Source organism: Nyctereutes procyonoides, unplaced genomic scaffold, assembly GCF_905146905.1.
Source record: "Nyctereutes procyonoides isolate TBG_1078 unplaced genomic scaffold, NYPRO_anot_genome, whole genome shotgun sequence".
Classification (NCBI taxonomy): Eukaryota; Metazoa; Chordata; class Mammalia; order Carnivora; family Canidae; genus Nyctereutes; species Nyctereutes procyonoides.
In genome coordinates this window covers 8,568,521-8,712,699 of record NW_026575028.1, presented here as the reverse complement: position 1 = coordinate 8,712,699, position 144,179 = coordinate 8,568,521, and the positions used below count along the sequence as shown (strand labels likewise).

The following is a 144,179-nucleotide window of genomic DNA, read 5'->3' as shown; positions in this document are numbered from 1 at the left end:
TAGTCACTCTTCCTAAAGAAGAACCTCCTCTGTTAATTTCTGTTTTAAGTGATTGTGGCTTTCTTCCATGCCCAGCTTGGTATCTGCTGTAGATTGGGCTCTCAATAACTGTAACATGAATGGTATAGCTACCAATAAAATACTATGTCATTATTAAAAAGAATAAAATATAGCTACATATATATTTTTTAAATTTTTTTAAAAAAATTTATTTATGATAGTCACACACACACACAGAGAGAGAGGCAGAGACACAGGCAGAGGGAGAAGCAGGCTCCGTGCACCGGGAGCCCGACGTGGGATTCGATCCCGGGTCTCCAGGATCGCGCCCTGGGCCAAAGACAGGCGCTAAACCGCTGCGCCACCCAGGGATCCCTATAACTACATATGTTGACTTGAAAATGTGCCTAGGTATATATGTTTCTTCACTGTCTATTGTACTCTTTTTTTTTTTTTTTTCAAGTAAGCTCTATACCCAACATGGGGCTCAAACTCACAACCCTGAGATCAAGAGCCTCATGCTCCCTTGACTGAGCCAGCCAGGTGTCCCTCTTCACTGTGTTTTTTTTTAAATAATATATGTTTATTGTAAAAAAAAAAAGTAAAAAAAATACGTAAAGAGTAAAAAGTAAAAAGATATACATTGCATTCCTATTCTTTTTTTTTTTTAGATTTTTTTTAAGATTTTATTTATTTATTCATTGAGAGACACAGAGAGAGAGAGAGAGGCAGAGACACAGGCAGAGGGAGAAGCAGGCTCCACGCAGGGAGCCTGACGTGGGACTTGATCCCAGGACTCCAGGATCACACCTCGGGCCAAAGGCAGATGTTAAACCGCTGCACCACCCAGGGATCCCTGCATTCCTATTCAATGTCAAGATTAACTATGGTTAAACTTTGGGGGTGTACATACACGATACATGTACACACATTATAGATGAATACATATACATGCTCTCTGTATATTATGTATACTTTTAAAAATGGTTTTATATAAATACATATATCATTTTACCATTCTGATATTTTTTCACTCAACAATGTATCACACATATTCTTTTATATCAGAACATGTATATATGCTACACAGTGGCCCATAATATGGTAGTGGACACCATAAGTTTATTGCCCATTTAAGAGGCATTGGTATTGCAAATAATGCTGCAATAAACATCTTTATGCATTTATCCTAGTGAATTTCTGAAAGAGTTTTGTAGGAAAAAATTTATACAAATGAAATTGCTACTTTAAAGGTAGATGCGTTTTAAATTTTGAAAGAACTGGAAGGTTTCCCTTTCCTAAAGTACTAATTTTTATTCCACACCAAGGATGTAAAGAGTGTCTTATTATATCCCCACCAAAACTAAATATTGATCACTTTTTCTTTTTCCTGAAAAAGAGCTAGCACACATATAAGAAACCAGGGGAGAGGAGGCACAGAGGGAGAAGGAAGGAAAGTATCTTAAACAGAATCCCCATGGAGCCTGATGCAACTGGAGCCTCAGTCTCATGACCTGAGCTAAAATCAAGAGTCAGACACTTAACTGAGCCACCAACACCCCTTGATCGTTCTTTTAAATTTGTCCAGTCTCATAGGTAAAAATATGATATCATTTCTATGCTGGTTATTATTAATGAAGTAGAGTACATTTACATATGGTCATGTTTTTGTTGTAGTTGATATTTATGTGATCTATCTCCTCATAGACGATACTCACTATGGGGTGCGTGGGTGGCTCAGTTGGTTAAGCATCTGCCTTTGGCTCAGGTCATGATCTCAGGATCTTGGGATGGAGCCCCAACACATCCAGGTCAGTGGGGAGTCTGCTTCTCCCTCTCCTCTGCCACTCCCACTCCCACTCTCCACTTTTCCCATCCTTGCTTGTTTGTACATGCGCTCTCTGTCTCAAATAAATAAATAAAATCTTAAAAAAAAACAAGAAGGGGCACCTGGGTGGCTGTTAGTTAAGCAGCTGCCTTTGGCTCAGGTCATGATCTCAGGGTCCTGGGACAGAGCCACATACTGGGCTCCCTCATCAGCTGGAGAGTCTGCTTCTCCCTCTGCCCCTCCCTTCTGCTATACTCTCTCTCTCAAACAAATAAATAAATCTTTAAAAAAAAAAGATACTATTTTTTTTTATTTTTTATTTTTATTTTTTTTTGATACTATTTTTTTTTAAAGCAAAGTATGGTTAGAATGATCTCATTAAAAAATGATCTCATTCTTTTTTTTAAAGAAGTGTATTTTTTTTTAAGATTTTATTTATTTATTCATGAGAGACACAGAGAGAGAGGCAGAGACATAGGCAGAGGCAGAGGCAGAAGTAGGCTCCCTGTAAGGAGCCCGATGTGGGACTCGATCCTGGGACCTGGGATCACGCCCTGAGCCAATGGCAGACACTCAACCGCTGAGCCACCCAGGTGTCCCAGAATGATCTCATCCTTATGGACAAATGAATTATATATAAATATATACACATGTACATGTGCACAGGGAAAAATATGGAGCATTATACCACATGCTGACTCTAATGAGTGGGATAATAATGACCTTTCAGCACTTTATCTGACATATATTTTTTTTAATCTGACATATATTTTAAAGATTTTATTTATTATTTATGTGAGAGAGAGAGTACACAAGTGCAGGGAATGGCAGGGGGAAGGCACAAGGAGACCCCTTGCTGAGCAGGGAGCATGTTATGGGGCTCAATCCCAGGACCCAGGAATCATGACCCAAGCCAAAGGCAGATGCTTACTAGACTGAGCCATCTATTTTACCTATATTTTTCTGGAATAAATGGGGGGGGGGGGAATGAATTAAGCATGCTTTGTTTTGTAGTAACAAATATTAGTGACAAATATTTTATTTTATTTATTTTTTTAGTGACAAATTTTTTTATTTTATTTTATTTTATTTTATTTTATTTTATTTTATTTTATTTTATTTTATTTTATTTATTTTATTTTATTTTATTTATGATAGTCACACAGAGAGAGAGAGAGGCAGAGACACAGGCAGAGGGAGAGGCAGGCTCCATGCACCGGGAGCCCGACGTGGGACTCAATCTCGGGTCTCCAGGATCGCGCCCTGGGCCAAAGGCAGGCGCCAAACCGCTGCGCCACCCAGGGATTCCAGTGACAAATATTTTAAAACACTGATCTAATTATAGCACTGTTGTGCTCAAAACTCTTCAATGATTGCTGTCTGCAGTATAAAATTCATATTGATTAACAAAGCAGTCAAAACCTTACACAACTGACATTTCCATCCTCCTCATTCACTCCTATTTAATCTAGTTGCCTGGACTATCTCTGTACTCTTTTTTTAAACTATTTATTTACTTGAAAGGGGAGGGGCAGGGAGGGGGCAGAGGAAGAGGGAGATAAGTAGACTCCCCACTGTGGGGAGCCCCATGCAGCGCTTGATCCTAGGACCCTGAGTTCATGACCTGAGCCAAAATCCAGAGTCAGACATTTAACTGACTGAGCCACCCAGGTGCCCCACCTCTATACACTTTGTATTATATTTTCTCTATCTGAAATATGATTATTTACTGCTTCTGCCACTGGCCCAACTCAAATGTCAGGAGGGCATAATTAATTGTTTCTGAGCATTGGAAAGAGCACAAGTGGAGGGACTTTAAAAAAAAAAAAACAACAGTTCTGGGGATCCCTGGGTGGCTCAGCGGTTTGGCGCCTGCTTTTGGCCCAGGGCGCGATCCTGGAGTCCGGGATCGAGTTCTGCATCAGGCTCCTGGCATGGAGCCTGCTTCTCCCTCTGCCTGTGTCTCTGCTTCTCTCTCTCTCTCTCTCTCTCTCTCTCTCTCTGTCTATCATAAATAAATAAATCTTAAAAAAAATAGTTCTATTATAGGATTAGCCATAACCTTATGTCTTAAAGTTGAATGTACACATTAATTTTTTTAGTTTCCTTTCCTTTTCTCCCAGCACCCAGTACAGGACCTAGAAGTATAAAGGAGCAGTTACGTGGGGCAGAATGGCAATAGGCCATGTCACTACAGAATTATCAGTCTTGGGGTGCCTGGGTGGCCTAGTGGTTGAGCGTTCGCCTTTGGCTCAGGTTGTGTTCCCAGAGTCCTGGGATCGAGTCCTACATGGGGCTCCCTGTGGGGAACCTGCTTCTTTGTCTGCCTGTGTCTCTGCCTCTCTCTCTCTATGTCTCTCATGAATAAATAAAATCTTAAAAAAAAAGAATTATCAGTCTTATGAGACATAAAAGCATAGGAGACCTATGAGACTCATAAATTCCCATGGTGACACCACATAAGACTGTACAGATTGTGTTTGCATACCCCAGATTACCACGCACATCAGAGGTTATGTGAATGCTTCCCCCCACACCCCAGCAGTGCAGGACTTCTTGTCTTGCATGGGGGAACTGGGAGAGAGAATACAAAATTCAGGCAGATGGAAGGGTGTGGTAGTATCTGAGAAGGCTTGCTCTTTGAGAAAGACCTGAAGGCTTGGTACTAGTTGCCCTGACAATATAAGTGGGAGGGAGATAGGAGAAAATAGTGCTCTGGGTTGAGAGTACAGTGTGAGAAAGAGCTTGAAGAACAGAGTATGATATGTTTGTGATCCTGCAAAAATTTATGTATAGAAGTATAAAGGGCCAAGTGAGAGGAGAGTAAGTAAGAAGGGATCATATCACAAATGGCCTAAAACCTTCTAGTTTTAGAAGTTTAGACTTTATTCTGAGTACCACAGAGAGCTAGCAGGTTTAGCACACTAATAACATAAGCATGAATTTTAGAAAGACTACTGAGATTAAAAAACTATTTAGGGGCTTTTATACGAAGAGATGACAATGACTTGAACTGAGGTACTGGCAAGTGGGCTCAGAATATTAGATATTGAAAGAACTTAAAATATAAACCTAATGCAAACAAACCTCTGTTTTCTTTTTTTTTTTAATTTTTATTTATTTATGATAGTCACACACACAGAGAAAGAGAGAGAGAGGCAGAGACACAGGCAGAGGGAGAAGCAGGCTCCATGCACCAGGAGCCCGACGTGGGATTCGATCCCGGGTCTCCAGGACCGCGCCCCGGGCCAAAGGCAGGCGCCAAACCGCTGTGCCACCCAGAGATCCCCAAACCTCTGTTTTCAAGTAAATTTCCTTGAGAGGCAGATCTTATGATTTATTTGATTTGGTTTTTCCTAAACCTTAGATGGCAAAAATAAGATATAGAGGGATCCCTGGGTGGCGCAGCGGTTTGGCGCCTGCCTTTGGCCCAGGGCTCGATCCTGGAGACCCAGGATCGAATCCCACATCGGGCTCCCGGTGCATGGAGCCTGCTTCTCCCTCTGCCTGTGTCTCTGCCTCTCTCTCTCTCTCTCTGTGTGACTATTATAAATAAATAAAAATTTATAAAAAATAAGATTTAAAAAAAATAAGATATAGAAATAGTTGTGATAAAGCAGGAAAAATAATACGGAACTTAACCTGGGGGTATTCATTCAATAAACATTTACTGATCAACTATGATATATTGAGTCTTTGGCACAATTCTCTGTATAGCCATAGAGATATACCCTTATGACTTAAAGCCACTGATAAGCTTCTAGATATGTGCTGATCATGGAGAAGAGCCTTTCTGAGAGCTGGTGGCCCTCTTTGTAGAAGAAAATCTTCTAGAAATTATCTTAGCTAATCTTAGTTTGTTTCTCCATAACACAGGCAAGGTTTCAAATTCATTAGAAGATCAGGTACTGACTAACTTGGCATTTACTTCCCTTTAGCATTCATAACCTTGAATTCTATTGGTTTTGGAAGAATAACCTCTCATTTATCCACTTCAAGAAGCCTGTGTGGAATGACCTCTCTCTCTCCCATGTTGGAAAGAGCTATTCTTCCTTAGGCCTGCCACACTTTCATCATGGGGATTTCCCCACGTCTGGGGCATGTTTATTTTCATCTCTAATTATTCCATATCTCTTTCTCCTGCTTGGCTTTTATCACTGCCACTTTGGAGCCATAGATAATATTTTATAATGGAAGAAAAAAAAAGCTTTTTGGAATGTTGGGTACTCAGATAGGGAGAGGAAGCCTAGGCAAGAAAAGGGGAAAGGTGAGATATACTGACACCCCCTGGCAGTAGGTAGGAGAATCTCCACCTGCGCAGTCCCGGAGGCAATGGTTCTTACTTAGGAGTCAAAGTCAGGTTCTGGAAACCCCCAAATTAGATAATCTCTAAGGACTCTTCCAATTTAAAAATTTTACAATTATCATTGTAAGATGTCACCAACATATCTATTTATAAAGTTGATAGGTAAATAAACAAATCTTCATTGAAGTGAGGATTGATAACTTGAGATTCAGAAAAATCTTGGAAAACAGAAATTAAATTTCTAGGATTTCCTATAATTCCTTTAGTAGATTCTGGTAAAAGTTATCCAAAACATTAACAACCTTTTGCCTCTAACTTTTGGCTTCTCTTACAATCTAATCACCAGTGTGACAAAGTCACAAGCCTACCCTGTTTTACTGCACTTTGTTTTATCATGCTTTGCAGATATTGCAGTTTTCATAAACTGAAGGTTTCTGGCAACCTTGTGTTGAGCAAGTCTATCGGTATCATTTTTTAAAAAAGATTCTATTGATTCATTTGACAGAGAGAAAGAGCGCGCACAGGCGGGGGAGCAGTAAGCAGAGGGAGAAGGAGAAGCAGGCTCCCAAGGAGCAGGGAGACCAACATGGGGCTCAATCCCAGGACCCCAGAATCATGACCCAAGCCGAAGGCAGACGCTCAACTTACTGAGCCACCCAGGCACCACGGCACCATTTTCCCAACAGCATTTGCTCACTTGGTCTCTCTGTCACATTTGGTAATTCTCACAATATTTCAAAAATTTTCATCATTATTATATTTATTATGGTGATCTAAGATTAGTGATCTTTGATGTTACTATGAAGATTGTTTTGGAGTGGCCCAAACTGTGCCCATTTAAAATGTTGAACTTGGGACCCCTGGGTAGCGCAGCGGTTTGGCGCCTGCCTTTGGCCCAGGGCGCGATCCTGGAGACACAGGATCGAATCCCACGTCGGGCTCCCGGTGCATGGAGCCTGCTTCTCCCTCTGCCTATGTCTCTGCCTCTCTCTCTCTCTCTGTGACTATCAGACATAAATAAAAAAAAAAAATTAAAAAAAAAATAAAATGTTGAACTTAATGGATAAATGTGTGTGTCCTGACTGCTCCACTGATCAGCCGTGCCCCCGACTCTTTGCCTCCCCTTGAGCCTCCCTATTCCCTGAGATACAACAATATTGAAATTAGGCTACTCAATAGCCCTATGATAATCTCTAAGTGTTCACCTGAAAGGAAGACTTGTTAGTCTCTCACTTTAAATCAAAGCTAGAAATGATTAAGCTTAGTGAGGAAGGCATGTTGAAAGCCGAGATAGGTCTCTTGCACCAAACAATTAGCCAAGTGGTAAATGCAAAGGAAAAGTTCAAGGAAGTGAAAAGTGTTATTCTAGTGAACACAGGCATGATAAGGAAATGCAACAGCTACATTGCTGATATGGAAAAAGTTTTAGTGATCTGGATAGAAGATCAAACCAGCCACAACATTCCCTTGAGCCAAAGCCTAATCCAGAGCAGGGTCCTAAATCTCCTCAATTCTAGGGAGGCTGAGAGAGGTGAGGAAACTGCAGAAGATGTCTGAAGCTAGCAGAGGTTGTTCATGGGGTTCAAGGAAAGAAGCTGTCTCCGTAACATGAAAGTGCAAGGTGAAGCAGCAAGTGCTGATGTAGAAGCTGCAGCAAGCTATCCAGATCTAGGTAAGATCATTAATAAAGGTGGCCACACTAAACATTTTCAATGTAGACAGACAGCCTTCTATTGAAAGAAGATGCCATCTATGACTTTCATAGCTAGTGAGAAGTTAGGCCTGGCTTCAGAGCTTCAAAGAACTGGCTAATGTTAGCAGATAATGCCACTGGTGACTTTAAGCTGAAGCCAATATTCATTCACCATTCTGAAAATTCTAGGGCCCTTAAGAATTATGCTAAATGTACTCTGCTTATACTCTATAAATGGAACAGCCTGCATGACAGCACGTCTGTTTACAACATGGTCTACTGAATATTTTAAGCCCACTGTTGAGTCCTACTGCTCAAAAGAAAAGATTTCCTTTCAAATATGACTGCTCATTGACAATACACCTGGTCACTCAAGAGCTCTGATGGAGATGTCCAATGAGATTCATGTTGTTTCATGGCTGCTAATATAACATCCATTCTGCAGCCTATGAATCAAAGAATAAGTCTACTTCAAGTCTCACTATTATTATTATTTTTTAAAAAATATATATTTATTTATTTGAGAGAGCAGGGGGAAGGGCTGAGGGAGATGAAAAGCGAGAATCTCAAGCAGACTCCCTGCTGAGCACAGAGCCTGATGTGGGACTTGATCCCAAGACCTTGAGATCATGACCTAAGCCAAATTCAAGATTCAGATGCTGAACCAACCAAGCCACCCATGTGCCCCTCAAGTCTTATTATTTAAGAAATGCGTTTTGTGAGGCTAACATAGCTATAGTTAACATAGATAGTGATTTCTCTGATGGATCTGGGCAAAGCAAATTGCAAACCTTCTGGAAGGGACTTATCATTTTAAGATTTAATTATTTTGAGAGAGGAAAAAAAAAGAGGGAGAGAGAAAGAGACTGTGTGTGCATGTGAGTAGAGGGAGAGAAGAATCCTTAAGTAGACCCCTCACTGAGCCCAGAGTCTGATGTGGGGCTGGATCCCAGGACCCTGAGATCGTGACCTGAGCCAAAAGCAAGAGTTGGATGCTTGACTGACTGAGCCATCCAGGTGCCCCCGGGATTCACCATTTTGGATGCCTTAAGAACATTTATGATTCAAGGGTCCTGAGTGGTTCGGTTGGTTGAGCGTCTGACCTTTGCCTCAGGTCATGATCTCAGAGTACTGGGTTTGAGGCCCACATCAGGCTCCCTGCTCAGCAGAGAGCCTGCTTCTCCCTCTCCCTCTGCTGTACCCCTTTCCTCCTGTTGAAGATGTTGTGAAGATGGATGAAATGACAACAAAAGATTTAGAATATTACATAATCTTAGCTGATAAAGCAGCAGCAGGGTTTGAGAAGATTGACTCTAATTTTGAAAGAAGTTCTACTATGAGTGAAATGCTATCAAACAGCATTGCACACTACAGAGAAATCATTTGTGAATGGAAGAGTCCAACAATGGGGCGTAGACTTCACAGTTTTATTATTTTAAGAAATTGCCACGGGGTACCTGGCTGGCACAGTTGGTAGGGCATGTGACTCTTGATCTGGGGTCTTAGGTTCAGGCCCCATGTTGGGCCTGGAGGAAAGAAAAAGGAAAAGAAAAAGAAAAAGAAAAAGAAGAAGAAGAAGAAGAAGAAAAAGAAAAAAAGGAGGGAGGGAAGGAGGAAGGAGGGAAGGAAAGAAGGAAGGAAAAGAAAAAAAGACGGTGCTTGGGTGGCTCAGTAAGTTAAGCCTTTGCCTTTGGCTCAGGTCCTGATCCCAGGGTCCTGGGATTGAGTCCTGTGTCAGGCTCCCTGCTAAATGGGGAGTCTGCTTTTCCCTCTCCACTACCCATCTCCCCTGCTTGTGTTCTCACTCTCAAAGAAATAAATTCTCTTAAAAAAAGAAAGAAATTTCCACAAACACTCCAGTCTTTAGCAACCACCACCGTGATCAAGTCATCAGTTATCAATATCAAGGCAAGACCTTCTACCAGAAAAAAAAAAAAAAAAAAAAGACCTTCTACCAGGAAAAAGATTACCCCTCGTTAAAAGCTCAGGTGATGGTTAGTGTTTTTAAGCAATAAAGTATTTTTTTTGCAATAAAGTATTTCTTAATTAAGATATGTACATTGTTCTTTTAGCATAATGCTAGTATACACTTAAGACTATGTACAGTGTACACAAAACTTTTATATGCACTGGGAAGCCATAAAATTCATTTGACTTGCTTTGTTGTGATATATGTTTTATTGTGCTGATCTAGAACTGAACCTGCAATATCTGAGATATGTCTGTATTAGCTAGGCAATTTGTTTAAGCAGTGCTATTTGTTTTGAAGAAAAGGAATTCATTCTCAACATGAGGGATGAAAGAAACAGGTAGAGTTGTCAGATTTAGCAAAAAACAGAATGCCATTAAAATTGAATTTCAAATGAATACTTTTTATAATATTAATACATTAATGCAATATTCGAGACATACTGATACGAAAAAACTATTTTATCTGGAACCCTAACCAGGTGGCCAAAGTTCCACCTCATAGGTTGTCAGGAGGATTAAGTCAGATAAAGTGGCAAAGTACCTAATACAAAATCAATAAATAAAAGTTCTTGCCTCTCTGTAGGCTGAGGAATATGATACTAATAATTTTCAATTATTCATGTGTAGATTGTCTCAGTCACCCAGCATACTTCTGGTTCATTTCTGTCTCCTCCAACCCCATCTATCTATCTCACCTACAGAAATGAAACATATTAAAAAATACTTATTATTGAGTGAAACACAATTATAAAAGGAAATCTGAACTGAACAGGGAGCCCAATGCTGGGTTTGATCTTAGGACCCCAGGATTATGACCTGAGCCACCCAGGTGCCCCTCAGATTTCCTGATTTAAGATAATTATGTCAATTGTAGTTGCATGCCAGTTGCAGTTCCTATTTATTTTCTGATGACAAGGCTTTTGGGTTTTGTTTGTTTGAAGATTCATTATCAACATCCCTCACTAGAATGTTACATTTAGGTTTACATTTGATGAACCTACACTGGCACATCATTATCACTCAACACCCATAGTTCACATTAGGGTTTACCCCTGGTGTACATTATATGTGTCTGGACAAATATATAATGACTTGTATCTCCCATTACAGAATCATGCAGTGTAGTTTCACTGCCTTAAAAATCCTCTATGCTCCACCTACTCATCTGTTCCTTCCCCTCCAACCCACTTTTAATGAAATAATTTTCTAGATCTTCACCTTCAAGGTGATTCATATGAAAAATATATTTCCTTTTCACATGTCCCACAGTTTTTTGCTTGAATGGGACTCCCACGATTGGAGGCCACCAGCTTTGACAATGTTCCATGCTATTTTCAAAGATGATTAAGGGAAGTGTGGGGAAAGGTCACAATGCCCACCAATGCATTCTTAGCAGTAGATCTGGCCAGGCCAGTTGCAGGTCATACTAGAAAGAACATTTCAAAACCTTCACGTGTTTCCATTCATAAAACAGCTTTTCTTAAGAATGTGCCTGGTTTTCTCTTTTTTCCTTTCCCACTTTTCATTGCTTTCTCCTGCTTTGCAAAAGAAAAGCATATCTCGGGATCCCTGGGTGGCGCAGCAGTTTGGCGCCTGCCTTTGGCCCAGGGCATGATCCTGGAGACCCAGGATCGAATCCCACGTCAGGCTCCCGGTGCATGGGGCCTGCTTATCCCTCTGCCTATGTCTCTGCCTCTCTCTCTCTCTGTGTGTGACTATCATAAATAAATTTAAAAAAAAATTAAGAAAAAAAAAGAAAAGCATATCTCTAACCCATCTTAAATTTTTACTGTGGTGCAATAGGCAAAAACGGAGAGTGCACAGCTCCTGAGGGACAGAGCTATGGCATTCATTATGGCACTGAAGGGAAATATTAAAGCAGACAATGCCTTATTTCATCCAGTGTTATTCAAAGTGTGATCAGCCATGGATGGACAATATCAGCATCTCCTGGGAGCTCAATAGATGAGCAAATTTTCAGCTCCACCCTAGACCTGCAGAGTCAGAACACCTGCAGGGTAGGACCAAGAAATCTGTATTAACAAGCCTTCCAAGGGAATCTTAATGTGATAGTTTTAGAAGCATCAACAGGTAAGGAAATCCTATGCAAAGTTCCATAGCCCTTGTCTGTCTTAGAATTAAGGAAGGGCCACCTGGGTGGCTCAGCTGGTTAAGTGTCTGCCTTCAGCTCAGGTCATGATGGGGGTCCTGAGGTACAGCCCTGAGATCCAGCCGTGTGGCAGGCTCCCTGCTGAGTGGGAAGCATGCGTCTCCCTCTTTCTCTGCCCCTCCCTCTGCTCTCTCTCAAATAAAATCTTTTTTAAAAAAAGAATTAAGAAGGATGATGGTTGATACAGGGATATAAATTAAAATTTTTATTTGAAATAAAAAACTTAAAAACTTTTTCTGACAGAAAATATGAGTGGGCTTACTTGTTTGCCATTTAGTTTGTATTTCTACAAACTCAAGGAACTATGTCTCTATCCAAAGGTTTACACACACACAAATTTAAAAGGCCTGTGTGCATGGCTATGCAGTTGAGGGAGGGAATGGAGTCTGAAACCTGAATGTGCAGCTTCTTTGGGTAAGTAGAGCTGAAATATAGTCTGGAGTCCACTGGCCAGGCCCTGCTCTTCTGCTAAAAGGAGAAGGATCTTTTCTTTGCACAAGAGCACCATCCCTAGAAAATCTGTCCATTCTGCTTTTTTCCCAGAGGGCTATCTTTTCCAAATGTGCACAAAGGCACTGGAAAGTCTAGCAATAGCCCTCAAAGCACATATTTAACATACTAGATTGCAGAAAATTAATCCCTAGAAGCTATTTAAACATTAAAGAATTTTATTTTGGGACGCTAGGGTGGCTCAGCGGTTTAGCGCCTGCCTTTGGCCCAGTGCATGATCCCGGGGTTTCAGGACTGAGTCCTGCATCAGGCTCCCTGCGTGGAGTCTGCTTCTCCCTTTGCCTGTGTCTCTGCCTTTTCTCTCTCTTTCTCTGTCTCTCATGAATAAATAAAATCTTAAAATTAAAAAAAAAAATTAAATGTTAATTTAAAAATGTGTGAGGAGGGTACAGAGTTTTTCATAATTATTCAAAATTGTGAGTAAACAAGTTAAAAAAAATAAAGGAGAGGATCACTGCTTTTGCCTTTCTTTAGTATTGCTCTGGTGCCCACTTCCCACTGTATTACCACAGGTTTGCAAGTCTCTTCCTTTCTCTGTGCTTCCTTTTTTTGGCTTTTACTTCTTCTTTCTTTTTAGATGACATACAATGTTGCATTAGTTTTAGGTGTACAACATAGTGATTCCACAAGTCTGTATGGCAGGCTATGCTCACCACAGTAAGTGTAGTTACCACCTGTCACCATACAACCTATTATAATATCATTAACTATATTCCCTACGCTGTGCCTTTCATCCCCGTGACTTATTCATTCCACACCTGGAAGCCTATACCTCCTACTCTTCTTCATCCATTTTTCCCATCCTTATACTCTCCTCCCTTTGGCAACCAAAAGTGGGATTTCTTTATTTATGGATCCATTCTGCCTTTCTTTGGTTTGTCTGTTTGTTCATTTGTGTGTTAGATTCCACATATAAGTGAAATCATTATGGTATTTGTCTTTCTCTGACTTATTTCACTTGGTATAATACCCTCTGGTTCCATCCATGTTGTCACAAATGGCAAGATTTTATTCTTTTCTATGGCTAATATTTCATTATATATATATATATTATAAACATATAATTTATATACCATCTTCATTTGCAAATATATTTTCCCATTCAACAGGCTGATGCAAAGGCTGATGACAAAGAGATTACTGCCTATGTTGTCCTCCAGGAGTTTTCTGGCTGCAAGTCTTACATTTAGATCTTTAATGCATTGAGTTTATTTCTGTGTAAGGGGTAAGAAAGCATGGCCTTTACTTCTTACACATCATACTCTTATCTTGAGACCACTTCCTTTCATCTTCTTCCTGTCTTTTGCCTAAGTGTTCTCTTGAGGGCTTTGCCACTTCATTGCTAGGACCATGAGAACACTTCCAAGCCTTCCTAAATACACCAATCCCACACATTACTTGCCCCACCTCATTTATTCTTGTGCTAGATTTTTTTTTTAAGATTTTATTTATTTATTGAGACACACAAAGAGAGAGAGAGAGAGGCAGAGACACAGGCAGAGGGAGAAGCAGGCTCCATGCAGGGAGCCCGATGTGGGACTCGATGTGGGACTCATCCCAGGTCTCCAGGATCACACCTCCGGCTGCAGGCGGCGCTAAACTGCTGCGCCACCCGGGCTGCCCCTAGTGCTAAATTTTTATTTCCAGGCCTTACAAACCGCAGTACTAGGGGAGGGTGCTACCTAGTGGCCTACTATTAAAGAGACCTGGCAACACCAGGGTGCTATTCACAACCTAGCAACAGGGCTTCATCAGGCGGATCCGCAAAAGCACCAAGTCGTGGGCGGCAAAGACAGCATGAAATCCCTCTTCTTTCGTAATAGCCTTTTCTCTAACTGGAAATATCTTTCCAAAAATTTCTCCCCAAATTCTCTCACCTTTCAAAGTTTGGCATAAATGCCACTTTTTCCATGATCCCCCTTCTGAACTTCCAAGTTAGAGCATCTCACTCCTGTTAAAGTACTACAGACTGATTCCACATTTCACTTATAATTCTTATGGAGCTCCACATTGCATATTCCAAACTATTTCTCAAAAACTCAGATCCTTTGAGGTACATGCCATCAGGATACTGTAATCATCTGCTGATATCCTGAGTTACTTCTCTTTCCTTGGAAATTTTAAAACCTGACTCATTCTCTTGGTTACACCACTCCTACTATCATCATTCCTGGTGACTTTGTCATCCTTGGAAACAATGTGCTGGCCTCTCAGTTCCCTGTCCACTCATTTCCAGTCATCTTGTTTTCCAGCCCACCTCACTTACTCCCATGGTGACACCCCAGTCCAGGTCATTAATAATAAATGCATTCCTTCCAAAACCTCCATTTCTTGCATCTCACATTGACCATCGCCTCCTCTACAACAATTTCTTAATAGATACACGATGCCTAAGCCATCAACCATAACAAGTTTTCAGTGCTGATCACTCTTCTTCTATTTTTACTTCCCGCATCACCCAACTTAAATTATTTCATCACTCTACACACTCCTTTGCACAAACTTGCAATTCCTTGGCACTTCTTCCCCTCCTGTTGTATTCTTTGGAAAGTCCCAAACCTTGGTTTATTCCCATTCTATTTACTCTGTTTGTTTGCACACACTAAGCAAACATAGATGGGAGAAAATCTACAACTGTGCTAACTGGTCTCACATTAAATTTGGATGATAATCTCAAGTGGGCACTCAACACAGCTCTGCAAAGCTTTATTTTCCAAAATCAATTAGCTCTCTATTCTCCAAAAAACCAATTTCACATCTTTTCCTTGCTCTTGCAATTTCTAAGATCTCCTCTTCCTTTTTCACTCTCAAATGATAATCTCATTTCTAATTTCATTGAAAACCTAGAGAAGAGAAATTCCTCATCTTCTTACTGCATTACCAAATCTACTAGTTTGACTGAATTAGCATCTACACATTCAGCTTCCCTCCTGTTAAAATAGATGTGTGCCCTGTTCCCATCTGTTAAGGTCAGCCCCTCCACTAGAGAACTGGATCCCTTTCCTTCTTGTCTTACTTAAAATTTTTTTAAGATCTTTAATTTATTCATGAGAGAGAGAGAAAGAGAGTGAGTGCGTGTGCATGCGCATGCAAGCGAGAGCACGAACAGGAGGAAGTGTCGAAGGGAGAGGGAGAAGCAGACCTCCGCTGAGTATGGAGCCCAATGCAGGCTGAAGCATGACCCGAGCTGAAGGCAAATGCCTAACTGACTGAGCCACCCAGATGCCCCTTACTCAAGAACTGTGATCTCAAAGTATTTCTCTTGTATCACCAAATTTTCTCTTTCTACTATATCCATGCCATAATATTTCTTAACAAGACTTTTCCTTAAAGACAGAATTCAGAAAAGTGAAGACCTCAGGTATGGTAAGAGAGGAGAATCTTACACTACCTATAAGATTCTATTTCTTAAGCAGGGAGATTGGTGGTAAGATATTCATTTAAAAAATTCTCACCTTTTTTATGAAGATGATCCTGAAAGTGAAAAGGAAGCCCCTGACCTCCCAAAGCTAAAGCTAAAAACAAAGGTTTTATTTTTTTTATTTTTTTTTTTAATTTTTTATTTATGATAGTCACAGAGAGAGAGAGAGGCAGAGACACAGGCAGAGGGAGAAGCAGGCTCCATGCACCGGGAGCCCGACGTGGGACTCGATCCCGGGTCTCCAGGATCGCGCCCTGGGCCAAAGGCAGGCGCCAAACCGCTGCGCCACCCAGGGATCCCAAAACAAAGGTTTTAAAGGCCAAAAAATCAGTGCTAAAAGGTGTCCACATACTATGGCTTCCAAAGGCAGCCCAAAGATTCTCAGAAGAGTACCTCCAGGATAAACAAAATTGACTACTAAGCCATCATCAATTTCCCCTGACCATTGACTCAGACATGAAGAAGAAAGAAGATGACAACTTTTTTTTTTTTTTTTTTTTAAGATTTTTATTGGGCAGCCCAGGTGTCTCAGCAGTTTAGCGCCGCCTTCAGCCCAGGGTGTGATCCTGGAGACCTGGGATTGAGTCCTGTCCGGCTCCTTGCATGGAGCGTGCTTCTCCCTCTGCCTGTGTCTCTGCCTCTCTCTCTCTCTCTGTCTCTCATGAATAAATAAATAAAATCTTTAAAAAATTTTTATTTATTTGAGAGAAAAAGAATGAGAGCACAAACAGAGAAGGGGCGGAGGGGGAGGGAGAAGCAAACTCTCCAATGAGCAGGGAGCCCAATGCAGGGCTCCATCCCAGTACCCTGAGATCAGGTCAGGATCGTGACCTGAGCCAAAGGCAGAGCCACCCAGGTGCCCTGACAACATTCTTGTATTCATTGTGGATGACAAGACCAACAAGCACCAGATCAAACAGGCTCTGAGGAAGCTCTGTGACATTGACATATCCAAACCCTGATCAGACCTGATGGAGAGAAGATACATGTTCAACTGGCTCCTAAATATGATGCTTTGGATATTGCCAACAAAACTGGGATCATCTGAACTGAGTCCAGCTGGCTAATTCTAATTTAAATATATATATATATATATATATATTTATTTATTTATGAGAGAGAGAGAGAGAGAGAGAGAGAGAGAGAGAGAGAGAGAGAGGCAGAGACACAGGAGGAGGGAGAAGCAGGCTCCATGCCGGGAGCCTGATACGGGACTCGATCCCGGTACTCCAGGATCACGCCCTGTGCCAAAGGCAGGCGCTAAACTACTGAGCCACCCAGGGACCCTCTCCATAAAAAATTCTTAAAACACTGATTTTCCTTTATAAAAAAGACATAATTCTTCTTTCTCTGAGGAAGGAAGGAAGTCCCTCTCAAGATGAGCACCGCACATCTGGGCTCCCTTTAATGTAAAATTTCTCCAATTCCTTATGTCACTCTCTATTAAACCTCCTCCAGTAGGCTTTTTATCCCTCCTGCTCTAATGGAACTACTTTGTCAAGGTCATCAACAAATTCCATCTTATCAAATCCAATAGCTAATTCTCTTTCTTAGTCAAGCACTCAAAAGCCTCTGACAAAATTGATCACTCCCTCCTTGTTCAGAACAAAGTAAGTTTCTTCCTTGGCTTTTGATACACCAGCCTGTCCTGGTTTCTAGTTACTGCCTTTTCTCATCATTTCTTTTAAGATTTTTATTTATTTATTAATGAGAGACACACACAGAGAGAGGCAGAGACATAGGCAGAGGGAGAAGCAGACTCACTGTAAGGAGCCCAATGTGGGACTTGATCCTGGACCCCAGGATCACACTCTGAGCTGAAGGCAGATGCTCAACCACTGAGCCACCCAGGCGTCCCCCTCACCATTTCTAAATGCTGGACTGTCCTCAGTGTTCAATCCTCAATACTCCCTGGCTTGTCACCTCTAGACCCATGGCTTTAAATACCATTTATATCCAATCTCAGTCTCCAGTTTGGACTTGGTCCCTAAGCTACAAAACCAAATGTCTCCACAAGGAGGATTAATGGGAATCTCAAACCCAGGAGTGCTTCAGGCTCCTGCTCACTCCTCCACTAACTTGTGCTTCCTCCAACTTTCCTACCTCAATTGGTTAACCTAAAAACAAAGGAACTGGGCAGTCCCGGTGGCGCAGAGGTTTAGCGCTGCCTGCAGCCCAGGGTGTGATACTGGAGACCCTGGATCGAGTCCCACGTCGGGCTCTCTGTATGATGCCTGCTTCTCCCTCTGCCTGTGTCTCTGCCTCTCTCTCTATGAATGGATAAATAAAAATCTTAAAAAAAAGAAAAAATATTTAAAAAAATAAAATAAAAACAAAGGAACTAGTATTGAGCTCAGTATTACATTCATACCCTCTGCCCAATTCATTAGCCAAGTCTTGCCTGCTGAACCTGACTGCATTTACTACCCATTATGACCACTGTTGCCCAAATCAACATGATCTCTACCAATATGCCAATAACTGATATATCTGCTTCTATATTCGCCCTCATACAGCCTATTCTCCAACCGACATGTTTAGTGACCTCTCAGAAACATAAATCTGCTCTTATTTCTTCCCTGGTCAAAACCCTTCCAGTGGCCTTATATCATATTTAAAAAACAAACAAAAAAATCAAACATCTCACCATAGTCTGCTAGGCCTTCAGTGATCTGGCCCTGGAGTGCCTCCCCACTCTCATTTCTTACTCTTCTCCTTCATGTAACTATACTCTTTCCTTACTATTCTTATAATGGTCTGTGGGCCATTATAATACAGCCTACCATCTGCTCTCTGTTGTTTTTGCAATTTGTTTTCTTAACTTTTTTTTTTAAAGATTTTATTTATTTACTCATAAGACACACAGAGAGACACAGAGACACAGGTAGAGGGAGAAGTAGGCTCCTTGCAAGGAGCCCAACATGGGACTCCATCCCAGACCCCAGGATCACGCCCTGAACTGAAGGCAGACGGTCAACTGCTGAGACACCCAGGCGTCCATTTTCTTAACTTTTTGAGGTAATTATAGATTCACATCTAGTTGTAGGAAACAATACACAGATCCCATATACTCTTTACTCAGGTCCCCCTAATGACAACATCTTACAACATAGTCCAATATTACAAGCAGGGACTTGATACTGATAAATCTACTCACTCTATAGCCAGTAATCTTCTCTCCATCCCAACCAGTAGCAACCATTAATCTGTTCTTCATCTCTATATTTTTGTCATTTTAAAAATGTTGTGTAAATGGGACTTATTTTGGTTTGGGCTGCTACAGTAGAGTACTACAGACTGGGTGCCTCAAACAATAGTTTCTCAATTCTGAATGCTGGAAGTCCAAGATTAGGGTGCCAGCATGGTCGGGTTCTGGTGAAAGTCTTCTTCCTGGTTTACACATCGCCACCTTCTCATTGTATCCTCACATGGCAGAAAGAAAGTACACAAGATACCTCTCTGACTTCTTATAAAGGCACTAATCAGATTTATGAAGCCTCCACCCTTATAACCTAATAGCCTTTTACACACCTCCAAGTACCATCACACTGGGGATTAGATTTCAACATGAGTTGGGGGGAGGGGTGGTGTACAAACATTCAGTCCATAACAAGATCATATTATATGTAACCTTTTGAAATTGCCTTTTTTCACTCAGAAAAATTCCCTCAAGATCCATCCATACCTTTTCTTTTTCTTTCTTTTTTTTTTTAAGTAATCTCTAGGTCCCACATGGGGCTCAAACTCATGACCCCATCAAGAGTTGCATGCTCTATAGACTGAACCAGCCAGGTACCTCTTTTGCCCATTCTTTAAAAAACTGTTGAGGTTTTTTAGATAACAGTTTTATTGAGGTAAAACTCACATACTATACAATTCACCATTAAAGTATACAACTCAGTGGTTTCTAGTATATTCAGAATTGTGCAACCACCACCACAATCAATTCTGGAACATTTCCATCAATCAAAAAGAAACTCCACACCTATTTGAGGTCAATTTCCCCTAAATTCCCCTACATTTTGCCTTCATAGATTCACCTATTCTAGACATTTCATATAAATGGAATTATATATAATGTGGACTTTTGCCACTGGCTGCAAATACTCAGTACAATGTTTTTCAAGGTCCATCCATATTGTAGCATCTATCAGCACTGTTTCCTTTTATTGTTAAATAATATTCCACTATATGGATATATTACATTTTATTTATCCAGTTATCAGTTGATGGACAACTGGATTGTTTCCACTATCATGAATAATGCTACAATGAGCACTCAAGTATGTATCTTTGTGTAAATATGTTTTCAATTATCTTAGGTATATATCTAGAACTAGCATTTCTGGATCATATGGTAATTCTACGTTTAATGTTTTGAGGAACTCCTAGCCCATTTTCCAAAGCAGCCATACCATTTATTTATAAAGGGTTTCAATTTCTTCATATCATTGTCAACACTTTAAAAATATATATTTTATTTATTTATTCATGAGAGACAGAGAGAGAGAGAGAGGGAGAGACAGAGACATAGGCAGAGGGAGAAGCAGGCTCCATGCAGGGAGCCCAATGTGGGACTCGATCCTGGGACTCCAGTATCACACCCCGGGTTGAAGGCAGGTGCTAAACTGCTGAGCCACCCAGGGATCCCAGCCAACACTTTTCAGTGTCTGTATTTTCAATTATAGACAACCTGACAACTGTGAAATAATATCTTACTTTAGTTGTGATTTGCATTTCCCTAGAGGCTAATAATATTGAACATATTTTCTTCTTTTTTTTTTAAGATTTTATTTATTTATTCATGAGAGACACAGAGAGAGAGACAGAGACACAGGCAGAGGGAGAGGCAGGCTCCACGCAGGGAGCCCCCACGGGACTCAATCCCGAGACTCCAGGATCATGCTCTGGGCCAAAGGCAGGCGCTAAACTCCTGAGCCACCCAGGGATCCCCATTGAACATATTTTCATGTACTTATTGGTCATTTGTTTATCTTCTGAGAAACTTTCACACGTATCATTGGCCATTTATTAATTGGGTTGTCTTTTTACTATTGAATTTTAATTAGTCTTTATATATTCTAGATACAAGTCCCTTATCATATATGTGATTTGCAAATATTATCTCCCATTCTGGATAGTATGTCCTTTGAAGCACAAATGTTTAAACTTGATTATGTCCGATATATCTATTTTTTTATTTGTTATTCATGATTTTGTTATCTTATATAAAAAACCATTGCCTAATGCAAGATCACAAAACTTACATATATGTTTTCTTCTAAAAATTTTATGGTTTTAGGGACACCTGATTGGTTCAGTCTGTTAGGTGGCCAACTCTTGATTTCGGCTCAGGTCATGACCTCAGGGTCCTGGGATCAAACCCTGTGTTGGGTTCTGCGCTTATTAGGGAGACTGCTTGAGAATTCCTCTCTCACTCTCCTTCCACTCCTCCCTCACCTCTCCCTCTCTCAAATAAATACATTTTTAAAAAGCTTTATAGTTTTAGGTCTTACAATTAGGTCTGTGATCCATTTCCAGTTAATTTTTGTAAATGGTGTGAGGTAAGGGTTTAATTTCACTATTTTGCTTATGGCTATCCAGTTGTCCCTGCACCATTTGTTGAAAAGGCTATTCTTTCCTCACTAAATGGTGCAGGCAGGCATCCTTATTAAAAGTTGAACATTGGGCACCTCCAGTGGCTCAGCGGTTTGGCGCCACCTTCAGCCCATGGTGGGATCCTGGAGACCAGGGATGGAGTCCCATGTCAGGCTCCCTGCATGGAGCCTGCTTCTCCCTCTGCCTGTGTCTCTGCCTTTCTCTATGTCTCTCGTGCACAAATAAATAAAATCTTTTAAAAAATAAAAAAAATAAAAGTTGAATATGGGCAAATGGGAGTTTATTTCAGGACTCTCAATTCTAGTTTATTATATGTCTAGCTTTATGCTAATACTACACTATTTTGATTACAGTTACTGTTGAGTTATGAGAGGGCTTTTTTGTCAATATGTGGTTTGCAAATATTTTTGCTGTAGCCTATCTCTTCACCATCTTCATTGGGTCTTTTTCAGAGCAAAAGCTTTTAGTTTTGGTGATGCCCAATTTGCCTTTTTTGTTTATTTGTTTTATGCTTTTGATCTCAAGCCTCTTCCTGTGTTTATAAATAAAGTTTCATTTTAACAAACCTATACCCATTTATCAACATATGGTCCTTAACTGATTTATTTTTTAAAGGTTTACTTATTCATGAGAAACACAGAGAGAAGGCAGAGACATGGGCAGAGGGAGAAGCAGGCTTCTGATGCAGGACTCCCAGTACCCTGGGATCATGATCTGAGCCAAAAGCAGATACTCAACTGCTGAGCCACCCAGGTACCCCTCTGTAGCTGCCTTAACACACAATAGCAGAGTGGAAAAGTTGTTAACAGAAACAGAAGGCCTACAAAGCCTAAAATATTTACTATCTGGTTCTTTACAGAAAACTTTGTGGATCTCCTGCTCTAATCTGCTAAGCTTTTCTACTCTAGGACCTTTACATCTGCTCTTCCCTCTATCTGATTTTTTTTTTTAATTTTTTTATGATAGTCACATAGAATGAGACAGAGAGAGGCAGAGACACAGGCAGAGGGAGAAGCAGGCTCCATGCACCGGGAGCCCGACGTGGGATTCGATCCCGGGTCTCCAGGATCGCGCCCTGGGCCAAAGGCAGGCGCCAAACCGCTGCGCCACCCAGGGATCCCTCTTCCCTCTATCTGAGACACTTTCTTCAGATCTTCTCATGGCGGGCTCCATAAGTCATTCAAGTTTCTGCTCAAAGTCATGTTGGACAGAACCTCTCTGACCAAATTATTTAGGTCAGAATTTAGAATTAGAATATTTAGAATATGCAACTCTACTCTCCCATCCCGATATCTATGCCTTTACCTTGCTTTATTTTTCTTCATAGAATGTATCACTTCCTTTGCCAGAATATAAGCTACATGAGGGTAGTCCTTGGCACCAACAGTACCTACCATAGATACTATTTGAAATATTTGAATGAATAAATGAATCATAGAGAACTATCACATTTTTAGGGAAAACAATCCTTACTCTGTAAATTATTAGGGGAGCAATACCTGAATAAAAGAAATAAGTATCTGATTCCTACCATAATTTATATAAGTGATGTTTATGTGTCATTTTATCTCCGTGGTATTCCCTAACATAGCAAGCTGAGAAGTTACACAGGGCTAGAGGGCAAGGAAGCTTGGATGTCTTTAGATTTAGTTTCTAATTCTATATTACTTCCTGATCTCTCTCTTTTTTTTTTAAGATTTTATTTATTTATGAAAGACACAGGGGAAGGGGGGGAGAGAGAGAGAGAGAGAGAGAGAGAGAGAGAGAGGCAGAGACACAGGCAGAGGGAGAAGCAGGCTCCATGCAGGGAGCCCAATATGGGACTCCATCCCGGGTCTGTAGGATCATGCCCTGGGCTGAAGGCGGCGCTAAACCGCTGAGCCACCTGGGCTGCCCTTCCGATCTCCTCTTGAACCTAAACTAAAATCCAATGGGTGAATAATAATGTAGGCTATCTTTTTCACACTGGGATTGATTTCTCCTGATTGCTTTTGAAATTCTGGACCTCTTGATCTGTCTACTAGAAGAACAATGTAAAACAAAAGAAAAGAGGTCTTTGGTATAGACATTGATCACAGGTCAGCGCTAGCATACTTTAGTTGTGTGACCTTGAAAACTTATCTCAAGATCTTAAACTTTTTTTTTTAAAAGATTTTATTTATTTATTCATGAAAGACACACACACAGAGGCAGAGACATAGGCAGAGGGAGAAGCAGGCTCCCTGTGGGGAATCTGATGCAGGACTTAATCCCAGGACCCCAGGATCACCACATGAGCCAAAGGCAGACACTCAACCATTGAGCCACCCAGGTGCCCCAAGGTCTTAAACTTTCAATTCAGATAATAACATCTGTCTCACAAATCAATGTATGTAAATAATCTTAAGTTCCCAATTATTTAATATTTTCTATATGCCTAGCTCCTGACACAGAGCTCCTAAAACCCTTGTAATTTCCTAAGTGATAAGAATACTAAGGAGCATCTTGTTCTAATATTTGTCTGACTCCATCCCATGGTTAGAAGCTTGGAATTTCAGCCCTATCCCCTCATCCTCTAGAGCAGGGAGAGGGGCTAGAAATGGAGTTAATAATTGGTCATACCTACGTGAGGAAGCTCCATAAATCCCAATAGTAGGGGTTTCACAGAGCTTTCAGGCTGGTGAATACCCCAGCTCCAGAGGAACAGAAGCTCCTGCACTTGGGAACTCCCCAGACTTTCCCTAAGTGTCTTTTCATCTGACGATTCATCTGTATCATTTATCATGTTCTTTAATAAACTGGTAAACATAAGTGTTTTCTTTTCCTGAGTTCTGTAAGCCATTCCAGCAAATTAGTCAAACCCAAGGAGGGGTCATTAGAACCTCTCATCTATAACCAGTTGGTCAGAAGTACAGGTATAACCAGGGCTTGCAACTGGTGTCTGACATGTATGAGCGTGTTGGAGGGAGGTTCAGTCTAGTAGGACCTGGCCCCTAACCTGTGGAATCTGATACTATCTCTAGAGAGACAGTAGCTGAATTGAATTAAATTGTATGACAACCAAGCGGTGTCACAGGTGAAGGAAAAACCTCCACACATTTGGTGAGCAGAACTGAAGTGTTTTGTGTGAGTAGGAAACAAGACCCAAAGGAGAGAATCACAGTAGGAAAGAATTGGATTTTTCCCTGCATAGCTGAATACCTTGCCAAGTGCTTAGAATATATGATCGAACTTAATTGTCACAATAATTGGCAAAGAGAGATGTCATGCAAAAAGCTATTATAGTGTGCCTAATAGACATGAAAGAGGATAAACTTTCACAGCTGTTTGTAGCTGGCTATGTCAAAATGACCTTGTGAAAAGTAAAGTCACTGCTTTTAATGCCAGTAAGAATAGCAACAACCATCTGAAAACTTTATTTACCCTTTATTACCACCAAAGTCAGAAAACTTTGTTTTTTAAACTCTGTATTATTGGGATGTTTCATAGATATGTTTTTTTTTTAATAATAAAACAACAGAGATATATGGTATCTTAATAATGATAAGGTTGGCATAATTAGACATCCACAAATAACAGAAGTAGACAATTCTGTGATTTTTAAAATGTAAAACAAAGTAAAGAGTCAAGTCTAATTATTAAATTAAATAAATATGTAGCAGGGGGCTGGGTAGGGGTCTGAGACGGCAGAGGGCACAGTGGCTCCCACCGCTAGTCTTCCCTTAGTATGACCACTAAAAAGTTCAGGGAAAAATATCAGGCAGTCTGAGATGCCAGCCATTCAAGATACCAATGAATTCACAGTCTTATTTAAAGTCTTTCTAGATGTGATCATATGTGGTAAACCACTGACTTCAGGCAATATGCAATTTTAGCCACTAGATGATGTCTACCCTACCCCATTTCATTCCAAAGGGCCAAACATGACTTAATACCTTTTTGGAGAGTCTTACCACAATTCTTCACAAGCAATAGGACTCAGTTACACTCTGGAGCCTGCTCTATAAGAAGAGTTCTTACTATTCTGCATTCATATATTATTACTCTTTGCACCTACACAGCCACGCTTCTTTTCAAGGATGTTCTCCCAAGACCAGTTATGTATAATCTTACCAAGGCCTGTTTGTAATTACAAGCCTGAACATGGATATTTTACCATTCGTATTACTCTTGGTAATATTAAAGTGCAAAACACCACAAGTGGCAAATACTATTTAATTGTGAAGAGAGAGAATATGGGAATGTACCAAGTTTATTGGCTATAATGGTCTCTCCCACCACCACTTCTACATGTCCTATACAATCAATATAACAAAAGTTTAGGAAGATGACAGGTATTCTGATTATTAAACTTTCAATTCATGACAAAACAGTTTGACACCAATTTGACATAAATTCTTAATACTCACATCTTGTTTGTTGCTCTCCATCTCTCTGCTATACTAAGAATTGACTTTCCCTCCAATTCCTCTTCAAGGTACACTGTTTCCTGTAAATTGTAATTGGCTAGTTATTTATTTGCTCTATCTACTTAAACTCCTTGAGAGCTTAAGTATGACTTAGGCCACTGGCCATTGAGCATACCTATAAATACTTGTGGAAGTAGGTGAAACCTCACAGGATTCTAATGATGTCTTAGATTAACTCAATTCTGGGATCTTCAACAAAGTTCTTTCCACTTGCTCAGTAACCATTGGGAAGAATTTGTATCAAGTTAAGGGTTCTGGGGAGAAAGAGCTGGATATGGCAATAATGGAACCTCTCTATTTTGAGTCATTGCTCTGTCATCTACTAGTGGTTTCCCTATTAGCAAAATAAGCAGGGATTAAGTAATCTTGCTGTTACAAAATTCTGTGACTTCATGTGGCTTACTTTGCCATATAAAATTTAAAGTACTTGAAATAAGCCACCTTTGGCCTAAACCGCTTTGGGGAGCTACAGTGGAGCCAGAAATCATGATTCTGCTTAACCAGTTATCATGTTCTTGAGTCTGTTCCCCCCTCTCCTGAGGTGGATGCATCATTGTGGGGATCAACTGGGAGTTTTATGTTGAAGGACCAGTATTATTTCCTGAGTTTGTTAGGAGGCAGAGAATTAGGACAGACCGTTCCTCTATTCCACAGCCTCCTTGTTTACTTCTTTCCATTTCTCTCTTCAAATTTCTCACCCCAGCCTCATCGCTCTCCTTTCCTCTGTCTCTGCTACTTCTTTTCTTCTAAGGCATCCTCATTGGGGGGGTATGGGGGGTGGGGGTGGGGGTAGGAGGACAAATAAGAAACAAAAACAACCCATAACTCTTTAAACTCAAGTAAATATACCTTTCTTAAAAAGGGAGGTGCTACTTGGTTATTTATGGAATTAATTCAGATAAATTCTTCTTGAAAACAAACGGAAATTCTAAATTTAGTCTATATTAAACCGGGACAAAATTAATAACAGTATTTTGCCAAGGGCACCTGGCCATATTTCCTTTCTCTTACAGTTCAGGAACAAAGGACTAAGTGAATGGGTGATCCATAATTTTCTAAGGAAATTTCAGTTTTCATCTTGCAAAAACCTACAAGGCTCATCTCATCTGCATAGCAGTTAAACTCCTGGTAGGCATCTTCCAAGCTCCCTCTGCCTGGACCATTCATCTGGGCTTCCCTCCTTCCTTCAGGTCTCTGGTCAAAAGACACCTCCCCCGGAAGGGACTTCTCGGATTCATCCCTTCTGATCAGCCCTCCTCCCCATCTCTTATTGTGCACTTTTTTTCATAAGATGTATCACCATCTGGCATTTTATTACATATCCATGTGTTTTCTTGTCTGTCTCTTCGTTAGAATATAAGCTCCAGGAGGGCAGGGCCATTGTCTACCTGGTCCACGGTGGGATCCCCAGCATTCAGGGGAAGGGCGGAGGCAAAAGAACTGCTCAGGACATAACCAATATTCTCTCCAGTACCCTGAGGCGACTTGCTGGTGTGTCCCGAGCCGCAGGACCCGCTCTCCCTCGGCCCGGCCCAACTCTGGGTCCCCACCCACCTGGCCCCGGTCCCGCTCGTGGGCTGGTCCTCCCACCTGCCGGCCCCTGGGGCAGCGCAGCGCAGCGCAGCGCGCCCACCACCCGGACCCGCAACTGCAGGTGGGCGCTGCCGCTCGGCTCAGGCGCCCAGCTCCGGGGCCCCCCAGGCTTTTCCGCTGATCCCAGGCCGCCGCGCCACCGCGCTTCCGCCGGGCTCGCCGAGCGGCCGTTAGGACCCTCCGCTGCGGCGACAGGCCAAGGATTCTTTTTTGGACGGGTCCGTTGATGTGGTAGCGAGGCCAAACCGTTGATCCGGCCGCCTCCGAAAGGAAGACGCGCGCTCCCACCCCGGGCGACGCCGGGGTCCCGCTCGCTAGGCCCGGCCCCGCGGCCCCCGCGGCCCCCGCGGCCCCCGCCCCACTTCTCACCTTCGCGCGGAATGACCAGCCCCGGCGGCCGCCGCACGACGCACGCGGCGTCTGCGGGCCGAGGCCGCTGGGAGCCCTTTACGAGGAAACAGTGCTGGGCCCCACCACCCTTACAGTTGCCGTTAGGAGGGTGTTGGCATTTCTGCTTTAAGAGATACCCGGCCCCCTGGCTGCCCCCTCGCCCCCTCGCCCCCCGAGCTGGTGCCCCCAGATAACCTCGCGGGGCGGGAGCTGAGCCGGCCGCCGGGGCGCGGAGGGGAAATTCCTGGTAGTTCCTTCGCCCGCTAGAGCTGTTTCATGATGAAAAGCTCAACTGTCTTTCTTTCCACTTCCCAGAAACGTCTCTTCCGAGTTTCTTTCTTTTTCATTTATTTATTAGAGACAGAGAGGGAGGGGGGAGACAGAGGCAGAGGCAGAGGGAGAAGCAGGCTCCACGCAGGGAGCCCGACGCGGGACTCGATCCCAGGACTCCAGGATCCGCCCTGGGCTGAAGGTGGCGCTAAACCGCTGAGCCACCCGGGCAGTCGCCCCTTGCTGCCATGCTGGTGCTCTCCAGGGGAGGGGAGGACGCAAAAGTGTTTTGGAGAGATTCTTCTCCCTCGAACCTCTCTTGGAATTTTTATTTATTTATTTATTTACTTATTTATTTACTTATTTACTTATTTATTATAGTCACAGAGAGAGAAAGAGAGAGAGGCAGAGACACAGGCAGAGGGAGAAGCAGGCTCCATGCACCGGGAGCCCGATGTGGGATTCCATCCCGGGTCTCCAGGATCGCGCCCTGGGCCAAAGCCAGGCGCCAAACCGCTGCGCCACCCAGGGATCCCACCTCTCTTGGAATTAATTGGAGCTCCGTCATGCATGATGGCTTGGTCTTTAGTAAAGAGGTGAGGCAACAGGGACAGGTGGGTTTTTTGTTTTGTTTTGTTTAAGATCTACACTGAACTTCTAAAAAGACATTGCCCCGTGAAGAATAAACACATGGAAAGGTATGCAGTTGAATTGGTTGGTCATCAGGGAACTCCAAATTAAAACTACAGGACCGGGACACCTGGGTAGCTCAGGGGTTGAGGGTCTGCCTTTGGCCCCAGGCCCTGATCCCGGGGTCCTGGGATCCAGTCCCCCCGCCCCCCGCCATAGGGCTCCCCACAAGGAGCCTGCTTCCCCGCCTATGTCTCTGCCTCTCTCTGTGTGTCTCTCATGAATAAATAAATAAAATCCTTAAAAAATAAGTACAGGAGGTTCAACTGTATGCCCACCAGCATGGTTAAAATGAAGGAGGAGGAAAAAGGAAAGAAAGAAGGTTCGCGGGGGCACCTGGGTGGCTCAGTGGTTGAGCCGCTGCCTTTGGCTGGAATGGTGATCTCGGGGTACTGGGGTCAAGTCCCACGTCGGGCTCCCTGCATGGAGCCTGCTTCTCCCTCTGTCTGTGTCTCTGCCTCCCTCTCTGTGTCTCTCATGAATAAATAAATAAAATATCTAAAAAAAAAAACAAAAACCGAAAGAAGGAATGCCAAACATGGGAGGAGATATGAGGCATCCAGAACGCTCCTACACTGTTAATGAGGGTATACGTTGTTAAAGTGGTGCAATCACTTGGGGAAACTATTTAGCAATATATATATATATATAAAAATATATATATAAATAAATATATATATATAAATATATATAATATATATATATTTAAAAATATATATATAAATAAATATATATATATAAATATATATAATATATATATATTTAAACTTAGCAATGTTTATTAGAATACAGGTCTACCGTATGTATATATATATATATATATTTATAAAAATATATATATATTTAAACTTAGCAATGTTTATTAGAATACAGGTCTACCGTATGACCCAATGATTCCATTCCAAGGTATTTCTACAGAAATGCATTTATATGATCACCAAAAAATAAGTACGAGAATGTTGATCTCAGCAGTATTCATATTAGCTCCAAAACTGGAAATAATCCAAATGTCCATTGAGAGAAGAATGGGTAAATACATGGTAGTATATTCACTCAATGAAATAGTATACAGCAAGGAGAGCAAATGTACTACGGTGACATGCAAGGATATGGATTAATCTCACAAACTGTAGTGAAAGAAACCAGGGTGCAAAAGAGAATGTATTGAAAGATTCTATAGGTCAAAAAAACAAAACATTGTAAAAGTCAAAAACAGCAAAACTAATCTGTGGTGTCATAAATCTAGATTGTGATTACACTTTGGGGATTGTGACTAGAAGGGACAACAGGGCTTCTGTGGTATGTCTGTCACTTGGGTGGGTGCTGTTAACTTTATAAAAGCAACCATGCAGGGACACTTGCGTGGCTCAGTGTTGAGCATCTGCCTTCAGCTCAGGTTGTGATCCCAAAGTCCAGGGATCGAGTCCCACATCGGGCTTCCTGCAGGGAGCCTGCTTCTCCTTTTGCCTGTGTCCCTGCCTCTCTCTCTGTGTCTCTCATGAATAAATAAATAAAATCTTAAAAAACAAAAAAGCCTGACTCCTCCCCCACCCCCCGCAATGAGTTTGCCGCTAGAACACAGGTGTCATGAAAACCATCACTAAACATAAACCAAAATGCAAAAGGAAAACACATCAACATTGTCATCATTGGACATGTAGATTCAAGTAAGTTTACCCCTACTGGTCATCTGATCTACAAATGTGGTGGGATCCATAAAAGAACTATTGAAAAATTTGAGAAGGATAATGCTGAGATGGGAAAGGGCTCCTTCAAATATGCCTGGGTCTTGGATAAACTGAAAGCTGCGCATGAATGTGGTATCACCATTGATATCTCCCTGTGGAAATTCGAGACCAGCAAGTATTATGTGACCATCACTGATGCCCCAGGACACAGAGACTTTATCGAAAACATGATTACAGGCACATCTCAGGCTGACTCTGCTGTCCTGATTGTTGCTGCTGTTGGTGGTGAATTTGAAGCAGGTATCTCCAAGAATGGGCAGACCCGTGAGCATGCCCTTCTGGCTTGCACACTGGGTGTAAAACAACTAATTGTTGGTGTTAACAAAATGGATTCCACTGAGCCACCCTGCAGCCAGAAAAGATACAAGGAAATCGTTAAGGAAGTTAGCACCTACGTTAAGAAAATTGGCTACAACCCTGAGACAGTAGCATTTGTGCCAATTTCTGATTAGAATAGTGACAACATGCTGGAGCCAAGTGCTAACATGCCTTGGTTCAAGGGATGAAAAGTCCCCTGTAAAGATGGGAATGTCAGTGGAACACACTGCTTGAAGCTCTGGATTGCATTCTGCCACCAACTCGTCCAACTGATAAGCCCTTGCATCGGCCTCTCCAGGACGTCTACAAAATTGGTGGTATTGGTACTGTCCCTGTGGACGAGTGGAGACTGGTGTTCTTAAGCCTGGCATGGTGGTCACCTTTGCTACAGTCAATGTTACAACTGAAGGAAAGTCTGTTGAAATACACCATGAAGCTTTGAGTGAGGATCTTCCTGGGGACAATGTGGGCTTCAATGTCAAGAACATATCTGTTGGGATCCCTGGGTGGCTCAGTGATTTAGTGCCTGCCTTCTGCCCAAGGCGTGATCCTGGAGACCCGGGATCGAGTCCCGCATCGGGCTCCCTGCATGGAGCCTGCTTCTCCCTCTGCCTGTGTCTCTGCCTCTCTCTCTCTGTCTCTCATGAATAAATAAATAAAATCTTAAAAAGAAAGAACATATCTGTCAAAGATGTTCGTCATGGTTTGGTGACAGCAAAAATGACCCACCAATGGAAGCAGCTGGCTTCATGGCTCAGGTGATCATCCTGAATCATCCAGGCTGAATCAGTGCTGGATATGCACCTGTGCTGGATTGTCACACAGCTCACATTGCTTGCAAGTTTGCTGAGCTGAAGGAGAAGATAGATCGTCGTGAAGATAGATTGTCGTTCTGGAAAAAAGCTGGAAGATGGTCCCAAGTTCTTGAAATCTGGTGATGCCGCCATTGTTGATGTGGTTCCTGGCAAGCCTATGTGTGTTGAGAGCTTCTCTGACTATCCTCCTCTGGGCCATTTTGCTGTTCATAACATGAGACAGACAGTTGCTGTGGGTGTCAGCAAAGCAGTGGACGAGAAGGCAGCGGGAGCTGGCAAGGTCACCAAGTCTGCCCAGAAAACTCAGAAGGCTAACTGAGCATTAGCCCCAATACCTGTCACCCCAGTCTTTTTTTTAAAACAGATAATCCACATTTTATTTATTTTTTAAATTTATTTGAGACAGAGAGAGAGAGAGAGAGAGAGAGAGAGAGAGAGAGAGACAGGCAGAGGGAGAAGCAGGCTCCATGCAGGGAGCCTGACGTGGGACTTGATTCCGGGTCTCTAGGATCACGTCCTGGGCTGAAGGCAGCACTAAACCGCTGAGCCACGGGGGCTGCCCCATCCCAGTTTTAATCAGTGGTGAAAGAACGGTCTCAGAGCTGTTTGTCAATTGACCATTTAAGTTTAATAGTAAAAGACTGGTTAATGATAACCAGTTGTAAAAACTTCACAAGGAAAGGAGAATGTTTTGTGGACCATTTGTTTTGTGTGTGTGTGTGTGTGTGTGAGTGTGTGTGTGTCAATCTTAAGTTATTAGCTTTTAAAAACTTTTTAATGGAAACAACCAAAAATCTGTCACAGAATTTTGAGACCCATTAAAACAAAAGTTCAATGAGAAGAAAAAAAAGAACAAAAAAGCTTGACGTAATAATTTGTCCAACTTCTCTGTTCAATTTAACCTGTAACCCGTTTATAATCACTATCTATAAGGCACTAGTAGGCACTGTGAAGTCCTGGAAAGATGTCTCTACCTTCTAGGAGTTCATAATTTAGGAAATGGTCAGGACACCTGGGTGGCTCAGTGGTTGAGCACCTGCCTTCGGCTCAGGTTGTGATCCCGGGATTGGGGATTGAGTCCCGCATAGGGCTCCCCTCGAGGACTCTTCTTCTCCCTCTGCCTGTGTCTATGCCTGTCTCCCTCTCTCAGTTTGTGACTCTCATGAATAAATAAATTAAAAAAATAATCTAGGCAATGGCACAAACATAAAAGTCATTGCTTGGGAATAGTCTTTGATACTATGCTAATTGTTAGGGGACTCAAAATAATCACTCTGGAAGAAAGTTGGGGAAAAGGATATGCATCTAGGCAGAGTTTCTGAGTTAGAAGGGATTTTTAAGATCCTTAGCATTTCTAGGAACAGGCGCTAGGGTGATCAAGTGTCTCAGTTATCCCAGGACTAAGGGATTTCCTAGGATAGTCCTGGGCAACCTAGGATGAGTAATTACTCTAACGGGGGCTGAGTCTGATGCATCTTTGTTTTTTTTTTTTTGTTTTATTTATTTATTATTTTTTTGAGAAGAGAGGATATGAGGAAGAGAGACAGAATCCTCAAGCAAACTCCCCGCTGAGCTTGGAGCCCCACTTGGGGCTCAATTTCATGACCCTGAGATCATGACCTGAATCAAAGATGGGTGCTTAACTGACTGAACCACCCAAGTGCCACCTGATTCATCTATGAACCTGAAGTTTCTTTTCTTTTTCTTTTTCTTTTTTTAAGATTTTATTTATTTATTCATGATAGAGAGAGAGAGAGGCAGAGACACAGGCAGAAGGAGAAGCAGGCTCCATTCCGGGAGCCCGACGGGGGGCTTGATCCCGGGTCTCCAGGATCGCGCTCTGGGCCAAAGGCAGGCACTAAACAGCTGAGCCACCCAGGGACACCCCCCCTTTTTATTTAAAGATTTTATTTATTCATTAATGAGAGACACACACAGGCAGAGACACAGGCAGAGGGAGAAGCAGGCTACATGCAGGGAGCCCGACGTGGGACTCGATCCGGGGTCTCCAGGATCACGCCCCGGGCTGAAGGCGGCGCCAAACCGCTGGGCCACTCGGGCTGCCCGGTTTTGTTATTTTTGAAGTGAAATTTATCCAATTCTTAAATTCTGAGAGTATAACCTTCCCATCTTTTTGGACTAAAAATTTTAATTAACTCTCCTATGAAATGATGATTATGGTAGATGATAGTTGGTAATGTCTTTATGTGACTATATAAAAACTTCTCTGTTCCCCATTATATCCCTATCGGTTTATAAAAATAAAAAAAATCCAAAAGAGGATTCTTTTTTTTTTTAAGAGGATTATTTTGGATCAGAATCCTCTCATTCTACTTATTCCCAAGGACATTTAATTTTATTTTTTATAATTTTTTAAAAAGATTATTTATTTGAGAGAGAAGAGAGTGTGCACACGCATGAGCAGGGAGAAGGGCAGAGGGACAAACAGACTCCTTGATGACCATAGACCCTGATGCAGGGCTTGGTCCCAGGACCCTAAGAGCATGACCTGAGCTGAAGTCAAATGCTTAACTGAGTCACCCAGGTGCCCCTTATTATTATTATTTTTAAATACTTTATTTTTAAGTAATCCATTGCGGGGCTCAAACTCACAACCTAGTGATCAAGAGTCACTGTTCCACTGACTGAGTCAGCCAGGCGGCAACCAAGGAAGGACATTTTATTTTTATTATTATTTTTAATAATAAATTTATTTTTTATTGGTGTTCAATTTGCCAACATACAGAATAACACCCAGAGCTCATTCCGTGAAGTGCCCCCCTCAGTGCCCGTCACCCATTCCCCCCCACCCCCCGCCCTCCTCCCCTTCCACCACCCCTAGTTCGTTTCCCAGAGTTAGGAGCCTTTACGTTCTGTCTCCCTTTCTGATATTTCCTACCCATTTCTTTTTCCTTCCCTTCTATTCTGGAAGGACATTTTAAAAATGGAGATATATCTAAACTTTTAAAATTAAATTTAATTTTTTAAAAGATTTTATTTATTCATGAGAGAGAAAGAGAGGCAGAGACACAGGCAGAGGGAGAAGCAGGCTCCATGCAGGGAGCCCGATGTGGGACTTGATCACCAGACCCCAGGATCACGACCTGAGCTGAAGGCAGATGCTCAACTGCTGAGCCATCCAGGCATTCCTATCTAAACTTGTGATAGATATGACTGAACTTCATTCGCCTCCTTTCTTTTTATTTTTTAATTAATTAATTAATTTATTTTTTAAAAGATTTTATTTATTTATTCATGAAAGACACAGAGTGACAAAGAGAGAGGTAGAGACACTGGCAGAGGGAGAAGCAGGCTCCATGCTGACATGGGACTCGATCCCAGGACTCCAGGGATCATGCCCTGGACCGAAGGTAGGCGCTAAACCGCTGAGCCACCCAGGGATTCCTGTCTCCTTTCTTTTTAAAAAGATTTTCTTGAGAGAGAGAGAGAGAGAGAGAAAACATGCATAAAAAGGGGTCAGAGTATGGGGGGTTGGCAGAGGCAGAGGGAGAAGGAGCCTGATACAGGGCTTGGTGCCAGGACTCCAGGATTGTGACATGAGTCAGAGGCAGCTGCTTAACCGACTGAGCCACCCAGGAGCCCCATCTCCTTTTTATATAGTTCCCTATACTGGGACTACCAAAAACCTGGCAAACCAAAACCTCAATTTCCTAGGCTTTCTTACAGCTAGGATTCTAGTTTTAAGTTTTGATCTATCAATGATTTGCACATCCCAGAGACTTGAAAAGTGGAAGTGAGGCAGGGGCCACCTCCTGGCTGCTTTGATAGTTGCTGGTGGCCAGCATGGTCATGGGATGTCGGGTTTTTCTGCAGCAGTGTTCCAGCAACCATTTACAAGCTTCATGGCCACTCAAGGCTGCTGAGGCATGTTAGCAATAGTAGCATCCTGATGCCTGGATCTGAACGAGGGCACTGTATCTTGAACTCCACAGTTTGAGCAACAGTCTTGATTCCTCCCCTTTCTGGAGCTTCCCTGGTGGGTAAGTTTAGTAGTCTTTTTTTTTTTTTTAATATTTCATTTATTCATAAGAGACCTAGAGAGAGAGAGGCAGAGACATAAGCAGAGGGAGAAGCAGGCTTCCTGTGGGAGGCCCGAAGCACAGACCCAATCCCAGGACCTCGGGGATCACGACCGAACCCAAAGGCAGACACGCTCAATCACTGAGCCACCCAGGTGCCCCTAGTAGTCTTGTTTTTGAAGCCATTTCTGGGATGTAGCAGAGACCCTGCTTTTGCTAAGCCCATCCAACAAGGTGGTAAATATCCATTCCCTGTATTAAGGCCTTTTCTGGCTTATATCGGCCTAAGTGATTTCTGTTTACTGTAGCCAACTCTGACGGATACCTGACTGAGCACTAGTAAGTCCCTTCTACACTTCTACCAGCCCCTCTGATACCCCTGCCTTCCCTTTTCCTCTTCTTTCCATAAATTCCAAGCACAGCATAACCTGGTGCTTTCATACTTGGTCTTTTGAGGCCTTGTAACTGTTCGCTGGGCCTCAAGAGGAAAGAAACAAGATTACTGTGTTTCTCAGGACAGAGGGTTGGGGAGGCAGGGAGCAGCTAGGCTCCAGGAGGTTGAAGATTTTCCTTAGGCCTAAGATTCTATCTGACTCAGTGTCTTATGTTCTCACCAATCAAGATGCCACTGGTTTATCTTTACATGCTAGAGGGCTTGGATCTTTGATTAGGAACAATGCCAGTTTTTTTCTTCCTTAGACTCACTGCTAGGCTCTATTTTCCCTCAGAGACAAGTTATACTTTGATTTGTTGGACATCATGAAAAGGAAAGTGCAGTGCTCAAACTGCATGAATGATTAACCCTAAAATAGTTTTGTGTATTTCCACATAATTCATATAATATTAACTAGGAAAAAAATGCACACTTACCTGATAAATACAATTCTTGAAAATTTTCTTAATGTCTCCCCTACCCCCTTTCATATAAGCAACATATACCTTATTATGCTAGAATTTTTTGTAGCTAAATATAATTTTCCTATGGTACTTTTATTATTGCAAATATAACTGCCCCCTGTTCCTCCCCTTATTCTTTTTTTAATTCATGGGAGACACACACACACACACAGAGGCAGAGACACAGGCAGAGAGAGAAGCAGGCTCCATGCAGAAAGCCCGATGTGGGACTCGATCCCGATATCCCGATCCCGGGACTCCAGGACCACGCCCTGGGCCGAAGGCAGGCGCCAAACCGCCGCGCCACCCAGGGATCCCCCCTCCCCTTATTTCTAAGCTATTGTCATAATTATACTGAAAAGCCAGTATGATACACTTGCTCATAAACTATTTGGCCTAAAAGATTCTAGAAAATTGTAAGTATGGAATCGTTCTGGATAAATAGAAGGTACTTGAATCTTGACCAACAATCCATGTAGTGTCCTGCAGTGGGAATAGTTAATAACGCTTTTGGGAAGTTTGTGCACTGCTTTCCTCAATTTCAGAGCAGTTTTTAGATCATGGTAAAGCACTGGTGAAATCTTGCTATAATCTTGTAGGCCAGCAAGTGATTCCATAATTTCTCGTATAGATGTTTATCTCTTAATATTCTCAAATAATAAGTTCTTCCTACCCTTGACTCTTAGATTATAGGTTAAACAACGTATTTTCCATTCATTGGATGTAGAGGTCATCTTTTTACTAATCCCATCTATCTTTTCAATTTTTCTAGGAATGTAGGTTAGGGGGAAATCTGCTTCCTAATTTTAAAGGCCTCAAGGTGTTAAGGGGAAAATAAATGGTGGTGTTTCACCGGTAGGTCGGGGAAACAGATCTCATTTTATGGCTGGATTAACCCAGGTGGTAAGTAAGTGTGAAACATTTTTCCAGGATCATAAAATTGACATAGGTTCTTTATTTTAAAAATATTTATTTAGATATACTTTATTATTTTTAAAAAATATTTTATTTATTTGAGAGAGAGAGAGAGAGCAGGTGGGGGAGGGAGGGGTACTGGGAGAGGGAGAAGCAGGATCCCCCGAGCAGGGAGCTCCCCGACCCACAAGGCTGGCTCCCAGGACTCCAGATTATGACCCAAGCCAAAAGCCGAATCAAGGGTTCAGCCACCCTGGTGCCTCTAATTTGATACAGATGCTTTGTAAAAACATATTCTAAAGGTCTGGCGTCTTTAGAATTTGTCCATTATACTATATAAACGTCTCGTTCTTGTTTGGTTCAGATCACCCACCATGTATCCGACAGTAGGAAGCATCAGAGATACAGTGATGAACAAAACATATTCCCTACCCAAGGTCTTTATATGATTAATGCTCTTCCTTTAGACAAATCGTTTCCGTTCTCTACACCTCCGCCCACTCTTTAATTATTTTACGGATGGTTTCTTTAGGAACCCACCTGTTTGGATACTGATCCAGGGTCCATCCTTGGCTGTCTCTCTTAGAGCCTCAGTTTCCCTGTGCTTCCCTAGAAGAGACCAGGGTAAACCCCGTGTTTTCCCTTTCCTCCGTCTCATTCTTTTACGTAACTTAAGTGAACGGGAAGCCGGGGACCAAAGGCTCATAGAAATGTAACGAGCGTGTGTATGCCAGAAAGCCCGCGTACACGCGACTGGGTCGGGTAAACAGGAAATCATTGATCCTAGGCAGGAAATGACCTTGTTGAGGGGGACCAAGGTGCCGCGGATTTCCCTCTTTCCTCCAGTTCCCTTCTAAACTCATTTCCGGGTTTTAATCAATTTGGTCCTTCAGTACAATAACAGAGTCCAGCTGGCTCTTCCCAGTCCCACCCTAGACCTCGTTCCGCCGAGATCGGCCAATAGGCCCTTTCCCTTAGTGGGCATTTTTACGGCTCGTTTTACCTCACCGCAAACCTCAGCCAATCAGCAGTTGCGGTAGGAGGTACCAAAATAACCTTCACTTCCTCCGCCCAATAGCCACCCCCCTCGCTTGCGTCATCCTGATGGATGACTCATGTAGCCAATCAACAAGCCTCCTTGGGCCCAGCCTACCTTAAACCCAATCAATTAAAACGAAGAGGGGCAATTGGGGCGGAGAATGGAAAACTCGCCCCCTCTTTTGGAAATGGTTTGAAGAGGTGCGTCCGGATTTAGTGAACTTACGGTTTTCGACCAACAGTCAAGGCACACCGTAGATCGCCAACGCCCCAGCTGTGATCTCTCCGACCCCACCCCAACATGGGCCCCACCCCACACAATCCCTCCCCCTCCCCCGCCTCCAATTTCAGATGGGCACGCCCCCATTCTGAATCGTCGCGAAAAGGACCAAACCCAACAGCAGGTGCTTTCCACGTTCCTCTCGCGCGGGGAGCGTAGGGGAAGCACAGACCCTTGCGGCCCCAAGCGCGGATCTTTCCATTCAGTGCGTCTCTCCCCCTTCCCCACGTTCCAGGGTCGGAGCTGACACGGGAGTGGGAGGAGCTGAGTGCCTGCTCCGCGCAGGGAGCGGCTACGGCTTCTTAAGGTGGAACGGAGCTGCCGGGAGGCTGGGCCTCACAACTGGGAGGGGACGTCCTCCCGCCTTGCAACCTCCTTTGCAGTTTACCTCTACTCCGCTAACCTTAGTTCTAGTCTTGGTTTTAGAACAGACAGGTTAGGGAGAGGATATAAAGTTAGCGTAGAAAACTTAATATAATAAAGTTATGGAAAGGAAATACGTACTATGGAGAGAATTTTTCCATCATGATCTGATCTCCTCTGTTGTCTTCTATTATCCCTAGATTACCCTTTAAAGTACCAGCTAGACTTTCTACTGATGTGCAGAGAGCTCAAATTTGGTCTAATAAATATTTCCAAATGAATCGTTTGTATGCTCGTTTATTCCCTACCCACTAAATCTGACTGCAGCCATGAAGGGAAGCAAGAATCCTGTGCTTAGTGGCTGTCAGTTATTTCCCAAACCTTTTACCAGCAGGTCCCCCCCGGAAAACTGGAAGAGTGTAGGTGGTAGATTGCACAGACTTGCAGTCTTGGCTCTAGTTAAGTCTTCTCATTTGTAAAATGGGGAATAATAATACCTACTTCCTAGGTTTAGTGTCAGTACTAAGAGACATAGTGTAAATTAAAATATTGTAATCTGAAAAGTGTAAGCAAACATAGGATAATACAGTTATTATAAATACAAAGTATATCATAATAGTAAACACATAATCCTTACTATGTTCTAGCATTTTTTTAAACAGTGTGTTTTAAAAACTTTTTTTTTTTTTTTTAAAGCTCTACCCTCAACGTGGGGCTTTAGTTCAGGATCCCAAGATTGAGTCACATGCTCTATGAGCCCAGTGAGCCAGCCAGGAGTCCCTTAAAAAACTATTTTGTAAAATTTCAAACACATACAAATGTAGAGAGAATAGTTTATTTATGTATTTATGTATTTATGTATTTATGTATTTATTTATTTATTTATTTATTGTTTTATTTATTTATTCATGAGAGACACAGATTGAGGCAGAGACACAGAGGGAGAAGCAGGCTCCATGCAGGGAGGTCTCCAGGATCACGCCCCTGGCTGAAGGCAGGCACCAAACTGTTGAGCCACCCAGGCTGCCCATGTATATTTTTTAATTGAAGTTCGATTTGCCAACATATATTATAACACCCAGTGCTCATCCCATCAAATGCCCCCCTCAGTGCCCGTCACCCAGTCACCCCCATCCCCCACCCACCTCCCCTTCCACTACCCCTTGTTTGTTTCCCAGAGTTAGGAGTCTATTTATTTATTTTTAAAAGATTTTGCTTTTAAGCATCTCTACACCCAAGATGGGGCTCGAACTCACCACCCTGAAATCAAGAGTCGTATGTTCTACTGATTCAGTCAGCCAGGTGCCGGGAGACTAGTATTTCAAAAACAAAACAAAACATATTGTAATAAGCAACACTTGGTCAATCTTTTATCATCTATACCTCTCTCCCCATCCCTTGCTTACTTTGAAGGAAATTTCAGGCAATTCATGATTAAATACTGCAGTATGCATTTTTAAAAGATAAAGATCCTTAAATAATAATAACAATTATTAACACATCTAACAATAATTCTTTGATATCAGCAGAGTTAAGATTGAAACTGTACCGACTGCTTCATAATATTTTTTCCAGTTGCTTTGTTCAAATCAGGACCTCCCACACACCCCCGCTGCAATGTGCAATGTCTATATATTGTGTTTGATGGATATATCTCTTAATCCATATACATTGCATTTGTTTGGTGTGATTTTTAAGCCTCTTTCAAGCTGCAAGTTCTTCTCCGTGCACTTATCTAGATGTATTCCATGCATAAAGTCATGTAGTCTTTCCACAACACTGTAAAGTAGGTACTATTATCATCCCCATTTTACTGATGAGGAAACAGAACAGTTAAGTAATTTAAGTTTTCACAGTTATTGAGCACCACAGCTGGGATTTGGATACACAAATCTTATCCACTGAGTTTCATACAATACAGAAGTCTTTAATAAATGCTTCCAGAACAGTATCGTGGCATATTATCATCAACTTTATATATATACACACACACACACCCACACACACCCACATATATGTAGTTTTTTTGTGAGCTCTATACCCAATATGGGGCTCAAACTCATGACCTCAAGATCAAGAGCAGCATGCTCTAATGACTAAGCCAGACAGGTGCACCTCAGTGACTATATTTTTATTCTGCTCCATCTCACCCTCCTTAATGCAAAGTATACGGAGGATGAATGCAAGTGCTTCCCCCGTTTTAGGGCAAAAACAAAACAAACACAGGCTTATTTATCAGTTTGTTTGTTTTAGTTTAAAAATTGAACACTAATTATAGATATAATAGAAAATGAGGTAAATAATCTTCAAGCTCACATCTGTGATGTATACCCCTGTGTGTGTGTATACTCAAATATGTACATATACATAAGTATATATTTAAAAAGCAACTATAGATTGTATTATACAAACTTTTAAACATGATTTTCTTACTAGAATATATTCAGATAAATGAAAAAATGGTTATTTAAAATAATGCAGGCCCACTGAAAAACATCTAACTGGTAAGAAGACACAAAAAGAAAATTATCTATTATACCATTATTTGTACCATTTAATGGTTACCCTATTATGGTTATTTAAGCAAATTTTCTCATTTTCTACAGTTATAAATAATGCAACAAATATCTTGCATATATCAAATAATTTCATGAGCTTTCAATTTTTCTAAATTTCTAGGAAAAGAGAGTCTAATTCTTCCCAAGCTTTCCCATTTTTAGTATTACCTCTCTACCTGTGTTCCCCAAATTTGACAATACATAGAAAATGTCAAAAATGATTGACAAATGAAACATAACAGAACATCTAACACTTGGCAAGAAGGATTTGATAACAAATTATCCGTGTATGGGAGAACAAGTTAATGTTAAAAAGGGAAATACAGCTTTAAATCTGGATATAGTAAGGGTGGGGAGAAAGAAAAGGCCCAATTGGGTTTTACTTCCTTTAAGTTTAAGGATTTTTTTTCATATATATATATGAAAAAAAATATATATATTATATATATATATATCACAACTAACCAATTGACCTTTCTGCTTTCTATTTATGAAGAGGAAATGTTATCTAATTTCTCTTTTGAGTATAGTTGACACACAATGCTACATCAGTTTCAGGTATAGAACCTAGTGATTGGACACATGTATCCATTATGCTATATTCAATCACAAATGTCACTACCATCTGTCCCCATACATCTCTATTACAATAAGTTTAAGGGTGGTTTTTGATTCTGACAGTTCAGGGCAATGAAATAGAAGTTAATAAGAGTTGGGTCTTTGCAGTTATTTGGATTTGTTAGTTTCAGTCCTGACTTTACTACTTGCTAATCATGTGAATTTAGACACAGTCATAATCTCTAAATCAGTTTTCTCATCTGTAAAATAGGTATTATAATAGTAGTACCTTATGGGATCACTGGAAGAATTAAATATTATAATACAGGCAGAGTTCTTAGCTCAATGCCTGGGCACACTGTAATTATAAAGTAATTTTACATATGTATAACTTAAACTATCATACATTTAGCCAGAAGATAAAAGACTTTACCATCTTGATGTGTAATGTAGTCATCAAGCTGTAATCTTGAATATTTAGTCTTTTTGGAGGAATTTGAATATTTCATGGATGACATTTTTGCCTTCATATTATTTTATATGATGGAAAGTAGAATGAGAACAGTTTAATAGGTCAGAGGATGAACTATATAAGAATTTCCAGAGGAATCATGTGACTGGAGGAGGAAAAGTAGAGGTGGGCTCCCTGGTGGCCTTTTCAGTCTCTGGGTGGGGGGTTTTCTGGAAAGGGCGGCGAAGAACATGCTATACTGGGTGACATTCAGGATAAGATGGGTCACAAGCCCGTCAATGAGAAACCATGTTTTGCAACCTCTGTATACCGTACAGTTTAAAAAGCTGTTCACGTCAGTCATCTCATGAGGTCTCTGCACCAGCCCTCGTGGGTACTCAGGGCGAGTCTCGAGGTCCCCTCTTCGCTAAGATTCCATAGACCAGGGGCCTTGCTCAAGTTTATACAGAGTTTGGTCTGCAGTGTTCTCCGTTGCATGCTCCTTTATCTCTTTACACGCCCAGGCGTTTGCTGAGCTCCAGGATGCTGTCAGGGTAACCGGCTAACCCCGACCCAACGCCATCACCCTGACACACCATCTCCGGGGAACGGGAAGCCCATCAGAGACATTCCCGGGGAGCACCTCGGGTCTGTAGCGTGTAGAACACGCCACAAGGCGCGTGTTAAACTGCGGCTGACAGTGTCGGGCGTGCCCTGGAGGCGGGGGGCGGGGGGTAGACTGTCCCGATCGAGAGCGCAGGGGGCTGCCGTCCCGCGCCGCCCGGGAGCGCTCGGGGTCCAGCGGCCGCGCGGCTGCAGCGGCCCGAGCCGCGGCGCGTCCCCGGGCTGCGGGCCCCGCGGCTCTCCCGGCGCCGCCGGCTCCTCCTTAACCCGCGCGGGGAGGCGGCGGCGGCGGCCGGGCGGGCGGGGGAGGGGGAGGGGCGCGAAGCGCGGCGCGGAGGCCGGGGAGGAGCCGGGGCCTGCAGCGGAGCCGAGCCGAGCCCGAGCCCGAGCCGAGCCCCGACACCGTCCGTCCGCCTTCTGGCTCCCCGGGAGCCCGGACCGGCCGGAGCCCGAGGGGTGGCAGCGCCGGGGCCTCGCGCGCCGAACGGAGCGGACCGGACGGGACGGGACTAGAGGAGGCGCTGCCGCCACGGTAGCCGGGGACCCGAGTCGGGAGCCGCGGCCTCCCGGACCCTGCTACCCAGGCCAGCGCGGGGAGAGCGGGGAGTCGGGGAACCCCACCCTCGGGGGCGCCCCCGGAGCGGAGGCGGGAGCGGGGACGCGAGCAGCCCCTCTCCGCGCAGGAGAGGAGACCCTTTCCACTCGGGCGAGGGACCGAAGAGACCCCTGTCGAGGAGAGTCTCGTCTCCCCTAGGGGCGAGGAACACCCCCCTCCTGGCCCGGGGGACTGACCCCCCGAAGTAGACGGGGCGATCCTGCTAAAGGAAGCCGACCGAGCGAGACCGCCCAGCGCGCCTCCACCCCTCCAAACGCACACTCGCCGCAGTTGAGGACTTTTGAGGCTCAGAGAAAGGAGGAAATGCCTATGGAGTAGGCGCCCTCCATCCTATCCAGTACTCACAGGGGAGACGCGTCCTTACGTCCAGGAGCGGAGGACACGCGAGGGAAAAGAAGAGGAGTCGGCTTTCGGCCTCTCAGGAGAGGGGAAGAACTCTCCTCTCAACTTCCTTGTACCTAGACAGTGGAACAGGGCAGAGCCCCTCCGCTCAGATCTCCAGCAGACAGAAAGAGCCCTCCACTCCCGAAAGATCCAGTTTGGGGGGGAGGGGGACTCCCCCAAGGGGGAGGAGACAACTCCTGGTTGGGAGAGGCTCCTCCCCTCCTCCCCAGGGTAACTGGCAGGGTGTGGGGGGTGTGCCACCTTCCCCAGGTAGGACCTCCTTCTCCTCCTCCTCCTCCTCCTCCTCCTCCTCCTCCTCCTCCTCCTCCCCCCTCCGCTCCTCATCCTCAGGGGACCCGGTTCCCCACCCCAGTTTGGGATGTTCAGCCAAGTACAGGAAGAGCCACTGAGGATGAGACCCTTCATCTGCCTTTGAAGAGGGGAGTCCCTCCAACCCCAAACTCCAGTACCAGGTGGTTCCCTCCTTTTACTGGGGGAACCTTGGAGACAGGTTAGTGCTTTCTTTCACCTTCTCTGTCCTCTTTAGGTACCAGTGGGTGTAGGAGGGGCTGAGATGGTGGCTCTTGGGTTTCAAGACTGGGGAAGGAAAAAGAGACTCTTCTGGGGAATGTGTTCTGAAGAAGCTCCTGGATTCAAACTTCTATCTTGTTGCAGAGGCTCTGAGAAATGGGTTTCCTAGTGTTCGGTGGCTAGATGGATGGGATTCATTTGAGGTCCCTAGGGACGTGTATGTTTCCATGCTGAGGTCAGAGGAATATCAGCAAACACCTGCATTTTCAGAACTCCATCCATACTGTGTAATAATGATGGATACTTCCCAACCAGGATCCCATACTGCCCCCCATCCTTGGGCTTTTTTACTTCACAAAAGTCATCGTGGCATTTCATGGCCTAGACTTGGCTAGGGCTTCCACTGATATTACCTGTTCTTACCTTGTAAGACTCCGTCAGCTTAATGTCTACCAGAGCTGTTCTCTCCAACCCACTGTGATTACCATCTCCTGGACAAGAAAGTCAGTCTGTCCCCACTCACCCTTCCTCAGACACCAGGAGACCTCCTCTTGCGGCATACTCATTCCGGATGGAAGCATGCCTCTATCAATAAAATCCAGAAGGAAAATGGAAATCCTAAATGCCCCAAGGCAGGAAGAAAGGGTGTAGGGGAACACCAACTCCTGGGTTGAAATTCTTCCATAATGCTGGCCCAGTACGCCTGTCCTTGTGCCCTACACAGCTCCTGTCCACAGCTCCTGTCCTCACTGCCATTTCATCAGGAAAAAGCAGATCCTGGCTAGGAAGAGAGGGGTGTTGCTGCTCAGTCTCCTTCCAGTCTTTCGTCTAAAAAAGTTGATCACCAGGGAGATTTGACCTGTGATGAATTTTTTTTCAGAAACCACCTAATAGTTTCATCTTTTCCCTTCCCATCTCTTGTTCAGTTGTGTGTCCCTGGAATCTTTTATTTAAGTTTCTTTCATGAGATACGAGCAGGAATCACCAAAGCCCAGCATTGTCAGAAAAGGCAGGAAAAAGGTGCCAGGACCTCCTTCTAGCTGACACCAGGCTACGTGTTTAGCAGTGTGTCTTGCAGCCTGGGATCACTACCTGGGCGCCCGCTTTCCTGCTTTGCCTTTAGTACATCTCTCATTTTCTATCTGCACCTATAGCAAAACCAAGTGCAACACTTCATCCTAAGTGGGTTTTTATGTTTCTTCTTTCTGCATCTGGGCCATAATGGGCTGCCTAAGTCCCTACATACAGCCACTTGGTCCTGGAAACCACCTTACGTGGTGGTATATGAGACAGGGTTATCGTCTAGGTTTGTATAGCTGTGCTGTGCATTCTCTACATGGTGTGCCTATGTTTCCTAATTCAGGTGAATGTGGCTCTGTTTTGAGTGGGTACGTGTGTGGAGATAGTCATGTGTTTTTCAGACCAAGCCTCCAATTACCCAGAATCCTATGTTTCTGGTAGGCCTCTAGAAGCCGGTGCCTCTGTTCAAGGACCTGGAGAGGGTGCTGGTAAGGCTCCCTGCTTGGAGGAGAGGCTTGGCCTGCTGTGGCCAGCGGGAACCCTCGTGAATGGTTGGGCAAAAGTCATTTCATATGGCAGGGCAGCTCAGTGTCATGCTGGGGTCACTTCTTCTAGAGCCAGCAGGAGAGTTTAATTTCTGATATCTCTGGTCTCAAAAGCATGAGGATCCTTGGCTCTTAACTCGAGAGCTCCCTCCCCTGCTTTGTGAAAAGAGCCGACTCTGGTGTAATAGCAACCTATTTCTCCCCCAAGTGCTTTCCCAGATGCTGGAATGCAACTTGTTGAGTGCCTCAGAATGAACTGTATCACAACAGCTCCAGGTGTACCACCACCACACAGTGTAACTGGCCCTGAATTAGGGACGGAGTTTCCCTAATTCTCCTTGCCTCTGCGGTATCTGTTGGAAGCAGATGGCTGTTGGGTTGGATTAACTATGATTTAGAGAGTGCTGTTTTCCAGATCATGTCTTATGACTAGACTTGGTCCCTGCTGAAAAATAAGGTGATATCCCCTCGTTCCTTCATATTTACTTGGTCCTGGCATTGGTTAGTAGTGGGGTGATACTATCTCCAAAGTAAAAGTTTTAGATTCTGGCATCCTGAAAGCTATTGCAAACTCAGTGCAGGTTTGGTAATGTGAATCATTGCAGGTTTGCTGCTTCCATTCTTACCTCTATGGTCTGCTTTCTATTTTCTAATATTCTCTTTTTTCCCCCATTCAAAATAATAATAATAATAATAATAATAATAGTTACACTTACATAACACTTACTAAATGCCTTAAAATATTAATTTGAGGCAATCCTCACAACAACCCTATGCAGGTACAGTTATCATCTCTATTTTATAGATGAAGAAACAACACAGAGAGGTTAAGTAACTTGCCCAAGCTTGCACAGCCAGGACATAATGGAACCAGGATTGAAACCCAGGCAGCCTGACTGGTAATTGGTGATGTGGTAAACTTAACCACTGCTCTATTAGTTTTGGCATTCTGTCCAGAGCAGGAAGTTATCATTCCAGAGTACCTGACCTTGGCACCATCCAGAGAACAATTCCTGGCCTTTTGGATAAAGTGGGAAGAAAACTTTACCTATTATTTTGGATCTTACGCATCTCATCTAGGGTCACTAATCCACTCCAACAGAATGTCTTTCTCTTTTTCTCCACCTTTCTCCCAGTACTGTAGTCTTAATAGGACGTCCTGTGGATGTGATGGAGCCTGCCCTTTGGCTGCCTTTCCCAGTTTCTATGGGTATTTCCTTTCAGTCTTCCAGCGCGCAGAGAAGAATGTAGCCTGACTTAGGTTCTGCCCAAGCCCAGTGGCATGAGGCCCACCTGGAGAGAGAGGTCTGGGTAACTAGGTTGGTTGGACTGAGAAATGGAAGTATCTCTTGTTTGCCTTTCTAATAATAGCCCTGCACATTAGCCTCCTGCCATTATTTTGGGGAGCATGGAATGTGAAGCAGCCACGAGCTCATTAAGCTTCATTCACTTCCCTCCAAGGATGAAGCTTTGGCAGTGTTTATGACTTCATCCCTTTTATTGGAGGGGGAAACTGAGGCATCAGGACTTCAGGGAGCACTAGATGGTTAGGGACATTGAGTGAGTCAGTGTCAAGGTTGGGAATAGAACTGAGGGACCTCATCTCTGAGGTTCTGTGCACTGGGCTGCCCTTCAAGAATGGGGAAGTGATGGGGGTGAGGAAGTGGGATGGGTAAAGGGAGCATGGTGCCAAAAGATCAGAAGGACCTTTTGCTGCAAGCTTCTTACAAGAATCTGGTCATATTAGTATATATATATACATATATATATAATATATATCCTATATATATTATATATATAAAATATATATTATTAGGATATATATGTTAGGATATATATACAATATATTTGAATATATATTATAATATTATATTATAATATATATTATGTATATATTAGGATATTTAAATATATGTGTTTAAAGGTTATCTTTATTCATGAGAGAGACACAGAGAGTGAGAGGAAGAGACATAGGTAGAAGGAGAAGCTGGGTTCCTGCAAGAAGCCTGATGTGGGACTCGATCCCAGGACCCCGGGATCATGACCTGAGCTGAAAGCAGACACTCAACCGCTGAGCCACCCAGGCATCCCAGATTAGGATATATTTTGAGTGCCAGGCAGTATCTGGAGGGCTGACTGAGAGAGTGCTGGAGAAAGGTTAAATTTAACCTCTCCTAACCTGGTGCTGGTGTAAGGCTAGGGAAGATCAGAGAACAATCAGCAAAGACTGAGCGCTTCCCTTTCCGCAGTTCAGAGTGATTGGCATGTGCCAAATGGGTTCTGTAAACTGCTTGAAATGTATTATCATGTCCCTGTCCAGTGTTGAGAGACTTTCAAATGAAGGGTCTGCGGAAGGCTTCTGTGTTCTTAAGATGAGGTTTCCTAGGGATTCCTAGCAGGAGATACTAGGAAATTCTTTACAGACCTCCCCTTTTGGGGAGGACCCAGGAGAACTCTGGTCACTTGCTTATTGTCACATTACTGTTCGGCTGTGATTACCCACCTGCAAGACCAATGATTGCCCCAAGCGCCCTGCTTTACCCTGGATGCTGTGGTGTTTTGACTTAGTAATGTCCTAGGAGGTCTGAACCTTCTTAGAATGATTAAATGTCCCTATTAATGTCCAAGAGTTTCCATGATTTTAAGGCAAAATGGTGGTGGTGGGCTGGAAAGGATGGTGGTGGGGAAAGAAGCTAAGGATGAAGGAGAAATCCCTTCATGATGCTATTTATAAACATAGCTTTTTTTTTTTTTCACCCCTTTCTCCTGTCAGGCAGTTCTTTGGTTTCAGTTGGGTCTCATGCTGTTCAGGCCCCTGAGGCACTGAGGTGTTTCCTTCAGCTTTGTGGAGTGGGTGTGTTGCTGGTGAGGAGCCCGGCGCAGGGTGCATGTGCCTACATGCAAAGATTGTGTGGGTGGGGACCTTGGGGGACAGGGACATGAGTGAGAATGCTGATCCTTAGGAGAGAGGGTCAGTCTCAAGGGGAGGAGAGTCACTGCCACGGGAGATGGAGTGAGCTGACAACCTGTGAGATGTGTTGGAGTCAGAACACAGCGGGAGACAGTCATACCTGGGCTTGAGCTTCTGACTCTGGAGTGTGTAGATTCGTGTGGAGTCCTAACACTTGTGCCTATCATCCAGGTGCGGATTTAGACATTACAGACATGATGTGTTTCTGTACAGGGCCAGCTACCCCTGGCTCCTCCTGAGAAAAGCCCTGGTGGGATTGTCAACAGGGATACGGGAAAGAAATACTGGCCGGCCTCTCCAGGCCTGTGCAGGCACAAACCTGTCAAGCAGGGAGTGCTCAGGGGGGGTGGCTGGCATGGGCACTCGGGGAGCACCAGTTGGCTACCAAGCGCTTCCTGCCAGCCTTCCGAGACCCTGCAATAGCAGAAAGCAGCACCCGCTGTTCTCCCCCCACCCCCGCCGCAAGATTTCACTCTAGCTGCACCTCTCTGCCAGCAAGAGCGCCCAGGCTGTGTGGGTGGCGGCAGGGTGTGCAAACATCAGGCGTGGGCGGTTTGGCAGCACCAGGAGTCTGCATGGAGGTGCAGCAAGCCTGCGTGCCTGGCTGGGAAGGAAGGAGAGAGGAGGGGGGCGGGAGAAGGGGAGCCAGCTCTTAGCCCTAGAGTGGCTATTTTTAGCCAGGCTATCTGATTGTTACCGGTGTGCACACAGCTGGGTGTCTCCCCCAGCTCAGTGAAGCCCAGCGGGCTCAGAGGTGGGAGGTCCTTGCCCATGACTTCTTCCTGGTGTTGGTGTCTGTGGGCGGGAGCATGCCAGGGGTAGCTTTAAAGGTGTGGGCAGCTGTGCTCAGGATGTGTTACATCTGTGTGTGACTTTGTGCTTTGCTGGTAATGTACATTGTATACCTAACTGATCTCTGGGTATGGGGGCCACTGTGTGTGTGTGTGTCTTGCATCTGTCCTTTGCTGATTGTCATATATAATTCCTGCTTGGGATAAATCTCATAGGCCTCATGTGCACATATATGGGATTAAAAAGGGTGAGTGCTCAAATCTACCTAATACGAAACATCTTTAAAAGTGTTGGTGTGTGCTTCGTTGGCGTATACTTGTGTTTACTCTGTTTTTCTTTACATGTTCACTTGTGCTATCTGTGGATGTCGTATGTAAATAAAACAAGCATCACATAATTGGAGAGTAGACTTTGGCTGATTTTATATGGTCTATTAAGTTTTCAAAAAAATATGATATAGTTTAAGATATTGTGTTGTAGGGGTTTAAGTAAGGAGAACTGAGGGAATAGCACAACTGGGTGGGTTGTTTGACTTCTCTTTTAGTCCTGAATGAAGGGAGAGTCCTGTTGGCTATGTTTTACATTAAGATACAGGGTAAGTACCAGTCTGTCATCTGGTAGATGATTGGTGGTATATTGCTTGGGAGCTTTGGGGACCCTTGGTTGAGGACTGTCCTGTGACAGTCTCCCATGGGAATTATAGAGGGAAGAAACTCTACTTCCCTTAAAGAACTAAGATTTGAATATTACTTGGTGCTAGTAACCAGATAAAACACTCATCTATTCTATTTTCCTCTCCTCTTTGTTCTCTCCTCTGCAGAACCCAGAAGTACCATGGCTTCTGACCTAGAGAGTAGCCTCACCTCCATAGACTGGCTCCCCCAGCTGACCCTTCGAGCTACCATTGAGAAGCTTGGGAGTGCCTCCCAGGCTGGGCCTCCAGGTGGCAGCCGCAAGTGTCCCCCAGGCTCACCCACAGATCCGAATGCCACTCTGAGTAAAGACGATGCAGCAGTGCACCAGGATGGCAAGCCACGATACAGCTATGCCACCCTCATCACCTATGCCATCAACTCCTCTCCCGCCAAAAAGATGACCCTCAGTGAGATTTACCGCTGGATCTGTGATAACTTCCCCTATTACAAGAATGCTGGCATTGGTTGGAAGGTGGGATGGCTTCTATAACTTGCGACAATCTTTTTCTCTACTTTTGTTTCTTCCTATAACCTGGTCCAGTCCACTCTGATCTGTTTCAGAGATGTGTGAACTTAAAATCTTATATCTCCCATCCCCTACTCTTTTTCAGAGTTGAACAACTTTCATAAGGTATATCAGGGAAACTCCAGTGATATCGAGCCACTAAGTGTAGTTATGAGGATGGCAGGATGCTGTTGCTCATCATACCCTCTTACCTTCTGAGTCCTCAAAAAGGAGATTCATTCATTTCACAAATACTTATTGCCACTCTACTATGTTCAAGTCACTGTGCAAGGCATGGCATTGCTTCTTCCTACCTAGAGGTAGGAGTCTCATCAGATTTCCAAAGCTTTGTTGCACATAGTCCTCATCTTTTGAAATTTGTATACTACTACTACTACTACTACTACTACTACTACTACTACTGATGATGATGATGATTAGGTCTTTCACCAACAGCCTATTCACCAAGCAAGTAGTAACAGGATAAGTTGTTTGGCTGGCAATAGAGGAAGAAGAAAACTCCTCTTCCAAGCAAAGAAAGACTGATGTTCTTCATCTTTTGGAACAGTAACTCATTTGCCAGTTGTTGAGTAGGAATGGGGATTTAATGTAGTTCTTTTGCTCTGTAAATCACTAGTTGACATACAAACCAGATAATGATCTGGAGTCTATTGAAAGCATTCAGCTTTTCCTTCATGAATGTGTCCCTGCTAGCTACCACAACCCCCAGCCTCACTCAACACACATATGCAACATTCTTTCTTTCCTCCAAATGCAGCATTCTGTGGGCTGTGGAGAAAACAAAAGTGAACTTGTGCCTTTGTTTTGTTCCTAATTTATATTTTGTTTTTATTTATATAAACAGTTTTAAAGTATTATTCTTTTACTGGAGGCAGAATGAATTAAGAAACTGGGCAGATGTGATTTTGAGGTGTTTATATACCTGTTGTCAGTTAGGTGGAAAGATTGAAAAACTATATAACCAGAAAGATTATGTAGTTTTATATATATATATACCAGAAGCACCTGGTACTTAAATTTATAGGCATTACCTCCCATTGATTAAATTTCTGCATTTTCTGATCTCCTTGCTCTCACTATCTGCTAGGTAAGTTCCTCCATCAGTATAGTTAAGAGGTACTAAGTTTGCCAGATACCGGAACTTTATTATGTATGTTACATCCTTTTGTGTCTGTCCCTCTGTGTCCTACTGGAAAACTTTCTGCTTTACACAATGCTCAAAGCTAACTTGCTTCTCTGCTTCCCTAGAATTCGATTCGGCACAACCTTTCTCTCAACAAGTGTTTCCGGAAGGTACCCAGACCTCGGGATGACCCTGGGAAGGTGAGACGCTCCTAAGCATCGAAAGGAGGAGCAGGAAGGAGAGTAGTTGACAGCCTAGAGTCCTGTGGCTGTTTTAATTACCCAGAAGAGTAAATAATGTTAATTAGAGAAGCAGCTTTATTTTTTTTCTTAAAGGAAGAGTGTGGCTATCATGTTTGTGAGCCCCCACGAGCACGGGTGACTAAGAAAAAAGATTGTGAAATCTTTTTTTTTTAATAGAATTATTTATGGTAAAGTTGAGTTTAATGCCCCCTTTCTTATGTGTGGCACTCTTTCTAGATGTGAAAGGTAGACTTAATAATCTTTGTAGGAACTTTTCTATACAAAAGCCCATCACTTTTATCTTCAAAAGGAAAAAGATAAATCAATGTCTTCATTTGATAATGTGGATGCTGGAGTTCAGGAGAGCATTGCCTCAGATCACACAGAAGGGGAGGGTTGTTTCTGGGCATTTCCAGCTCTTTGAACTAAATACCATCATTTTACTCCTCCAGAACAATCAAGGCCTGTGTTCGGATCACATACCTCTGACTTATTCATTGAGCTTTTAGGACAAATGTACACCTCAAAAATAGCCAGTACCCTCAGGATTCTCTGTGATTCTCCAGTTACTTTTCTTAATATAACTTATTTTTGTGTGTGTGTGTGTGTGTGTGTGTGTGTGTGGAAATTCTCCCAAATATCTACTTTTCCAAAGGTGGAAATTTCCATGTATACTGATTTTGTTTTCTCTGGGGATGGGTTCTCTTTCCAGGGCTCATATTGGACAATTGACACCTGCCCTGACATCTCCCGAAAGAGAAGACATCCTCCAGATGATGATGTAAGTCTGCACCTCATGGGGAGATGCCATTGCTGAGACAGCTGATCCTTCTACATCCTTTTCTGTATATTCAGTCCTTTCCTATGTTTGGGGCAAAGGATGAATACCAGCAGAGTTGAAACCATCGATCTCGGGAGGATGTTTAGCTTCTGCTTCTAGATTTCTGTTCTTTTATAACCCTCAGCTATCCCAAGACTCACCAGAACAGGAGGCAAGCAAAAGCCCACGGGGAGGTGTACCAGGGAGTGGAGAAGCCTCACTGCCTTCCGAGGGGAATCCTCAGATGTCACTTCAGAGCCCCACATCTATCACCAGCTACAGCCAGGTAAGAAGTAGAGGTTTCAGGGTACATGGGGATGGATGGGTAGGTGAGTGGGTGGCTGAACAGATTCCTATATTTGCCAGTTCAAAATGATGTATTGAGTATCTGTGATGTATAAGGCAAAGAAATTGGGAAAGAAGGGGAAAGCAGAAGAGGGAGACAGAGAGAGAGAGAGAGAGAGGATATGTAACAGAACTTTGGGAAAGATCAGGGGGAAGAAAAGTGGTGAGAAGAGAAGAGGAACCAAAAAGGTTATGAGAAAGGAAGATGGACAGAGGCTAGGAAAAAGGCTTGAGGTACATCATGATAGGAATAAAGGAGATAGGAAGGGACAGGGTATTTATTCATTGAAAAGTTAGGAGAGGCTAAAGACAAGCCAGAGAGCTTGGTGACCATTAAGGGGATGTTTGGGTCCTTATTTTAATACATGGATCAAGTCTTTCTTACTCCTTTCTGCAGGGCACAGGATCTGTGGATGGTGGAGCAGTAGGAGCAGGGGCTCCAGGCCGAGAAAGTGCTGAGGGTCCCCCTCCCCTCTATAACACCAACCACGACTTCAAATTCTCCTACTCAGAGATCAATTTTCAGGATCTAAGCTGGTCCTTTCGCAACCTCTACAAATCCATGCTGGAGAAATCCTCTTCCTCCTCTCAGCATGGTGAGCCTGCAGTTGGGATGAGGCCATGAACGTCCTTATACTCCTGAATGGGTGATAACATTCTCTTCTCTCCCTTCTGTCTTATTTTTCATACAAGGAGAGGTTGATCACTGGTCAGGGGAACCATCTCAGAAACCAAAAATGTTTGGAGTCACACTCTTCTGGCTTAGCTCTGAAGGACAGCTGTTTCAAGAGGCAGGCTGGGTTATTAGCTTCAGAAAGTGAGTTGGAGGGATTCCTCTTCTAAAACTAAGGGCAGTGACTTTTATGGCTGCAAGCAGGTCATTTAGAGGATGGCCACCAGGGGACAGCAGTGGTTTCCTTTCCCTCAGAATCTGTTTCATTGTGAGACAAATTAATTCTTTAGTATATTTATATTTATACTGATTTTTTAAAAAGATTTTATTTATTTATTTGAGAGAGAGAGAGAGAGATGGAGAGAGAGTGAGAGAGAGAAATAGTGAAGGAGAACAGGAAGCAGGGAGAAGAAGGAGAAGCAGGCAAACCTGATGTAGGGCTTGATCCCAGGACCCCAGGATCATGACCTGAGGTGGAGGCAGATGCCCAACTGGCTAAGCCACCCAGGCGCCCCTATTTATGTTGATTTTTTTTTAAAGATTATTTATTTGAGAGAGAGAGAGGTGTGCAGAGAGGGAGGGACAGAATTAGTCTTTAAAAAGACTCTGTGCCAAGTGTGGAGCCCAACTCCGGGCCTGATCACACCACCTGAGCTCGTGAAATCATGACCTGAGCCGAAATCAAGAGTCAGACCCTCAACCAACTAACTCACCCAGGCACCCCAATGTGGACTTTTATTAGGAAAAATCTCAAACAGATGCAAAAATAGAGAAAACAGTATAATAAACTCTTAGATTTCCAGCTTTTAAAATGGCCCAATTTTAACAGGTACCAATATTTTTTCAGCTCATTTACCACCCAGCTTTTTTTTTTTTTTAATTGGAGTAATTTAAGGCAATTCCTAGACATGTCATCTCACCTATGGATACTATTTCAGTGTGCAGTCTTAATGATGAAGACTTGGTTATCCACTGCCATTATTACTCTTAATAGAGTTGATAATACTTCCTTAATATGTCTTCCTTTATGTCTTGTCCATACTCAAATTTCCCAAATTACCATGTAAGAGTAATCTAAAGTTCTTATTGGGAAGTCTCCTTGAGAGATCATCTGGTCCAGCCCTCTGTGATTCTTGTTTGTTTCTGGTTTTATTTTATTTTATTTTTTTTTTGTTTCTGGTTTTAAAGAAATCAGAGGTAGGGGTCAAGACTTCAGGTCAGGCATCAGAGCTTCTTGTTCCTACAGTCACCTTGAACAGGCCACAGGAGATGAATGAGATGATTGAAAATGGTTGTAAGCCACCTTTCGGAAATGTATATTAATTGCCGTGGATTTCTTCTTTTATTTATTTACTTATTAATTATTTTTGTAAAGATTTTTATTTATTCATGATAGACACAGAGAGAGAGGCAGAGACACAGGCAGAGGGAGAAGCAGGTCCTTCACGGGGAGCCTGATGTGGGACTCAATCTCAGGACCCCGGGATCACACCCTGAGCCAAAGGCAGATGCTCCACCACTGAGCCACCCAGGCATCCCAGATTTCTTTTTTTTAGATCCTGGGGGATTTAGATCTAGCGTTATGGTCTAAGGTTATAGCCTTTGCTTGAGGAATGAGTGCAGGCCAGATGATTGGTTGATCAGGAGTGGGGAGTAGGGAGGGGCTCTCATAAACAAAGTGAAAAATTAGATTGAATGAGGACTGCCAAGTATTTACTCAAGTTTAATTGTGGCTGAAAGCCCCTACCTGGTCTTAGTTTCTAGTTCTCCCTTGCCCAACATGTGTGAGAACTTCATCTATCCTTGCTCTACACTTCATCCAATTCCATTTGTTGGTAGTGAATCCAAGAAGAGTGTAGACACAGTAAAGAAGAAGAGAGAGCAGGTGCCCAATGGCTTTATTTTATTTGTAATTTACTTTCTAAACTTCACCTGATATCTGACTTATTTTGACACTTTGATTCCAGCCCTACCCCCAGATCCCTGAGGAATAGCATAAAAAGGTACAGGCTGACCTTTTTGCTAACATTTTAGCAGTTGCTGCACTATCAAGGCACTCCATCTGTTATTAGAGGTGGGAGAATGGTGGGTGGCAGAGGAAGCCAAGAGGACTGTTGCCTTCCTAGAATAGCCTTACCCTTGGAAGTCTGGGGTTTCTGCCCAAGGCCTCCCATCTCAATCGTGGAAATCTTGTTTAGTGAAAAATGCATTGGGGTGCCTGGGCAGCTCAATCTGTTGAGAGTATAACTCTTGATTTAGGTTCAGGTCATGATCTCAGGGTCCTAGGTTTGAGCTCTGAGCTCAGTGGAGAATCTGCTTGAGATTCTCTCTCTCCCCCTGGCCCTCCCCCTGTTCACATATGCTCTCTCTTTCTCAAATAAGTAAATGAATCTTTGGAAAAAAAAAAAAAAAGAAAAATGCATTGCCCAATTCACTTGGCTATCTCCTCCTACCCTGTAGGCTTCTCGTCTCTCCTGGGGGACATGCCACCCTCTAACAACTACTACATGTACCAGCAGCCGCCGCCGCCACCTCAGCAGCAGCAGCAGCAGCAACCACCACAGCCACCACCCCAACAGTCACAGCCGCAGCCACAGCAGGCACCAGCCCAGGGACCCTCAGCTGTAGGGGGTGCTCCTCCATTGCACACCCCAAGCCCAGATGGTTGTACCCCACCAGGTGGGAAGCCGGCGGGGGCTGAAGGCTACGGGCCTCCCTCTGTGATGACCATGCATCCACCCCCACTGCAGCACGGAGGCTACCACCCACATCAGCACCATCCCCACCCCCACCCTGCCCAGCAGCCACCGCCGCCACCACAGCAACAGGCACAAGGCCAGGCTCCTATGAACAGTACTGGCTTTGGTGAGTGAGGAGGGTGCAGGGAGATCCGAGAGGAGGGCCAACTGCCCCCCTTCTTCTGATTGTGGCCTGGAGATGCAGTTGGTTAGGAAGCTGACAGTGGGTCTCTAGCCTCGATCCCCCAGCACAGCATCTCTGAGTGAACAGATGTTGCTACTTAGAGCTCCATGTTACAGACTTCTTTGACCACCTGTGATTGCTTTACATATTCTGCCTGTGAGCTAGGTTCCCTATCCCCTAAGCATCCGATAGCTTTACTAGTTCTTGATCTCCAGGGAGAGAGATTTTAAGATTATCTTGGTAACATAATTGATAACCTTGCATAGTCGGAGTGCTTATTATCCATTCTCCTCTCCTCTTTACAGCCTTTCCTCCTGACTGGTGCTCCAATATCGACTCCTTAAAGGAAAGCTTTAAGATGGTGAATCGGCTCAACTGGTCCAGCATTGAGCAGTCACAGTTCTCAGGTGAGTAATGAGAGGAACCTCTTCCAGAGGGAAGAGGAGCATGTTGTGAGTTGAAAGCCTAGTAGAAACCAGCAAAGCAGAAGGGAGTGGTTAAATGAAGTGTGGGGATGGAGGATTCCATTGTTTCCCCTCCATATTTCCCAACGTGGATGATGCCAATGTTATTTTCAAATTTTATAATTTTGCCTTAATGCACTAAAAATATGACCATGTTTTATCTTGGCTAGTTCTGTCCTTAGAGAGGGAAGGCTCTCAGGAATTCAGAAACCTGGACCACTATTTTGTAGTTTTATCACCATTTACTGGCTAATTCATTTGCTCACTTTGAAATTTTGTTTTCTTTACTGGTGGAGATGGAAATTATAATAAGAATTTAGTAAGGAACAAATAGAAGAAGAGTTTGAAAATGTAGAGCTCTAAGAGATGTCACTTATTTTTGGCAATGAACCTAGTCAGTGGCATTGATTCATGATGTGCTTGGGAATCAGTGAGATAGGGGTAAATACCGTAGGGGCTTCATGACCTCTGCAAAGGGTAGCATTTCTTGCTTCTCTGTTTGCAGAACTGATGGAGAGTCTGCGGCAGGCAGAGCAGAAGAACTGGAGCCTCGATCAGCATCACATTGCCAATCTGTGTGACTCTCTCAACCACTTCCTCACTCAGACTGGTCATGTGCCCCCACAAGGGGGCTCCCACCGGCCACCAGCCCCTGCCCGTATTGCTGACTCCTGTGCCCTTACCAGTGGCAAACAAGAGCCAGCCATGAACCAAGGTAGTGAACAAAGCAATTTGCCAAGGAGGTGGAGACTATGACAAAAAGAGAGGGGGAGGTAAAGGACAGAAGAGAGTTGAGAAAAATCATCTGATGAGCAGTGACCCAAACTGAACAGTGGGACTAGTTTGTCTACTACATTGACTGAAGGTTTAGTGTATTAGTAAAGTCCCGTACTGAAAAACTGTATGATTCTCTTTTTACACCTTAATTTGGGAGATCAGAATTACTTAAGAAAAGGGAGGAGAAAGTGCCCATTCCAAGTTTCTGTCTCGGCTACCCCAACCTGGATCATATCAGGTGGTGTCGTGATTCTCTGTGGTTACATGATCTTCAAGCCAGTGAAACGAGAGAGATTCAAGGATCGTGTTTCTATCTCTGTTTCTATATTTGTCATCCTTTGAATAGCCTTGATATTTTATAGTTCCAGGGACAATTAGGGTCCCTTCTTACCCTAAGCTGTGAGGACCAACAGCTCCTGCAGAAAGCCTTTGTGCTTGCTGGAGCAACCAAACAGAGCAAGGAAGGGAGCAGATATGAAGGGGAAACAGAGTACTTCTTTCCCCTTCTATAGTGGGCCCACTTCATTGAATAGAATGAAGCTTACTCAAGTAACTCCTATCTTGCTTTGGCAGTGAACTCTTATGTGCACCCACAAGCCCCCCACCTCTACCCTGGCCCATCACCAATGTACCCCATCCCCACCCAGGACTCAGCAGCATACAATCGCCCAGGTAAGAGCTGGGAAGCTTGTTTCTCCAACAACCCAACCCTCTCTGCCCTGATGAGCTGTTTTGCTTTCCTCTGGCTCTGAGCCTGCATTCTCTTCCCTTTTGCTTACCCCTGCTGGGAGTAGGTAAGCCTTCATGATCCCTAAGGCTGGAGGGTGGGCCCATTTGTGAGGGAGGCATATGTCATGGGAGACCAAAGAAGATTGCTTTACTTTAAGCAAAACTTGTGCCTATGATCATTAAAGGAAGTAAAAGCAGGGATGCCTGGGTGGCTCAGACAGTTGAGGTCTGCCTTCAGCTCAGGTCATGATCTCGGGGTCCTGAGTTTGAGCCCCAAGTCGGGCTCCCTGCTCGGTGGGGAGCCTACTTTTTCCTCTCTCTCTCTGCCCCTCTCCCAGCTCGTGCTCTCTCTCTCTCTCTCATTTGGATAAATAAAATCTTAAAAAAAAAAGGAAGTAAAAGCATGTATGCAGACCCAAGATATAGAACATTTATGTCCAGCTTTGGAATCTAGATGGAAGACATGCTTAGGCAGATACAATGAACATGTCATCCAGACATACCTGCTTTGTGCCCATGTCTGCTTTCCTGTCAGCTGACTCCTCGTATCAGGGATCTGGGATTGAACTACCTCTGATGGGGGGCAGGGAGGGTTGGAAGGAGACCCTAACTTGCCATAAAGAGTATAAATTGAGCAGATCATTCCCTTTTAAATACATTTTGGAAAATCACTATTATTATCCTGCCTAACCACAAGTGTTTTCAATTTTTCGGGTGACATTAGACTCTCGGCTCATGCATTCCTTATACATTAATATGTTTACAAATTCCTGTACTGTGACTTTATATAATAGTACATTCTATATGGGTTTTTTTCATTATTACATGATCTTCATAAGTATAATTCTTACTGGTTGCATAGTATTAAATTGCCATGTGACCTATGTTTGCTCTGGTTTATTTCCACCACTGAAGTGGTGGCTAGCAGCAAAAATAACTCTGGGCTGATAAGGACTATAGTTTCACCAGCCCTTCCTCATGGGGCTGAGCATTGCCAAATAAGGGTACCAGCCCCTTATTTGGGGCTGAGCATTGCCAATCTAGATGGATAGAATAATTCTCCTTTTAATTTCTTTTTCTCTTCCCAACAGCACACCACATGGTCCCTCGGCCACCAGTTCCACCTCCTGGCGCCAATGAGGAGATCCCTGATGACTTCGACTGGGACTTGATCACTTAGGGCATCATGGAAAGTGGCCATGAGCCCAGGGCTGGGCAGCAAAGTCTGGCAGTGGGGCAAGAGCGGTCCCAGCCCATCCCTTCCTCCTTGCTGTATATAGTTATATATCCTCTTTTTTTCTTGCTCTGTCAGAGAAGCCACCGCAAGATGCTGCCGAAGATAACCCCCTCTTTCCTGCCTCCTTCTTCCTCTTCCTTCTTGTGTTTTTCCTAATTCTTTTATTATTATTCTTATTATGGTATTATTATTATTATTATTATTGTTATTATTATTATTGGTTATATGCTATCCCCAGTCTCCTGTCCCTCCCCCACAGACCGTGTTCACCCCTTGCTAATTTAAAATCTGGCTGGAAGGTGAGGCCTTGATGGCCACAGAGAAAGGTTTCAAACCTTGATTGACCTTTCTCTTTGAGAAGCTCAATGCTGATCTCACCTTTTGGACCTAAATTGTTTTCTGTTCCTGTCAGTTCAGTCCAGTACTAGAGAAGCCACATTCTCAAGTAAAAGGGATCTAAAACACTGCTTCATAGCCATGAATTTGCAGGTTCTACTCAATGGTGCTAATTTTGTCCTCTGAGCTCTTTTTTTGTCCCTTTAGATCTTCAATCCTTACCTCTGCCAATCCTCACTCCCATCTAGGGTAAGAGTGATGGTGGTAGTGCAGGAGGGTGATAATAAAATCCCAGTGGAATAAGAAGTCTGGGTTGGGTGGAGTCAAGTGCTGTAGAGGGGTGATGGAATATAAAACGGTCAGTTTCTATATGTTATTGGAAACTTCCATTGGCTTATTCCTACCCCTTAGTCTATTGGAGATAGATTGGTTTTAGCCAGAACTCTGCTTCTGTGGTAGGATTGAGGACAATAATAAAGCAGAGGTTCAGCTTTTAGGAGATAGTTTCAATTTAACCCTTTTGAATGTTTAAACATAATTTTGTCTGGAAATTAAATGTGGCTCATATTTGCACTTACAAATTATCCTTCAATCCCCTTTTCTCATTTGGCAAATAGTATTTTGTCTTCCTTCAGTTGTTTGCTCAGCTCTTCCTTCCCTTTTATTTTCTTCTGCCATTTTCTAGAACTCTCAAGAAAGAAAAGCAAGCCATTAACACTCTTAGTTTCATCATATCCTAGGGCAAGATGGGAACCTCTTTCCCACTGATCGTAGCAGAACCAAACCTATGGCTATGGTGTCGGTGGTAGGAAGGTGAGGAGAGAGAGAGAAGGAGTTGGTATACACATGGGCAGGGAGTATTTCAGTTATTTAGCTGTGTAGGCAAATGCTTCTCTTGAAATCCAGATCATTGGGGCTGAAGCTTTTGCCATTAGGCTTCTGAGTAAAGGAAATTGGTAGAGGGGAGTAAATAATTTAGAGAGGAGAGTTTATGAGGGCCAAGGGAGACCCCTCCCAGAAAAAGGTAAGGAACAAACTTCTCTCCTTTAATGAGGAGTGGCCATGAGTTACTCCTGCAAAGCACTTAGTGTATGTTTAATGTTAACTGTTGAATATTAGCTGCAAGAGGGAAGAGCAATTTTACTTCTGTTTTTATTTCATTGAATGTTTGCTTTCTGAAAACTACAGAATGACATGTAAGGAATGGACAAGGCCACTATCTCTCTTATTTCTGCTTTTTGTTCATATTCTTTTATTTACCCATGACTTCCAGGAGATCTGGCTTTCCACTCTTCTGCTTTTCCCCTCACCCACCCCTTCCTTTCTTTTTAAGGGGGTTATATGCAAGAGTTTGTTGAAGAAGCCTGAAGCAGAGGGGCAGGAAAGGGCGGTTAACTAAAGAGCACTTTATTTCTGTGAAGTTCTTTGTAAGATATGAGGGTGTGAGTGGCTTGAATCCCCCGCTGTTGGGCTATCAGTGGGGTTGAAGTATCACATGATATTTCCCATTGAGGAAAGGAGAATCTCTCTTAGAGGGTGGCAAAATGCCTTTGCCCTGTGTCTGTTCTAGGCATCTTTTCTTTATTCCTTCTAGTCAAGGTGCCTCCTAGAAACAACTTCCCGTCTGTCTTCCCCAAGACTCTCTTTACAGAGGATCACTTCTCTTTTCTCAACCCCTGTTCTACTCAGATCTGCACAGGATTTGCAAGGGTAGACAAAATTGTACATGTAAATGTCCCTTGTTTACGATTTCAACTGTGTCTTCTGAAAACTAGTCTCATTAGGACTCTGGTGGGCTGCCGGAGTAATTGAAGTTTGGGGCTAGGGCTGGAGATGGGCCATCAGGCCTCCTGGGATCTTAGCTTCCTTCCATTTCAACTCAGCCTGGCTAAATGGCACAGGACAAAGCTGACTCTCTTTGGGCCTCCATTTTCCCTCCCCTCCATGAAATGGAAACAATACTCCTTTTTCTTGTTGGTCCAGCATGGCTGGGCTCGAAGTATAGTCGTTGTTGTATTGGGTGATGTGTGCAAAACTGCAGGACCTCACTGCCTATAAGAGGACATAAGGGAGAAATGGGAGGAGAGGGACAGGAAGAGCAATTATTTGGTATAGATATACTCATCCTTGCTTTCTTCTCTTCAACCCCCATGTTTCTGGTTTGGTGAGTCCCTTGTACCACCCATAATGCTTTGCATTGGTGCAGGCTGGCAAGGGGGTGTGTGATCTCACAAGTTGTTGTTGTTGTGTTTTGCATGCTTTCTTAATAAAAAAAGAAAAGGAAGAAGAATGTTTACATGGTTTTATCTTACTGGTGCTGGTCTCAAATTTCTTTTTGCCAGGGTAGGAAGGGAGAAGAGTGGAATCATATGTTTTCAACTGGCCTTGGACTCCTTCCCTACCTCCTACTCTCACATTCAATTAGTTGATCTTGAAATTGTTTTTTTTTTAAGGTTTTATTTATTTATCCATGAGAGATACAGGGTGAGAGGCAGAGACAGAGGGAGAAGCAGGCTCCCCATAGGGAGCCCCATGTGGGACTCAATCTCGCGACTGGGATCACATGCTGAGCCAAAGGCAGACACTCAACCACTGAGCTGTCCCTTGAAATTGTTTTGTAAGATTGATGGGAAAGGAGAATTAAAAGACATGCTTTTAACATTGATTTTTCTTTCAAATGCTATTAAATGTGGTGAAATATTGTTGGGAGAGACAGTCACTGCTTGTAGCTTGGTGTGTGGACTAAGCCACTTTGCTTGTGTTCTGGGATATTTCAAAGTTTAGAGATACTACAATTTCAGGAGGAGTTAGGTCTCTGTCTGGGATTTCCTGTGAAAACTCACAGGTACTTACCAGAATTTTTCATAAGAAAAGAGGGAATTCCAATTGTAGGATTTTTTTCAGAATACATTTCCCAGGAATGGAACTCTCAAAAGGAATCCAGGAATGGAACTACTGAATTTTTACAACTATGCCATTCACCCAAATATCCTGTACACTAAATACAGGAGTCTGCAACTTACACCCAGGGTCTTGTGAGATATGTTGGGACTTTCAGGAGTCTAGCTAGTTGCTATTATAGCAAGCCTCCAGCTACCCACTATGAGATTTATTTGCTGTATATTTAGAGATTACGATATATTCCGAATGTCAAACAATTAAGAGGATCCACGAATCTCAGTCTTGCAAGAAACCACAAGAGAGAAAGCATTTATTCATATCAAATATATAAGCAGGTTACATTGGAAGGTGGCATTGCAATCTTACATCATGTCAGACATTATTACCTCACAATTGAAGACTTCCCAGTTATTTGCAATTTTTCTGCATAGTACTTTATAAATTATTTGTAATCTAGATCCTCACCTCAATCACTGAACAAATAGTGCCTTGCAAGTCTAAAACATCTCATTTTCTTTTTTTTTAGATTAAATAATTATATTCCACTTTTTGTGATAATTCCACTTTGGTGATAATAATATATTCCACTTTGGTTTATTTGTGGTACAAATAAACTTGAAATTTTAGAAGTTTGGGCAGCCTGGGTGGCTTAGTGGTTTAGCGCTGCCTTCAGCCCAGGTTGTGATCCTGGAGACCCAGGATCGAGTCCCACGTCAGGCTCCCTGCATGGAGCCTGCTTCTCCCTCTGCCTGTGTCTCTGCCTCTCTCTCTCTCTCGCTCTGTGTTTTCCATGAGTGAAGAAAATAAAATCTTAAAAATTTTTTTAGAAGTTTAACACAGTAAAGTTTATATACACAGACAAATGAGAAGGTGATAGAGTTAAATAATACTTTTCTAAAAATGAAAAAGGATTGAAGGAAAGCCATATGTATCGTTGGAATGGATCCACAGATAGAAGAAAATGTTTGGTCTTGAACAAATTGAAGTATGATGATTAACGAACATTAGGATGATGGATAAGCAAAAAATATGAATGTGGATAAAATTCATCTTTCAAGACAAGAAGTGATTTTATGTATATAAAAACTAGCTGCATAAGCACATGACATCATGGTAAATATCAGAAGAAATGTCTAAAATTGTTGCAAGTGTTATTTCTGTGAGATGGGAGTGGGAGGAGGGTTTGGTTGGGCAGAGGGGCAGCTAACCTTATATTTCATCATAAGCTTTGAGTTTCTTTTCAAACTATGCTCATGTATTACTTTGGGAAAGATAAATTTTAAAAACCCAAAGATATACCTGGTGAATGATAAACACCTGTAGCCATGCTTCACAAAGTTTGTTGATATTCCTGGAGGGCCCTCAGTCATTACGCAGTGAATTCAAGGATTGCTGCTCCATCCTGCACCCTCTTTCTCTTTTCATTTGAAATGAATTCCTTAGGAAATATTAGTTTCAAGCAAGAGGAGGGGAGCAATTTGAACCTTATGATATCAGAGATTATTAGATGCAAAAAATCTAATATGGAAGAAGATCTAGAGGCAAGTGAGGAATAAAGGAACTTAAGAAAGGGAATGGAAGAGAGATGGTTCTATCAATAGGCAGATTGAGGAAACAAATAGAAAACTCTCCAAAATACCGCTTACATCCAATTTTATGAGGAAATTTTCAGATGCCTTAGCAGCCTGTCTTCACACAGTAGATGCTTATTTAGTTGTAATAATAGAAACTTGGAATTCCCAAGTCTTGTATTCAGGAGTATTGCACATAGCAAGCATCTGATATTGTACTCTGTTCCAGACTCAGTCTCATAACTGCTTGTTTTCATAGACTTTCTCTTTTTTGCACCTTCTTTTCATTTAAAAAACATTAATTAAAAAACACCACAACAAAGCCATGAAGAAATGGTCATCTTTCACTCAGGTGAGACTAGGTGAAACAGATTTAAGTTGAATCTGGGAGGGGATTTAGACAATTACAAACAAAAAAATTTCATGATGGAAAAATCATTTTAAAACAGACTAGGTTCTTATTGATCTCACTGGCTTAGTTTGGGATAGAAATAAGCGAATTTTTACAATGATTCGCAAATTTAGCATTCATTAGAAACAGGAGAGTTTGTTAAAGCACTTGCTGGACCCCATCTCCAGAGATTCTGATTCATTAAGTTTCTAGGTGATTCTAACAAGTTAGTGGGTGATGCTGATGCTACTAGTCTGGGATCATACTTTGAGAACCTATGGATTGATTCTTTGATGGTTTCTGAAATCCCCAGCTTATGATATCTCATTGTTTTAGACACATGTTAACCTGGGTGAATACCTAAGAACTTCTGCTTGGGTCAACTCCTCCATATTTTCACACAGTTGTACTGATACTATTTCTTTCTGGAAAGACTTTGCTTTGGGGACAGCTGGTAGAGTGTGTGAGGTCTTCACTGAAAGCTGCCTCCAGAATGCCCTTCATGGACTGTTTTGCTTTCTTCCTGAAATCTTTTCCTAGAAGGGCATAGAGGAAGGGATTAAAGCAACTATTGGCAGATGCTAGAGCGATGGACACAGGGTCCCAAGACAGTAAAGCTTCTCCAAAGGCAGTTCCTGGGTCAACAAACAATGATAGGACTCCAACAATGTGGTAGGGAGCCCAGCAGATACAGAAGACAATCACCACAGCCACGGCCACTCGCAAGGCTTTGACTCGAGTCTTGGTGAAGCGGCCCCGTCTCATTCGGAAGATAATGAGGCCATAACAGGTCACCATGAGAATAAAGGGCAGAAGGAAACCCACCACTAGTCTAGTGATGGTTATTGCCATCAGTATTGTTAGTCCTTGATTGTCATATGAAAATTGGCCTAAATAATCATCCTGGAAATCTTGGGATAACTCATACAAGTATAAGGAATTATTGGAAGTACCAGAGTAAAGCTTTAAATCAGTAGAGAGAAAAGCATCAGAGTTATCTAGTGGGTTAGTTCTGTGATCTTCAATGAGAAAGCCACTGGGGATTGTAGATGAGACCTCATCAGTAGGTTTAAATAAATTATAATATGGATGTTGACTAGATGGTTTAGTTGAATCCATAAGGAGTGACTCTCGAGAAGGTCTTTGAAATGTTTGAGAAGGGAGGATAGTGGTGGCTGTCCAAGGAAGATCATTTATTTGCAAAGAGAAAGACTCTAACCTATCATCCATTTCTCCAGGCAGCTGAACAATGGAGTTGTCAAGAGACCCATTATCCAGGAGATCAATGGTGAAGTCTGAATAATCAAATGAGCTGTAGAGATCAAAATTGTAGCCACATCTGTCATGGTTGTTTACAGTGAATGTTTCTCGGTATATGAACACAGGTATACACATTGCAAAAGCTACCACCCATATACATCCACAGATAGTGGAGGCTGTCCCCACATTGCGGTGATTCTGACACCAGATTGGTTTGAGGACCAGAAGACAACGATCCAGGCTAATGGCAGTCAGCAGGAAGACGCTGGCAAACATGTTGAGGATGATGATGGAGGGGATGAGCTTGCAAAGGAGCCAGCCATAGGGCCAGCGTCCTTGGAGAACAAGGTGAGTCAGGGAGAAGGGCAAGGAGAGGCAGCAGAGGAAGTCCGCCAGGGTGAGATGAAGAAACCAGACTGTGTTCACTGTCCGCTGCATCTTTAGGCCAGTCACCCATAGCACTAGCCCGTTGCCCGGCAATCCCAATAAGAAAGTGAGGCTGAGAATGACTATGGAGAGAATGGCTTGGGGTTCATACCACTGATGTGAGGGTAGGTCCGTTGAATTGTTATCAGCAGAGAAAGCCTCCATTGCTAAACTTCTATAAAAATATAAACAAAATTAAAAAATATATATAAACAAAAATTTTTTAAATTAAAAATTAGAAAATATTAAAACTATCTTTTTCTTTTAAAGCATGTCCTTAGAATTATAACCCTCTCACATAATGATGTAGAACCACAAAAGTCCTCACACTGTTGTAGTTTGTATTCCTTGGCTTCACACTGGACCACAAAAACATTCTGTGATCATTAAAATCTACCATATCAATATAAATGTGTATCAAGGGGCACCTGGGTGACTCGGGATTGAGCATCTGCCTTTGGCTCCAGTGGTGATCCCAGAGTCTTGGGATCAAGTCCTGCATTGGGCTCCCCTTGGGGAGCTTGCTTCTCCCTCTGTCTATGTCTTTGCCTCTCTCTCTGTGTCTCTCATGAATAAATAGAATCTTTTAAAAATTTGTATTGAAATCATAATTTCATTCGGAAGTCCCTATTAATGTCCATTTCTTGTCTTGCACTTCCAATTTCTCATTCTGCACTGGTTCCTTTCCTCATTCTGTGGTCCCTATTGAAAACAAATCAGCTAAATGGACGAACAATAACTTTTAGACCAGAGGTTCCCAACATTAGATCCATGAAAGGGCTTGTGAAGCACCATCACCACCTCAAGAGGCATGTAGGATTTTAAGCTTTACATATTCTCATTTCTATGAGGACAGAAGATCCATCCATTCCCTCTACTAGATTTTCAAAGGACTCACTACCACAAAAAAAGGTAGATTCAGTTATATCTTTGGATACAACCTCATCTTTTCCTTTTGCTTTCAAATTTTTCAAGCACTGTTCACTCTCTCTGCACTGATTCCCTTATCGCCTGTCATTTCTTTCTTGTATTTAAAATGTTATTCACATTTTAAAATATATGCATATTTTTCTTAATCAAAATTTAACAAAATTAGATTATTCTGTGCATATTTAAAAATTCTTTAAATATGGTAAAATACACATAACACAAAATTTACCTATTTTTTATTTAAAAAAATTTTTAAAAGACTTTATTCATTTGACAGAGAGAGAGAGAACATACGTAGGCAGAGCAGCAGGCAGAGGCAGAGGGAGAAGCAGAGTCCCCACTGAGCAGAGCTGGACACAGGACTCCATCCAAGGACCCCAGGATCATGACCTGAGCAGAAGGCAGGTGCTTAACCAACTGAGCCACCCAGTCGCCCCTGTAACCATCTTTTAAGTATAAAGTTCAGCAGTGTTAAGTATATTCATATTATCATGCAATTAATCTCCACAACTTTTTCACCTTGTAAAACTGAAACTCTAATTCTATTAGACAACAGCTCCCCACTTCTTTCTCTCCCCAGTTCCTGCAAACCACCATGCTACTTTCTGTTACCATGTATTTGGCTACTTGAGACAACTCATATAAATGGAATCATACAGCATCTGTCTTCTGGTGTCTGGCTTGTCTCACTCAGCATAATGTTCTCAAGGCTCATCCATGTTGTAGCAGATGTCAGAATTTCTTTCCTTTTTAAGGTTAAATAATATTTCATTGTATGTAAACACCACATCTTGTTTATCCATTCATTTCCAGATGGACATCTGAATTGCTTTCACCTTTTACCTCTTGTGAATCATGCTGCTCTGAACTCGCACGCATCTTGTTTTACAAACCGCTTTCCCTTTTCAGTGAGTCTCTCCATTATGCAGTAAGATTGTACTTTAAGGAATATTCAGTCTTTATCTAGTTTTTTTTTCCTCCCAACTGTCCCCAAAGTATTTTCTATCTCTGATTTGTCCACAGTTACAGCTAATCTAGGATCACACTTTGTATTGGGATGTTATGTTTCTTAAGTCGCTCTCTCTCTTTTTTTAAAGCATAGTTTCTCTTTTTTTAGCTAGTTTCAGGGTCTGCTTTTTTATCCCTTGTTAATCATAATTTTTTCAATCCTTTGTAATTTGTCTTCTGCCCCATCCCTGGGCTAGAATTATCTCTAAATGACAAATTCAAACGTCTTTTTTTTTTTTTTTTTGTCTTCATCCACCACATCATTCTCTTGGCCTCGGTGACATTACCTTTCCAATTCTGAAAACTCATGTAAATGTACCCTACCTTATAGCTTTCTTGAACAACTCACTATTCTGGCTAATATTATTTACTTCTGTCTGGAATTATGTCCTTCAACTTCACCTCCCCTCTCCTGCATCCTTAATCTCTACCTGTTGAAATTCTAGCCATTTTTCAGAACAAGCTCAAATATTATTCTTCCTCGAAACCTCCTTTTAGAGTCTCAATCAGAAATTGGTTCTTAAGCCTCTTGAATTTGTGTGTGTATATGCTGAACTTCTCCTTTCATATTTTCTGTGCAATGATGCATTTTATCTTGTATTATAATTATTATCATGGTTGTCTTATCTCTTTTTCTGGCCCTAAATTTCATGATGGTAAAAATGAGTCTTGTACTTAAGTGCTTGCTCTACAGAAGTTATAGCACAATGCCTTGTATGACATAAAGATCAAAGATTACTTCAGGGGATGGATGTTCGTTTTAGGAGTTTACTTTTTTTCTTTTTCAGCTAAATTTAAAATTCTTATTCTTATCCATTTCATCCATTAAAGATGTTGTCTCTTCTAACTTCCCTTTTGTTTTCCAGTTTCCGGTTCTTACTGGCTCTAATAGCATTTTATGTTTCCTTTCATAGAGTCCCAAAATATTTTTGTGACTTGGAATTAGTTCTGCTGAGCTAATCAAATGTTGTCATGTGTCTTCTGTGATTAACAGAAGTCAAAATAACTGAGTCAACAAAATAATAAAAAAGAAGAAGTGGTTCTCATTCCCCTCTCTATAGCCTTACTCAAATATTCAAGTCCTATCAGGATTCTTTCTTTCCTTGTTGCGCATGCCCGTTATTCTGATTCACTGTCTTACAGAAATACACATATTCATGTGGAGATCCATAAAATGCTGATAGAAGGATAGAATCAGAGAATGCTAAGGCTGAAAGGAAACATAGTAATAATCCTTTCTTGTCTCTAGTTTTATTGGCAGTTTTTGACATGGAAACTCAGCAGATTAGGGGACTTTCACATATTAGGAGGTTCTAAAATCTTAAATCCAGTGTCTGTCATGCCAATACCCTTTCTACTACAAAGAACCACAGAACTAAAAAGGCTTTGGTATTGTTTACAAAGGGAAAGTTACAAAGAACTGAACAAACTGAAGTAACAGAGATTAAAAAGAGGGGTGCCCAGGTGGCTCCGGTGGTTAAGCGACTACTCTTGATTTTGGCTCAGGTCATGATCTCAGGGTCATGGGATCAAGCCTCAAGTTGAACTCTGCTCTGCACAAAGTCTGCTGCAGAGTGTCTCCCTCACCCTGTGCCCTTCTTGCCCCTTGCACTCTCTCCCTCTAAAATAAAATAAATAAATAAATAAATAAATAAATAAATAAATAAATAAATAAATGTTTAAAAAAGACTGAAAAGAGCAAAATTCCAATGCAAATAGAGTCCTTGATATGAGCTATATTTTAAATATCACATATTATCTGTCTTGAAATCAAAGTATGTTTGAATCAATCTTAAAAGTCAGATGAACAAGATCGCTTTTTACACTTTTCCAAGTGTTTTGGTTGCATGATACCTCTACATTTAAGATCGGTAGAATTTTTTCTCATTCTTTTTTTCCCCTCTTTTTTAGTTTTTAACACTAAATTGGCCAAAAGTAATTAAAAGGATAAAGAAAATCCTGAAGTTAAAATTCAAGAAGATAAGAAAAGAAAGTAGATTCCAGAATCAAATACTAACAATAGGGTGACAGAATCAGTAACAATAAAGAATAAGCAAAAGAATAAAAGAAAAAAAAAGGAAATGGAATGAGGAAAAAAATATAAAACAGCAACTGATTTGAAAAACAAAACGATCGCAGAAAGCTGGAATCAAAGTCCAGAAAGAGAAACATAGCCAATTTAAGAGAGGAAAAAAAAATGTCATGAAAAATCACTCTTAGTTCTAGAGTGAATATATTAGAACAAAGATAAATAGAGTGTGGGATATTTAGAAGAAAAGTGAATGTGGGGATAAAACAAAAGAAATGAAATTTAGAGAAGGAATGGGGGGAAGAGAAGATAGACTCTCAAACCATTATCAGTAATAAGCAAAAGGAGCACAAGTTATCAAGTGGATCTAGGCTTTCTTACCAAAAACCTGACAGTAGCTGAAGGCCTCAGCACTGATCTGGAGGTCCCCACAAATCCTGTGTGGTCCTCACACTTACCCACAATCAAGTTATGAAGTACGTTTAGGAAATTGGCTGAGCTGTTCCTCTTCCCTCTCTTCGTTTTGATCATGTTAGATGCAACTCACACTTTTGACTACTTATCTGACTTCACAGGATGAGTTTCGAAGTGAGTCACTTCTGAATGTCTCAGATAAGAAAAGTAAAAAAGCGGAAGTGGGAGGACATTATTCTTGGAAGCTTTCTGCAGAACACAGAATATGGCTAAAGAGAAAATACTTCTATACTGGTGCATCTTGCTTTATAGGCTTTTGCTTGTGTTCTAGAAATGCACACAAATGATGCTATGGTATGTGAGGGTGGAGGTGCTGAGTGGTTGGGATGTATGACCTGCACCACCTCATGTAGTGAATCTCAAATAGCATCTCTTAAATGCTTACTATGTGTAAAGAAACATGCCATACCAAAATCAGATTAATTAAGCTATGTTCTAATATTGAGAGATTCACAGTCTAGGAGGGATATGTACCCATATCCCATCCCCTCCAAAATCTATAATACAGCTCAGACTTTAGTGGCACAAGTACTAATAGAAGTGAAATAGTAAAACATAACAGGGAAGGGTACATTTGGCTTGGGGCAATCTAGGAAAGTCTGAAGGTGGAAGTAAGATCTGGACAGATCCTTAAAGACTTTTTAAAAAAGGATTCTATTTATTTGAGAAAACAGACACACAGAGAGAGCTTGAGCAGGGGGAGGGGCAGAGAAAGAGAAACAGAATCCCCAGCAAACTCTGAGCTGATCTTGGAGCCCCCTCCTTGGGCCTTGATATCATGATTCTGAGATCATGACCTCAGCCAAAACCAAGAGTTGGATACTTAACTGACTGAGCCACCCAGGCACCTTGGGCTGGTCTTTAATAAAGACTTCTATAGACAGAAGAAGCTGACATGCAGTTTAGAGTGTTTGTGTGGAGCAAAATCAGAGGCAGGTGGGTGGGAGGATGCTTCAGGTACTGGGTTTGGGGAGAATAGTCAATTAGATTGTTTCATCAGGAAGGAGTACAGAAGATTGGAGAGGGACCTTGAGCAGTGATTCCTGCTTAAAGTATACACCTCAAAGGATTCTCACTCACACTATTATTTTACACATATGTATATGAAATAATATTCACTCGGGTCAAATGTATTTGAACAGTGTTGCCTGGGGTAAAGGCTTCCATCCATATAAATCAATTATTGTCCAAACAATATCTGCTCCTCCTCTTGTTTTCTTGCAGAAAAATCACTGTGAAATATTTTTAAGTCAGAGAGATCCAAGAAAAATGCCAGGAGTTGAGACTGACTGACTGATTGATTGATGCCCATTGTTATTGAATGACAGGAGCAGTACATATCACAAAAAAGATTAATTGAAATAATACAAAAGTATACAGGGTAAAAGAATGAAAGTTTTTATTTCCAATCCCACTGCCTGGAAGTATCTATTTTTAATAAGTTAGCATTCATTCTTTGTAAATTTGTTCTAAGTATGACACATACCTTTTAAAAAGGTAGTTTCAAACAAAACTGGGATTGTAATTTATATGTGATTTTATGATCTACTTTTCTGCTTAAAAAAATATGTCAGAACAGGGGATTCTTGGGTGGCTCAGAAGTTTAGTGCCTGCCTTCGGCCCAGGGCGTGGTCCTGGAGTCCCAGGATCGAGTCCCGCATAGGGCTCCCTGTGTGGAGCCTGCTCTCCCTCTGCCTGTATCTCTGCCTCTTTCTCTCTCTCTGTGTCTCTCATGAATAAATAAATAAAATCTTTAAAAAACCCCAATATATCAGAACATACTTCCATGTTAGTGTATATAATTCTTTTTTCTTAAGATTTTATTTATTTATTCATGAGAGACACAGAGAGAGAGAGATGCATAGACACAGGCAGAGGGAGAAGCAGGCTCCATGCAGGGAGCCCGACGTGGTACTCCATCCCGGGTCTCCAGGATCACACTCCCGGCTGCAGGCGGCGCTAAACCGCTGCGCCACCGGGGCTGCCCAGTATACGTATATAATTCTATTAAGTATATTCTCTTTTTTTACCTAGTATTTTGAAACATTGAATAATGAAAATATTCAGAAATTCAGAAAATTCAGAAAGCACAAATACTAAGCATACAATAGATAGTATTGTCATAAGTGTGCATATATACACATTGTATATATATATATATATATATACATATATACATAAAATAATTCATTCCCATGTTAAAAAGATTTTTAAATATAGAAGGATTAAGATGAAAATGAAAATTTCCAAAACACCTCCTATTTTTGCTCCCTGGAGGTAATCTTCATAAGTATAAACACAATTTCATTACACTTGTTGTCTTATGCTTTTCCTATTTATCTTTTCATATCAGGACATAGTAGTCTACATCATACTCTTTACATTGCTCCATATTATCCTATTTGATAAATTATTCCTTTGTTGATAGTCTGTTTTTATCAACTTTTTTGAAAAAGCTTATTTATTTGTTTTATATAGAGAGAGCTTAAACATGAGCAAGGGGAGAGGCAAAGGGGGAGGGAAAGGGAAAGAGAATCTCAAGCAGATTCACCCCTGAGTCTGAGTCTGAGTGACTGAGTCACCTGGGTGCCCTGTTTTTTATCAACTTTTAAAGCTGTTACAAACAATGCTCCAATGAGTACTCTTGTATTTTACACATCTATGAATATTTCTGTAGAATAGGTTCCTAGAGTTATAATTGCTATAACTAAGAATATGTGCATTTACATTTTTGAAAAATATATAATTTCCTACTAAAGAGATTCCATCAATTTATACTTTCAGTAACAGTGGTGAGAGCATCTTTTCTACTTGCAAAATGTCAGGTCTTTTTCATTAAGTTTAGTATCATAAACATGTACTCTGCTTCTACTATAGACAGTATGTTTTGCACTGTAGGAGATACAGAAGCAATGAGATGTACATCATTTATGGCATATTAAGGGCTGCTGGGAAGTTCCCAATGTGCCCTGCAAACATAGAAGAAAGAAGGCTAATTCTTACTGAAGCAAACAGATTCACTGAACAGGTGACACTTGAGCTGGGCCTTAAAGATGGATAGAAATTTTATAGGCCTTAAGTAGTGGAGAAAAAGTAGCAGTTTATCTGTCTCTCTGTCCTACTAGGCCATGACTTTGTTTCCTGTGTCCAGTGCCTGCTACATTCTGATATAATACACATTTAGGGCATGAATGAATGGATGGAAATGTTGAAAAAGATGTTGACTTTTCAATATAACTCAAAGAGGGGATCCCTGGGTGGCTCAGCGGTTTAGCGCCTGCCTTCTGCCCAGGGCGTGGTTCTGGAGTCCCTGGATCAAGTCCCATGTTGAGTTCCCTGCATGGAGCCTGCTTCTTCCTCTGCCTGTGTCTCTGCCTCTCTCTCTCTCTCTCTCTGTGTGTGTCTTTCATGAATGAATAAATAAATCAAATTAAAAAAAACACAATATAACTCAAAGAATTAAGAGTCTTCAAAGTTGTCTCTCAAAAAAAAAAAAAGAAAAGAAAAGAAAAAATCAAGTTGTTTCTCAAGTGTATTAAGTTTTACTGATTCCTGTCTTTCTAAAGATTGTTAAGCAATTAAAACCAGAGAACTTCCATTTGTGATCCTTAGATTTCAGATCAGGAAGGAAATTATTGAAAACCTCTCAAAAGTAGTACTCTTGTTTCTGGATGACTTCCGTCCCTTCTTATAAGGTACTAGTTGTTTTTGTGGTACAATGTTGAAAATTTGGGGAGATTTAGGTGGTTATCTTCTGTATTGTTCCTTTTTAAAAAATATTTTATTTATTTGAGAGATTGAGAGAGAAAACACGAGCTGGAGAAGGGGCAAAGAGATGGGGAGAAGTAGACTCCACGCTGAGTGTGGAACCCAACACGGGGCTCCATGCAGACTTGATTCCAAGACCCTGAGACCATGGCCTGAGCTGAAACAAAGACATGGATGCTTAACCAACTAAACCACTCAGCCACCCCACATTTTGATCCTTTGGAATATCTAATTATAAATGTCTAAGCAGAGATTAGATGCCCTAGAATGAAATTTTGAATACATTTTACAAAGTCATTCATATTACACTTGTTATGAGCTACTGGTTAATTCTACATTTTCATCAATGGCAATTTGTATTGACCTGGCCAAATTTAAAACTTTGGAATCATAGAATCGCTAGCCTGTTTTGTCTGAGAGAATTAAATATAAATGGACAACAAAGTTTCTGTCCTTAAGGACTTTGATGAAAACCGAGTTTGGATCCCAGCTCTGCCATTTCATTGTGGGACTGTATAGAAATTATTTAAACTCTGTGTTTTCATTTCCTCCACTGCAAAACGGGGATTATGTCTGATTTTATCTATTGAACTTAAGCCCATTCCCATCCTTCCTTATTATCTCTCTATTGGAAGCCTGGGTACCACATTTCCTAGGCCTTCTCTCTAGTGGAATCTCAGTAGGCTCTGCCAGAGGGGCATGTTCATGTACTATTAGACAGTGAAAGTTAAAGGGAATCATTGCATTTGATTCTGGAACTTCATTTGTTCACAATTGCAAATCTGTTCGTTTGTTTATTTAACTTATTGAATTTATTAAATAATCTCTAAGCCCAACATGGGGCTCGAACTCACAACCAGGAGATCAAGAGCTGCATGCACCACTGACTCAGCCAGTCAGGCACCCAGGATTGCAAATCTATTTTATTTTATTTTATTATTTTATTTTATTTTTTATTTATTTTTTGAGAGAGAGAGAGTGCACAGGTGTACACCATGTGTGAGTGAGGGTAGGGGGGGAGAAGGAGAGGGAGAGAGAGAATCTTAAGCAGCCTCCATGCCCAGCATGGAGCCTGTCATGGGTTCCATCTCACAACCCTGTGATCATGACCTGAGCCGAAATCAAGTTGGCCACTTCACTGACTGAGCCACCAGGTGCTTTGCAAATCTTACTTTATTTTTTAAGATTTTATTTATTTATTCATGAGAGACTGAGAGGGAGGCAGAGACACAGGCAGAGGGAGAAGCAGGCTCCATGAAGGGAGCCTGATGCGGACTTGATCCCAGGACCCTGGGGTCATGCCCTAAGCCAAAGGCAGACACTCAACCACTGAGCCACTCAGGTGTCCCTGCAAATCTATTTTAAAAGTAGAAGAACAAAAATGGTAAAATAGACTAAACATTAAAACAATATATATGAAACTACATTATACACACACATACACAAAAGGAGAGTGATTGAAGGAGTCCTTGAGCTCCTGGCTCCTGTAGCAGCAGAACAACTCTGGTGACTTGCAGTGGAGATGGGATGTGTGGCCATGGTAGCTGCTGGCCCCTGTGGGCTCGAGCTGGATTACTGGTTCTAGCAGCAGCTTCAGGCCATGAGTTTTGGATGCCCATTATGCAGCAGCAAAAGCCTGCAGCCTCAAAGACAAGTGCATTCTTGCCCATTCTGGGTGACACCCTTCTCCCGTTCTCTGAAAGCAGTTTCCTGAGATTATAGCAACTCCTCTCCTTTTATTCCTCTAGTCCTTCCAACATTTTTATAGCCAAATCCTTATATTAAATACCCCATATGACATACCTATAATGGTTTCTATTTTCCTGACTGGGCAATAACTGATTTTGGGGAATATTCATTGTACTCTGTAGGATTGTTAGGAGTAAATGAATACATACAAAGCACTTGGAAGAGTGCTAGCACAGAAGCACTCAATACATGTTAGCAATTTATTTTTTAATGTTAGCAATTATTATGCCAAAAATTTATGTAGCATCCAGTTGCCTATTTTATCACAACCATTCTCCCATCTTGGACATCTAACAAGTAATTTATGGAATGTGCTTTTTTTTGGTTTGTTATAAAGCTTTTATTTATTTATTTTAGAGGGAGAGAAAAAGGGAGTGAGATTGAGTGAGAGTGCAAGAGCAGGGAGAAGCAGACTCCCCATTGAGCAGGGAGCCTGATTCAGAGCTCAATCCCAGGACACTGGGATCATGACCTGAGGCAAAGGCAGACACTTAGCCCACTGAGCCACCCAGTTGCCCCAGAATGTTCTTTTCCTATTGTTAAGTCGTGTCCTTTCTGTCAAATCAAATCCTTATCTGTGGCCCACAAGGATGTAGATTAGATGTACTCTCTTCTTCTTTCAGTTTAAGTGTCTAATTACACACATAGTTATAGTAAAACCAAGTAGGAATACAAATTGAAGATAAAGTCCACAGAGAGATGAAAGCAATTCAGTTGAAAAGTAAGTAAAATGAAGCAAAAAAACCTGTTAATTTCATCAAAATAACAAGTATCTGATGCACATATGCCTGAATCTTGAAAGAAATCAGTCAAATTTGGCAAGATACATCCATCATTCAGATCTGATTGGTTTAAAGAAAATTAAATGTTTCTTCTATTAATTTATTGGTTATTATTTTTCTATTACAATATATACTAAGATAGCCAAGGGAGGGAGATTGAAGGGAAGGAAACTGCATGCAGTCACATTTTCCACAAACACTCTTCGGGGCTTTAGTTCTGTGAAACTGAAAGCGGTCAAGAGCACAGGCCTCTGGTTTTTTCTAATCTGATGAAAAGCCATAAGAATGTTTTTTGGTGGGGACAGGATTCAGGACTATTGAGGGACAGATAGTGCTCATAAGTGGAAGTCTACATAATTAAGTCTACATAATTTTTTTGAGTAGATTCTCGTGGATTTTGTAGGTTAGCTATCCTACTTGGGCATTATTTAAAACATGTCTTCTCCATTCCGTTTCTTCTTCCTCTTTTCTTCCGCATTTCATTTTCACTGAAATGCAGGCAACAGAAGGCATGGCTACTACATTGGGGAACCACCCCCGTTCCCCTCTGGGTAGGGAAAAAAACCCGAGTTCTCCCTTTTCTGTGTGTCTCCCCCACACAGCTGACATTTCACCTCTGAACTTCTGGTCACCATATGTGCAGGTTGTTGTTTTTTTTCTTCTTACATCAAACAATTCTGTGAGACTAGCTGGTGTCAATTTCACTCATTTCTGACATGACCTACCTGAAGATGATGTTGTATCCCCCGGATTAAGGGCTGAGTCCTCCAAGACTGCACTTCACTCCAGGTGCCAATAGCAAGTAGTAGTTCCCAGATTACTCACAACTTCTGTTCTTCTTGGCCACAAATAGAATGTTCCCATGACCTCCTCCCCATTAGATTACATTATTTACTAGAGTGGCTCACTAAACTTAGGGCAACACTTATTTATGTATTATCCCTCTGCTCCTCCTCCACTCACTCTCTTCTCTCTCTGTCTCTCAAATAAATAAATGTCTTAAAAAATAGTAGCAACAGGGATCCCTGGGTGGCGCAGCGGTTTGGCGCCTGCCTTTGGCCCAGGGCGCGATCCTGGAGACCCGGGATCGAATCCCATGTCGGGCTCCCGGTGCTGGAGCCTGCTTCTCCCTCTGCCTGTGTCTCTGCCTCTCTCTCTCTCTCTGTATGACTATCATAAAAAAAAATAAATGTTAGTGCTTATCTTTACCTACACAAACATGATAGTTCTTATTTCAAATGTAAATTAGTATCAATAATAGTAATAACTTACACACTGAGAGTTTATCTACCAGACATTGTGCTAAGAATTCATTGGTTGCATGTTATTTAGCTCTCCCAACTCCCCAGTGATGAGATATGTACTAATATTAGTATTTTATTGTCAAAAAGGACACTGAATTGTAAACAGGCTAATGAGTTATCCTCATTAATACCACTATGTAAATGGCAGAATTAGAACCAGACAGCTGGCCTCCAGAGCTATCATTTTAGCACCACACGCCACAAGGATACTCTATTTTCTCAGTATTCGTGATAGTTTATGCTCCATAAAATCATAAAGAACACTGAATTAGCAGATACTGAACCACTGCTACTAGGGGAAATACAGATTCAGGTCCTGCCATTTGGTCATAGCATTTTGGTCAACTGATCACTATATGGTTGACCCTTGAACAAAATGAGAGTTAGGAGTGCTGATCCCCCACGTATTTGAAAATTCATATATAATTTGATTTGATTCCCCCTACGCTTAACTATTAATAGTCTACCATGGACGAGAAGCCTTACCAAAAATAGTTGATTAACACACATTTTGTATGTTATGTGTATTATATGCTGTATTCTTACAATTAAGTAAGCTAGAGAAAAGAAAATGTTAAGAAAATCACAATGATGAGAAAATAAATCTGTAGTACTGTACTATATTTATTTTTTTAAAATCCCACTATAAGTGGACCTGAGCATTTCAAACCTGTGTTGCTCAAGGGTCGACTGTATAAATTTGTTTTATATGTGTTTCTGTTTAAAGAAACCTTATTTAATGTACATAATTGACACTGACTTCTCCACCAGCAGCACTATAACTCATTCCTGAATGAAATTTGTCTAACACACATATTTTCTTTGTAAGGCACATCATAGACTTCTTGCACTTAGGAACATAACACAACACTTTTGCACTATGCTTGAGGGCCATTTTAAACAGAAAAGTCACCAAGAAAAAGCACAAAAATGCAAAAATCTTGGGGTATTAAATAGACTGCAAAGGGCACTTGTTTAAAATATGAGAGCACAAGACTACCTTGTTCAACCTCAGCTGTGTATGTGCATTTCCAGTGAGTCAAGTTTGTGGTTACTCTGTGCATGTCCAAGAGTGACTATGGAAAGTTTGGGGAATATTGATCTTGGGGTTAAAAATAAATTTAAGCAAATAAGCAAATTCACAAACACGGAATTCACGAATAATGGGGATCTACTGGAATTGCTAAAAGTCTTGCGTATTCTGCCCATTAACTGGTTGGAGAAGTTGGAGGGAGAAGAAAAAAATTACTGGGGCAAGGTGCCTGGGTAGCTAAGTTGGTTAAGCATCCAACTCTTGATTTTGGCTCAGGTTGTGATCCCAGGGTTGTGAGCTTAAGCCCTGTGTTGGGCTCACGCTAAGCATGGAGCCTGCTTGGATTCTCTCTGTCCCTCCCTCCCTCTTCTTGCTCCCTCTCTTAAAAAAAAAAAAAATGCTGAGAGAGTTGCATGCTGGTTAAGGACCTGGTCTTAGAGACATTTAAATCTATGTTTGGGATCCCTGGGTGGCTCAGCGGTTTGGCGCCTGCCTTTGGCCCAGGGCGTGATCCTGGAGTCCCAGGATTGAGTCCCACATTGGGCTCCTGATGGGAGCCTGCTTCTCCCTCTGCCTGTGTCTCTGCCTCTCTCTCTCTCTGTGTCTCTCATAAATAAAATCTTAAAAAAAAATCTATGTTTGCCGGTTGTGACAGTAGACACAGATTAAGTAACTTTACTTAATCCCACTATGTCCGTTTCTTTGCTTGTAAAACAGGCTGCATAATAATAGTACCTGTCTGTTGTGAGGATTAATGACATAAAGCACATAAGCATGTAAATAGTACTCAGGACTCAATAAATGTTACTCATCACTATAATTCAACCTAACACACAGTATTACTAATATTACATGCAAAAATTTAAATATAAATTTTAGGCAGCTATTGTGTTGGTATCAGACATGTAAGGTTTTCTTTTCCTGATATTTAGATATTAAATGAGCAAATCAATAGATCTTTCAATATCTCAGCATATTTTTGATGAAAACGGGGATAATGCTGCCAACCAGCTGACCAGCCAAGGCCATTGTGAGAGATAAATGAGATAATGTATGTGAAAGTATTTTGTAATTTTTTTAAAAAAGATTTATTTATTTGAGAGAGAGAGAGCATGAGAGCAGGAGGAGGGGCAGAGGGAGAGAATCCTCAAACAGACTCCCTGCTGAGTAGGGAGCCCAAGGCCCGATGCCATGACCCTGAGATCATGACCTGAGCCAAAATCGAGTCAGATGCTTAACAGACTGAGCCACCCAGGCAATTGCATTTTATAATTTTAAAGGTGCTATGTATCAGTTAATACCATTGTCATTGTTATACAAAATGTTTATTGTTGAAATCAATAACAGCTTTTTCCCATTTCACCTTTTAAATGTTACTGTGAGGGCAGCCTCGGTGGCTCGGTAGAGCCTGCTTCTCCCTCTGCCTGTGTCTCTGCCCCTCTCTCTTTCTCTATGTCTCTCATTAATAAATAAATAAAGTATTAAAAATGTTATTGTGAGGTATATATTACATTTGGAAGAGTCTGTAATGAATATGTACATTTTAAATAATAATGAAATGACTACTGTGAGTTTATCATCCAATTTTTTTCATCGTTTTAAAAGTAGAACACTACCAGTATCACTCAAACACCCTCTGTGTCCACCCTAATCTTCCTCCTCCTCTCCTTACCTGATATCCACAATTGAGAATTTAGTGTTTATTATTTCCCTTCATTTTGAAAATGGCTTTGCCTTTTTTTTATTTATTTAAAGATTTTATTTATTCATGAGAGACAGAGAAAGAGAGAGGCAGACATAGGCAGAGGGAGAAGCAGGCTCCATGCAGGGAGCCCGATGTGGGACTTGATCCCAGAACTCTGGAATCACACCTTGAGTCAGAGGCAGATGCTCAACTGCTGAGCCACCCGGGCCTCCCATGACTTTGCTTTCTAGATGTATATCCCAGAACCATAAAATTTTGGATTTGTTTGCTTTTGAATATTGTCCAAATGGGCAATCTTGTTATTTCTTTTGTTAACTTACCTTTTCCCCCAATCAACATTATGTTTTTGTGATCTATCCCTTTTGATGCACATAGCGAATAGGTCATTCATGTTCACTGTCTACATTAATCTATTATGTGAATATACTCCAGTTGATTTGTTCTAACGATGGACATTTATTTCCCATGTCTTGATGTCATAAATGGTAAGCAATGTTGTGATAATATTCTTGTGCATTTTTCTTAATAACATCTGGCCCCTTTTTGTATGTTTGTACCTGGTGTACAAATGCAGGAGTTGCTTACTTCAGTGGAGGCATCCCGGTACAGCTGTTACTATTAAGAGCCAAACTCCCACCTGTTCCATTGCCCCACATTCTCTCTTTTTTTTTTTAAGATTTTATTTATTTGTTCATGAGAGACACACACAGAAGCAGAGACACAGGCAGAGGGAGAAGCAGGCTCCATGTAGGGAGACTGATGTGGGACTTGATCCCTGGTCTCCAAGATCATAACTTGGGTCGAAGGTGGCGCTAAACCGCTGAGCCACCTGGGCTGCCCCATTGCCCCACATTCTTGCCAACATTAGATATGGACCTGTTTAAAAAATTTTTGTCTATCTGTTGTGAGAAATGTTTTCCGAAACTCTTCACTAAATAAGGAGATTATTCTGGAAATCAAGTATTTCCTTAGAAAACCATCTACAGGGCAGCCCCGATGGCCCAGGGGTTTGGCGCCACCTTCAGCCTGGGGCGTGATCCTGGAGACCCGGGATCGAGTCCCATGTCAGGTTCCCTGCATGGAGCCTGCTTCTCCCTCTGCCTGTGTCTCTGCCTCTCTCTCTCTCTCTCTCTCTGTCATGAATAAATAAATAAAATCTTTAAAAAAAAAAAAAAAGAAAACCATCTACAGACTCTAGTAACTATATAAGGAAATAGGAATTGCTTCTGTTGGATTTACATTTGGTGGTGCAGTATAAGATGACAGAGTTGGGAGGAAGATCAGACATATTTAGCTGTCGTGTCTGATCCTTTTCCTAATTACATCCCACAGCTGCCACATGCCTCATGTCCTTGAGATGGAGCAGAGATTCTCCAAGGATGACTTATTGTGGCAAACCTCCCCAGGACCAAATCATTAATCATGTTCTTTTAGCTGTTTAAGGCTTGAACACCTAGGAAGAAACATATTTTTCTTAAGTCAGAAAAAAGAATAACTCAAGAGTTCTCATCTAGAACTTCAAGTGTCTTCAAGGGAGACTTATCCTTTGTTTTTAGGGTTGTAGGACCTGGTAGAGTTTTCTCCATAAATGCTAAGGTGGCTTTGACCTTAAATTCTGTAATTCTAGTACTTGCTCAGTTATTTCCCACTTTAGGCCCCTAGGTCACTATCATTCTAAATGTAGATACTGATTTGAAACACCATGTGCCAGGCATGTCTCGTGTTAGGGATACTGGGTAAATCAAGTGGACAAAGTTAGAATTCATTACCTCTCGGGTTTAGAGATTGTCAAATTCACAAATGTGCCAGTTTAACCTGACACAGTAGCTGTAGCACCATACTGGGAAGCAAGGAGCAGGAAGAGGTAGATTTAGGCCTATGACTAACTTTATTTACTGTTTAGCTGAAATATCATGAAATCATCATAAAACCATTATAGTGTTTCTAACTTTTAAAAATGTTCATATCTGAACTATACAACTAATAGGGTGCTCATTGCAGAGATCAAATGCAGACATGTTTAAAGTAAAAATAAAAATTCTTTTTCTACCTCTCCTCTTCTCAAGTCCATTTCCCAAGAGGTGATTGCTATTAAATGTATCTCTCTCAAAGTTTTTCTTTGAGAAAAACTGTGAGTGTTATGTGAAGTATGTGTGTGTGCATATTTGAGCATTGTGTATGTTCATTTTAAATTATATATGTAATTCTGCAACTCACTTATATGACTTGGTAATTTACCAGGCCATTTCTTCATTATTTAATTTTAAATTTTTACTTCTTGGATTCCCATTCTTTATTTTATTATAATAACATATTTAAATCAGATGAATAAAAAAATAAAACAGATGAATAAGTATATGAAGAACAGAATTAACATCAGCTTTATCAAAGTTTTAATAGTATTCTATATTTACTTCAGGTATTTTAAAAAGATATATACTCCTTCCCCCAATTTTTTATCTCTCTCTCTCTCTCCCCAGAGATAATCACTTTTTCCCCTACTTGCTTTTATAATTTTATTACATAAATATGACTTCATAAGTGATATGTAGTTTTATTTTCATGTATTGAAATTTTATGTACATAGTTCTTGATTTACTGTTACAAGTTAATTATTACAAGGAAAGTATAATAAAAAAAAAAACAAGGAAAGTATAAAATGAACAGTTTCCTTTTCTTTACCCTTTCCATTTACCAGAAATAACAGCCCCTATTAATGATCTTGGCTATAGTTTCATAATTATTTTATACCTATTGAGTCTAGATTTCATGTATTTATTTATTATCTTTTACAGTGAGTTTTAGATCCAACGTGGGGCTTGAATTCATGATCTCAAGATCAAGAGTTGCATGCTCTATTCACTGAATCAGCCAGGCAGGCCTTATATTTATTTTTTATACAAATGACTTTGTAGTACACTTTTTTTGTACCTTCTAGTTTTTCACTAATTTACCTTTTCATATCTGAGAATATAGACCAATATCAATGTTAAATAGGTGCATAGTACTTCATTGGTAGATGTAATATACTTTAATTATTTATGGAATGGATTAATTCCAGATTGATGGACATTTAGATTATTTCCTTTTCCTCATTACAAAAATTCTGCAATAATCCCATTTATTTTTGTGCATTTGTGAAGCTATCTTTATGATTTATATTAAATGAAAAAAATAGATGTCATACAAAACCACACAAGTGTACTATTTTTGAACTAGTATCTTTGGTGCTTCTTGTATTAAAATAGTGTGGTGTGGTGAAGAGAATGTTCATTTGTAAATCATGAGACATGAGTTTCCAATCCTGACTTCCTTGCCAACTGTGTCTCTGGAAAAATGATTTAATAAGTCTGGGATTCAAGTTTGTCATATGTAAAGTGCAAGATTTCAACCACAAGGTCACTAGGTCCATTTTAAGTAAGGAAGATTTATAAACTATGATGGAAATCTCATTAAAATTTTTACCACTGCGTTTGTAGCAACCCAAGGATTTAGGACAATTATACTTTAACAAATACGATTTCATGATAGGTAACAGGACCCTGAGCAAAGGTAAATCAGAATTGAAAACCTTGTGATAAATAGCTTTATGTATGTGCTCAAAGAATAAAGAGCTGAAAAACATGTTACTGGTGGAAAATAGTTAAGAAACATTGACTTTTATTTTTATGTTTAAAATATATCTAAAAGTAATCAAAATTTGAGATAGATGAGGCCTCTGTCATTTCTAATAAAAGTGCTTTTACTGAACTCAGTTAAATCATGTATATTTGGGAAATCACACACAGGAGTAAATTAGCTTGATTTCTAGGACAGTTAATCTAGCCTCCAGCCTAGAATTTTTGAATTGTGTAGCTGCTACCCCCTACTGGTGGGCAGTGGTGAATTCCAGGCAAGACATTTAACATTTTCTTGACTGGGAAAGAACAAAGTATCCCAGTAAATATGGACAGAGATGATCATCCATTTAACAAAAAAATGGTGTTCTTACTGCATTCCGAAAACTGCGATGGATAGTGGGTAAATACAAACATGTTTCTTGCCTTTGTACCTATATAGTTGAATGCAAAACGATAAGAACTGAAACCTAAGTATAAATAATGCTGTGGGAGCATAGAGTAGGGTTTAGGGAAGTTGAGAAAAACTTCTCAGATAAATTGATATTTAAATTACATCTGACGGCATTTTACCAAAGAATGAATGGGAAAGGCATTTAAGTCTATGTAAATATGTTCAGCATGAACAAAGATAGTGTGTTTGGAAAACTGTATCAATGTGATTAAGTTAGAGAACACATTAAGAATGGGAGGAAGATGGTGTGAGCAGAGGGGTTCTATGTAAGCCTGAAAAGAAAGGTGGGGGGCAAGATTATGAAGAAACATCTAGCTGAGAAAATCAGACTTTATTGTACAGCCAGGGGACAGTTTGCAACTTTCAATGACTCTTTCCAAATCAGAGTACAATGTAAATAATAATCTTAGTATATGATGTAATTACTAGAAATATTTTTGGTCTTTCTTCATTACTTTTTCTTTAACCTGTAAAATGGTGAGCAGTGGGTTAGGATGTGCTACTAGGTATTGAAATCAGTTTTGTGGATTGAGAACAATAACATAAAATAGAACAGAACACAATAAAAGTTATAAATTGCAATAATGTTTAATAGGGTTATCATTTTGGGAAAACTTTGTTTCAAGTATATACATGTGCATTGGGTTCTAATATAAAATGTCTTCTTACTGGGCATAGTCAAAAAAAAGCATAGAAAAGACTGTTAAATAATATTTAAAAATCTCTCCTAATTCAAAGTTCCTAAACTTCTGTTACCTCCTAATGATTGGGTGATTCTTTGGAAGTAAATCTCATTAATTTCATTTATAGATAGTTTGAAAAGATTCTATATTCTATAATATATTCTATATTATAAACAAAGTTGCTGTGACTATTTGCATATATGCCTTTTTGTGTACATATGTTTTAATTTATCTGGGATAAATATTTTGGACTGAAATGATGTGTCCTGTGATAAATGTATGTTTAACTTTTAAGAAAATACAAAACTTGGACTTCCAAAATGATTGTGCCATTTTAACTCCCCACTAGCAATGTATGAATGTTGCTCCATATTCTTGCCAGAACTTTGCTTTTGTCAAATTTTCTTTTAAGCCATTCTCTTAGGATTAGGTGGGTAAAGTAATCTTATGGTATATATGTATTCTGAATTACAAGTTCTTGGTCAGATATATGTATTGTGAATTTTTTTTTAGTCTGTGGCTTGCCCTTTCATTTTCTTAATGGTAATGATATCTTTTGAAGAGTAGAAAATTCAAATTTTGACTAAGTCCAATTTATCAAATATTTTATGATTTGTGTTTTTTTTGTGTTTTATCTTAAAAAATCTTTGCCAACCCTAAATTTGCACATATTTTCTAGAAATTTTACAGTTTTAGCATTTATGTGCAGTTTTATGATCTATTTGAGATAATTTTTGTGTATGGAGTGAGATATGGGTTGACATTTCTTTTTTCCCCAGTTGTTTCAGCACTCTTTGCTGAAAAGTTTATCTTAATAGAATTATCTTAACATCTTTGTAAAAAATCATTTAACCATATAGATGTAGGCTTATTCTGGATTCTCTGTTTTGTTACATTGATCTATGTGATCTTTATGCCAATATGGTACTGTCTTGACTCTTGTGCATTGATTCTTGAAATAAGATAGCATAGATTTCCCACCTTAGATATTAATTTTCAAAGTTGTTTTTGCTATTCTAGGACCTTTGCATTTTCACATGCATTTCCAATCAGGTTGTTGATTTCTACAAAAATGTCTGCTCAGATTTTGATTGGGATTGCACTGAATGTATGGATCAATTTGGCAGAATTGTCATTTTAACAATATTTAATCTTTCAATACACAAACATGACATATTTCCCTAATAATTGAGATCTACCTTAATTTCTGTCAGCAATGTTTAATTTATACCATTGTATGTCATAACTTTTGATGCTATTGTAAATTTTTTAAAATTTCAATTTCTGATTATTACTAATACATGGAAAAACAATTGGTTTTAGTTTATTGTATCTGTATCTTGCAATTTATTTATTTATTTTTTAAGATTTTATTTATTTATTTATTCATTCATTCATAGAGACAGAGAGGGGGGTGGTGCAGAGACACAGGCAGAGGGAGAAGCAGGCCCCATGCAGGGAACCTGCTGTGGGACTCGATCCTGGGTCTTCAGGATCACACCCCGGGCTGCAGGCAGCGCTAAACCGCTGCACCACCAGGGCTGCCCTGTATCTTGCAATTTAAACAAACTCAGTTGTATGCTCTTTTGTAGATCGCTTAGGATTTTCTATGTACATAATGATGTCATCTGAATCAAGGCAGTTTTATTTCTCCCCTTCCAATCTGTGTACTTGTATTTCTTTTCTTGCCTTATTGTAATGGCTAGGACCTCTGGGATGATAATTAACAGAAACGGTGAGGTCATAAACTTTTCTCATTCTTCACTTGTTCTTGATCTTAGCAGAAAAGCATTCAGTATTTCATCATTAGGTATGATGTTAGTTGTAGGTTTTTATAGATGGCCTTTATCAGACTGAGGAATTCCCTTTCTATTCCAAGTTTGCTAAGAGTTTTTATGATGAGTGACTACTGAAGGTTTTCCTATTCTTTTTTTTTTTTTTTTCTGCTTCCTTTGGGATGATTATGTGCTTTTTCTCTATACTGTAACCTTAAATTCCTGGGTAAATCCCAATTGGTCATGATGCATTCTCCTTTTTTTGCATGTTGTTGGATATGATTTCTTGGTATTTCGGTAAGAATTATTGCTTATGAGGAAATATTGGCCTATAGTTTTCTTGTAATAGCTTTATCTAGTTTCAGTATCAAGGTAAATGATTGTCTCATAAAAAATAATTGTTTTTTCTCTTCTAGTTCTTAGAAAGCTTGTAAAGCATTTATATTATTTCTTCCTAAAATGTTTGATCAACAATGAAGCCATCTGGGCCTGAAGTTTTCTTTGTGGGAAGGTTTTCAGTTATGAACTCAATTTCTTTAATAGATATAGAGCTATTCAGATTTTCTATGTCTTCTTGAATAATTTTAAGTACTTTATACACATTAATGACCATTTCATTTAAGTTACTGAATTTATTGGCATAAAGTTGTTCATAATGTAGAGATGTGGACTTTTACTTTTTCATTTTAAGCCTTCTACACTCTGAATACCTTGAAAACCATAAGTTCGTGAAGTTGAAAATGTTGGGAAGTGGCTAGTAAGTTAAATGATTATACTTAAATACTTAAATGATTATACTTAAATAGAAATCTTATATTATTTAATAATTAGTATTGCCTACTATGTAGATGACATTGTGCTGGGTCCTAAAAAAGCAAAGTTCTTGCCTTTATGGAGCTTATGTTAATGAGAGATATTTGAAGCATATCAATAGATTAGGGACAACAGAAGCAAGTGGAAGCATTAGAGAAAATTCATCTAAAGTACCTAATGAAAGTCAATCAGAGAGACTCAATCAGAATTAATGATTTCACGCATATGTGGAATTTAAGAAACAAAACAAATGAACAAAGGGAAAAAAAGAGAAAGAAAGGCAAACCCAGAAACAGATTCTGAACTGTAGAGAATAAACTGATGGTTACGAGGGGTAGGGGGATGGGGGATGGGAAATAGGTGATGGTGATCAAGGGAGGCAGGGGCTGTGATGAGCACCAGGTGATGTATGGAAATGTTGAATCACTATATTATACACCTGAAACTAATATGACACTGTATGTTAATGATACTGAAATTTTAAGTGAAAGTTTATTTGCTTTCTTTTTGTTTTTTTAAATCTTGGATCTTTTTCTATGGCCTTAATATCAAGATATATTTTAGAATATTTTTTATGGGGTACCTAGGTGGCTCAGTGGTTGAGCGTCTGTCTTTGGCTCAGGTCGTGATCCCAGGGTCCTGGAATCGAGTCCCACATCAACTCCCCACAGGGAGCCTGCTTCTTCCTCTGCCTATGTCTCTGCCTCTTTCTCTGTGTCTCTCGTGAATAAATAAAATCTTTTAAAAATATTTTTTTATGTTATATATATTCTAATATGTATATTTTCTATTGATAGGTGTTCATGTTGTTTTGTATTACTATTACATTGCTGTAATACTATTACATTACTGCTGTAATAAACATTGTACCTACTTTACTGTGCATATAAGAATGTCTCTGGGGCACTCAGGTGGTTCGGTTGGTTAAAAGTCTGACTCTTCTGCTCAGGTCATGATCTCAGGTGGTATGCTCTAGCTAGCGTTCTGCTCTAGTACTGAGGGTGGAGTTTGCTTGAGATTCTTTCTCTCCCTGCACCCCACTCATTTGTGGGCTCTCTCTCTCCCTCTCTCAAAATAAATAAAATCTCTTTTTTAAAAAAGATTTTATTTATTTATTCATGAGAAACAGAGAGGCAGAGACACAGGCTCCATGTAGGGAGCCGGATGTGGGACTCGATCCCAGGCCTACCAGGATCATCACCTGGGCCAAAGGCAGGTTCTAAACCGCTGAGCCACCCAGGCTGCCCAAATAAAATCTTTTTAAAAAAGTGTCTAAAATACCTATTCGTGGACTTACTAAATTGCAAGTTATATACAATATTTTGATCAATTCTTTCTCTTCAAAATGCTGTATCAGTGTACATTTTCAGTACTGATGGATGAGAGTAGCTGTTTCCCACATCCTTGCCGGGGATATATATCATAAGTCTTTTTGAATTTTAAGATTATCACTTTGCCAGGTACGCGATCATTAAACGCAGGTTTCCAACTAATCAGTATAACAAATTGGCTAAGACCACTGCTCTTGTAGCCTGACAGACTTGAGTTCTTACCTTGGTCTTGACCTCCGCTATGCCGCTAATTAAGTCGGTTCTAAGTGATAGCGTTGTGGCAGGTTCACATGTGAAGTGTACGAAGAACTTATTTATGGAAAGAGCTCAATAGGACTTATAATAGGACTGGGGCCAAATAGCGGGCATTAAATAATAGCGATTTTGTCAGGAATTGAGTTGGTCCCATTCAAGAGTTTAAGAGGTTCACATTTTCCAAAAAGATATCCAAAATGCACACTGAAAATGCGGCCAACTTTTTCAACAGGCGCTGTTCTGTAAAAACGGAGGTTAAAAGATGCAACTAGGTAACTACTCAGGCTGGGCATTTTTAACATTCAGACGCTGGAGGGTTAAAATCCACCATGCCTACAACTGGATCATATATTTAACTGTAGGTACCTGGTTCGGGATTACCAACGAGCAAATACCTCTTTTCTTTTTTCAATATTTATTTATCTATTCAGAGAGAGAGGCAGAGGGAGAAGCAGGCTCCAGGCAAGGAGCCCGACGTGGGACTTGATCCCGGGACTCCAGGATCACACCCCCGGGCTGCAGGCGGCGCCAAACCGCTGCGCCACCGGGGCTGCCCGCAAATACCTCTCTTCTGCCTGGAAATTATGGTTAAAAGTGGTTCTCGTCAGAAAAAAGTTCTCCAGATTTCAAGATGGTCCACCTCTTCCCTAAGCACTGCAGCACCAGCCCGCAGCAAGATGGCGCCTTTCCCTAATCACCTTTCGGGAATGGAGATTTCCATAACGTGCATCACGCGCTGAAAAGGCAGTTTTGCCATTACCCAAGATGGCGAACAGTGTAGCTTCACAGTTTCCTGCTTTCAATATGGCTTCCCCAACCCGTACCTCTGGAGGTTAATTTCAGGAACCAAGCTAAACTCGCGCGGAAGTAGCGTAAGCGGAAGTAGCGTACAGCCCAACTCACCCCCCCCCACGGCCTTCCCCGTTCCTATGCCCCGCCCCGGTGGCGCGGAGTGCAGAGCCAAAATGGCGGCCGAGTTGGAGTACGAGTCTGTTCTGTGTGTGAAGCCCGACGTTAGCGTCTACCGGATTCCTCCCCGGGCCTCTAACCGCGGTTACAGGTACTGACCCCGAGGCACTGCAGCACACGCATACCGGGTCGGGGATGACAGTTTTCTTCTCAGGTAGCACGCTGCGAGTCCCTTGTCACTGCCGTCTCTGGGTTGTCACGTTGCTAGCCTCCCCACCTGGGTTGTTATTACTGTGCCTTTCTGGTCTTTCCTCACTGTGGAATGCCATTACCGCTTTAAAAAAAGAATTACCATCTGCATCCTCCCACCGCTCCTCGGGCCCCTCTGAGTTACCCATCTGCTCCCCTTCCTCCACATCCAGCCGTGCCTGCTCCATCGCCGATCACCTTTCGTTCGTTTTTTTCCTGCGTCCTTCAGTTTGTCACCCTTGTCGTAACCCCCTCCCGCCCTCCCACTCACACACGTTTCCAGTACCCAGTGCGCATTTGTTGGTAATTATTGTGTTGGTCATTCTGTAGGTGATATAGTTTATCTTCTGTGCTGTTGTCTTGCTACCAAATATCCACCATTTGGTTTTCCCTTCAGTTCTTTTCCTAGTGGGCAGGGGTTATGATTATATCCATCATTGTGTTTCTTTTTAGTACCTTTTCTTGATGAAAACATAGTATTTCCTATTTTCCTTCCCTCCCTTCCTGACCTCTCCCATAGCTTTTTCCCTCGAATTAATACAGCATTTTCTCTCTAGGGCTAACTAACCACCATGTAATCATCTCATGACGATGAGGTTCTGAGGATGCTGTAGGAAGTCGGAAGTCATGTAGTGGAAAGAGTTAACATGTTAACTGGGTTGCATGTTAAAAAATATGAGTATGGACTCTGAAAACTTTGCAGCTGTATGATTTGGGGCAAATCTCTTCGCCTTTCCAAGCCTTAGTTTTCTCATCTGTGAAATAGGGGGGAAAATCATAATAAAACCTGCTCTAGTTATGTACCTCAAAGAAGTTTTTGAAGGGTTAAATGAAATAATATAATAAATGTGAAAGCATTTAGGAAACAGTAAAGCAGCATATAAGGATATAAGATATTGTTCTTATTGTTCTCTGACCCACATCACCATCATGATTTTCCTCTTGGCATTTAGTATCATTTTGGCTCTTGTCTTCCTCCTGTGTCCATTATTTTGCCTCCTTACTGGAGGTTCATTCATCATGAATCAGTATCTTTGTGCTTACTGACCTGTGCATTAGACCCTGTAGGTTGTACCTTTTGGCAAAGAGGTAGTCCAGTCTTTCATTCGGATTCCCAAGTTGACCATGAATAGGAATCAACATGGTTTTTGATGGAAGTTATATGTAGTAATTTGTGTGATTCAGCTGAGACATCAGCCCCTCTTGACACTTCCATTCTGGCTTTGGAATGCTCTGTGTGTGGTTCCGTAGTGCCTTTGCTTATCTCTGTCCTAGTACTCTTCTTTCTGTATTATAATTAATTGCTCTATCTTCTGCTTCTCCAGTCTAGTTATGAACAACTTGAGGTCTTTCCTAATTTTATGGTACCAGGGTCTAGTATAGTATCTGGCACATGAAAGAAATCAGTAGATTACATTTAATCACATAGGTTAGCATTGATTGAACTGTTTACTTTCAGGTTTTTTTTTTAAAGACCTTCTTTGTTTCACCCATCTGTATTCTCTGTGTTCACTTCCTGGTTTATCCACAGCCTTTTATCCTTATATCAGTTAACTGCACTGAGCCATCAAAACAATTTAATTTTCCTCTTTTTCTTGTTATCTATGTTTTCCATGTTTATTATTGACATTTCTTATCCTCCAAGAGGCATTTTATCACTGAAGGAAGAGAACACTGTTTACAGTGAGATTCCTGTTTATTTGCTTTTGGCAAGACACTTAACTTGAACTGTGGTTTTCTTATTTTTTTAAAGATTTTATTTTATTTATTCATGAGAGACAGAGAGAGAGAGAGAGAGAGGCAGAGACACAGGCAGAGGGAGAAGCTGGCTCCATGCCGGAAGCCCAATGTAGGACTCGATCCCAGGACTCCAGGATCAGGCCCTGGGCTAAAGGTGGTGCTAAACCGCTGAGCCACCTGGGCTGCCCTTGGTTTTCTTATTTGTAAAAATGGATATACTACTAATTACCTTGCAGTATCCTCTCAATATTCATAAAAATGGGCATAATGCTTGGCACATAATAGATGCTTGATAAATGTTACTTTTATGTCTTTTTGTCTGTCTAATCTTTTTTACAGAACCCATTTTACATTATGAGCATGACTTCTCCTTTACGCTGCCATTAAAGGAAAAACTAGGATTTTTAGGAAGCAGGATAAATACTTTTTTTGAGTGACTAATAAGATTAGAGGGAATGAACGACTTTGATCACCTAGTGTAAGCTATTGCTTCTCAGCTTTCAGTGACAATTTAGATCGATGAGAAAGTTATGCATGATTAAGAAATAGTTTCCCAACCTATAAAACTGTTTTTATATTCATCATTGCCCTCCTCCTCATCTAAATCAATAGTAAACTCAATAGTCTGTTTTAATGTAGTGAGAGGAACACTAGATTTTGAAGTTAGGCATTATTACTGTGTTACAGTTCTTCATTTAGAGAGACAGAGCTGATAGGCTTTTCATGCCTATTCTACATGGTGGTTGTAAGGATTTATTACTGAGGTAAATGAAAATTTGTGAAGTCAGTTCAGAAGACCAGTGAAACCAAAAATTCCTCAGGCTAGTCTTGGGAGTGGGAAAGGAAATAAGGCTCAGAGCTGAGGGAAACTGCTGCTGGGAATATCCATTCACTTATTGAGAATTTGTTCAATATTGGCCACTAGACTTGCAAGATATTTATAAGACAGGGAACCTGTCCCAGGAAACATACCTAGTAGGCTTGTTTGTAATATATTCAGCACACTATGTTTAGCTCATGGTGGCATGATAGAAGTAATGACTCATTAAAAAAAAAATTAAAATACAGGACCTTTAAGCGTTGTAGTCTGGATCAGATTCAAGTACTTAGCGTCTTTGAGACATGCCATCAAGAGAGGAGGACATGACAAAGATTTATCTTATAAATCCTGTTCAAAACCTGTGCTAATTTTCATTTTTCTCCTTCCACATTGTTAAATTTTTTCTTTTTTTTTAAAGATTTTATTCATTCATTCATTCATTCATTCATTCGAGGCACAGAGACATAGGCAGAGGGAGAAGCAGGCTCCATGCAGGGAGCCTGATGTGGGACTCCATCCCAGGACTCCAGGATCATGCCCTGGGCGGAAGGCAGGTGCTAAACCGCTGAGCCACCCAGGGATCCCCTTGTTAAACTTATTCTTGTTTAGATATACTGTTACCTTTCTAACTTGCAAGTGTTAGTCTTCAGGTTTCTAAGGAATAAGTTTTGTTTTGTTTTAAGATTTAATTTTTAAGTAATCTCTGCATCCAACGTGGGGCTCAAACTCATAACCTTGATATCAAGAGTCAGTTGCTCTACTGGCTGAGCCAGCCAGGTGCCCCAGGGTGAGTTATTAATAACTTATTTTGTTTTTTTTCCTCACATGCTGACAAAACAAAATCACAAATGCGGTGCTTTGTAAAATTCGTCGTATTTAAATGTCTTAGATTTCTTTCAAATTCATTTATCACACAGATTATAAGCATTTAGTGTGTGTTTTTTTTTCTTTAAGATTTTATTTATTTATTCATGAGAGACACAAAGGCAGAGACATGGGCAGAGAGAGAAGCAGGCTCCCCGCAGGGAGCCCAATGTGGAACTTGATCCCCCCATCTGGGATCACGCCCTGAGCTAAAGGCAGACACCCAACCCCTGAACTACCCAGGTGTCCTTTTTTTTTTTTTTCCTTAATGAGTATTTAGTGTTTTGTATAGTGTTTCCATACACATCTATATCTGTAGCCCACGTCTTTCCTAAACTCCAGACTCCTATTCAGATGCCTTCTCTGTATTGTTGCTTGAAAATATATTTGACATCTCAAACTGCATATTCAAAATTGAACTCCTGATCTTTCTTCCCAGAAAGATCTTGTTATACCTATAGCCTCTCTGTCTCAGTTTTTGGCAGCTCCTTTGCTCAGGCTAAAATCTTAAAAGAGTCATTCTTGACTTCTCTCTTCTACCTCACATTAAATCCATTAGAAAATCCTGCTTCTTTACTTTATATCTAGAATCTAGCCTCTATTGCTGCTCTGTCTTCCTAGTCACCATCATGACTCCTAGATTACTACAGTGGTCTCTTAATCCCTGTGCTTCAGCACTTACATCCCTACATTGCTTCTATATACAACAAAGTAATCCTTTTAAATAAAAAGATTGGGTGCTTAGGTGGTTCAGTAGTTTAAGCATCCAAGTCTTGATTTTGGCTCAGGTCATGATCTCAGGGTCATGGGATGGAGCTCTGTGTCTGGTTTCATGCTCAGCAGGGGGTAGGGTGTCTCTGCTTGAGATTCTGTCCCTCTGCCCCTCCCTTCGAGTGCATTCTCTCTCTCTCTATCTCTCTGTCTCTCTCCCCCCCCCCTTTTTAAAAAATATTTTAATTTATTCATTAGAGAGACAAGCAGGGGGAGAAGCAGGCTCCATGCAGGGAGCCCGAAGTGGGACTCGAAGTGGGACTCGATCCCGGGGTTCCAGGATCACGCCCTGGGCCAAAGGCAGACGCTCAACCACGGAGCCACCCAGAGATCCCTCTCTCTCTCCTCCTAAAATAAATAAATAAATCTTTAAAACAATAATTACTCTCAGATAAAAAGGAAGATCATCTTTCACCTCTGCTTAAAATCTGTATTGGTTTCTCCTTCACTCAGAATCAAAGCCAGAGTTCTTGTAAGGCCCATAAAATTTGGCCCTGTTACCTCTTCCACCTCATCTCTTAATTTATTTTATTCTTACTGCAGCAGCTTCTTTTTTTTTTGAGGGCAGACATTCCATTCACACTCCCACCATAGTACCTTTGCACTTATTGTTACAATCATGGAATCTCCCCGCTCCTCCAATATCTGCATAAGTAACTTTTGCTTCCTTCACAGTTTTACTCACATTTCACCTTATGAATAAGTCCTCCCCAGCCACCCTCTTGAATGCTGCAACCTGTTTGCTCTTGTACTACCCTCCCAATATCCTTTTTCTGCCTCTGCATTTTTTTACTTTAGCACTTAACCATCTTCTGAGATACTGATTGTCTTACTTATTTTTAATGATTTTTTACTGTTTGTTTTCTATTGTAAACCTCACGAGGATATGAGTTTTTATTTTGTTCATTCACTGTTGTATCCCAACTCACTCTGTAGATATTGGTTGAATTCAGTGAAAGATAATACGTTTAGGGATTTGGGAAGGCTTCTGTTACCCGCTATAATTCCTTTAGTAGACTTTGTTGTTACCTGATCAGTAAAACACTGTTTATATAAATTATTATCTGTGGTACGGAAATAGTTATCATTATGGTAATTTAAAAAAATTGCTTGTGTTTGTACTTAACATGTTTTTATTGATGTTTATTGGCCAATACTTAAGTAGTAAGGATTTATCTGCTTTGGGCTATATGTAGCAGTGACCCTCTGTAGAGGGGATTGTGAGTTATTCTTATTGATTAACAGGTAGAAAGAGTAAGCAACCCAGGACAGCGAAACAAATATGGCAAATGATTCTGTATAGATTTTTAGTAATTAAAGACGTGAATTGGAGGCTTCCTATTTTCCTATCCTAGGGCATCTGACTGGAAATTAGATCAGCCTGATTGGACTGGTCGCCTCCGAATCACTTCAAAAGGGAAGATCGCGTATATCAAACTTGAGGATAAAGTTTCAGGTAATCTGTGCTGGTGACTCTAACATATTAAGAGTATTAGTTTGATGCACTTTTGTAAGTATATTTAAATTGGGATTGGAATGGAAATACTTGTGAACAGAATAGTTATAGATTTTTACTTCCTTTGCTTAAAGAAGTCTTTTACTTACCTATCAGGGGAACTCTTTGCCCAGGCACCAGTAGAACAATATCCTGGTATTGCTGTGGAGACCGTGACAGATTCCAGCCGCTACTTTGTAATCCGGATCCAGGATGGTACTGGTAAGGAATCTGGGATTTTGAATGACATGAGATTAGGTAGATGGGTAATACACTTCAATGAAAGTGTGTCCCAGTTGCGTTTATCGTATTTAAGTTTACTAATTTTTTCCTCCCCTTTCTCCACAGTTAACTATAGCTGCTAAAGGACAAGGATTAACATGTTATTTGTAATAGATACGAACACAAGTTCAAGACGTGATAATACGTAGACATAAATAAATCAAAATATCTAGCTAACCAAAGAATTAATACATATTGCCTATCCATTCATTGTTTGTAGTGGGTTTTGGTGGACTGCCTTAAGTCACCTATGTGTAGGGCAATCATTCTCTCTTTTCCGTAGTCTGTATCAGAGGTTGGCAAACTTTTTCTCGTAAGACACAGATAGTAAATATTTTAGATTTTCATTCTCTATTGTAGCTACTCAATTCTACTGATGTATGAAAGCAGCCATAGATAGTATTTAATACAGATTGGGGTAACTATGTTTAGTAAAACATTATTTATAAAGACAAGCGATGGCAGCATTTGGCCCTTGGGCTGCATGTAGTCCATGGTCTCCTGGGCTGTGAAAGAATGTTTCACATTTATGGACTTGATCTAGTTAAGGTAACTGTTAATTTTCACTGGGTGCAATATTCCCTAAGGGATACTTCTTATTGTGAGTATTTCTGTTTTTCTCACAGGGCGTAGTGCTTTCATTGGCATTGGCTTCACAGATCGGGGTGATGCCTTTGACTTTAACGTTTCCTTGCAAGATCACTTCAAGTGAGTGAAACTTGTCCTTTAGTTACCTGGTTAAAAGGTTTTGGAAGTGCTCCTTCTCAGTTGAATGGACGCTATTTCTTTTACCTCCTGGTTTCTGTATTTGGTCAGCTAGTTCATTATGCATTGGAATCTTCCCATTTACTGTTTCCTTACATTATCTTATGTGTTCTTTCCTTGTAGCCTGGAATCTGTTTTTGGTTCCTTGTACAGTGTTTTGAGATGCTTTTACTTCTATCTTTGGGGAATTGGCACTTGGTTTTAAGTGGCTGAGAGGAGCATGCAGAAACAGGGCTGTATGGGAGGTTTCTGGGGAGTTGTGTGCCAGTTTTGTTATGTTGTATAGTTTACATGTTTTATGTCTGTGATAAAATTTCTTCAGCCCACCTGGTTTTGGCACAGTGGTAGCGCATAGCACCGTGCACACTGTCAACTTCCTACTTTAAGGGCATGCATAGGCATAATTCTGCTTTTCTGCCTCAGAACTCTGAAATTGTGGAAATCCACTCAGTTGGCACAGGGATGCAGCCTGGAAGGACTGAGGAATTAACACTCCCTCAGGGGCAGCCCTCAAACATGGAGTATGGGAATTGGCAACTAAATGCCCTCCTTTGGAGGGACAGGTTAAATATGTATTCTGTGTGGTTCCTCAGTGATACTGAACCCTGTTGCCCTCTTTCTTGGCTTTTCTTCCTTTCCTTCCTCATTTTATTTATTTATTTATTTATTTATTTATTTATTTATTTATTTATCTATCTATCTATCTATCTATCTATTTATCTATTTATTTATTTATTTATTTATTTATGAATGATAGTCACACAGAGAGGGAGAGAGAGGCAGAGACACAGGCAGAGGGAGAAGCAGGCTCCATGCACCAGGAGCCTGACGTGGGATTCGATCCCGGGTCTCCAGGATCGCGCCCTGGGCCAAAGGCAGGCGCCAAACCGCTGCGCCACCCAGGGATCCCTCCTTCCTCATTCTTAATGTTCCCTCACTCTGCTTTCTGGAATCCTGTTTCACATAAGTTAGTTACACTCAAATTTGTGTGTTGGACTCTGCTTTCAGGTGATCCCAAATTAAGATAATTTACTCTTTTACTGAAGGTGGGTAAAGCAGGAATCTGAGATTTCCAAAGAATCTCAGGAAATGGACAATCGTCCCAAGTTGGATCTGGGCTTCAAGGAAGGACAGACTATCAAGTTGAGTATTGGGGTAAGTATGGTTTCTTTCCCCTACTCCCTCTATTTCTATAATAAGCTTGTGACTTTTTCTTTCTCTTCTCTGTTTTCTCTTTGTAGAACATTACAACCAAGAAGGGAGGTGTTTCTAAGCCCAAGACCACAGGGGCTGGGGGTTTAAGCTTGCTCCCACCCCCACCTGGAGGCAAAGTCACTATTCCCCCACCATCCTCCTCAGTTGCTATCAGCAATCATGTCACTCCACCACCCATTCCAAAATCTAACCATGGAGGTAGTGATGCAGGTAAATCTATTAATTTTAACTTTGAGGAATCATCGTATCTTAGGTTTTAATTGGGTAGCACCTCTTTGCCAAAGAGAGAGTTGATGTTTTTGCTAATAAATGGCACTTGGTACTGACAAGGTGATTCTTGCAGCCTCTAGTAAGGAATTAAAACTTTTCTAATGAACTGAGAGTCATGGTATTTGGTAGGTTCTTTGTCAGAAAATGAATAGATGTTAAAAAGACTAATTTCTTCATTGTACCTTGGTTAGACGCTAGTAGGCTTGAGAATCAGATGGACTAAGATTTTGGTCATAACTCTGCTATTTTATATCTGAATGGATTTAGTAACATTATTTAAATTTTTTGGTCTGAATATCCTTATCTGCAAGATGGAGACTTTAAAATTGCCCCAGGATTGTAAAGGTTAAATGATGTGACAGCACCTAGCATGATCCATGAAACATAGTAGCCATTTAGTAAATGTTATTTTTTAATCTTTTCTGTTTCTTCACAAAGGCAGTTGGGAGAAAATTAGACAGCACCTGGGTTTATGAATATATTTTCACTCTTCTGTACTATCTGGTGGTTGGTGGTCTATTCTTTTTCAAGAATAGAGTTATTTCTGTTTTGAGAATGAGAACATTAGAACTTGGAAAGAAATTTTCCAAAGATTAGAGAAGCAGATAGTAGAACCTGGAGTTTTAGCCTAATGTATTGTGGGGATGCAGAGCATTTATATCATTGATTGCTAAGAATAAACTTTCTCTTTCTGGAATTTTGAGGTAAAAATGGTTATATCCTACTTTTCATAAGTTTCTACAGGGATAATGTCTAAGATTTATTATTTTTTTAATGTTTTTATTTTTAAGATAATTGTAGATTCACATGAAGTTGTAAAAAAATAAGACAAATCCTTTGTTCCCTCTACCTCGTTCCCCTAAGTGGTAACATTTTGCAAAACCAAAGTCAAATATCACCAGGAAATTGATGTCGATACCATTTACTGATTTTATTTAGATTTCACCAGATTTATGTATTCTCATTTGTGTGTATGTGTGTGTTTTTAGTTCTATGCACTTTTATCGTGTGTAGGTTCCTAGATCCATCACCATGGTCAGGAAACAAAACAGCTCCATCAGTACAAACCATGATCAGAAAACAGAACAGCTCCATCAGTACAAGGATCCCTCATGTCATCCATTTATAACCATACCTACCTCCTGCATCCTGCCTCACACCCCCTCACTAACTCTATGCAATCACTAATCTCTTCTCCATCTCTGTAATTTTATCATTTCATGAATGTTATATAAATGGAATCATAGAGTACGTAACCTTTGGGGATTGGCTTTTTCCACTCAGCATAATTTCCTTGAGACTCATCCAAGTTGTGTTTATTAATAGTTTCTGTTTATTGCTGAGTAGTGGTTCATGGTGTGGACATAGAACAGCGTATTTAACCATCACTCATGGAAAGACATCTGGGTCATTTCCAGTTTTTGTCTATTACAAATAAAGTTGTGAACATTTGCATATAGCTTTTTGTTTGATAATACATTTTTATTTCTAAGATTTTTATTATGTTTTCCTTTTTCTTTTTTTTTTTCTCTTTACTGTGTGTTCAGATATCCTCTTAGATTTGGATTCTCCTGCTCCTGTCCCTACATCAGCACCAGCTCCAGTTTCTGCAAGCAATGACTTGTGGGGAGACTTTAGCACTGCATCCAGGTATGAGCCTAGTGAAACCACAGTACTCTCATTCAGGGTACAGAGGATATGTTACAGTCAAATGAAATCTTGTTCTGGGAAAGCAGGGCATTTGCAGGTCATACAGAGTGCTTGGCAGGAATTCTAGGTAAGGAAGTAGAGGAGTGCTGGGGATGGTGGGGTAAGAAAGCTGTAGGATGGAGTTGGAAGTGGGATATCAAGCCTCAATAAGTAGATTTTCTGGAGATACAGTTTTAGAAATTCTGGGCAGCAATTTCTCGGAAGCTATTACATTGAAGAATGGAGTAGCTATCCTAATTTCTTTGGCTTTCTCTCTGTTCTCCTGTCTTGCAGCTCTGTTCCAAACCAGGCACCACAGCCATCCAACTGGGTCCAGTTCTGAATAGCATTGGCAGGACATTAAGAACAGACTTGAAGAAAAAAATGACCTTGAGGGCACCAATCTGTGAGGGAAGTTAGGAACCCCTTCTCTCCCCAGAACCAAAATTACTGGACAATCTTTTTCATAGCTTCTCCATTGCATTCAAATTGGTTTATGTCACTCCCCTATGTTGTTACTTGCTGTACAGCCAAGAAAGTATGTCCTTATCTCCTGTTCACTAGTAAGGCAGGTCTTATCATACTTGTGGCTGACTATGCAGGGCCCAGAAGGCCATGTCTCTTTGAGGGGGGAATGAACTCTACCATCTGTAAAATTTTTCTCCATCATTTCAATTTTTTAACTTAATTCTGAATCATCTCATGACCCTGTGTGCCTCTTTGTGAAGCCCTATTTAGCAATTTCAGGGGAGACAGAAACCTTGAAATTTCCTTTTCCATTAACCTAAGACCCTAAAAATGGACTGAGTGGCCTCAGTGTTTACAAATTCAGAGTTTTGATTGGGATAGGTATGAAGAGTTTCCTCTCTCTGGGGTCCTGGGTCTCTGTTATATATCCTCCTTCAGGCTTATCCTGCTCAGTGAATATCCAGTGCTGGGTGCAGCTCCATCACCCTGTCATGTGTTTACATGTTTCTTCCTATGCTAAGAGGGTTTTGTCGGTGGCACTTTCACTGTTCTTTTGTTTGTTGAATGGTGCAACATCTTTGACTACTGGGTCTCTTGGATGAAGGAGATTCAGGGGACCATGTTTCCCAAGTTAGGTTGTAGAGAAGTGTTTACTTTCTTGCAGCTCCATCTAGTTGCTGCATTTGAAGTGTGGCATTACTTTGTATTTGCCCTATTATTTGACCTGAAGTTGAAGGGTTTAGAGTTTTTAACCTGATATGTAGAGCAGAGGGGTTGAAAGCACATAACTCTCTTTCAGTACCCACGTTGCCTTGCTGCCTGGGTATCTGGCCCCTTTCCATAAACATTTATTTTTCAGTCCATCTAGCTCTTCAATAGTAGAAAGCTGCTGTTCCATACATCATCGTTTATGAAGGAAGTCGGAGAGTCCATGAAGCTAGCTGTGAGAGGTTTGCCTGAGTGATGGCTTTGATACATTGTCACCTAGGGCATCTCAGAAGCAACTTACTCTCCCACCACTTTCCCTTCCCTCTACCCCACCATTCCTTTTACGATGCTGTGAAGAGAATTCCCTTTCTTAGATGAATGGGCACTATCTATTTTGTTCGTTAATGGGCAATTTTGAGAATGAACTGGGAGGATATCTTTTCTTCCTTTAGCACTTCTTTGGATGTGTACACTCGGACTGAAGGGAGTCTTATATTTAGTTTCAAAATGCATTCTCTCTTCTGGATTTCTTTCTTAACTTTTTAACTTTGGGTCCATTTTTTTTTCATTGCCTCCTGTTCCAGGCAGCTCTATTCTTACAGAGCCATGGCAGGACATTTTAAAATTCGAATAGAAAACACTAAATGGAAAGTTCTATAGAATCACTAGTGACTAACTACTGGGAACCTATTTTCTCAATCTTCCTCCATGTTGTGTTCTTTGTATTCTCAAGATGATAATATATTATGTATTTGAATTGCTGAAATTAAAAATGAAATTTAAAATATATGTATATAAAGCGTATGCTGTATTGGTGCAATAATGGTAATTAAAAATGTGGAAAAAGGTAGTGTCTCCTTTATCTTTTGGTTTGCCTATTTCAGTGCCTTTTTAATATAACTGATCCAATATAAATGGGCCAGTAGGTAATAAACAGACATTTTATATCTATTACTCTTTTTCTTAAGGAATAGGGCTTTTAAGTTTGGGTTAGACTTGTACGCTCATGGTTCTAAACCCACAGAGCACTCCTTATACAGATCATTTATATGAATTATTTATTTGCTGGTACAGTTCACTTCATTTGCTTCAGATTGTCTTCATGATCTAGGCCACCTCTCATATTCCAGAACTATCATCAGCATAAATGAGGAGAATCAGTGTAAGAGGTGGAACTGATTCAGAACCATAAACTTTGGAACCCAGAAGGATCTTGGAGTTCTCATTCAGTGATTTTTCACAGAAGGTGAATCAGAATGATACATGTGCTAGCCTTCTTTCTTTCTTTTTTTTTCTTTTTTTTTTAAATAACATGCTGCTCCCTCCAGAGATTCTGATGTACCTCCTCCATTTGCTCTCCTAGAGTAGAGCCTAGATGGCTTTCCTAACCATGGCCTTTCTTATCATTACTGAGGCTATGAGGCACTGTCATTGATAGAAGTGTATCATAAACCTCAGGTTTTATTTGGGGAAAAATGTGGACAATCTTTTTTTTTTTTTTTTTTTTTTAGCTCAGTCCTCTCAGTTAAACATTTGTATCTCCCTTCACAGTTGTAGTGTGAACGTTTATTACTCCATTTCCTCCATTCTGATAACCTTCTAGACAGGTGGCTTGCCTCTACCTTTCTTTTTCTCTAGCTCCAATTCAGCTTACCTGTTGCCTCCAGAAATCCTCTTCCTAAACCCAGCCCTGCTCGTGCCTTTTCTTCTGTGACTTATTGTCTTTAATGATTTTCCTTTGCTTACAGAATAAAACCCATAGTACCATTTCATCCTCAACTCTGTTTTCCCTTCCACTCACAGTATGCTCCTGAGACTAGGGTACTAGTCATTCTTCAGATGCCATTGGCACTGTGAGCACTGAATGCTTGCTAAAATTCCCTCTATCTAGGGTATCTTCCTGCCTGTTGAAATCCTTTCCATTTCATAAAGCTAGTGCAAATACTACTTCATGAAATGTTACATATCCTCCTGGTCTGAAAAAATGATCTCTTTGTTTTATTTGGGTTGCTGTTGAAATTCTCTTTCTTATTAGTTTGTAGATTCTTTGAATATAAGGACCATGTCTTCATTTTACTCACCGTATTTTCCAAATACCTTTTTGTATAGTCGGTGCTCATTAAATACTTGTTGAATTAATAGTGATTTCAGTGAAGAAGGACTAGAAATCAATAAGTTGGGTATATTCCTTCTTTTACTCATTCTCAGGATTGTTCCTAGCTACATGATGTTAAGCATTCCTTATATGCCTTGTCATAGTTGCAGAAAATCTTTATGTGCTCCAGAGTCTTTGTCAGTTTTAGGGTTCAGAAAAGCAGTGATGAAGAAAAATTTTACTTGGGTACATAAACCCTATGACCTCGGAAAAGAAAAATGATCGTAAAACACAGCTGTGGGTAGGTTTGGTAGCTGTCTCATTTTATTATAACTTAGATTACATTACATTTTGGTTATGTGTTATCTTCTAGCTTCTGAAAATCCATTTCTGTTATTGCCTCTTAACTACACAAAGAGAATACATATGGTTTGTGACTGTAGGATGTCTACTCAGGAGCATATTCTCTTGAGAAAAGCAAAGCAAAAAGAGTCATCTTTATTTTCAGGTCCCTTGAACCTGAGGCTTGTGATTGTTTTCACAGCAATTTTATAGTTTGGCATTTATTTCAGATTTCACAGTAGTGATTTTCAGTCCCCTTTTGAAAGACATCAAGATACAGGGGTAGTATGTTTTTATAAAGCTCTAGTATACTTGAATTGCCTGTATCTGAGCTGAGAGTAAAATAATTGTCTAGAGTGACCTCATGTTCTGCCCTCTCAGCCTGAGGATCGTGTTATCCTCTCAATTAAATACAGTAATGGTTAAGACCCATTATGGGTTACTTGCTTTTTAATATTCTTTCTTACGTGGGCCCTGCCACTGAACCTGTAATAGGAAAGAGGACATTGGAGCACTTTCTGTGAATGCTTAATCTGGCTGCATATCAGCATGGGACCACTAGAGGGCGGGCTCCCTCTAGCAACTCCAGCACAGCTGTAGGAAATGCTCAGACACCTGGTGCCTGAGAAGGTGTTTAAGAAGAAAGACATAAATGAAGACTCAAGGGACATATCTATGGAGTTTAAACATACATTTGATGCAATATTTTTGAGAATGTAGAAAAAGAGCTGTTTAGGCAGAAAATGAAGTACAGAATAAGACCTTCTTTAGACTTTAATACTTAAATATTTGGATGGGGAATATACTTATTAATTATAATGACCCCCTCCCCATCAAAATAGATGATTAATAGGTAGTAAAGTGTAGTAGTGGTTATGAGCATGGATTTGGGAGGGAACAGATTGCCTTGGTACAAAATTTTGCTCTGCCACTTACTGGCTTTTTAACTTTGGACAACTTATTTAACTTCCGTTTGCCTTAGTTTCCTCATGTGCAATATGAGGATAATAGTTCCTAATTTATAGGGTTATTGCCATAAAAAAATTTCAAAGTGCTCAGGACAAGGTCTGGCACATGGTACTACTACTACTGCTGCTTGGTGGCTATTATAATGCTGGGTATTAGGATGTGCAATAAAATGGTAAGTGTAAGGGCAAAATGATGTGACTTTTTTTTTTAAAGAAAATTAAATTTTTATTGAAATATAATTGACCTATTACATTAGTTTGGGTATACAACATATTGATTTGATACATTTATATATTGTCATATGATTACCACTGTTGTGTTGCTAGCACTTTTTAAATTTTTTTATTTTAAAAAAGATTTTATTTATTTATTCATGAGAGACACAGAGAGAGGCAGAGACACACACAGAGAGAGGCAGGCTCCATGCAGGGAGCCTGATGTGGGACATAGTTCCAGGACTCCAGGATCATGCCCTGGGCTAAAGGCAGGTGCTCAACCGGTGAGCTACCAGGTGTCCCAACATTTTTTTTTTTTTTTAAGATTTTATTTGGGATCCCTGGGTGGCGCAGCGGTTTAGCGCCTGCCTTTGGCCCAGGGCACGATCCTGGAGGCCCAGGATCGAATCCCGCGTCGGGCTCCCGGTGCATGGAGCCTGCTTCTCACTCTGCCTGTGTCTCTGCCTCTCTCTCTCTGTGTGACTATCATAAATAAATAAAAATTAAAAAAAAAAGATAATATTTAAAAAATTAAAAAAAATTAAAAAAAAGTTTTTATTTATTTATTTACTTTAGAAGGAAAGCTCATGGCTGGCAGTGAGAGGAGGAATCTCGAGGAGACTCCAAGCTGAGCATGGAGCCCAGCCTGGGGCTTGATCTCAGGACACTGAGATCATGACCCGAGCTGAAACCCAAGTGTCAGTTGCTTAACTAGCGAGCCACCCAGGTGCCCTTGTTAGCTAACACTGTTATATCACAGAATTATCTTTTTTTTTTTTCCTGGTGAGAACAATTAAGATCTAGTCTCTCATCTCTTTGAAGTTTATAAATACATTATTGTCTGTCATCACCATGTTTTGCGTTAAGATCATCAGGACTGGCTTATCTACTGGTTTCAAGTTTGTATCCTTAAACCACATCTCCCCAATCCCCACCCCCTAGTCCCCGGTAACCACCAATCTACTCTTTGTTTCTGTGAGTTTGGCTTTTTTCAGTTTCATATGTAAGTAATAACATATAATATTTGTCTTTCTCTGACTTATCTGGTTTAGCATTGCCCATCTACATTGTTGCATACACACATACATACATCTTGTCTTTTTTATCATAAATAGACAAGTTTTTTCCATATTTTGGCCTTTGTGAGTAATGCTGCAATAAACATGGGCGTGCTTATATTTCTTTGATATCTTATTTTCATTACTTTTGGATGTATATCTAGAAATAGAATTGTGGGATCAGATGATAGTTTTCTTTTTAGTGTTTTGAGGGACTTCCATACTGTTTTCAATAGTGCTGTACTAAAAAAAAAATAGTGCTGTACTACTTTGTCTTTACATCAACAGTGTACAAGAGTTCCTTTTTCTCTACATCCTTGCCAACGCTTGTTATTTCTTGTCATCTTGATGACAGCCATTCTAAAAGGTGTGAGTTGATATTTTATTGCAGTTTTGAGTTGCATTTCCCTGATGATGACTGATGTTGAGCGTCTTTTTATGTGAATGGCCCCCAAGCATCACCCCTACCAGTCTGGGCCCCACCCTAGGGCTTGAAATGGAGTAAAATAGAAATGGTATCTTTGGGTCTTGAGTCACATGGAGATAGTCAACTGCTTGTGACTTTAAATAAACATAACCTACTTTTTTTAAATGAAAGAAAAAAAAGGCTGCTGGCCATTTTATATCTTTGGAAAAATGTCCATGTAGTTCCTCTGCCCATTTTTAATTCAATTGTTTTTCTCATTACTGAATTGTAGGGGTTCTTTATATATTTTAGGTATTAACTCCTCAAATAGTTTGCAAGTATTTTTTCCCATTCCATAGATTGTCTTCAATTTTTTAAAATTTATTTGAGAGAGAGAGTAGGAGCGATGGGGTGGAAGACAGGGAGGCAGAGGGAGGGGGAGAAGCAGACCCCCTTGCTGAGCAGGGAGCCCGATGCTGGGCTCAATCCCAGGACCCTGAGATTATGACCTGAGCTGAAGGCAGATGCTTAACTGACTGAGCCACCCAGGCACCCCAATCTTCATTTTTTAAAAAATGTTTCTCGTTCATGCAGAAGCTTTTTAGTGTGATATATTCCCATTTGATGATTTTTATTGTTGTTACTTGTGCTCTTGGGGTTCTATCTAAAAAAATCGTTTCCTAGACCAATGTCAAGGAGCTTCCTCTCTGTTTTCTTAGAGGAGTTTTATTGTATCGGTCTTACATTTAAGTCTTTAACCTATTTTGAGTTAATATTTGAGAGTGGTGTAAGATAGGGGTCCAGTTTCATTTTTCTGCATATAAAACTGGTAATCTAGTTTTCCAGACATTATTTGTTGAAGTCACTGTCCTCTTCCCACTGAGTGTTCTTGGTGCCTTCATCAAATACTATAAATGCAGGGGTTTATTTCTGGGCTCTCTGGTCTGTTTCATTGGTGTATATGTCTATTTTTATACCTTTACTATTTTAAATACTATAGCTTTATAGAATAGTTTAAAATCAAGAAGTATGATGCCTCTGGCTTTGTCCTTTTTTCCTTCATGATTGCTTTGGCTATTACTTTGGAATGTACTTTTGTGGTTCCATACAAATTTTAGAATTGTTTTATCTATTTCTGTGAAAGATGCAATTTTTATAGGGATTGCATTGAATCTATAGATGGCTTGGGTAGTAATGTGGACATTTTAACAATATTTATTCTTTAAGTTAATGAACACAAGATATCTTTCCATTTTTTGTTTTCAGTTTCTTTCATCAAAGTTACAGTGATTGGTATATAGAAATTTCACCTTCCTGGTTGAATTTATTCTTAAAGTATTTTGTTATTTTTGATGCTATTGTGAATGGGATTTTCTTTATTACTTTTTCAGTTGTTTCATTGTTAGTATGTAAAAAATGCAACTGATTTTTGTATGTTTATTTTGTAACCTGCCACCTTACTGAATTGGTTTATTCTAACAGTTTTTTTGGTGTAGTCTTTAGAATTTTCTATATATAAGATCTTACCATCTGCAGAGAAAATTTTACTTTTTCCTTTTCGATTTGGATGACTCTTATTTCTTTTTCTTGTCTGATTACTCTGGCTTGGACTTCCAGGACTGTATTTATTAATAGGAATGTTGAGTGGTCCTCCTTTTCTAAGAGTTCTTATTGCAGAGGAGAAGCTTTCAACTCTGCACTATTGTGAATACGTTACCTGTGAATTTTATCATGGCAAGATACATTTCTTCTGTAACCGATTTTTTTTTAAAGATTTTATTTATTCATTAGAGACAGGCATGAGAGAGAGAGGCAGAGACACAGGCAGAGGGAGAAGCAGGCTCCATGCAGGGAGCCCTATGTGGGACTCGATCCTGGGACTCCAGGATTACTCCCTGAGACAAAGGCAGATGCTCAGCCACCCAGGCATTCCTCTTCTGTAACCAATTTGTTTAGAGTTTTTATAATGAAAGGATGCTGTATTTTATCAAATTCTTTTAGTACATCTATTGAGATAATTTAATTTTTTTCATTTTATTTTATTTTATTATTATTTTTTAAGGATTTTATTTATTTATTCATGAGAGACACAGACAGAGAAGCAGAGACACAGGCAGAGGGAGAAATGGGCTCCATGCAGGGAGCCTGATGTGGGACTCGATCCTGAGACTCCAGGATCATGTCCTGGGCTGAAGGCAGCGCTAAACCGCTGAGCTACCCAGGCTGCCCTGTCTTTCATTTTATTAATATGATGTATCACAGTTAATGTTTTGCATACATTGAACTATTTTTGCATCCCAGGGATGAATCCTATCTTGTCATGGTGTAAGATCCTTTTAATGTGCTGTTGAATTTGGTTTAGTAATATTCTGTTGAGAATTTTTGTACGTATATTCATTAGGAATATTGGCATAGAGTTAATTTTCTTTTTTTGTAGTGTCTTTATCTGGCTTTGGAATCAAGGTAATGTTAGCCTCCTAAAATGAGTTTGGGAGTATTTCCTCCTCTTGAATTTTTTGAAAGGGTTTGAGAAGAATAGGTGTTAATTTTTTTTATTTTTTTTTTATTTTTATTTATTTTTTTTTTTTAAAGAATTTTTTTTAAATTTATTTATTTATGATAGTCACAGAGAGAGAGAGAGAGGCAGAGACAGAGGCAGAGGGAGAAGCAGGCTCCATGCACCGGGAGCCCGACGTGGGATTCGATCCCGGATCTCCAGGATCGCGCCCTGGGCCAAAGGCAGGCGCGAAACCGCTGCGCCACCCAGGGATCCCGGTGTTAATTTTTTTTAAACGTCTTGTAGAATTCTCCTCTAAAATCATCTGGTTCTGGACTTTGTTGGCAGATTTTGTTTTTTTGATTAAAAATCCATACTTATTATTGGTCTGTTCAGATTTTCTATTACTTACTGATTCTGTTTTCATAGGCTATATGTTTCTAGGAATGTTTCCATTTTTCTGGGTTATCCAATTTAATGGCATATAGTTGTTCACAGTAGTCTCTTAGAATCCTTTGTATTTCTGTACTGCTGGTTATAATATCTTCTCTTTCATTTTTGATTTTACTTGAGTCTTCCCTCCTTTTTTTCTTAGTTTTGCTAAATAATGGCTTGGTGATTTTATCTTTTCAGAACACAAGCTGTTAGTTTTGCTGATCTTTTTCTATTGTTTTTCTGGTCTCTGTTTTATTTATTTTCGCTCTGACCTTTATTTTGTTCCTTGCATTAACTTTGGGCTTTTTCTTTTTCCAGTTCCTGGAGGTGTAAAGTGAGGTTATTTATTTGAGATCTTTCTTTTTTTTTTAATGTAGGCATGTATCACTATAAAGTTACCTTTTAGAATTTTGTAGTCTTACATAGGCTCTGGTATGTTGTGTTTTTATTTTTGTTTGTTTCAAGAGTTTTTTTTAAATTTCCTGTTTGATTTCTTTGATGTATTGGTTGTTCAAGAACCTATTAATCTTCATATATTTGAATTTTCTAGCTTTCTTCCTTTTATTGATTTCTAGTTTCATACTATTGTGGTTGGAGAAGATCTTGGTTTGATTTCAGTCTTCTTAAATTTCCTAAGATTTGGTTTTTAATCTAACATATGATCTACTCTGGAAAATGTTATGTTTGCACTTGAAAAGAATGTTCTGCTTTTACTGGATGGAATGTTCTGTGACTTGTTTTGTAACTGGAAGGTTGTACCTTTTATTTTTTTTTTAGAGTGTATGAGGTGGGTTAGGTGGAGAGGGGGAGGGAGAATCTTAAGCAGGCTCCATCTACACTCAGCACGGAGAGGCTGATGAGGGGCTCAATCCCACAGCTGTGAGATCATGACCTAAGCTGAAATCAAGAGTTGGTTACTTAACTGACTGAGCCATCTAGGCGCTGTGAAGTTTGTACTTTTTAATTCCCTTTATCTACTTCACTCATCCACTTATCTCTCCTCTGGCAACCATAAGTTTGTTTTCTGTATTTAAGAGTCTGCTTTTTTGTCTCTTTTTTTCTTTCTTAAATTCCACATGTGAATGAATCATATGGTATTTGTCTTTCTCTGCCTGACTTATTTCACTTCGCACTATATCCTCTAGGGCCATCCATGTTGCAGATAGCAAGATCTCATTTTTTATGGCTTTGTAATATTCCATCACGTGTGTGTGTATACACACATATATATGTCACATATACACATATATGACATATATACATATATAAATACATATATACATCTACACATATATGTATATACATACATGCATATACCATATCTTCTTTATCCTTTTTTTTTTTAAAGATTTTATTTATTCATGAGGGACAGAGAGAGAGAGAGAGAGGCAGAGAAACAGGCAGAGGGAGAAGCAGGCTCCATGCAGGGAGCACAACGTGGGACTCAATCCCACGTCTCCGGGATCACACCCTGGGCTGAAGGCGGTGCTAAACTGCTGAGCCACCAGCATTGCCCTTCTTTATCCTTTTATCTATCAGTGGACACTTTGGTTGTTTCCATTTCTTGGCTATTGTAAATAATGCCTCAGTAAACATAAGAGGTGGGCAGCCAGGTGGCTCAGTGGTTTAGCGCCACCTTTGGTCCAGGGTATGATCCGGAGACCCAGGATTGAGTCCCATGTTGGGCTCCCTAAATGGAGCCTGCTTCTCCCTTTGCCTGTGTCTTTGCCTCTCTCTGTGTGTGTGTCTCTCATAAATAAATAAAATCTTTAAAATAAATAAAATAAAGAACAAAGCTAGAAAAAAAAAAGAACAAAGCTAGAGTATCATATAATTCCAGATTTCAATATATACTACAAAGCTGTAGTAATCAAAACTGTATAATACTGGGATGAAAAAAGAAACACAGATCAATGAAACAGAATAGAAAACCCAGAAATAAACCCACACTTACATGGTCAATTGATGTATGACAAAGGAGGCAAGAACATAAAATGGGGAAAAGATCGTCTCTTCAACAAATGGTGCTGAGAAACCAGACAGCTATATACAAAAGGATGAAACTAAATCACTGTCTTTCAAAAATAAATTCAAAATAGATTAAAGGTCTAAATGTGAAACCTAAAAACAGAAAATTCCAGAAAAAATCATAGACATCTTCTCAGGCAAGGAAAACAAAAGCTAATATAAACTATTGGGACCACCAGGGGCACCTGGGTGGCTCAGTCCATTAAGTGTCTGCCTTTGGCTCAGGTCATGAGATCAGGCCCCATTTTAGGCTCCCTGCTTCTCCCTCTCCTGCTCCCCCTGCTTGTGCTCTGTCTCTGCCAACTAACTAAATAAAATCTTTAAAAATAAATAAATTAAAATTAAAATTAAATAAAACAAAACTACTGGAACTATATCAAAATGAAAAGTTTTCGCAGAGTGAAACAACAAAACAAAAAGGCAACCTACTGAACTGCAAATGATATATCCAGAAAGGGGTTGATATATAAGATATATAAAGAACTTACATAACAACATAAAAAAGAAAAAAGTTGTCTAGAGTGTAGATCAGTCATATGAAGGGATGGATGTGTTAACTAACCGTACTGTAGTAATCATTTTGCAGTATATATGTGTATCAAATCATCACTATATACATCCTAAGCTTATGTATTTTATGTGTTGATATCTCAATAAAGTTGGAAGAAATGACAAATACCATATGATCTCAATTATATGTGGAATCTAAAGACTGAACTCATAGAGTGGAGTCGTGGTTGCCAAGTACTAAGAGCCAAGGGAAATGAGGAGAGGTTGGTCAAAGCATGCAGACTTCCAGCTCTAAGATTAACAAGTTCTGGGAATCTAATATATAGCATTGTGAGTATAATCTAGTATTGTTAAACACTGTATTTAATAATTGAAATTTGCTAGGAGAGTAGCTTATAAATGTTCTCACTACAAAAAAAGAAATGGAAATTATATGAGGTCATGGAGATGTTTACTAATTCTATTGTAATAATTTTACAGTATATTCATGTATCAAATTATCACATTGTATACCTTAAACTTATACAATTTTTTTGGTATTTTTTTTATTGGAGTTTGATTTGCCAACATACAGTATAACACCCAATGCTCATCCCATCAAGTGCTCCCCTCAGTGCCTGTCACCCAGTCACCCCATCCCCCCGCCCACCTCCCCTTCCACTACCCCTTTAAATGTATACAGTGTTATATATCAATTTTACTCCATAAAGCTTGAAGAAAAGTACAAATAAAGGTGACTTATTATGTTAATCTATGCTCAGAAGCTTAGACATAGCTTGGTGAAGTTAATCAGATTCTTATTTTGTTAGCATTTGCTAGGGAAATATGACGTCTAAAAAAATATTGTTTGGACAGGTCTTTAAAAGCCTTTTAAGTTTAGGGGCATTAGTTAAATGCCCAACACTTGATTTCAGCTTGGGTGATGGTCTCAGGGTGATGAGATCAAGCTCCGTGTCAGGCTCCGTACCCAGCGTGGAGTCTGCTTGAGATTCTATCTCTGCCCTTCCCACTCATGCTTTCGCTCTCTCTCTAAAATAAATGAATAAATCTTAAAATAAAAAAGTTTTTAAATTTAGTGAGAAACAAGTATGCAATGGTAAATTCAACCTACAATATGGAAGTTCCTGCCAAGTTAGCTACTTTTTTGCCAAGAGCATGCTTCACACTTGGTAGTTTAAGGTCATCCTGGAATGATTCAGTAGGGGAAACTCTAAGGGGCTGATTCTGAGATGCCTTCTTGGCAAAAGGAGTTTCTGAACTGTTGACAGGTTGCCACAATCTCTATTTAGTTGCATGGAACTTTTGTAAAAATAATATTCAGCAATAGGGGGACTGGAGATACATTTCTTTAAAAATTTTTCTTTAATTTTAATTTAATTTTTATTTTATTTTTTATTTTTTATTTTTTTTATTTTTTTTAGTTTCAAAGGTAGAGTTCAGTGATTCATCAGTTGCGTGTAGCACCCAGTGCTCATTATGGAGACACACATTTCTTTCCATTTCTCACCAGCAACCACATAAACTCTCATCTCTTTTTAATCAAAATCCTTAATTCTTACAGGTTCCAAGGAATCAGAACCTTTGATTCAAAAGAGATTTAATGACAGTTTTGCAGAAAACATCCATAACATCTTTGAACGATAGTTATCCAGTATCTGCTTGGGTAGATGGCTTTTTGAAAGATAACCTTTTAGAATACAAACAAATTTGGAAATTAGGCAGGCCTGGATTAAAATTGAAAGTCTAATTTTATTGGCTCTGTGGTCTTGGCCAATTAAATAACTTCTCAAACTCTCAGTTTTCTCATTGGTCAAATGGGGAGTAACAATGCGTATTTTTTAGGATTATTTTGAATATTGAGATGATGAAAGCAATATATTCATCACAGGGCAGGAAATAGTAAACTCAAATGTGTTAACCATTATTGTAATCCTTTTTCACTACTGATGATTAATAGCAGGGCTGGTTGCTTTTAACAGGAGGAAACCCAGGTTGAGTCATAACAATAAGAAAATAAACAGTAATGTTATCAGAAAAGGTGAGGGTGGACGATGGTCTTTAGAGTGATTGGTATTAAGAACTTCTTTATAGACTGGTACCAGTCCAAGGATTGCTGTTATTTGGCTGTGGAGTTCCATGAATTATGTTTAGAAGCCTTAGGAGTCTTGATTATTATTTGTGTAGCTTTGACGGAAGCATCATAAACCTGCAAGGGAAAACCAGCAGTTTTATTTTTCCAAAAACTGGTATTAACTTATCCTTGTTTTTAAAGGTAGGGTCAGAAGAAGAAAAATCTGGCAGTCCAGGTTTTCTTAGTTCTTTTCAGTGAACGCCAGTGTTTTCCAGTAATTGATTATCCAATCTAACAAGTTTGAGGGTCTATCAGTTGCTGGTCACATGTAAAACTGTTGAGGCTGTGTTGTTTGCCTACTGTACTTTTTGGGCTTCCATTTTTTAAAAGTGGTTGGTAAATGAGTTGTGTGCTCTTTGTGTATACTGTCTTTGCCCTGGCTCCTGGTTACGATGGTCCCTCAGATGGCCATCTAGTCTCCATTCATTGATTGGATCCCACCCCTTTTGGATGTATTTCTTTATATTTAATTGAGGTGTCTCTCACAGATCAACCCTCTGACACCTTTTTTTGATCATCTCAGTGCCCTTAGTACCATGTATTAAGGAGTATTCCTGAGTCTGTTTCTTTGCTGTCCTGGAACCAAGGATGGGATAGGTCTCAGGACCTATCACTATTACTGTCTCAGCCAAAGCACTTAGGTGAGCATCAAACCAGAAGAAATCCCAATGAGAATAGTTACTTCATTTTGTGGTCCAGATTTATTCACTACTTGAGAGAGAATGATTATAGCAATAACTAATTTGTCCATATCTTCTTGTAGTATTTGTCTTAGAGCATCTGCACTGACTCTGGGCTTGACCATGAAGTGCTTTGGACAATGAGAGACTACATAATGTGATGCAAGTAGGGATTTGAAACATATGTATGCATTGGACCTGATCTCTTGCTGCTCTTGGAACCCTGTTTAGTCTACTTGGAGAATGAGGGACCAGTGGAGCTGTCTCAGTTGGGGCCATCTTACATAAATCCTTATCAATTTGGTATCTGGGGATGTTTCAGTGGTTGAACATCTGCCTTCGGCTCAGGATCATGATCCTGGGGGCATGATCAAGTCCCTCATCAGGCTCCCTGTGGGGAGCCTGCTTCTCCCTCTGCCTTTGTCTCAGTCTCTCTCTCTGTGTCTCTCATGAATAAATCAAATCTTAAAAAAAAATCTGGTATCTGACCATATATGAACAGGTTGAGCTGAGATTAGCCACACTTGACTCAAACCAGAACTATCCAGCTGAGCCCAGCCCAGTTTGCCAGACTCAGGAATTTGAGTTAAATTAATGGTTGTAGTGTTAAGGTACTAAGATTTAAGATGGTTGATTATACAGATAACTAATATTCTCGCAAGTCTATTATGTATATTAAAAATAAAAAGGGTGTGGTAAAGGCAAAGTAAGTGTTTTTTTAAAAATTTTTGTATATTTTTTTATTGGAATTCAGTATGCCAAAATATAGCATAACACCCAGTGCTCATCCCGTCAAGTGCCCCCCTCAGTGCCCGTCACCCAGTCACCCCAACCCACTGCCCACCTCCCTTTCCACTACCCCTTGTTCATTTCCCAGAGTTAGGAGTCTCTCATGTTCTGTCACCCTCATTTTCCCACTCATTTTCTCTCCTTTCCCCTTTATTCCCTTTCACTAGTAAATAACATTTTAAAACAATTTTAAATTTAAAGTTACTTATTAGGAGAACAAAATATGTGACTAGTTACAAGTTTGGTTTATTTCAATTCTTGCTTTTAATAGCTATCGGTTGTAAAAGATACTTTGTAATGACATATGGCTCAAATGAGAAGAGTATCATTAGCTGTACTTAGGAAGTTATGATTCTCATTTTTCAATTCTCTCTATAAATCTTTTTTGTTAAAACCACGTAGTAGATACCTTTTTTCATTATATTAATCTAGTGGTACTTACAAACTAACAAGTGTTGTTACATTTGAACTCATTAGTATGAGTTCAAAACCCACTAAAACCATCCATTTTGAAGATTTCAAAAAGGAGGATGGATAAGCCAGGTCCTTATATAATTTCTGGCAAAAGGAAAATCACAACGTGATGGAAATATTGTTATCTAATCATCAATTTCCCAATTTTTCTTTCCATAACAGTTTCTTTTATAAAATAATTGTCTTCTCACAGTCAAAACATCACCCTTACTTTTTTTTTTTAACAAATTAATTTTTTATTGGTGTTCAATTTACCAACATACAGAATAACACCCAGTGCTCATCCCGTCAAGTGTCCCCCTCAGTGCCCGTCACCCATTCACCCCCACCCCCCACCCTCCTCCCCTTCCACCACCCCTAGTTCGTTTCCCAGAGTTAGGAGTCTTTATGTTCTGTCTCCCTTTCTGATATTTCCCATACATTTCTTCTCCCTTCCCTTCTATTCCCTTTCACTATTATTTATATTCCCCAAATGAATGAGAACATACACTGTCCTTCTCCGATTGACTTACTTCACTCAGCATAATACCCTCCAGTTCCATCCACGTTGAAGCAAATGGTGGGTATTTGTCGTTTCTAATGGCTGAGTAATATTCCATTGTATGCATAAACCACATCTTCTTTATCCATTCATCTTTCGATGGACACCGAGGCTCCTTCCACAGTTTGGCTATTGTGGACATTGCTGCTAGAAACATCGGGGTGCAGGTGTCCCGGCGTTTCATTGCATCTGAATCTTTGGGGTAAATCCCTAACAGTGCAATTGCTGGGTCGTAGGGCATCACCCTTACTTTGAAAGCACAGGTTGATTGTGTGTGTGCACACACACGTGCTCATATGCTTTAGTATCTGCTAAAGCATAGCTTTGGAATCTATTTCATAGCACTGAAAAAGTGAGCAAAATTGGAACACTTGTCTTTTTCTGCTTTTTAAACATAGCAATATTTAAGCAAGTTTCCGAATTCTTTTAAGTAATTTTCCAAAGTGAATAAGATGGTCACTTCCCATCTTATTAAAAAAAATCATAAATATTTTAATATCTTGTTTCATGAAACTATTTTGAGGAATTGTAATGATTTATGACACAAACTGCCTGGAGTTAGACCAGATTTCACAGATTAAGGCCATAGTCCTCCGTAATACGGCTCTCCTTTCAGATACCAGCCACAAGCTGCGGGTTTTCAGCTTCCCTTACTTATTATCAACTTCCTACGAATTTGGGGGTTCCCATGACTCCTTCAGATTTGATAATTTGCTAGAACAACTCATTGGATTCAGAGAAGTGCTAGCCACCCTTACAGTTTTATTATAGCAAAAGAATACAAGATCCGAGCTATCCAAAGGGAGGGATGCATAAGGCAAGATCTGAGAGGGTCCCAAACATGAAGCTTTAATTGTTCCCATGGATGGCACATTAATGTATGCCATAGTATTGCCAGCCAGACGAGCTCACCTAAGTCTTGGTGCTCAAAGTTTTTTATCAGAGTTTGTTACATAGGAATGCTTCATTGAGTCATTTGCCAAGTTGAACTCAAGTCTTCATCTCTCCCCTGTCTTGGCTGATATCTCATGGCTCAAAGCCCAACCCCTCTAATTCTGTGGTTGATCTTTCTGGCTGGGTCAGTCCCTACCTTGAATCATCATGTTAGCACAAACGAGAGGCTCACTGAGAGTAACTTCATTAGCATAAACTATCAGGGTCCACCATGAATAACAAAGACATATCACTCAGGCGATTCTAAGGATTTAGAGGCTACCTCCCAGGAACCGGGTACAAAAGCAGCCAAATTCTTAATTACACAGGTATTTAAATTACAATATGATGCAACATACAGAGAGTGAATGAACAAGTGGAGATGCACCATCAACTTAAGAGTTGTGAAACCTCCACTCTTTCCTCATGATAGATCCTGTACCACACATGACTTGTAACCAACACTGAACCCATATGATAGTCATAAAGCTTATTTTACTTAACATTTTAAATACCTATTAATAGATGTTCTAGTATTTTATTTCTGTGCCCTAGAGGATCCTTTTAAGAGACCATCTGGGGTATTGTGCCTCATTTTAAAGATCACTGCTCTAGAGATCCCTTGGCTAAATAAAGAGTGCTATAGACTGAAAGTGTCTCCTCAAAATTCATATGTTAAAATCCTAATTACTGATATGATGGTATTACGAGGTTAGGCTTTTTGGAGGTAATAGGTCTTGAGGGTAGAACTCTCATGAATGGGACTGGTGTCCTTATTAAAGGGACCCCAGGGAGCTCCCACACCACTTCTGCCATGTGAGGATATAGTGAGAAGATGTCCATCTATGCTAGGAAGGGGGGTTCTCACCAGATAACAAATCTGCTGGCACATTGATCTTAGACTTCCCAGCCTCCAGAACTGAGAAATAAGTTATTTTAGCCACACAGTCTGTGGAATTTTGCTGCCCTTGACCTGTCTCTCTCTGTAGATAGAGGGTACTTCCCTGCCCTATTCATATTAAGTCCAGGTGACTTCCATTGGCTAGTGGGATCATGGTGGATGTAATGCCTTATCTGAAGAGAGGATTTGAATATTTCTACTTGTTTCAGCTTATAAGGAACTGCTCTATGAACCTAGGTTCCAGAATGAGAATATACTAAGAGCCAAGCAGAGTTACAATCAAGATCATTTATGTGAGACATACATGTTTGTCATTATAAGCCACTCACGTTGGGTTGTTTGTGATAATAGTGCAATCTAGTTATAATGTAATTTACTGCAGGGAAAGAGATACCTTTAGGAACATATTTTGTTTTTTACTTTATAAACTCAAACTATTAAGGCTCTGATAATGATTATTCTTGGGAGGAGGTTGTATGCATGCACACATGCAAATGTGCTAGTATTTGTTAGGTCTAGTAGTCATTTGCTAGAAAATTTGCAAGAATTAGCTCTCCCACCTCTTACATTTTTTTTCATATCCCTTTCCCTTTCCTTATTAAACAGTTCAGTTCTAAGTAAAATCTTAGGTGGAGCAGAAGAAAGTAAAGGTTTGTTGTAGGGTGTGATGGGAGAGCCACAGTGGTCGGGGACAGGTTGTCAGAATTCAGAAGGGTGATATTCAGGAGGGTGGCTTGACAGTGGTGTTGGAGTCCAAAAGAATGAGAACATCTCTGCAGGGGTGGGAAAGTATTTCCAGCATGGGGAACCAGACTCTGTGCATACTGAGAAGAGTGTCCACACATCACAATAGCCTAGTATAGAGAGGGTATGTATCAAAGGCACCCTGGTTTGGGGTGCTAGTGTCTGAAATGTGAAGAGGACATCTATGTAGTGGGGTAGGCAGGTGCAGGGAGCTTAAGCAGGATGATCCTTGCTGGGAGGTGGGGGACCTGGCATGGGATTTCATGGCCCAAGCAGAGTGAGGGAAGTGTACATGCAAAACGTAGATAGAGGCTGAACAAGATAAGGAAGTTGTCCATGTGGGAGGGTAGCCCAGTGTGGGGACTCTGAGCCCAGGAAGGTTGAGGAGAGTTTCCACTCAACTGGGGGTGGGGGGTCTTGTGTAGGGTTTTAGAACCTAAGTGGGATAAGGAGGATTCCCCATGGGGGTTAGGGAGCCAGCATCAGCAATCAGAGTCTAGGCAGAGTAAAGAGGGATTTCCTGTGGAGGGTAGCCTAGCGTGGGGTGTAGGACCTGAGCAAGATGAAGATGATGTCCATGGTGGTTGGCTGGTTCTGTGTACAAACATCCAAGCAAGTTAAAGGCTCTAACAATTAATGGTGGCCTGGATTGGGAAGTCAGAGCCCAATCAGGGAGAGAAGAGCTCAGAAAGGGAATCACAAAAAAGATAGAAAATTGACTAAATTGAGGGGATTACTTAAAAAAAAAAAACTTAAAGACAAAGGAAGCAGGTTTCTTACTGTAACAGAAGGACATTAGAAATGCAGAAGGGAGAAAACTAGAACGAACTCTGGTGTTGGGTTGGAATTGAAGGTTATTAGTGTGAATGCATGGTTTTCAATGTACCTTGATATAGAAATAAATAAGGTTAAGTGTTATGCAGTTGATGGAGGAGTTTGGTGAGGGAAATTAAAAGGAGGATCATTTAGAGAGAGCTGAACCTAGGGTGTGAGCTAAGAGCATGTCTGAGAAGATTCTGTATGAAGGATTCAATTTTTGGAGTGTTTTCCTCTTGCCCTTTAGAAAAAGCCGTATGTATCACTGAGTTTATCTCCTAATTTGTGATTCCATTATATTATCCTAACTTGTTAAAAAATAGTCACACTGACATGTATTTTCTTTTGTTGTGGTGTTGTGGGAATTAAAGTGATAGAGATGGGTAGGGTAAAGGCTGGCCTACTCTGTTAACATCCAGCACAAAGAGCTGCTTTTAGGAGCTGCTGGAAATAACTCTAGCAAAATCAATGGAGATCCATGAGAGAGTCAGTTAAGAACAGAGAAAAGCAGAGAGTGCTAAGAAGCAGCTTCAGAAGACATGATCTAAGCTTTGACTTCCCTACTACATTAGAAGACACTGACTCTTGAAAGTGGAGAGGCTAACATGTGAGTTTTTTGTCAATGATCCTCTTAGAATGTGATCCCCAAAAGTTGTCAGATCAGCTACACATGAGGAGAATACAGCATGAATGAGTATATGCCCAGGTTGGTAGAAATAATTATATTTGCGCGTAAAATTTCATTTTTGCTAATGAGTTCAGATAATACAGGTCTCAGAAAAGATTTTTCTAATTGCTTAGTTTGTTTCTTAACTTCCTGTGTTTATTTATTTATTTATTTAAGATTTTTATTTACTTATTCATGAGAAACACACAGAGAGAAAGAGGCACAGACAGAGGCAGAGGGAGAAGCAGGCTCCATGCAGGGAGCGTGACGTGGGACTTGATCCCAGGTGCCCAGGATCACGCCCTGGGCCGAAGGTGGCGCTAAACCACTGAGCCATCTGGAATGCCCCTGTTTTTTTTTTTTTTTTTAATCTATATTTGAATTCCCAAGTTCCTACTTTTATTGTATTTGCTGACATATATTTAAATGCTATGATTCTCGCTGTGTTGGTCCGGGGGGTTGGGCCACTCTCTGAGGTTTTTAATTTTCATGAGATTCCTCTCAGGGTTATTAGGGTTATTGCCTATCTGGGGCTCCTGTTCTTGGAAGTATGACAAGTTGCCACCATGTTCGAGTTTCATTTTAAAGTGTTTTAAGGAAGAGGTGAAAATTTTTTGAAAAGAGCAGATTTTTCAATATGACTTCAGAGACCACTTACACTGAACTAAGTTTCAAAAATGAACCCAAGTCCTCAGGCATCAAATGATGGCCTCCTGCAGGTAAGAAGCATTTTCTGGTGGACAAAGTTAATGAGATGAAGGATGAAGAGAGAATACTATAAATGAAGTATAGGTTATGTTAGTCGCTGCTTCTCTGGCCGCAATTGGGACACAAGATTGAGTTGCCAAGATGAGCATTAAGGGGTTTAGAGTTAATACTCTTAACAGAATTGAAGTGTGACAAGTCCAATACAGTCCTGAGTTAAGGAGAGTGATAATTATGCTGAGAAGTTGTTCTCCTGTGCCTTTTGAAGCTGAGTGAGATGCAGTCAAGAGATTGGCAATAGATCTTGAAACCATCAGTCCAGATGCAGGGACTATTGATGAATTAATGGGCTCAGTTAGAGGGGAAAAGTTTGAGTAGAGAATGTTGTGGGTGTATTTGTTAGTACTGAACTAAAGTGGAACCAAACACTGTTGCAGATGAAAGACTAGAAAGTTACAGAGAGTGCCTTATATTACAGGAGAAACTGCCCTGCATTCAGAAAATCCATTGCATACCCCACTTGTCAATACCCCATAACTTTGAGGAAACAATTCTTTCAAATTTTTTTTTAAGGAGGTATGAATGACAAATAACAGTATATAGTAGTCCCCTCTTATCTGGGGAATATGGTCCAAGATCCCCAGTGAATGCCTGAACAGTGGATAGTACCAAACCCTATATACTGTGTTTTTTTTTCCTATACACATATACCTATGATAAAAATTTAATTTATAAATTAGGCACAGTAAGACATTAACAGCAATAACTAATAATAAAACAGAACAATTATAACAATATACTATAATACAAGTTAGGTGAATATGATCTCTCTCACTCAAAATATTGAACTGCATTCACCTTTCTTTTTCTTGTGATGATGTGAGATGATAAAATTCTTATGTGATGAGATGATGTGAAGTGAATGACATAGGTATTAGCGTTAGGCTGCTCTTCACCTTCTGAGGATATATCAGAAGGAGGATCATCTGCCTCCAGACCACAGCTGACCACAGGTAATTGAACTCATGTAAAGCAAAACTGAGTAAGGGAGGGAGGACTGCTGTGTTAGTTTCAGATGTACACTGTAATGATTTGATTTTTGTATATATTTGTGAAATCATCACAATAAATCTAGTTAATGTTCATCACCATAAATTTTTATACAATTTTTTTTCTTGTGATGAGTCCTTTTAAGATTTAATCTCTTAGCAACTTCTGAGATGTAATAATATTTAATAGTTGATACTACTGTAATCTATAGTATTAACTATAGTCAACATGCTATACAACCATGACTTCTTTATTTTATAACTGGAAATTTGTACCTCTTAACCCCTTCCACCCATTCCCTACCACCACCTCCCCCACCTCTGGGAACCACCAATTTGTTCTCTGTATGAGTTTTGCTTTGTTTTGCTTTTTTGGAATCCACAGATAAATGAGATCCATATGCTATTTTCTCTGACTTATATCACTAAGTATAATGCCCTCAAGTTTCATCCATGTTGTCACAAATGATAAGATTTCCTTTTTTTAATGGCTGAATGATATTCTAATATAAATATCACATTTACTTTATCCATTCATGGATGGATGGCCATTTAGGTTGCTTTCCTGTCTTAACTGCTTTAAATAATGCTGCAATGAACATAGGGGTGCATATATTTTTGATTTAGTGTCTTTCTTTGGGTAAATATCCAGTAGTGAAGTTAATAGATCATATGATATTTCTATTTTTAATTTTTTGAGGAAACTTCATACTGGTTTTCACAGTGGCAGTAGTTTACATTCCCACTGACAGTGCCTGAGGGTCCCCTTTCTCCATATCCTTACCAACACTTGATATTTCTTGTCTTTTTGACACTAGCCATTGAGAAAATAATACTTAACCATGAAATAGTGACTAAAAATGTCTGACCTTATTTTAAGAATGTGATGAGGGGGGGTCCCTGGGTGGCGCAGCGGTTTGGCACCTGCCTTTGGCCCAGGGCGCGATCCTGGAGACCCGGGATCGAATCCCACATCGGGCTCCCGGTGCATGGAGCCTGCTTCTCCCTCTGCCTATGTCTCTGCCTCTCTCTTTCTGTGTGACTATCATAAATAAATAAAAATTAAAAAAAAAAAGAACGTGATGAGGGAATGACTATAATTAAGATTTATGTGCTATGGGACACCTGGGTGGCTCAGCGGTTGAGCATCTGCCTTCGGCTTAGGTCGTGATCCTGGGGTCCTGGGATTGAGTCCCACATCAGGATCCCTGCAGGAAGCCCACTTCTCCCTCTACTTGTGTCTCTGCCTCTCTCTCTCTGTGTCTCTCATGAATAAATAAATAAAATAAAATCTTTTTTTAAAAAAAGGCTTATGTGCTATGGCATTATTTAAAGTAGTTAAAGTTGGGAACAATCTGGAAGAATATTTATGTATATGATGAAATCCTATGCAACCACAATAGTGTTAAAGAAGAAAATATGGCTGTATAAAAAATGTTCATGGTATAGTGTATAAGAATATAGTAGATCAAAAACCAATATATATGGTATGTCAATCGTGTGGGGAAAATGTATGTATGAATATGTATGTATGTATGTATATACACTTTAAAAATTATTGGAAGGATGTTTTCCAAAACATTAACAATAGTTATCCTCAATGATAGGACTTTGTGCTTTTATATGTTTTCCAAAGTTTCTACAATGAACCTTGTTATTTTTTTCCTATTTTCATATTATTTCAAATTTCATATTGTTGGTAATACTATGTCATCCAAGAAAAGGGAGAAGGGGAAGAGGAGAAAGGAAGTAAAAGTCAGAATTTATTACTGATGAAACTCTTTTGATTTCTCCTTCAGCTCCCAAAGAAAAGACTAGCCCACAGAAAAGTAACCCCAGTTTTCCCAAGCTACTTTCTGTCTCATTGCTGATACTTCTGCTCCTATTGGCAATCTCATTTTTTATTGCTTTTATCAGTACGTATCCATTTGAATCTATGAGGAATGTCTGCCTTACATGAAGGGATGATATCCATTAAATACTGACATTTAATAGTGGGTATATCCAGAAATCTGGAAAAGAAGTTTTCTTTCAGCATGAAGGGCTGACACAATTAATGGGAATCTGTTAGGAATTTTATTGTTTATTTGAATTTTGTTTATAAAAATAATGGAATTCACTTTAGAGAAATTGAAGAGTTTGTGTACATGTGTTTGTGTTGTAGAGGGACATCTCTTAGGCACCATTTCTAACCTAAACAGTTGCGGAAGTAAGGACAAATCTATATATGACTATTAGTGTTTATAAGGCCAGGTTTTTTTGAGTGCCCAGACACATATTTTGAGGTGAACAAGTGGACAAAAGGAAATGGGAAGAAATGTTCCAGGAAGAGTTTCCCATTGAAATTTCACCTTAATTTTGTCTGTCCTGCTCAAGACTGTAAGCTCTAAAAGCCAATTTGGCAAATAAGCGGATATCCTCGTATCTTTGGTTTTAAGAATTTATCAAAATTTTATTTTGTTTTGTTTTGTTTTATTTTATTTTATTATTTATTAAAATATATTTTATTTATTTATTCATGAGAGACACAGAGAGAGAGAGAGAGGCAGAGACACAGGCAGAGGGAGAAGCAGGCTCCATGCAGGGAGCCCGTCGTGGGACCCGATCCCGGGACTCCAGGATCACGCCCTGGGCCAAAGACAGGTGCTAAACCGCTGCGCCACCCAGGGATCCCACCTATCAAAAATTTAAAAGGCATAAGAAGTAGTAAAGCCAGCATGTGGTGGATCAAAGAGCAAATGAGAGATGAGGAAAGAGAAAATTCACTTTCTAGAGGGAGAGGTAAGTATTTTTAAATTGTGAGGTACTTGAGTATATTGGTGTGCTGAAGAATAAGAGCCAGTTGGGAGTAGATAAAGGAAAGAAGATGAGGAAAATAATGCCCATTGCTCCTGATCAATGTTGGATTAAAAACATTATAAAAAAAAATCTTACTCTGTAGGTAACCCAGAACTCTTCAGAATTAGCTCATCCCTCATTGCCCTGCAAAGATCTATGCTGCATACACCCTCAGAAGCGTTTGTTTTCCCTCCATTCTCTCACCCCTAAGGCTTAGGCTTTGCAGTATTGAAAGACAATATGGATGAATCCCTTTGCTGTCATTCAAATGGAACTGTCATGTTCTCTTTCAACTATTGATCTTTTAGCTATTCCTGGAGAAATTATGGTTTCAAAGTCAGTAGAATTAGGATTACATTGAATGTGGGGTGATGAGAAATATTTTCTGTAGTCAAGATCCTTTTACTCAAGCAATTGGGCATTTGTAGATTTTGTTGCTATAAAATAGAATGCAAAAAAGTAGAAGGCAAAGTAAATGAATGGCCTTTTTTTTTTCAGTTTTTTTTTTTTCAAAAATATTCTCACCTTGTTAAGGAAAAAAAGACTACAAAAGAACTCACTTACACAGCATTGGAATGTATGAAAGAAAATTTGACCATGGAAGGTAAAAATTAATGTGCTTATAATCCAGTAGTTGACTATACTGTATAAGGATACCAAGTTAATATTTCCAATAAGATTCACAGGTAGATCATACTAAGCAGTTGAGTCTTGGTCATTTTAAAGTGTAGAAATACATAAGACCTAAACTTCTTATATGCATATCTTTATCTGTATAAAGAAGTAGTCTTGGTTGTGGAGCTGGCTGTTTAAATCCATGGATAATCTCTTTATGGAATGATTATCCAACCACATCCTTGATGTTCTCTTCAGAACACACTTTCTCAGTTTTTTTTTTTAAGGTTTTTATTTATTCATGTGAGAGAGAGAGGGGTGGGGGCAGAGGGAGAATCAGGCTCCATACAGGGGGCCCCACGTGGGACTCGATCCCAGGTGTCCAGGATCATGCCCTGGGCTGAAGGCAGTGCTAAACCGCTGAGCCACCGGGCTGCCATATGCATAGGCTGAGAATTTTCCAGATCTTCAAATTCTGGTTCCTTTCTGTTTAACACTCCAATTTATCTCTTTCATCTTTCATTTTACTCTAAGCAGTACACAGTATTAATACTTTGCTTAGATATCTCCTCTGCTAAATCTCCACTGTCACTTACAAATTCTATTTTTCACAAAATTAGAACACAGTTCAGCAAATTCTTTTCTGTTTTATAGTAAGAATTGTCTTTCTTCCAGTTTTCAGTAACATGTTTCTCATTTCTGAGACCTTACCAGAAGCATCTTTATTATTTTTTTAAAAATTTTTATTTATTTATGATAGTCACAGAGAGAGAAAGAGAGAGAGGCAGAGACATAGGCAGAGGGAGAAGCAGGCTCCATGCACCGGGAGCCCGATGTGGGATTCGATCCCGGGTCTCCAGGATCGCACCCTGGGCCAAAGGCAGGCGCCAAACCACTGCGCCACCCAGGGATCCCAGCATCTTTATTTTTTTTAAAGATTTTATTTATTTATGAGAGAGAGAGAGAGAGAGAGAGCAGGATCGGGGGAGGGGCAGAGGGAGAAGCAGGCTCCCTGCTGAGCAGGGAGCCCAATGTGGGACTCCATCCCAGGACCCCAGGATCACTACCCGAGCCGAAGGCAGATGCTCAACCCACTTAGCCACCTAGGCACCCCCAGAAGCATCTTTAATGTTCATATTTCTACCAAATTCTGTTCATTATAGGATATATATATTCTTTGAGATGATAGGAGCTTTTTCTACAGCTCTCTTTTCTTTCTGGGTCCTTAGCAGAATTACCTTTAACATCCATATTTCTAGCACCAGCCTTTTCAAGGCAATCTAGGCTTTTACTAGCAGGCACCTTAGAACTCTTCTAGCATCTGCCTATCACCCAGTTCTGAAACCACTTTCACATTTTTAGGTATTTGTTACACCCCACTTTGGTACCAGAATCCATATTAGCCTGCTTGGCTGCCATAACAAAATATCACAAACTGGGCAACCTAAACAATAAGTTTATTTTCTCACAATAATGGAAGCCAGAAGTCCCAGGTGCCATAAGAGTTGGTTTCTTTTTTTTTGTTGTTTTGTTTTTAAAGATTTTATTTATTTACTCATGAGAGACACACACACACAGAGAGAGAGAGAGAGAGGCAGAGGCAGAGGGAGAAGGAGGCTCCATGTAGGGAGCCTGACATGGGACTCGATTCCGGGTCTTCGAGGATCACGCCCTAGACCGAGGCGGTGCCAAACTGCTGGGCCACCCGGGCTTCCCAAGAGTTGGTTTCTGGTGAGGCCCTTCTTCTTAGCTTGTAAACAGCCATCATCTTGTTGTGTCCTCACATAGCCAGTCCTCTTTGTGAATGGGAGGGAGAGACAGCTTTCTGGTCTCTTCCCCTTCTTATAAGAACACAAGTCCTATTGGAATAAGGCCCTACTTTTTTTATAACCTCATTTAACCTTTATTACTTCCTTAAAGGCTACCACTATAGTAACATTGAGGATTATAACCTCAACACATTAATTTTTGGGGGAACACAGTTCAGTTCAAAACAAGTTTCTATAATTTATTGGAAATTCTTGTGTATATGATATTTGTTTCTTCTTTATTTATTAACTTAATCATCTATCTATATTAGTGTGTACTCATGGATATTTATCTTATACTTTGGGTTGTAATCCAGTGCTATATTTATTTGTTGCTCATATTGTTCTACCTTTGCCATTGGGAATTCTTTCAGTTGGTTCCTGTGGCCCTTGGACTTGCCCCCATCAATGTGTTGTTACGTTTTGTTTTTGAGCACTTGTTTACTTTCTGGGACTGTAATTTTCTCTGGGCCTATACTGTATGTTTCCTGTTTCAGTCTTAGAATCAATTCTATGTGGAGCCATGGCTTCTGTTATTGAAGAATGGTATTAGAAACCAAGATTTGAATACTAGGTATACTCATTGCTGCTGAGGTGTTATTTCTTTTAGGTCATCTCAGTTCACAGAACAAGGAAATATATATCTGTGTACTAACCTGTATATGTGAATATATTGATAAATATTTGTGCATACAGTTGTGTATATAATAAGATACACATCAGCTTTTACTGATGTCTGAAACTTTCATTGATTACATTGCTTCTAGCCTACTCCCCTTGATATCTTTAAAGATCACTTCAACAGAGAAATCTGGTTCCCATCATCTGCTCAATACATTTACATAATTATTCAATTCCAATGTACACATATAGCAGTATCAGAATTGTAAACTCAAACCACCTTGGGAAACAACTTTATCAGCTAGAATACAGTACCTATGTGCAGTTTTTTTTTGTTTTTACTCTTATAGATTCCATTTCCAAAGTTACCGAGATCATCATCCTACCTCCAGCCAGTGTCGTTGTTTCCAACACTTGTAATACAGTTAGATTGTCTCGTCATAGTCTTCATTCTTTACTGGATCCCCTGACCTCCTAAATGAACTTTAAAAATTTCCATGGAATAAATATGTAAATTTATGTGGTTTTGACAAATGCATAATGTTACGTAGTTTTACATAAAAATCTGTGCTCTACTCTCCCTTCTAGACTCTTGGTAACCACTGAAATTTCATTTTATTTTATTTTTTATTTTATTTTTAAAAAGATTTTATTTATTCATGAGAGACACACAGAGAGAGAGAAAGAGGCAGAGACATAGGCAGAGGGAGAAGCAGGCTTCATGCAGGGAGCCCGACGTGGGGCTCGATCCTGGGTCTCCAGGATCACGCCCCGGGCTGAAGGCGGCACTAAACCGCTGAGCCACTGGGGCTGCCCACCACTGTAATTTTAACTGCTTATATGGTTTTGCTTTTCCCAGATGTCTTATCATTGGGATTATAGTTGGTAGTCTTTTTACTCTAGATTATTTTATCATTTAATTTTTTTTATTGAAGTATAATTAACATACAATGTTATATTAGTTTCAGGTGTATAATATATTGATTGGACAATTCTATATGTTAATTAATGTTCACCTCAGTAAGTATAAATATAGTCACCATCTATCACCATACAATGTTATTAATATTATTGGCCATATTCCCTATGCTGTACTTTTCATCGCTATGACTTATTTATTTTATAAGTGGAAGTTTGGGGGCACCTGGGTGGCTCACTTGGTTAAGTGTCTGACTCTTGATTTTGGCTCAGGTCGTGATTTCAGGTTTGTGAGATTGAGTCCCATGTTGGGCCCAGTGCTGGGCATGGAGCCTGCTAAGAATCTCTATCTCCCCCCTTGGTCCTTAATTTTAATAATACACACACTTAAATTTTTTCTTTTATATTGGACATCTCTGGCCTTCTGTCAATACAGAGAAAGATTGGAGCTGCTGCCCAAAGGATTGGAAGTCATTTAGTTCCAACTGCTACTTTTATTTCTACTACACCAAGAAATTGGACTGAGGGTGAGAGGAACAGCTCAGAAATGAAGGCTGACCTGCTGGTGATTAACACCAAGGATGAACAGGTACTTTCTAATAGATGATGGAGTCAACGGTCCGCTGGTTATTGTATACATCTCTTGTCTAAGGAGGTTTCCACTGTTTTGGAATATTGGTGGTGTGGCAGAAGGCTTTTAGTAAAACTGATAGGAAAGGCTACTTAAGCCTTCACGTGCTACACCTTCTTCCTGGTTTCATAAAACTAATCTCTCCCAAAATAAATTGGGGCATTTGAAATATAATATATGGGGTCTGAATAGAAGAATGAAAATATTTTGTTTGAAATATATTTATTATATTATATTAAATATTTTATAAATTATTAGCTATTTCACTGAGAAGGGTATTATTATATCAGAGCGGAGTTCAATAATGAAGGGTCACAATCGGCAATCAAGAATGAAGTTGAAGTTATGAAAGGAAAATGATTTAATCTGCAAAAATCTTCTAATGCATGACTTTGAAGAATACCTCTTAGTGAAAGAGGGAAGTGAATCTGAGATGAAAATTCACTATGATCATGGCTAGAAAATTGCTTCCATTTGTGTTGAACGTTACTATATTCTGAATGTTTATGTCTCCCCCAAGCTTCATATGGTGAAATCCTGACCCCCAAAGATGGTGGTATCTGGCAGGGTCATTGAGAGGTGCTTAGGTACTGAGGGTGAAACCCTCGTGAATGGGATTTGTGTTCTTATAAAAGAGATCCCACATAGCTACCTTGCCCCTTCTACCATGTGAAGACATAGTGAGAAAAAAGCTACGAACCAGGAGGAGAGCCTTCACCTTACCATGCTAGCACCCTGATCTGAGATTTCCAACCTTCAGAACTATAAGAAAGAAACTTGTTTATAAGCTATCCAGTTTGTAGTATGTTGTTATAGCAGCCTGAGCAGACTGAGCCAAGCATCGTGCTTACAAGTGATGTCTTTGATCCTGCTCTGGTTTAGCCAGAGAGGACTGAGGCTCCTGGGCAGGGACCCAGTATGGCTCTTCGTGGATCCTTTCCTTTTCTTCTCTTCTCCATAAGGTTGTAAAGAACTCAGTTCTACCTGAATGCTCTAAAGGCTATATAACTCCTTTCTTTTCTTCCTTTGGATTTATCTCCCAGAACCTGGATATATATATTCTGCTTATTACATAGGGCTATCAGACCCAAAGGGAAAAAGAGATTAGCAATGGGTTGATCAAACACCATACAATGAAAGTGTCACGTGAGTACAGAATTAGGTAAAGGAATCCTGAGCGCTGGATCATGCAAGGATTTTAGAGTGTTCCAACTATCAGATGTGAAAATAAAATAGCTTACTCTTCTTTTAACTCTTGGGTTAAATAATTTTATTTATTATTTCATTTAATCATCACAGGAACTCTGTGAAGCACACATTATTATTTTTCCTACTGTAGATATGAGGAAATTGAGCTTAGAGTGTTTAGATAACTCAGCAAATGTTATCCAGCATTGGCACCAAATGATCCTCAAATCCAGCTCTATTTGATGCTGAAATCTGTACTTTCAGTCACTACATTATATCTCTAGACATAACAAAAATTTATGTCAATTAAGATCATGGCTAATTATTGACTTACTATTTTTTTTTGACTTACTATTTCTCAAAAAGCAAATAAGCTAAATTCTGATAGTTAATATCTCATATTTATGTAGGTTTTTTTAAAACTCTTTTAATACGTTAGTGCATTTTAGTACAATACCACCTTTGATCTTCATATCACTGCGTGACACATATAGGAATATGACTAGAATCTCTATTTTTTTAGATATAGAAATCAGGGAAATTAAATTATATGTCCAAGATAACAGGGATTTTAGCAGATTTAGAGATTTTAACTAGTTCTTTGGACTCCAAAAGCAATATATATATACACACACATATATATGTATATACTATATGTATTATGGAAACAAACTACAAAGATAGTTGAGACTGGGATGAAATCTTTTTTTTTTTTTTTTTTCATCATTTAAGGGAGCTTATGGACTGGCAGTCCCCTGGAAATAGGACATAATGATGGGCAAATAGAAGGGCTATCTGCTAGGAGAATGCTTAATGCAATAAGATGACACAATACTGGGTGATACACATTTTTGAGAGAAATGCCAGAGCTTCTGGTAAAGAAGAAACTGCATGAGAATTGGAGAAGGAATGATTTGGGCATATCTGACCTTGACTTTCACACAGTTCAGTCCCAGCCCCCTCCCTTGCTGTGCCTCTAACCCTTTTCAAAACACTGTTTGAAGAAACAACCTCATCCATTTTTTCCCTTTCAGATTTTGGCACTCAGGTGAACCCAGTAATGTTGATGAGCATTGTGTCATGCTACATTTTCATTATTTTTCAAGACAATGGGGCTGGAATGATGTTCCTTGTAATGGACACCACAAGTTGCTTTGCAAGATGAAGAAGATCTACTTATGAATGGGAACATTCTATATGAAACTGTGGTTGAATTGGTACCCACCATTACAGAGATAGCTAATTTGCTCTTTTTAGTCATGTGTTAGTCTTGTGTAAGGAATCTCCATAGCATTTTTCAGTAGGCTGTCACCTATTCCATTTATGATAGAATCAGTGTGCACATCCATTCATTTGTTCCTTCGTGTGTAGAGACCCTTTTGCAGACACATGGAGCATGAAAATTCTTTTCTAATTTTTGTCTGAGTGCTAAGGAGTTAGAGATTGATATATGATGAGGTTCCTCCATCTGTCTGGATTTTTTTTTTTTCATGAGGTTGGTCAAAAGCAAAATAATTCCAACTATTGCTTTCCATTTCTCTCAGATATATTTATTACTTTTAACTGAAGCGTATTATGTGACAGTTTGGATATAATACACATCGATGGAAGTTAAGTTCCAGCTTTGTCCCAGTAGAATATTTGGAGATCTTAACATTCTCTGATCAGTCTTGGACTTTATTTAACATCAGGGTACAGTCAAAGGGAAATCAGAAATTGAACATTAGAGATTTAGAATTAGAAGTTATTACTAGTGAGTTGACATGGATTTATAGTCGTTAGGTATTCTAATAGTTTTTTTCCTTTGCTTAAGTTTTATAAGGTTTCTATGTGTAGATTGCCACTCAAAATAGCTCACGGTTTGTTTGTGTTCCCCTTTTCACTGAAGTTCTTACTGATCATTTTGTTTCTGCTACAATATACAAGTATATCAAATTTACAAAAAAGTCTGTTATTCATTACTTTCATATGCTAATTATAATTGATCAGAATAAAGCTGATTTTAGGCATGGCTCTCCCAGTGTGACTTCTTGAGATCATTCCCTGATTATCTTGATGCAACTGAGTAATTACATTTGCCAGTCATTTCCTGACTGTATCTAAAAAAGTTCTTTTTATCCAGATCTGTTCTTATCCATAGTATGTAGAATTTACCAGTTTACTTCTTGGAGAGCAACTTACAATTCTGGAAGAATTCTAGGGAAACTGCTTACAAAGAGCTTTTCCCACTATTATTTCAATAATATGGGGTTAGAATGAAGGGCAAAGAGAACCACTTTATTAAATGCTTTTGATTACCGGATAGAGGGTGTGCTTGAGCTGAAGTGCAAGGGAGAATTGGTGATATTAAGTCACTGCTGGAACTTTTCTCTCACCTCCACCTTACATTTTATGAAAGTGATCCAGATCCTATTTTCTTTAATTTTCTATAAAGCACCACTAAATCAAGATTGTAGGTAACAGAGTTTATGTAAGATTTGTGTTTAAGGAGTGATATTAAAATGAAGAGCCATCCAATTGATTTCAAATCAGTAGACAGAATTGTGATAAATAAGATTGTTGCTTTAAGCCACTAAGTTTTGGGGTGAGTTTATTATTCAGCAATGTATACCAGAAACACCATTGAATTATATTACTTTTGAATCAGATTCTGCAAAATAATGAAGCAAATTCAATTACATTGCTGTCTCTAAAAAGATTGACAGTTTTAAAGTGAGAGGAGATTAATTTTATTATTAAATAAAATGCAAAATTGAAGTGTTTATTTTTTATACAACTTAATTCTTATGTAGTAGGTGTATTATATTACATCATGGATATGTGGTTCTTAAAGTATTAAATATGACCAAACAAAAATGAAGTATTATTAAATATTAAGTATGACCAAAAATTGTTTTCAGATCACTGTTCTAGAAGGTGGATTTTAAAATGCTTGATTAAAGTTCAGGTAATTGTTCTCTTTGAGGTAAAAGGAAAATACTGGCTACAGGCAAAAGTATTTGAAGAAAGTGTGTTTACATATTGGTTTATGAAGATATATTTAAGCAACTATGAGTGAAATATACTTAGAATTTTAGGCTCTATCTTCATCTTTTTTTTTTTTAATTTTTTTTAAAAATTTTTATTTATTTATGATAGTCACAGAGAGAGAGAGAGGCAGAGATACAGGCAGAGGGAGAAGCAGGCTCCATGCACCGGGAGCCCGATGTGGGATTCGATTCCGGATCTCCAGGATCACGCCCTGGGCCAAAGGCAGGCGCCAAACCGCTGCGCCACCCAGGGATCCCGCCTATCTTCATCTTTATGGTTGCTATTAAAACCAAATAAACATATAAACAAATCTACCAACACTTACAGCCCTTTTAGTCAACCTGCCACTTTGTAAATGGAAAAGCAGAAACCATGGACTCTTCAGTACTGGGAAAAATACTTCTGCCCATTGGAGTTAAAACAATCAGCCTGGATGATTTCTCTGAAGGTGGGAATCTGCTGCTACATGACAACTCTTCAGGGTCTGTTGGTCTGTTGGTCTAAGTGGAAATCATCCATGGTACCTACTTTGTCAAAGATGAATTCGGTGACTCAAGGATGGAAGAAATAATGTAACAATCCAACTGTATTAAGCCAAATGTTCAGTATAAGTATTTGATTAAATTAATCACATTCTCTCTACACAATGAAATGCTCTGCACCAGTTAAAATTATTAACTGCACCAGTTAAATTTATTATGGAACTATATAATAAAAGAACCTGTATTTAGGACTGTGGTGTATATTGTTGGTCTATTTATACCTTCTTCCTTAGAAACAGAACTTTGATGTTTAGAGAGTCACTTTCATATAGCCCAGATACCTTGTGACCTTTCAGGTCTGAGTGGATACTGATTAGTCCAAGGCAATCAAAACAGTTACCCTAGGGGTTGGTTTAGAAAAAGGCACAAATTGCAAGTTTGTCAACCAATCACCTCTCCATGTTCCCCGATGATTCAGGAAGCTAATCTTTGTTTCCCAAAGAATAGGAACAGAGAAATATGTAGTCCTGCCTGCTACTGATAGTCATTCTATCACTATGAGGGGAATTAGCTTTAGGATGACAGGAACACCATGGATGGCAAAGTAAGACAATGGAAAGAATCTGGTTTCTTAAGGGTATTGTTGAGCCACTGAATCAACTATTCCTGAAGCATATTCTACTCTGGCTTTTTAATAACTAAAGCTAATAAATTTTCTAATTATTTAAGCCTGATTAGATCTTGACTGATATAAAACAGTATATTATTTTTAGTGACCAAACTTTATTGAGATTCAATGGTCTAAAGGAAGAAGTTAACATTTTTAGAGCACAGTTCAGTGATTTTGTTTGTTTTAGATTCTATATATGAGTGGACTCATATGGTATGTGCCTTTCTCAGTCTGATTTGTTTCACTTAGCATAATACCTTCTAGGTCCATCCATATTGTCTCAAATGGCAGGATCTCATTTTTTATGGCTTTTTAATATTCCTCTCTGTTTGTGTATGTGTGTGTGTGTGTGTGTGTGTGTGTGTGTACACACCCACCCACCACATTTTCCTTATCCATTTACTTATTGAGGGACACTTGAGCTGATTCCATAACTTGGCTATTGTAAATAATGCTGCAATAAACACAGGGATGGGGATCCCTGGGTGGCGCAGCGGTTTGGCGCCTGCCTTTGGCTCAGGGCGCGATCCTGGAGACCCGGGATCGAATCCCATATCGGGCTCCCGGTGCATGGAGCCTGCTTCTCCCTCTGCCTGTGTCTCTGTCTTTCTCTCTCTCTCTCTCTGTGTGAATATCATAAATAAATAAATAAATTAAAAAAAAATAAACACAGGGATGCTTATGTCCCTTTAAGTTAGTGTTTTTATTTCTTTGGCTAAATACCTAGTAGTGGAATTACTGGATCATGTGATATTTCTATCTTTAATTTTTTGAGGAACTGCCATACTTTTTTCCATAGTGGCTGTAGCAATTTATATTTCCACTAACAGTGCACAAGAGTTCCCTTTTGTTCATGTTCTCGCACTTGTTATTTCTTGTCTCTGATTCTAGTCGTTTCTGGCAGGTGTAAGGTAGTATCTAATTGTGGTTTTGACTTGCATTTTCCTGATGATTAGTAATGCTGAACATCTTTTGATGTGTCTGTTGGCCAAGCGAAATTAGTTTTCAACAAAAATATACAATTTTTGTTAGTGCATTTGTGAAAAAATTCTTTAAATGGATCTGAAATTTTCATTAGAATTTCAAATGGATTAGTGGCCCAGAAAAGTTTCATTATTCATCTGGGTTGATTTCAGTTTCCCAACACATTAAGTTCACTACTATAGTCCTCTGATAAGGGGTAAAGAAAAACAAAATCATTTAAGGTTACACAAATAAACTGTTCCACTTCTAGTAATGGAGAACTATTTTATTGTAGACCAACCTTTCTAACAACAAGAACAACAACAAAAACTAGCTGGAGAAAGTTGGTTTCAAAGCATTGGGGAGCTATCATGGCACTTGACGTGAGGCACATAACCAATCTGGATCCATGAACAATGATCAGCCATTCTTCCCCCAATTTCTTGGAATTAGGTAATCCACAGAATCTTGATATAATCCCAAAGGATCATCCCAGGAATGACTTATAGAAAATATCTTATCAGCCTGTAGTAATAAGAAACAACAATAATGATCTCATAAATTGAAAATAATGAGACACTATCTTGTACATGTGCGTCTGTATATAAGAAATATACACATTTGTGTGGAAAAATATCTGAGTCTAAAAATCTCTTAGAAAATAGTGCTTGCCACCAACTGTTGATTTATTTATCTCAATTTATAAACAAGAGACTCAAACTGGGTCTACTTAGTTCAACCATGGACAATAATTTTCAAAAGGGCAAACTAGTGCTGCTTTCTTGAAAAGGGATTTGGTTCAAATTGCTGATTGACTCCTGATATCCCCTTTAAAGGAGTTCAAGCCAAAAGAACAATATACACTTTGACTATAATAGTATGTGATTTTATTTTCAATCCATGTATGTTATTATCTTTTCCATTCCTAGATACTGCATTACTCCCTTATTAGACTGAAGTGTCCTGTGTTTGTCTATACATCTGACCTGAACCTACCCACAAGTCTGCTTTTGGTATAATCTCACTCTCTCCCTATCAATTTTTGCTTTACATTTTATTTTGGTGTATTACACTTTTTTGCCTTTCCTCCTACTCAGCTCCTTGTTCAAAAGTTTGCTACTATAATCTAGAAATGTATAAGGACCAAAGAATGGAGCACAGGGTTGCCAGTGGTCAAGAGTAAAAAGTGACTTGGGGAGCATACATTTGAGATGGGCAAGGAAGCAAATAGGTCTTTAAATTGATTTTCATATATATATATATATATATATATATGGTTTATAAGAATTGTTTTCTTTGGAGCATGAAGTGAGTTAGTCCTTGGGTTTGTGTTTCTATAATCTGAGGCGAACTGGAAACAGATGGAGATATTTTATAACCACTTCTCCCTCTCCCTTTATGAGTTGTTGCATCTCTAACCAGCCCCAGGGAACATTTTCTGGGGTTCTCAATATCAATTTTACCATTAGCTGTAACTATCCCATCACTTTAAAAGCTTGTTGAATTCAATATGCATCTATCCAGAAGGGATTTTTTTTGTTTTCAAGACTCCTCACTTGAGAATGTGGAGATATTTGTGCTATTAATAAAGAGAAAGATCTACATTCTAGAGACTATGTTAATGAAGGCTGTCTCTGATGTTATACTCCTTTCAAGCTCCCTCTTTCCTAATCAGGGAGATAATAAAAGATTACTAAACTATTCCCAATATTGGTCTTGATGTAATAAGAATATTTCATCACTTTTGCAGATAGATTCCAGAATCTTCCATTTTGCAGTCATATTCCTGAACAATGTTTGTGGATCTTTATGTAATTTCTATATTAACCCTTATCACTGAAGCTATATCTAGTCAATCAGACTTTTACTTACTTCCTAAGACACTGTTCAATACATGGATTAAGCTTTCCCTAAAATTCAATGTGAAAGTTTACTTGTGAACACTTAATTAAAATCCACAAATAAATTTCTTTTAGGGCATATGAAGTTTTCTTCCCTTATCCAGATCTACTGGTTGTATTGCACTTTCCCCACACGTGACCTCACATATGAATGTGTGTTAGTTGTAGACACCCTCTAATACACTGTCTTCCACTACTGGCTTCCCTAGTGATTACATGTTCTCTAGGCACAAAAACCCTATTTTGAGAGTGCAACTATAATTAATTTTATAATCATAATATAGATTATGCTCTTTGATTTTTCATGTGGGAGTCTTTCCAAGCATGAGAAGCAAAGGTTTTCGAATGAAATATTGAAGATAATATGTTGGCAAATCGAATTTAAATTAAAAAATATTGAAGATATTGTTCAATTTACTTCCAAATATTTTAAGTTCATTTTGTGATAAGTTACAAAGACCTTTTTGCTTTTTAAGCTACAGTGTGGTTTTCTACTTGCTGATAAGGTAATTAAAAGTAGTATTGGGGGCACTTGGGTGGCTCAAATGGTTGAGCATATGCCTTTGGCTCAGGTCATGATCTCCAGGTCCTGGGACCAAGCCCCACATTGAGCTCCCAGCTCATTGGGGAGTCTGCCTCTCCCTTTCCTTCTGCCTCTTCCTCTGCTTGTGTTCTCTCTCTCTCTCCAATGAATGAATAAAAAAATCTTTAAAAAAATAGTATTGAATAGTCTGGAAGGGAGTGAAAGTGACTTCCTATGTCAAATGGGCTATGTTTGAAGTTCCTTCTGAGATGTAAATCAAATCAGTCTTTTTTCCCCCCACAGTCTTTATTAAAACACAATTATTACCTAAGTTAAAATCTGCTTTAGTTTTCATGACCAAGTGGAAAAGAGGAGGAGATTTAGGAACAGTTATTTCATTAAAGGAAGCAGATATTCAGGACCCCAAGACATAAAGGTTTGACAGTATTGAGCTTTAGTAGTAGAAAGACAATAAAGAGTAAGTGAAGAATCATGGCAGGACCTAGGAGAGAATAGGTCTTGCTTAAAGAACACATCATTGAGCATAAAAGTTAATATTTATCTGAGACATTTAAAATGTCTAAATGTTTAAAGGCTCCTCTTAGTTATTTACCTCATATATTTGTCTGTAACAACTAATAGACATTTTAGATTTTATCAAAATAATCTGTAAACTGCCTCAAACACGTGGAGGTTAAGGACCATCCTGCTAAAAGATGAAAGGGTCAACCAGGAAATTAAGGAAGAATTAAAAAGATTCATGGAAACTAATGAGAATGAAGATACGACCGTTCGAAATCTTTGCGATGCAGCAAAAGCAGTCCTGAGGGGGAACTACATCGCAATACAAACATCCATTCAAAAACTGGAAAGAACTCAAATACAAAAGCTAACCTTACACATAAAGGAGCTAGAGAAAAAACAGCAAATAGATCCTAAACCCAGCAGAAGAGAGTTAATAAAGATTCAAGCAGAACTCAACGAAATCGAGACCAGAAGAACTGTGGAACAGATCAACAAAACCAGGAGTTGGTTCTTTGAAAGAATTAATAAGATAGATAAACCATTAGCAGGCCTTATTAAAAAGAAGAGAGAGAAGACTCAATAAAATCATGAATGAGAAAGGAGAGATCACTACCAGCACCAAGGAAATACAAACGATTTTAAAAACATATTATGAACAGCTATACGCCAATAAATTAGGCAATCTAGAAGAAATGGACGTATTCCTGGAAAGCCACAAACTACCAAAACTGGAACAGGAAGAAATAGAAAACCTGAACAGGCCAATAACCAGGGAGGAAATTGAAGCAGTCATCAAAAACCTCCCAAGACACAAAAGTCCAGGGCCAGATGGCTTCCCAGGGGAAATCTATCAAATGTTTAAAGAAGAAATCATACCTATTCTACTAAAGCTGTTTGGAAAGATAGAAAGAGATGGAGTACTTCCAAATTCGTTCTATGAGGCCAGCATCACCTTGACCAAAGACCCAAAACCAAAGACCCCACCAAAAAGGAGAATTACAGACCAATATCCCTGATGAACATGGATGCAAAAATTCTCAACAAGATACTAGCCAATAGGATCCAACAGTACATTAAGAAGATTATTCACCATGGCCAAGTAGGATTTATCCCCGGGACACAAGGCTGGTTCAACACTCGTAAAACAATCAATGTGATTCATCATATCAGCAAGAGAAAAACCAAGAACCATATGATCCTCTCATTAGATGCAGAGAAAGCACTGGACAAAATACAGCATCCATTCCTGATCAAAACTCTTCAGAGTGTAGGGATAGAAGGAACATTCCCCAGCATCTTAAAAGCCATCTACGAAAAGCCCACTGCAAATATCATTCTCAATGGGGAAGCACTGGGAGCCTTTCCCCTAAGATCAGGAACCAGACAGGGATGTCCACTCTCACCACTGCTATTCAACATAGTACTGGAAGTCCTAGCCTCAGCAATCAGGCAACAAAAAGAAATAAAAGGCATTCAAATAGGCAAAGAAGAAGTCAAACTCTCCCTCTTCACCGATGACATGATACTCTACATAGAAAACCCAAAAGCCTCCACCCCAAGATTGCTAGAACTCATACAGCAATTTGGTAGCGTGGCAGCATACAAAATCAATGCCCAGAAGTCAGTGGCATTTCTATACACTAACAATGAGACTGAAGAAAGAGAAATTAAGGAGTCAATCCCATTTACAATTGCACCCAAAAGCATAAGATACCTAGGAATAAACCTAACCAAAGAGGTAAAGGATCTATACCCTAAAAACTATAGAACACTTCTGAAAGAAATTGAGGAAGACACAAAGAGATGGAAAAATATTCCATGCTCATGGATTGGAAGAATTAATATTATGAAAATGTCAATGTTACCCAGGGCAATTTACACATTTAATGCAATCCCTATCAAAATACCATGGACTTTCTTCAGAGAGTTAGAACAAATTATTTTAAGATTTGTGTGGAATCAGAAAAGACCCTGAATAGCCAGGGGAATTTTAAAAAAGGAAACCATATCTAGGGGCATCATAATGCCAGATTTCAGGTTGTACTACAAAGCTGTGGTCATCAAGACAGTGTGGTACTGGCACAAAAACAGACACAGAGATCAATGGAACAGAATAGAGAACCCTGAAGTGGACCCTGAACTTTATGGTCAACTAATATTCGATAAATGAGGAAAGACCATCCATTCGAAGAAAGACAATCTCTTCAATAAATGGTGCTGGGAAAATTGGACAGCCACATGCAGAAGAATGAAACTAGACCACTCTCTTGCACCATACACAAAGATAAACTCAAAATGGATGAAAGATCTAAATGTGAGACAAGATTCCATCAAAATCCTAGAGGAGAACACAGGCAACACCCTTTTTGAACTCAGCCACCGTAACTTCTTGCAAGATACATCCACGAAGGCAAAAGAAACAAAAGCAAAAATGAACTATTGGGACTTCATCAAGATAAGCTTTTGCACAGCAAAGGATACAGTCAACAAAACTCAAAGACAACCTACAGAATGGGAGAAGATATTTGCAAATGACTTATCAGATAAAGGGCTAGTATCTAAGATCTATAAAGAACTTATTAAACTCAACACCAAAGAAACAAACAATCCAATCATGAAATGGGCAAAAGACATGAAGAGAAATCTCACAGAGGAAGACATAGACATGGCCAACATGCACATGAGAAAATGCTCTGCATCACTTGCCATCAGGGA

At 40.1% G+C, this 144,179-nt stretch overlaps 3 protein-coding genes and 2 pseudogenes across 5 annotated transcripts; 4 read left to right on the top strand and 1 right to left on the bottom strand.

The window, feature by feature from the left end:
• The first annotated feature begins 29,447 nt into the window (after positions 1-29,447).
• On the top strand, positions 29,448-32,109 carry LOC129503375 (elongation factor 1-alpha 1-like; annotated as a pseudogene).
• Positions 32,110-43,848: 11,739 nt separating this feature from the next.
• On the top strand, positions 43,849-63,552 carry FOXJ2 (forkhead box J2). Of its 2 annotated transcripts, none has more exons than XM_055315504.1 (11): positions 43,849-45,025; positions 51,194-51,540; positions 52,843-52,917; positions 53,672-53,740; positions 53,925-54,065; positions 54,522-54,720; positions 57,258-57,662; positions 58,025-58,126; positions 58,689-58,898; positions 59,534-59,632; positions 60,781-63,552. In XM_055315504.1, exons 2-11 carry the CDS (start codon positions 51,208-51,210, stop codon positions 60,867-60,869), a joined length of 1,722 nt encoding a protein of 573 aa, XP_055171479.1. In that variant the 5' UTR covers positions 43,849-45,025; positions 51,194-51,207; the 3' UTR covers positions 60,870-63,552. The 2 variants fall into 2 exon arrangements, with proteins under 2 accessions (XP_055171479.1, XP_055171480.1); XM_055315505.1 differs by lacking the exon at positions 43,849-45,025 and adding an exon at positions 50,230-50,468.
• A 903-nt stretch (positions 63,553-64,455) lies between these two features.
• Positions 64,456-72,338, bottom strand: C3AR1 (complement C3a receptor 1). Of its 2 annotated transcripts, none has more exons than XM_055315321.1 (2): positions 72,237-72,338; positions 64,456-67,986 (listed from the first exon to the last, which is right to left on the bottom strand). In XM_055315321.1, the coding sequence occupies exon 2, from the start codon at positions 67,974-67,976 to the stop codon at positions 66,522-66,524; it is 1,455 nt and encodes a 484-aa protein (XP_055171296.1). In that variant the 5' UTR covers positions 67,977-67,986; positions 72,237-72,338; the 3' UTR covers positions 64,456-66,521. The 2 variants fall into 2 exon arrangements, with proteins under 2 accessions (XP_055171296.1, XP_055171295.1); XM_055315320.1 differs by lacking the exon at positions 72,237-72,338 and adding an exon at positions 69,036-69,138.
• Positions 72,339-92,471: 20,133 nt separating this feature from the next.
• Positions 92,472-104,614, top strand: NECAP1 (NECAP endocytosis associated 1). Its single transcript, XM_055315631.1, has 8 exons — positions 92,472-92,581; positions 98,230-98,330; positions 98,487-98,591; positions 99,278-99,359; positions 100,463-100,571; positions 100,658-100,841; positions 102,449-102,551; positions 102,885-104,614. Exons 1-8 carry the CDS (start codon positions 92,487-92,489, stop codon positions 102,931-102,933), a joined length of 828 nt encoding a protein of 275 aa, XP_055171606.1. The 5' UTR covers positions 92,472-92,486; the 3' UTR covers positions 102,934-104,614.
• Positions 104,615-118,747: 14,133 nt separating this feature from the next.
• LOC129503374 (C-type lectin domain family 4 member A-like) lies at positions 118,748-137,131 on the top strand (annotated as a pseudogene).
• Positions 137,132-144,179: the final 7,048 nt, after the last annotated feature.

Coding starts and splice junctions, on each gene's coding strand:
- FOXJ2 (XM_055315504.1), top strand. CDS start 51,208: ATGGCTTCTGACCTAGAGAGTAGCCTCACCTCCATAGACTGGCTCCCC. Junction 58,899..59,533: donor AGAGCCAGCCATGAACCAAG/GTAGTGAACAAA, acceptor TTGCTTTGGCAG/TGAACTCTTATGTGCACCCA. Junction 59,633..60,780: donor AGCAGCATACAATCGCCCAG/GTAAGAGCTGGG, acceptor TCTTCCCAACAG/CACACCACATGGTCCCTCGG.
- C3AR1 (XM_055315320.1), bottom strand. CDS start 69,109: ATGGAGTCCTGTGTCCAGCTCTGCTCAGTGGGGACTCTGCTTCTCCCT. Junction 67,987..69,035: donor CTGCCTGCTGCTCTGCCTAC/GTATGTTCTCTC, acceptor ATATTTTTATAG/AAGTTTAGCAATGGAGGCTT.
- NECAP1 (XM_055315631.1), top strand. CDS start 92,487: ATGGCGGCCGAGTTGGAGTACGAGTCTGTTCTGTGTGTGAAGCCCGAC. Junction 92,582..98,229: donor GCCTCTAACCGCGGTTACAG/GTACTGACCCCG, acceptor TTCCTATCCTAG/GGCATCTGACTGGAAATTAG. Junction 99,360..100,462: donor TCCTTGCAAGATCACTTCAA/GTGAGTGAAACT, acceptor CTTTTACTGAAG/GTGGGTAAAGCAGGAATCTG.